The sequence below is a fragment of the Scleropages formosus genome, chromosome 20, assembly GCF_900964775.1.
Source record: "Scleropages formosus chromosome 20, fSclFor1.1, whole genome shotgun sequence".
Taxonomy (NCBI): domain Eukaryota; kingdom Metazoa; phylum Chordata; class Actinopteri; order Osteoglossiformes; family Osteoglossidae; genus Scleropages; species Scleropages formosus.
Genome location: NC_041825.1, coordinates 22341433 through 22451715, shown reverse-complemented (window position 1 = coordinate 22451715; position 110283 = coordinate 22341433). Strand labels below are relative to the sequence as shown.

General features: G+C 44.6%; 11 protein-coding genes across 16 annotated transcripts; 8 read left to right on the top strand and 3 right to left on the bottom strand.

Moving 5' to 3' along the window:
• Positions 1-2126: 2126 nt before the first annotated feature.
• Positions 2127-5963, bottom strand: LOC108939890 (G-protein coupled receptor family C group 5 member D-like). Its single transcript, XM_018761544.2, has 3 exons — positions 4682-5963; positions 4111-4166; positions 2127-2225 (listed from the first exon to the last, which is right to left on the bottom strand). The coding sequence occupies exons 1-3, from the start codon at positions 5961-5963 to the stop codon at positions 2127-2129; spliced, it is 1437 nt and encodes a 478-aa protein (XP_018617060.2).
• Positions 5964-8879: 2916 nt separating this feature from the next.
• On the bottom strand, positions 8880-9453 carry LOC108940000 (retinal cone rhodopsin-sensitive cGMP 3',5'-cyclic phosphodiesterase subunit gamma). The gene is made up of 3 exons (XM_018761733.1): positions 9308-9453; positions 9065-9105; positions 8880-8956 (listed from the first exon to the last, which is right to left on the bottom strand). The coding sequence occupies exons 1-3, from the start codon at positions 9451-9453 to the stop codon at positions 8880-8882; spliced, it is 264 nt and encodes an 87-aa protein (XP_018617249.1).
• An 11560-nt stretch (positions 9454-21013) lies between these two features.
• Positions 21014-28349, top strand: erp27 (endoplasmic reticulum protein 27). Its single transcript, XM_018761543.1, has 7 exons — positions 21014-21074; positions 22305-22390; positions 23043-23180; positions 24572-24688; positions 24988-25113; positions 25476-25673; positions 28287-28349. Exons 1-7 carry the CDS (start codon positions 21014-21016, stop codon positions 28347-28349), a joined length of 789 nt encoding a protein of 262 aa, XP_018617059.1.
• Positions 28350-36058: 7709 nt separating this feature from the next.
• On the top strand, positions 36059-41254 carry LOC108939757 (matrix Gla protein-like). The gene is made up of 5 exons (XM_018761355.1): positions 36059-36236; positions 38067-38141; positions 38937-38966; positions 39403-39493; positions 40429-41254. Exons 1-5 carry the CDS (start codon positions 36074-36076, stop codon positions 40568-40570), a joined length of 501 nt encoding a protein of 166 aa, XP_018616871.1. The 5' UTR covers positions 36059-36073; the 3' UTR covers positions 40571-41254.
• A 787-nt stretch (positions 41255-42041) lies between these two features.
• On the top strand, positions 42042-45568 carry bglapl (bone gamma-carboxyglutamate (gla) protein, like). The gene is made up of 4 exons (XM_018761356.2): positions 42042-42933; positions 43082-43339; positions 43708-43804; positions 44849-45568. Exons 1-4 carry the CDS (start codon positions 42873-42875, stop codon positions 44949-44951), a joined length of 519 nt encoding a protein of 172 aa, XP_018616872.2. The 5' UTR covers positions 42042-42872; the 3' UTR covers positions 44952-45568.
• A 9253-nt stretch (positions 45569-54821) lies between these two features.
• Positions 54822-61914, top strand: wbp11 (WW domain binding protein 11). The gene is made up of 12 exons (XM_018761420.1): positions 54822-54964; positions 55449-55533; positions 56404-56435; positions 56588-56681; positions 57019-57215; positions 57747-57880; positions 57973-58154; positions 58490-58756; positions 58955-59083; positions 59580-59882; positions 60155-60340; positions 60673-61914. The coding sequence occupies exons 2-12, from the start codon at positions 55470-55472 to the stop codon at positions 61353-61355; spliced, it is 2271 nt and encodes a 756-aa protein (XP_018616936.1). The 5' UTR covers positions 54822-54964; positions 55449-55469; the 3' UTR covers positions 61356-61914.
• An 899-nt stretch (positions 61915-62813) lies between these two features.
• Positions 62814-69492, top strand: LOC108939807 (target of Myb protein 1). Of its 2 annotated transcripts, none has more exons than XM_018761427.2 (15): positions 62814-62984; positions 64366-64450; positions 64658-64736; positions 64838-64987; positions 65562-65696; positions 65798-65914; positions 66303-66419; positions 66510-66643; positions 66765-66804; positions 66893-67031; positions 67132-67204; positions 67614-67689; positions 68425-68484; positions 68845-68884; positions 68985-69492. In XM_018761427.2, the coding sequence occupies exons 1-15, from the start codon at positions 62933-62935 to the stop codon at positions 69125-69127; spliced, it is 1440 nt and encodes a 479-aa protein (XP_018616943.1). In that variant the 5' UTR covers positions 62814-62932; the 3' UTR covers positions 69128-69492. The 2 variants fall into 2 exon arrangements, with proteins under 2 accessions (XP_018616943.1, XP_018616944.1); XM_018761428.2 differs by lacking the exon at positions 62814-62984 and adding an exon at positions 63025-63823.
• Positions 69493-71952: 2460 nt separating this feature from the next.
• LOC108939888 (noggin-2-like) lies at positions 71953-72894 on the top strand. Its single transcript, XM_018761541.1, has one exon. It carries the CDS (start codon positions 72028-72030, stop codon positions 72892-72894), a length of 867 nt encoding a protein of 288 aa, XP_018617057.1. The 5' UTR covers positions 71953-72027.
• Positions 72895-80653: 7759 nt separating this feature from the next.
• hmox1b (heme oxygenase 1b) lies at positions 80654-85897 on the bottom strand. Of its 2 annotated transcripts, none has more exons than XM_018761346.2 (12): positions 85826-85897; positions 85646-85697; positions 85203-85314; positions 84687-84902; positions 84300-84572; positions 83788-83890; positions 83291-83333; positions 82995-83106; positions 82075-82290; positions 81688-81960; positions 81491-81581; positions 80654-81271 (listed from the first exon to the last, which is right to left on the bottom strand). In XM_018761346.2, the coding sequence occupies exons 2-12, from the start codon at positions 85693-85695 to the stop codon at positions 81150-81152; spliced, it is 1611 nt and encodes a 536-aa protein (XP_018616862.1). In that variant the 5' UTR covers positions 85696-85697; positions 85826-85897; the 3' UTR covers positions 80654-81149. The 2 variants fall into 2 exon arrangements, with proteins under 2 accessions (XP_018616862.1, XP_018616861.1); XM_018761345.2 differs by having other exon boundaries at positions 85646-85712; positions 85826-85894.
• A 6657-nt stretch (positions 85898-92554) lies between these two features.
• Positions 92555-101616, top strand: hmgxb4b (HMG box domain containing 4b). Of its 4 annotated transcripts, none has more exons than XM_018761461.2 (14): positions 92555-92831; positions 93654-93756; positions 93969-94044; positions 94165-94274; positions 94526-94604; positions 94978-95670; positions 96119-96337; positions 96462-96667; positions 96797-96878; positions 97626-97690; positions 98057-98159; positions 98399-98604; positions 98911-99033; positions 101349-101616. In XM_018761461.2, the coding sequence occupies exons 3-14, from the start codon at positions 94008-94010 to the stop codon at positions 101391-101393; spliced, it is 1968 nt and encodes a 655-aa protein (XP_018616977.1). In that variant the 5' UTR covers positions 92555-92831; positions 93654-93756; positions 93969-94007; the 3' UTR covers positions 101394-101616. The 4 variants fall into 4 exon arrangements, with proteins under 4 accessions (XP_018616977.1, XP_018616975.1, XP_018616976.1 ...); XM_018761459.2 differs by having other exon boundaries at positions 94165-94304; XM_018761460.2 differs by lacking the exon at positions 92555-92831 and adding an exon at positions 93058-93256 and having other exon boundaries at positions 94165-94304.
• Positions 101617-103134: 1518 nt separating this feature from the next.
• LOC108940008 (uncharacterized) lies at positions 103135-109490 on the top strand. Its single transcript, XM_018761741.1, has 6 exons — positions 103135-103179; positions 104583-104902; positions 106874-107029; positions 107848-108105; positions 108383-108544; positions 109322-109490. Exons 2-6 carry the CDS (start codon positions 104827-104829, stop codon positions 109450-109452), a joined length of 783 nt encoding a protein of 260 aa, XP_018617257.1. The 5' UTR covers positions 103135-103179; positions 104583-104826; the 3' UTR covers positions 109453-109490.
• The last annotated feature ends 793 nt before the right edge of the window (positions 109491-110283 follow it).

The following is a 110283-nucleotide window of genomic DNA, read 5'->3' as shown; positions in this document are numbered from 1 at the left end:
GCAGCAAGCAGGTTCTGCCTGGACTAAAATCTGATTCACCTTAGTGTGAATTCTGTCAGCACTCCATCGAAGGCAGAATGCTCATGAAGGCTGCAGTATGCCAGCCATACTGAAGTTATAGTTTAATTTGAAACCTAAATAATAGGTTTGATTGGTGATTAATAATGGAGAGGCCTATGTGCGCCTCCTGGTGTGATGTACACTGGTTCATTTGGTGGTGCGTGATGAACTGATTGTACTCAGAGCTCATATGTCTGCACCCAAATCTCTCCTTCTGTTGATGTGACGCACTTTTTGTGTTGTTCTCTGAGACGTACGCCACTTTGGAGAAAAGTCTCTGCTAAATGAATGAATGTAAATGTGAAACCTTGTGATAAGTAATTGAAAAGAATATGATTTTCACACACGATTAAACCATCCAGACAGGATACGGTTGCATTTCACGAAAAAACGAAATGTGTATATCTTAACATCCGTTTCATTAGGCAGTAGATCATAAGCATTGTAAATCATATAATTTTATCTTCCTTCTTTTTATGATGCACTACAATCACCCTTCACTGCATCCTCATTAATGGAAATGATCAGTTAGGTGGTGAGCTGCACTTCTTTCCCTCTTCATAAAAATGTGTATTTCTCTTACAGCCGTTCCCAGCAGAAGAAATGTTCTTTACCATCTCGTGTACATAATGGTGTAAGGACGACAGAAAACCAGTCAACGTCATTTTAGGATTTTCAAACATGCCAGCTTTAAGGGTTTGACAGATCTATTACACATATATCTTGACCAAAGAAATGTTCTTGTGCCAAGACATTTTTCTTTTCAGTCATTTTAAATTAGTTTTAATTTTAATGTTGCTTAAAGTTTAAAATAAGTTTTAAAGCTGTATATATGTCTTATGTATTTTGTATATATTTTTTATATAGTCTTAAAGCTGTAATATTTATTATTGCTACATCTGAAGCTTCTGCAAAATTGTCCAGATAAGAAATGTCTCTATTATTGTGATTCTACAGATAGTAAAGCAAACTGAAAATGCCCAGATGCTTTGGACATGCTTATTTCATGAACTGGTCAATCAGCCTTGAATAAGAGGTTCTAGGGATTATGTTTTCTATTTTCAGTCATTTTAAAGTTGACAGTTTTAATCTGTTTCAAGGTGCCAAAAGGTCAAAAAAACAAATGAAAATTTCGTTATGCCCAGAAATCATATCCAGAGAGTTCCTTGTCTCCACGCCCTGTGTTTCCAAGATAGGCACCAAAACACAGAGACTACAATAAGGATAAGCAGTTAATAAAGAGGGAATGAATCAATATAAGTCTTACACTGTTCACTTGATTTTAGCTTCATGTTTGACTTTTAACAAATTTAGCAGATGAGTAAATCAGTAGTGGGGAGTGCGGTGGTGCGGTGGTTTGACCAGGTCCTGCTCAACGGTGGGTCTGGGGTTTGAGTCCCGCTTGGGGTGCCTTGCAATGGACTGGCGTCCTGTCCTGGGTGTGTCTCCTCCGCCTCCAGCCTTATGCCCTTTGTTGCCGGGTTAGGCTCTGGCTCCCCACGACCCCGTGTGGGACAAGCGGTTTCAGATGATCTGTGATGGTGTAAATCAGTAGTCATCCATATCATTATACTTGTGTTGATTGACATAATGGAAAGCTTTATTGACAAATGAAGTTATAAAAAGACTTCTGGTTCCCATATTTTATTCATATATTGAGGACACAGAGTATCAAAACAAGAAACATAACAAAAGAATATTAAAGTATGGTTAAATAACAGGTGAAAGGTAAGTCTTGTAAGAAAAATGCAGAAAGGAGGGAAGAGGAGATAGTATCATGAGCATTACAAATTTTGTTAGATGAATGTTATTAGAGTATCATGTATATACAACATGAGCACCGGCAACGAACAATGTGATGGACAGCAGGTAATGTCAGATGTTGTGTACACTCAGCCACAATAAATAAACTATTTCACTTCATATTCTGCAGAAATGTGCACCCAATAAATGTTTGATTGTTTAAACTAAAATGCATCTGAAGGACTGCATAAAATTAGTCGATTTATCACTTGCGATCCCTCCAGGTGAGAAACTTCTGAATGTACAACACTTCTAGGGTTCTGTCATTCTGCAATGCTGTATATAGAGTATTCATCATAGGGTTCATAACCGTGTGTGGTCTGAGGCCGGGGAATAGAGTAATCTCTGTTCGGGTCGATGTCCTGAAACACAGAAACACACATCGTCACCATAAATTAATAGAAGTTTTGTGACAGCAATACGTTTATATCAGGAGATGCTTGAGAGTTGACATTATTCGTTGTTTTTGGGGATCCCAATTCTGATTTCTGAGTTCTGTTTAGAAACCTCTAGAACAAGTAACTTTACTGTAAAATTTATGATCTCACGACCAAATGCTGGGCAAGAGAGGACTGCTGATGACACACAATAGGTATTTTAGGTCCTGCTACATATACAGCGAAAAAGCTCTGTATTCATCAGTGCCACCAGGTCCTAGCAACCAGCTCTAGGCATTTTTCTGCGCAATTTTCTGTGGGAAGTTCAGCACTGGCACTATGAAATGGTTTAGCCTGGCCATTTGGCTTCAATCATCAAAAAGGTCGATGGTCTCTTGACGGGTTTCATTTTCAAATTGGCTCTTTTACTTACAGGGGGTGGATGAAGGACTGGAGTGGATTCAAGCAGTAACCTATCTGACAGATCCTACATGTGGTCTGGCGGAGCTCACGTTCTTCTCCTCTGCCTCTCTCAACAGGTGTCCCACAGGACTCGGTACTGGGTCCTTTGCTCTTCTCGATCTACACCTCCTTCCTTGGTCCTGTCATTACCTCCCATGGATTCAAATAACACTGCTACACTGATGATTCCAAGCTCTTCTTCTCCTTTCCACCTGGAGCATCAGACATTTTCACATGCATCGCTGCCTGCCTGTCAGACTTCTCTGCCTGGATGTCTGATCATCACCTTCAATTCAACCTTTCCAAAACAGAGATTCTTCACCACCCAGCTGACATGTCCTCCTGTCACGATCTATCGATCAAACAGGACAACTCACTCATTTTGTCTATCTCCTCGGCTAAAAGTCTGGGAGTAGCAATTGACTCAAGTCCATCTTTCTCTCAGCACATCGAAGCCACAGCCCAGACCTGCAGATACATCCTGCATAATATCCGCAGGATCCGTCCTTACCTCACAACTGACTCTGCCCAACTACTTGTCCAGGACATGGTGACATCCCGTCTGGAGTACTTGTTTCTTTGCACTGGCTTCCTATAGCTGCCCGGATCAAATTTAAGACCCTGGTTATAGCCTACAAATGCATCAATAGAACTACTCCTTGCTGTTAACAAGACATGATGAACTGCTGCAACCCAACCAGACTGCTTTGCTCTTCCAAATCTGCCACCTTGGTGGTCCCACGCAGAAAAGATAAACCATGGTGGTTCTCTATTCTGGCTCTGTTGTAGTGGAACAACCTTCCCCTCTCACTCAGAACTGCTGAAACTCTGTCCGCATTTTAAAGGAGTCTGAAAGCTCACCTTTTCCAGACTCACTTTACCCATGATCTCTCAAGCTCATGTATGTTATAAATGTTCATGCACCATAACTTTATGATCATGCCCAGATAAGCCTTTATACAGCTGCTACTCCTGTATTGCATGTAAATGTATGTGTATCTTAAAAAAAAAAAATTGTTGGAAGGTGATCAGGAGTCATCTATTCTGAGTTTTATGCAGCTACTCGTGTGATGAACATTGGTGTATATAGTAGAAAGAAACAAGCTTTACTTAAGAATCACACATTGGCATAGCATGAGATGTACGTTGCTTGCAAGAAAAGCGTCTGCTAAATGAATAAATGTACATGTAAATGTAACCCTTGATGAGAATTTTGTTTGCCACTTTACAGCTGAAAATGGGCAATCTGAAAACGAACGTAGTTAATACGACCAAGCAGTAGCACACTGAGCGTTAACTCCAGGAATATGGTGGAAGTTCCACTCTTTGAAAATATGAAATGATTCTCCATAGAGTTTTCTTCATAACCCATATTGTATTTTTTCGCTGCTTTTCCACCGGTACTCACTGTGACAGTGAACGCCGACTCATACGGAGATTCCAGAACTTGATCTCTTTGTCTTCCTAAAATCCAACAAAGAACAAACGAGAAAATCCCATCTTACACAGTGTGAGCGACTCACGTCATAGGGTCTGTGCCTGCTGCGGCTGCTGAGCGTCCCTCAGAAAAATTACTGCAATTGTTCAAGGGGTGTCAGTGCGGTAACTGTGTCGTTGAGGATGCGTTCGGTATCTCCTGAAATACTTTTCTCCGTTTTCATCTTTCATCTGTAATTAACTTCCCAAATGGGATGGGCGACTACATGTGGAAGCCGTCTGAGCATTGCACTAATGCTGTCATTCCTTTCCATTTCCTTGACCCATCCACTGCTCAGTGGGCTCTGCTGCCACACACCTCTATAACTGTGGCCGTCCAATCTGACCGCGTCTTTGACTGCGTAGAGTTGGTTTCCTGTTCCTATGACACCATGAGGTTCTTCAGAGAAGCTCTTAAATCCTACCAGAATCTAAGGCCCTTGTCCATAAAGTGTGTGTGTGTGTTTCCGTGTGTTTCTATGTGTTTGCTTGCACTTTCTCACCTCTTTCTTTCTCAGTCTTGTTCTGGAGGGCCCAGGTGTTGCCCTGCAGCTTAGGGTATCCCAGCCCAGGGATGCTGCTTCGAGGACTGATCTGTCGATCAGCAGCTTCTGGGATGTCCTTCCCTCTTGTCTCAGATCGGCACAGAAACACCACCTGAGCCACACCATGTCCCAACAGGAAGACCCAGCCATTGGACACGAGAGCAACGCTCAGAACTGGGTCATCCCAGACCGGTTGCCGACCCATTTCCTGCTCTCCCCAGGTCAGCAGAGTGATCCAAATGACCCAAATGGATGCCGAAAGAACTAGAGTCACCCAGAGCAGTATGTATTGGACCTTGGCGTGCCTGTGGCTCCCACCAGTGTAACTGTAGCTGTACGTGTGGCAGGAGCGGTACAAGCAGCGTATTGAGATGATTAGCGTCACTGCAAGGAGACACAGGACGTAAATGAGGAGCATGACAAATTCTCCCTGTGTGTAAAAGCAAGGACGGTGGTCTTGAACCAGCACCGTGATGAGCCACTCCGTGGCGATGATCACCTGAATGGCAGAGAGGGCGAGCGTAAGCCCCACTTCCCCCCAGCCCCTGGACACCCGGAGCTCCTGCAGGACCAGGCAGCGGGACAGCAGAGCAGAGAAGGACAGCGAGAAGAGCACCCCGAAGAGGAACACCCGGGTGGGGCAGGTCTGCGGGGTGAGTCGGATGATGAAGGCAAAGCTCAGGCCAAAAATCCCTCCCGTTCCTAGCAGAAACAGGAGTAGAGGAGCGGCATCTCTGCAAGTGGCCGTCGCCCCACAGAGACATCCACACGTTGTCCAGCCAGCCACGCCCACCACTAACCCTGCCGTGATGAGGAACCCCAAGGTTGCCAAAGATTCCACAACGATTCCCCAAACAACTGCAGTGTCGCACAGGTAGGAGTACGTTGGATCGAACCCGGGTCGGCAGCCCGGAGCTGGATTCTGTCGAGTGGTAGCAGAGGGCGTGGTGGTGTTCGACAGCAATGAGTTCATGCTTTTTGGTTCAGCCTGACTGTAGAGTGAGCGCAGAGCAGGGATGGTCACGATGCTGGTCGCTCTTAGGGCTGAACTCTTACCAGAGGTGGCATCGCTGGTCGGTACAGCATCCAAAGTGCTCCGAGCAGGAGGAGCGGAGCTGGTGCTGGGGGCCAAAGGGCTACTGGAAACACCGGGCCAGGCAGGCAGCAGGAGGTACTCAAGAAGGAGGACGGACAAGGAGGAACGAAGAAGCACAGGAAAGGAGACCCTGGTCCAGACCATCATCCTACTCCGTCTCTTTGGAACGCTCCTGTGTGCTTGAGTGTGGAGAGATTCCCTCTTCGGATTCCCTCTAGCCTTTTTACCTGAAATGACAAGGTTGGTAAACTTTAGGGCGAAGTGCACCGAAGGTCCTGGGTTTGAATCCCAGCAGCATCTCCCTTGATCAAGCTACTTCCTCTGAAGTGACACAGTAAAAATGACTCGGTAAAAATAACGGGTCGAGAACTGCGAGCGCCTCGTAGTGCAAACCCGTCACCGCAGTTCACCTTGGTCCGAAGATGTCTGCTACAGCAGTAAATAATGAAGGTCTGTATTATTCGAGGTACATTTAGATTCATGTAAATAGCAGCCTGCCCAGTTCTCAGAAGCGCAACACCGTTCATGTTTGTTCCCTCCATTCGGAGTAGGAAGGAGAGGTGCGCAAAGGACAGGAGCTGGTCGAGCAGGACGCCCAAGGAGGAAAAAGTGCACACGCACATGTGGATAAAGGGCCGGATTTAGACGCGTTCAGAGAGATGGAAATGAAGTAGAATAAAGCCCCGCAGCGACAGCGACGGCGATAATGGGAGAGAGCGAGGAGGAGAGGAGAGATCACTGAGATTGAAAGAGGGAGCGGCGGAGCCGGGGCAATTATCAGCGCTCCGGAAACCCGATCGTCGCTTCCTGCAATTCATAAAGGTGCCCTTGTTTTTGAACGGGTTTCCATGATGACATTTATATTCTTATCTCATGATGGATGTTTTCCCTGTTGCTCTGCAGCGTGAGCGGCGGCGAATGTGTTTATTCGTTATTCTTTGAAGAGCAACACGCAGTATGTTTATTATGTTAAATCAATAACGTTGTTCGACTCTTCGTTTTACGCTCACCGAACACGTATTAAACATTGTATCAGACGCACAGGGCATTACGAAGGGATCGACTTCCACTACCAGGCAAAGGAAGCAGACAAAGGATTAATGGCATCCAGTACATTTCATTACAACAGCTGGAATATCTAAGGTAGCTCTCAAAGGCTATTAAAATAAAAATGATCGCAAAAGTGACTTTCACATTCTAAAAACCTTAGGTCAAAGTATGACAGCTGCCAGCATAGCGTTAGAGTCAGCTTTAGACCCAAAGGTTGCAGGTTTGAATCCCACCTCCACCAGTAGTACCCTCGAGCAAGGTACTTACCGTAAATTGCTCCAGTAAAATTCCCCGGCTGTATAAATGGGTAGATAATTGTAAGCTGCTTTAGGTAAAAGTGTCCATGATTCTTTGATGTTCTAATTTTGTATTAGCATGGATGAAGCAACCTTTAGCCACCTGGCCCAACCCTAAAGCACACACCTGCTTTGTGGGAAGGATGCTTAGACCATCGGGGGGACACTTACCCGTTTCCCGGTGTTTCAGACGGTTTTAATGCTGCTTTGGTCCGGCGTTGGTCTATTGCTCTGGCAGTTTCGTCGTTGCACTGATGTTGTAGTGATCATTTGCTTTCCATTGTTACTGATTTTGGTCACAGCGTTTTTAGAATCTTAAGCGTTCCCACTGGAGTCCTCGGTGTCTGCTGCGAGAGACAGGGACAGGAGGACGTCACAAATACGGTCTGGCGGCTGCTTTTACAGTTCCTCCTGGGTGGTGTGAGGAGATCTGGCGAACTGGATGTCACCTCCTCCTGGATGGGTGTGGTCCGAACACCTGAGCGGTGTGAACGCACTTCGGAAGGACCTACAAGCACACATGCAAAATGGGAGAACAGGCAATGGACAAGCAGACCTACTTCCCAATGTGCTCTGTGATGGATTGGAGTTCCGTCCATGTCATACCATATTTTGTACCTTATGCTTCTGGGAAAGACTTCAAACCACCAACTGGGCACTGGATGTGTCTTGATGGGCAGATGCATAGAGGTGCTACACTGTTTTTTACTGTGGCTTTACTTGAGGTTCTCACGGAACACCACCCGTGGACAAACGAGGGCATCTCTGTAATGTGGCGTTGATTGATTTTGAGACAGTGGAAGAAATGGGTTTTGACTTATAGACAGAATTCTAGTCCTAATTGTTCGTTGAGAAGCCAGTATGTTCACTTAAAAAAAAAAAACTCAAACAATTAAATCAAGATTTTTTTTTTGTTTTATTCAAGGTTTCAAAAAGTTGAGGAATAAATACAATATGCACGCAACTGAGATTTACAAGTAATCATATAAAATGACATTTAACAAAAATAAAATAAGTGTTTTGTAGATAAATATAGATTTGCTTTTACTGCATGTGGTGCATGTAGTGTTTCTTTGCAGAGCACGGAAATTTTCACCATAATAGTATTTTCATTGTTTTCATGAAATTCACCCACCCTCTATGACTGTGGTATGTAAAACACATTCAGCTAGGCAAAATGAGAGAGTGGAAAAGGAAGTAACAAACCATATTGTTTGCATGATAACACAATTCTTTATTGTATATATAAGCTGCTGCGCAGGTCACAAGTCAAAACTATTTTTACTGTTTAGATTAAGTGCATTAAATGGTTACAGAGAAGCAAATTTCCCTGTGCATTTCATTATCCGTGGAATGAAGCAAAGAGGAAATCCTGGATGCCATTAACAAGTTTTTATTATTGATGTTCAGATTTGTTTGCATGTTAATATTGAGGCCAGATAAGTGCGGTGATATTTTTTTCAATAATTATTTTATGTTACATCCAATTGCTTTTTTGGTTTTTAAAGATATCGTAGTTATACATGGTGATGGTATCCCAGTTTATGTGTTCAGTTACGTTCCATATTCGGTCGCTCTGCAAAGTGTTTCCACTGCAGTCCTTGAGCTGCAAGCGTGTCGAGAAGCAAACTGAGCTTATGGAAAAGTAGAAGTCCAGAGCTTGACTAGGGGAGGGGAGCAAGGGGCACAGGGATCGGGACGATAGGAAGGAGTGTTAGATAATGCCAAATTTGGCCAGATCGCTGAGCTCCATGTCACCGAAGGCCTCCCAGGGGCAGATGACGGTGATGTCTGAAAGAGCAAGATGCAGAGTTAGGGAAATTGCCACTGGCTGTGTTCCACCGCACAATGACAGCCGTCATCAATAAGTCACGGTAACTATCTCTCAGTAAAGCTTACCTGTGCCCAGCCCCTCCATTCCTGGGATGTCATCACCAAATCTGAGAGTAGAAGGAAAGGGAAAATGGCATTAAAATCCAGAATATGCTCGCTGTGATGCACAGATGCTAGTCAAGGTGTAGTCAAGTAGACTAGAGGGTGTCTAGTCTACAGACGGAGGAAAGCTTTGGAAATTTGTCAAAAAGGTTTCACTATTATGTCATTGAATGTATTTGAATTACATTTTGCTTCCTTGGTACTCACCCTTTCTGTCCAGGCTTGGGGGCCTTGCTCTTGAAGGTGCGGGTCGTCCTCTGCTTGAACTTAGGAGGTCCCTTCTTGGGGGTGGTGGGTCCCGCTTCGTTGGCTGGGGGAGCCAGGGCGCTTCCTGCGGGGGCTTCTCCGTTCATCTTGGTGCTTCACTGTTGGGCTGCAGGAAAGGGTGAGCACAATACTGCATCTCCAGCCACAAACCACTGCAGGAGGGTGCTGCTTTGGAGCGATGCAGGAAAAATTTCTGATTTTGACAAAGGACCAAATATCTGTGGGTCTTTCCACATGAACTTCCATCCCTGTCTCTCGTCCTTCTTTCCGTTTCTTCCCCAAATCTTTCCCTCTTCTTCTTACTGTACACCCCTCTTCCAAACCACATCCACCACTGAATGTCTTTACTTCTCTAACACCATCTCTCTGTCAATCTCCTCAACACCTCACCTCTTCAACACTCTGCTAATCCTCGTAGATTACTACCTGAAATTAGGAGAATGGATGGAAGTTACCTCTAATTCCGTGTAACATCCTATTACACTAAGTAACCTGTTGAAACCTCAGGAGTAACCCTTAACCTCAAGCCTATCTATAGGTTCTGTAAGAGTACAAACATGGTGACACAAATAGACCAAAGGACAGCTTGAGTAATCCGGTGTAATCCTCTGGTATAGTGGTCTGCCTTTCACCACTGGCCACCTGTTTGACCAACCCTGTGGTTTGGGAGGAAACTAAGAAACCAATCGACTGATGCATTCTCTCTTCTCTCGGTTGATCCTCTCCCAACAGAAAGAGCAGGAAGAGAGACACTGTCACTCCCCGTCTCTCTCCCCGCTCTTCCGATTGTCTCCTCTCCATCATCGTCCGTTCAGATGAATGGAAACAGTGGTGCTGGACCAAGACTGGTGACTTAAAGGACACTGATTGAAATCCCCAAATGGACTGTGCTGTTGTATCCTTGAATAAATTTAATTAATTTAGCAAAATTTTTGGCCATTTAAGCAATGCTTTAATTTAAGACATTGCCTCTGCTGTACTGTGTGAAAGGCATGCAGTGCACTTGGGCCGTTGTGATGCGCTACTTTATAAACATTTTGTTACATTATGCTAATTAAGATTTTGTCACCCTTGTTTAGTTTTCAGTTTGTATGCAGACTGTTATTCCTTGATCCCACATGGCTGTGATTTACACCTACATTGCACCACTTCTTCCAATGTCGCATCCCTGTCTGTTCACTGCACTAATAACTCTCATAGCCATAATAATAGTGGCATTGTGGTGGAAATTGCACAGGCACAAAACAGCCGTCACCCATGAAAGGAAACCTTTTTCATGCTACCACAACTAATAACATGATGAAGTTAAGATGCATTGGATAATGGGCAGGAGGTAGCAAGGTAGTTAAGGACTTTGACTTATACCCTGCAGGTTGCTGGTTCAAGGCTTACTACATGTTATTGCTCTAGTACCCTTGATCAAGTCCTTATTCTGAATTACTCCACTAAAATACCAAAGTGTACAAAGGTGTCAAATAGCTTGGAATAAACTTGGGAGAAATACATCAGTTAAGCAACAAGTTAATATTAAAGAACAAAGCCCTTAAAACAGACAAATAGTAAGTTGAGCAGTGAGGGCAGCGATGGTGGTCCTACAGTCTTACCTTGTTTCCACTGCGCTGCTGACTTCTCAGCAATGTCTCTTTTCAGAGACGAGGTAAAGCAGCAAGATGAATGTGTGACTCCTTCTCTCTGTCCCTGTTGTTCGTCTGTTGTCTTTCTGCCGTCTCTCTGTCTCGTCCCTATATACCCCTGTTCCTAATGACCCCCAACGAACTCTGCTGGGCCCCACCCTTATCCCAGAAGGTTCAGCATCACCTGTGTTTTCACCTCCCAAGCCCTCCCTCCCTGTCCCACAGCCGTCGCGATTAAGGATCAAACGCCACACAAGAAGGTGTATTTTAAGGGCAGACTTAAGGGTGAGTGAGCCTGCAAGTGTTCGGAGAAACCATGGTTAATTGGTGTGTGTGTGTGTGTGTGAGGACAGAGCTAACCTGGGAACGTTCATGAAAGCCCTGTCTATGTGAGGTCGAGTCCCAAAATTAATCTAACACATTTGGGGAATGTTTGCTTCCAGATATAAAAGGCAATTATATAATGCAAAGCATGGTTTTATTCAGTGAGGTCACTACAAAGAAATTTGCCAGACTGATTTTTCTCAAGCAATTCCAGGTTCTTCCTGAAGCACAAATAAGCTTTAAAATAGTCTATCAGAGTTTTTCACAATCTCCTCACACGTTACCCCATTGCAGGCAGCCACCTGACCGCAGGCCTGCTGTCCCTTCTATACCACCGCAAACCGTAAACCAGACCGTCCACAGAGGAGCCTGGAATGTTCCACCGATTTCCACAGCAGATAAAGGATGAGAGAAGGCACCGAGGATAAGGGAGGGCATTAAAGTAAAAATACAATGGAATTAAAATAAAAGACACTGAAAAAATAATATACAGTTAATGAAATGAGTAGGAAAGGAAAAATCAAGAGTAAATCATCATGATATAATAAAGAGTAAATAAGTGCACTCCAAAAAAATAGTTATCTTTTGTCAGTTGCTTAAAAATAGAAGTACAATATAAATATAAAAATAAATACATTTATTTTTTTTCAGTCCAATAGTTAATCTTTGTAACATGCCCCGGAATTGATTTATATTTATACACCTTTGTGTTTTTTGAGTAGTGCTTGTGTTTTCAGTAATAAGCCAAGCCATTCCATTTCTACACTATAGTACATAAAATATATTTTCATGTAAATATCTCTGTACGTGATCATATAATACAACATGCCTAATGCACAATGACTAAACAAACAAATAATAAACAAATTGCCTGGTCTGTTATTGTTTTACAATACAATAGAGTTAACTGGTAAAAAAAGGGAAAAAGAAAATGAATCTGCTGTTTGCTGTTTAATGAACTCAGTATGTGAGCAGAAGGTTGTAGATTTAACTCTCAAATAAAGTGCAGCTTTAAAACTGCATAAGCAGGCTAGTTTTTCTTTTATGAATATCCAGCTAAACAGAAACAAGCTAAAATGTTACCCCATATGTTAAGTCCCGCTACGGTAAAAAACGAATGAGGAAATGCAGAAATGTGTATTTATACTGTAATCAGAATAATAAGAATATTCAAATTCTTATAGTATATGGAGATGACAGCCATGATGGAAGCAGAGCTCTCCGTAAGCATGGTCCTGCTTGTGTGTGGAAGGGTACGAGACAGCTCTCACCACGTTCCCACGGTGTATACAGGACACTTCGATAGATTGTTGCACCGAACAACCCCGTTCAATCGGGACCCAGATGCCCAATCGGAAATGTCGGGTACTATGTGCTACAATCAATTCACCGCAGACACTGATTACCAGAGCTGCATTAACATTTATAAAACTTATGAGTGCTCCAGAAAGCTTGTGCTAAGTACCTGAAGTGACAGTAATATAATATGCAATGAGAGATTGAACACTGGAGCAACATGTAGCCTACAGTTGACAAGCAATTCACTATCCGGTCAGTGGCATAATAAAGAAGTGCTGTTAGGCACCTGTTGCCCAATAAATTTATTATTTATTGAGGTTTGCAATAGTAGGGTGTAGCGGCACAGTGGATTGGACCAGGTCTTGCTCTCCAATGGGTCTGGGGTTTGAGTCCTGCTGGGGGTGTCTTGTGATGGACTGGTGTCCTGTCCTGGGTGTGTCCCCTCCCCCTCCAGCCTTATGTCCTGGGTTAGGCTCTGGCTCCCTCCAACCTTGCATGGGACAAGCAGTTTCAGACGATGTGTGTGAGGTTTGCAATTGAATGACTCATACAAGTTACGTAAGAACTGGCTGGAAGTAAATAATTATTAGCACAGGATTGTACTCAGAGGAGTCATATACAGGTAATCAATTATTAACGTGAGGCACACCTCCTAATGCCTCTGATGTTCACCGTCTTCATCATATTTCATGAGCAGGGTCAAATATGGGCCAAGCAAACTTCAGCAAAGTTATGCCAGTTTTAATAAATGTGTTTCATTTGCAGTGTTCACATGGCGTGTATTTTTTTTCATCACGTGCAACAAATAAAAACAAGCTGCGTTCATTTACAAGTTCCAGGGGCGCACATCCACACCCGCTCACACCGTCCAGTTCGGACGCTCTAAACCGGGGCCACGCTCCAAGCGAGCAAAGCGATGAAGGCGAAGCTCGGAGGGGCCGTCTGTACGAGCGAAATCGGAACATTTCTGGGTTGGGGGATGAGAAAAGTCTACGAGGTTGCGTTTAGCGATTTACACTTCCGCTTTTCACATGCACTGCTATGTGGCGATAGGCCTGTGTTTATGAGATGGAACCTGTTTTTCTGGCAAAATTACAAGTTTACATTATTTTGTTACGTAACCCTGCTTATTCCTCTGCCCCAAACATACTCCGCTGAGGGGATTAGCCGGCCTTCTCGCCTGTGTCACCGCCCACCATACGCTCCACGCTTCTTGAATGTAGACGCTATATTCCCTACACTTGCGGCAACTCTCAGCACAATGACACCGTTCAAGTGTGAATCTTCGGCAGCAGTGGCAGCAGAGCCCCGGGCACAGAGTTCCTCGGGCTCAAAGCATCGCATGGATGGGACTGAGAGATGGGAAGGGCTGATATTTTAGATATACACAGCTCCATACTCTCTCTGTGATGCTTGTGGCCTTTAATCCAGTTGTTCCGGTTTAATTAATTACTTCACATATTTCTTATTCCCTGATTTTCTTTTCTAGGTTTATACCAATAACGTTATTAGAAGAGATCCATCGCAAACCAAGAGCCATAGCGGGAGCTGAATCACTGCGGCAAAGCGTCATGTTCATTTCATTCGCCAAGGCCGTGGATTGTCGTGCAACGTCCTACAAAGTATCGCCGAAACACATATGAACGGAACAGTTTAAAGGAAACAAGCTTATCCAATTAAGGAAAATTGCAGAGTTGCTGCTAACACATGCTGTCTGTCGAGCATTGCATAACAAGTGTTTATTGTAAGAAAATAGTGACAGCTTTAGCACCAGCACCACACCAGCCATTGTATAATCTCAAAGTCTTTATCCCAAGCTCAGATTGGCCTCTATTTTAAACCCTGACTCTATCTGTTTGTACCGACTACCTTGACACTCAGAGTTGTGACATAATCTGCTTTTTTTCACCACTGTTATCTCATTCTGAACTTGTTCCAACTTCATATCATCAATAACCAATGTTCCCTCGAACCCCGAGTTCTGCCCCTAAGATCCGAGAAATTTACCATGAAAATAGTCTGTTAACTTTTAATGGAGAATTTAGGATGTATTTTCAATGTACTCATTTGCGGTGTCACTAGATAAGCTATGTGGATGTTAATATTGATCTTCTTTTAAAATGTTTTCATGAGCAGTTTCTTACTTTGATTACCGATATGAACAGAAACAGTGTTGCGGTGTTTATGAATGAGGAAAAGGGGTTTGTAGAAACGATTTGGCTGCGTCAGATTGGCAATGGATGAAGTTAAGTGGGCTTTTTTCACCTACATGTTTCATGTTTGAAGAAGCTGTCAGTAGTGTTCCATACTGTACACCCCCCCCCCCCCCCCCCCACCCGTGATCTGACTACAAGAGACAGTAATCTCCTTCTTGATTCAATGGTTCACATTTGAAGACATATCCAACCTTCATCTACTCCCCACCAAGGCATGACAATAGACAGTTTGGTCATGAGTAGATGAAAATGTGTCTGTGGCAGTATCTGAGATAGAATCATTGCTGCTTGTCTGTCTGGCATCGGTTATAAATCGATCTGCAAACAAGGTGGAGTCCACCATTCCACAGTGTATAAATGGAGAAAGGTCAGCGTGCTGTCAGGATAACCCTGCAAAATATCACAATAAATACAGCATTGGTGGACAGAACCTTAATGAGAACCTTAATGAACCATCAGGCTTCTGGAACAATGTCCTCTGGACAGAAGTGACCAAAGTGGAGATATTCAGATTTAACACAAAATGATATGTGACAACTTGGACCGGCTTTACAGCAACAAGACCTGGAAGCCTCACAACCATTGAGCTCAAGTTCATCATGAGTTCTTCGCTAAACTGGTGTTTTCCAGAGGAAAATGTGAGACCATCTCTTCAACGGCAGAAGAACCAAAACCAACCAAAAGTGTGTTATTCAACAGGGCAATGACACAAAACACATCATCAAATTTATAGCCGAATCAGATGGAGAAAACAAAACTAGTATGCTGGAACGGCCAAATCAAAGTCCAGATCTCGACCTCAGCGAGATTTTGTGGTTGGATCTTGAGGAAGCTGTGGAGAAACAAATGCCCTCAGACATCAATGAGCTGGGAGCTGTTGTGTAAGGAGGAGTGTCCCAGAATTCCTTCCAGGGGATGTGAAAAGTAGCTGATCAACTGTTCCCAGGAACCTCTGTGCACTGGCTCACGTTTTTGCTGAACAGCCCAGTACTTTTTTTGCACCATCTGTCACAGATTTCACTTTCTTTTTTCTACGTCTCTCATCATTGTATTATTGTATCATCATTGTATCATTATTATGAGTCTATTTAACTTAAGTGAAGTGTAAAATAAAAGTTCAAATTTAAACATTTATTGTACTTTACAATTTTTTATTATCATCTCTGGGACCAAATGTTTCTTGTGGGTGTAGCTCAGCTGTCAATCTGGAAACCAAAGCATGAAGACTCAATATTTTGGGGGTATTTTGGAAGGAATATCGTTTTTAGATCTACAGCCAAAGTATTATTACTTTATTACTTGTAAAAATGAAGTATTTAATTAACATGAAAAGCGTTTGCTTGCTTAAGAAAAATGAGCACCAAAAATAAGTTGTTTTGTTTTCGTATGTCTTCTTATTGTGGTCAGTTTGGGAGAAAAAAAAAAAAAAACATTTATTTCTTTGTAATTTATAATTTGGTCTGTCTTCTCTAAATTAGATGCTGTGATTTTTCCACATTTTTGTCCAGGCTAGTAAAGTATTTTTTCCATTTTGGAAAATAAGAGGTAGAGAGAGAGCTGTTTATAACATGTGCGCTTTAGGACTTCATTTAGACCCTAAACCTGTAATTCCTTGACTTTAATGTTGAAATGCCAAGTGTGGGGCCATGAAGAAGAGAAGTAAAATGAAACCCCCACACAATGACATTGATCTAAATCATGGCACCATTTGGTGGGACCTGGGTGGGAAAAAGAGAAGGTCTAATTATGGTAAACAGGTTTTTCTTAAATATGGTTGAGAGCAGCTGAGGTTAAATGAAGAGAAGCGACAGAAACAGCAGAAGTCTAGGGGCCTTGTGGCTCTTCAGTGGCTTTAAGGAGGCTAAACGGATTAAACGAAAGAGTCAGCTGGGGTGGGGGGGTGGTGGTTGGCTTGGTACACACAGTCTGTGATTTATACCCATGTGGAAGGGGGTGTGTCAATACCAGTCTGTCTGGCTAGACTGGATACTGACTGTTAGGTTTCTGCTCAAAAGTCTGATTCATCAAAAACTTGCTACAAACAGCAGATACGGCAAAAAAAAAGGTATTGGAATATATTTTTAGAATTTCCCGAGCTACACACCTAGACACGTGGTATTATTTGGAAGCATAGAATGTCTGTTATAAGGTGCATTAGGGATCAGGATACACTTGAAAACATGTCCACTGGAGTGGACAAAAATGTATGGCTTGATCTCAGAAGGATATCGTAAATGTGTCCTCACATGCCAGTGAACTTTTACGAAATGCTCAAAATCAGCAAGGCAAAACTTGTCTTTTATAAATGAAATTCTTTCTCATTTATTGCATATTTATACTTCTTGTTTAAAATTACTCAGTGGAAAAAAATGATCATTACACTGTCTCCAAGTGATCTTGATGCAGATCACAAACACATCATTCAGATTTACATTTACATTTATTTATTTAACAGCGACTTCCAATGAACTCTATGTAGCGTTATCAGCCCACACACCTTATTCACTGCGGTGACTTACACTGCTAGATACAGTACTTACACTGGGTCACTCATCCATCCATCAGCGGAACACACCCAGTCTGTTTCTCGGCAGAGAAGTGCAGAAACTTAGAGCCAAAGAGATGAACTCTGGGGGAGAAACCCCTCGTGAGATGGTGGTGTCATCTGTTGTTCTCATTTAACCCCAAACCTCCCTCCTCCCAGCTGGAAAGTGACAGCTTGTAGTGATCCCACTGACAGCTGCGGTCTTACACTTATGACCAATCTGTGGAGCCCATCTGGGGTGTTGGCGCCCCGGCAGAAGCTCTCCATGATGGAACGGTGGGCAACAGATACGGCGGTATAGCAGCCTTCGCACTGCACCGCCACTCCTGCTTCTCTTTGCTACAGCCGTAACCTCAATGCTCAACTGGAGAAAAAAGAAATGCATTCAGATTTAATAGACCTATAACATTAGTGGTTAAAGGCTCTAAGGATTCATATCAGCAGTCCGTTTCACTTTTACTCATGGCTGGCCATTAACGTCACTGCCTTGGTGAGCAACTGGACAACTCATTCATTTTGCCTACCTTCTCGGCTAAGAGTCTGGGAGTGACATTGACTCAAGTCTATCCTTCTCTCAACATATTGAAGCCACAACCCAGTCCTGCAGATACATCCTACATAATATTCGTAGGATCCGTCCCTACCTCACTACTGACTCCTCCAAACTACTTGTCCAGGCCATGGTGACTTCCTGTCTGGACTACTGCAACACTCTTCTGTGTGGCCTTCCTGCTAATGCCATCAAACCTCTACAAAATGCTGCTGCACGAGTTGTGTTTGATTTGCCAAAGCACTCCCATGTATCTCCTCTACTCATCTCTCTGCACTGGCTTCCTATAGCTGCCCAAATCAAATTCAAGACCCTGGTTATTGTCTACAAATGCATCAATAGAACTGCTCCCAGGTATTTACAAGACTTGATCAACCACTACACCCCAACCAGACTGCTTTGCTTGTCTACTTCTGCCCGCTTGGTAGTCCCACGCATGAAAGGTAAAGCTCGGAGGTTCCCGGTTCTAGGTCCGTTGTGGTGGAATGACCTTCTCCTGTTACTCAGAACTGCGAAAACTCTGTTTATTTTCAAGAAGGGTCTGAAAACCCACCTTTTCCAGATCCACTTCGCCCAAGATCTCTCCAGCTCATTTACGGTGTAACTGTTCACCCATCGTAACTCCAGAAGCATCCCCAGATACAACCTTTATTCAGCCATTGCTCTGGTATTGTATTGCTCATTTGTGTATCTTATAATATTTTTAAAAAAGATTGGTGGGAGGGTATTGGGATTTCTCTATCCTGTGTCTTATGCACCTACTTGAACGATGAACCTCGGTGCAGCAAGTGGTAGGGAACAAATTAGGTTTGCTTGAGACTTTCATGTCTGCAGCTATGTCTCCTTCTCTTAATGTAATGCATAAATTGTACTTTTGCTGAGATGTACGTCGCTTTGGACAAAAGCGTCTGCTAAATGAATAAATGTAAATGTAAATGTAAATGTAAAGAACCACAAGTAGAAGGTGAAGAAAATCAAACAGCAAAGGAATGAAAACAAAGAAACACTTGGAGGAGGAGGAGCCACTTATTGACTTAGGGCACAAAGTGAGAGAAAAATGTGCTTCAGGTTTATTTCAAACCGTTACAACAACAAATAAAACAGCACATTCCTTCCCACAAAAGAGCCACAAAATGTTTCCGATTAAGCGAACGCAACCCCAAAGTCCATGAACTGCTGAACTTTCATAGCGAGAAAACCAGCCAGAAGACGGTAATTCCAACGGGAGGAAGAAAGCAGACGTTCGAGAGAAATCAGGCAAAGCAAAGGACTCGATCCAGTGACATGATATACGACGTTCCTTTCATCCGTTCTGCAGTAGAGCTCTGAGACCTTGGTAAACAAACAAAATGTACAGACATTTTTACCAGGGGGCGAGCGTCGTCTCGCTGCTCATCAGATTGTTCCGTTTCCCAACAGCGACAGATGAGAAACAGAAGAGGCAGAAACAGCAGAAACATAAACAAGTAAACGGAATGTCACTGGACCACACTGTAACTGAAATTTTTTCCGAAAAAGCATTCACCTGCCATTTGTACTTTCAGTACACTTTTTATTTGCTTTCCTGGCTGTTTACAACACTTTCAACAATTTGGGTTATTGCCATTGGCAATAAAACATGAGCAATTAGCAATAAACACAGCAGGGCCGTCGATTACACAATGTGTGTATCGCAGCAGTGCACAAATCTGTCCTCCGGAGCTACGGTGGAACGGAGCCTTAGCTCCTAAATGCTCTCGCGAAATATTAATATACATCAAACATTACCTCGCCTCATATTTCAGGTGTCACTCGTGCACCAATTAAAAATTCCTTCTCTGAATCTTTATTATTCATATAATTATTAGCAAATATACTGACGCGTGAAAAACTACCCATGTATAGAAACTTTGAGCCTTCTGGAGAAAGAACAAGTTTATTAGTGGTTTACTAATGACAGCAAGCCCGTCTGGGGTGCGTCCACTCCCCCTACAGCCTTGCGCCCTGTGTTGCCAGGTTAGGCTCCGGTTTGCCGAGACCCCGCTCCGGGACAAGCGGTTGTAGACATTGTGTCTGTATGTGTGTGTGTGTGTGTAGTGACAGCAACACACTTATTATATTATCGATTTAGAAATAATTCAGGACACATTTTGCAGAGTTAATTGGATTGAAATATTTATTTAAATATGACTGTAGGCAGGGGACGTGGTGGCCCAGTGGGTTTGACCGGGTCCTGCTCTCTGGTGGGTCTGGGGTTCGAGTCGCCCTTGGAGTGCCTTGTGATGGACTGGCGTCCTGTCCTGGGTGTGTCCCTCCCCCGTCCAGCCTTATGCCCTGTGTTGCTGGGTTAAGCTCCGGCTTGCCGTGACCCTGCATGGGACAAGTGGTTTCGGACAGTGTGCATGTGTGTAATTACAGGTAAATATTATATGTATGGGGGGTGCGGTGGCGCAGTGGGTTGGACCACAGTCCTGCTCTCCAGTAGGTCTGGGGTTCGAATCCCGCTTGGGGTGCCTTGCGGCGGACTGGCGTCCCGTCCTGGGTGTGTCCCCTTCCCCCTCTGGCCTTACGCCCTGTGTTACTGGGTAGGCTCCAGTTCCCCGTGACCCCCTCTGGGACAAGCGGTTCTGAAAATGTGTGTGTGTGTGTATTATATGTATGCTTTTCTCCAAGGTACCTTCCCATGTTAACCTGCTTACAATCATTTACCCATTTATACAGCTGAGTAATTTTACTGGAGCAATTTAGGGTAAGTACCTTGCTCAAGGGTACTACAGCTGGAGGTGATACTTGAACCTCTGGCCTTTGGGTCTAAAGGCAGTTGCTCTAATCACTACGCGCCATAAATATGTAACATATGAGTATAATGATAGGTGAAGAGGGAAAATGTTAAAGCTTATTTGATGACAATTCATGCCTTTTTTTGTTTTATGGTTATTGCAGGTTATTTAAGATAACATCATGAACAAATTTCGTTTCATGTTTCCAGGATGGTTTTGCGAGTGTCTGTCTTCACCGAGGAACAGTGTGAAGATTTTAGTCAGAGAAATTGTGTCCTCTTGTGGTGGGTGGAAAAGCACCAAGCTGTTCTCACAGAGAATGTCGCCATCAGGGCAAACTTTGCACCTCATCCTCGGCTCTTGGTGGCCAGCTGTGAATGGTGAGTCATATCCGTGTCAAATATAAAAACCGATGAATCTGAGGATCGTAGAGAATATTGGTGGTCTTCGTAGCTCGGCGAACAACCGAACACCTCGACCAATGAGTCTAAACTGAGCCGACATTTTCCAAGTTCTGAATCATTTACAGCATTTACACGGGCGGCTGTCTGCAGCATAAAGGATTTAATGTACATACAGTACAGGCTACTGTGTGTGTGTTCCTTAAAATGACTCATAATGTCAAGGTTTTATCAGGAATCAATCGATTAATTAGTTGATGACTTAATACCTTCTTCCAAGCAATTTATGTACTGTGTCCTTCTATTTTTAGTTTCTCCAAGATCCACAGCAAGTCTCAGTATGTATACGTCGGGCTTCACTGTAAGGAGCACTCAGTGGAAGAACTTTATTCCATTTAATTTGTTTCTGCGAGGAACAACAGCAAGGTGTATCGACATTTTGGTTTTGGATCTGCAGACATCTCACTTTTAATATAGCAAAGGAACTAGTGGGTCTGTTCATGTGCGGAAGGGACTGGTTAGATGCTTTTGTGAGGTGCAACTGTCAAAGTACATCTGGCAATGTGTTTGACGCTGAAATGCACAAGGCATGGACGTGCACCATCTAGGGACCCTCTAGTGACACGTAGTTCACCGTTTGCTGACCCCGCCTTAACAGTAACACCTGCTGCATTCACACACATCCGCCAACGAGAGCTGCAAGAAGCGGTCGTGTGGCACACGTGGACAGACCGGGGGACTGAAACACAAGTGGACAGATATTCCAGCACATGTGCTGATCTCTCAGAAGAAAGATACAGTGCTTATTTCATAACCGCTTCAGTTTTTTTCACTTGTCTGCCCTTTGTTTTTTCATTGTAAAATGACAATGTTCTTCAGTGTATTACTTCCTTTACTGTGCGCTCCTGGTTTTGCCAAAGACAAAGGTAAGGTAAACCTTTCCCTCTGCACGTTGTACATTCACTTTGTAATTTGCACTGCCTGATCATCATGTGAGAGTATCTTTCAGCCTCCACGACAAGTACGATTCACTGCTGGGTTTTCTGCTGTTCACAAAATGAGTAACACTGACCTCTTGTATTTTCATTTGTGTGGATGTCTGTGCTGGGACCACTGGATGGAAGGCAGTAAGAGATCTGTGCAGTGTTTAACTCCTGGAACCCCTAACCCCCAACCACCTAACCATCCATTTCATGCATCTCCCTACAGACAGCGCCATCACCAGGCTCAGTGATGTCAGTGCAGCTGAAGCTTTCATCGATTCATCAGAAGTTGTTATCATTGGGTTCTTCGAGGTCAGACGCAATACAGTGGAAGCAGACGGGGGTGGTATAGCATGGGGTGGAAACGCAGCGCCGAGCATAAGCCAGTGTAAAATTTATAGCTACGCAGGCATAATTGCCGAGAGACGGGCGCAGATTGAAATAACTCAGTGACAGGCGAGCTCCGGAACCAGCAAGAGGGAAACTTTCGGTAGCCCAAGTGTTTATAGTCACAGCCGTTGTAATGCTGCCTACTCTCCCTTGAAGTTCTTCACAACCGCAGATTTGGCGCAGGAAGTGTCTGTCGCCGTGGTTACGGGGGAGTGGGCATGCATCCCAGAATACTGAGCCCTTTGGCCAAACTTCCCGTGTGGGGGCTGAGGCCTGGCCGGACAGGAAATGAGGGCGCAGCTGAGGAATTGTGGGATTGGCACTGACTTCACGTCTCCCAAACCACAGTAAACATAAAGGCTGTAGAAAAGACGAATGGTACAGAAAGAGTATGGAGGACGGTTTAGAAAAGAGGTTGTAGGGTACACTGCACTGGACAATGTGTAATTTCAGGGTAAATAAATCACACGTCTGAGACTGTGTCCAAAATCGCTGGCCTCTGCATGTCTCTGTTAATGTCTTCTCTCTGTCTGTCCTTGTTGCACTTTATTTGTTTCCCGAACGTTTTTCGCAGAGCGAGGACAGTGTTGGCTATAAGGAGTTTGCTGTGGCTGTGTCAGACGTGAAAGACATCCCAGTAGCACTGTGTGGTGAGAGAGAGGTGTGGTCCATCTACAACATCTCATCTGACACCATCTCCATCTTCAGAAAGGTATTTACAGCTCCTGTTGGAAGTCACCAGTCGACCACGTATATACGTGGTCCATGTATATATCTCCAGAAAAAGAGTGTAAAATTCAAATTTACTCACTGTCTACCTGTCCAGAGACAATCTGCGGTGGCTATTCATCTTTTCATGTACTCTAACATAGGCTGTAAGGTTGTACTTTTATATTTACGTTTATCCATTGAACAAATGCTTTTCTTCAAAGTGACATACGACTAAACAAAAGAGCATTTTCACACTAGACAAATATCTTTAAATGAAGACATATGATTCACTAGAGTTACTTTGTTCCATACCACTACTTGGACTGGGTCGCGTTGAATAAGTAACTGCTTTTAGAATGGATGGGAAATGCAAAGGTGGACGTATTAGTGTCATGCAAGTTTACTGAGCCGTTAAGAGACCAATGGGTCTGAAAGACGTGGTTTTTAGGATAATTTTTGAATGTTTTAAGGGATTCGGCCGTTCTGAGGGACAGAGGGAGCTCATTCTATCACATCGAAGCCAAAGCCAAAAAAAAACAGACTTTTAAATTCAGACCACTTGTGCTTGGGACCCCTAAACAGTCAGAGGTAGAGGAATACAGAGGTTTTGCTGGGGTGTAGTGAATGATTAAGCCCTGTAGGATTTATGGTGAAGGTTATTTGACTGTCTTGTCAACTGTAACCAGAGTGCTGAACTTGGTATGGCCAGCCACAAGAAATCAACGGAGAGAGATGAGGAGGTGAGGTACATGGAAATGCTGCTTCCGTGCTTAAGGAGAAGCAGAAGCTTGAGTTGATTGTTCTTCTCAGGATCTTGACTGATGAAGCAGATGAAATGAGGAAAATGTTCAGCTGAGAGTTCAAATAGCTGGATGAGCCTATGGGGACATGAAAGACCTTGGTCTTGCAAAGATTGAGTTATAAATGGTGGTCAGACATCCAAGCAGAGATTTCCAATAGGCATGCAGCAATGTGAGAGGAAACATCTGTAGCACCTGGGAGAAAAGAGAAGAAGAGCAGGGTACTATTAACTTAGCCTTGACTGGACCCTAATCCTAACCCTAACCCTAACCCTAACCTATGAGAGGCAAAGGTAGGGCCAGCTAAAGTGGTGAAGAAAAGTAAGGGACCCAAAACCAAGCCCTGCAGAACACCAGCTGAAAGAGGCTAAGAGTAAGACAGAGAACCATGCCAAACTACCTGGTGGGATCTATCTGACAGGTTGTGTAAAGTTAGCACAGATACCTCAGTAAAGCAACACATTCGCACAATGAGCACATTAGGTGTTAGAATGTGTCCAGAAAGTGCAGTTAGCACAGATAAATAAGCATGATGGTGCACAATCAACACTGCAGCACCGTGTCTGTCTTTGTTGCTCTCCATATACTACAGGCTGACCTGCACCAAGAGAACCTGCAGCTTTCAGATGTCAAGAAGTTGGACAGTGATGGTCTAAAGCGCTTTTTCAGCATCAACGAACTGCGCTACATCACAGAGTACAATGCTGTGGTACGGTACCAGCACACCGGAGTCCTGAGCAATATACAGAACTTTTACATGCATCTCTCTCAGTCGATGACACTCTTCGCACCCACAGTCCTGCTCTGTTGTGCCTACACTATGGACAGTTAAGATTCCAGACTCCCCCTACACACTTTTAGCAGGCGATCAAAATTTTTCCCTAAAAGTCTGAAAGCTAAAGCCAACACCTTTGGATTCTTTGTTTGACATGAAGGAACAAATTGGCTTTTTCCTCTCCTCCAAAACATCACTCTGTCTCTTCTACTTTTTTCCCTCATGACCCCTAGACTGCAGTGGGCCTGTTTAACTCTGAAGTGAAAACACATCTCCTACTGCTTGCCAACAGAGGAAGCAAAAACTTCAGTGAGCTGAAAGACAAGATGAGGGCTCTCGCTCCTGAATTTACTGGCAAGGTTGGTGATGCGAGAGCACAGTGCAGCTGTCAAACTGAACCCTAATGGGACTTTTGCAAACATCCTCATGGTATTTATTGCATCTGACCACAGTTGGAAGTGATTTCAGCAAGATAAATAAGAACTCTAAAGTATGACAGTTAAAATAAGAACATAATTGATTTGGTTGACCTGAGCTAGATCTTGCATAGTTCTGAGATTATGAAAAGAATTTGGAACAAGAATGAATTATGTTCAGCTTGGGGAAAGTAATGAGCTGTAGTCCAGCTGAGGATAGAATTTATGAGTCAATATGCTGCTTGGTCCTGTGTTACTGCGAGGTGCAAACATCAAGCTCTCCTGATGCCAGCTCTCATTCACAGTTCCTTTTTGTACTGGTGGATGGGGCTGTGAAGTCCAATGAACGCGCCCTGGGCTACTTTGACCTGAAACCCAATGACCTCCCACGGGTGGGGATCTATGATGTTGGCTTGGACAGGAGTTGGCTCCTGCCGCCAGGGAAGATCACCACAGTGCGAGTGCGGGAGTTCTGCAACTCCTTCTTGCAAGGCGAGCTGCAGGTGAGGCCCTGGAGATGGGGTGCATTCATATGATGGGCTCACCAGCTCTCAAGAAAGTTCACACACGCTGCAGTGTCAACACTGGGGGTCACTCAATGACCCAGGTTCATGTCCCACTTCCTGCTTTAGTACCCTTGTATATCCCTCGATTTACAAAAATAATCTCTTCCTGAAAACGGTGTGGAAATTTTGGATATTGAAAGCTTACTTCCCATTATTTTATATGGGAAAAATAATAATGCTGCCACAGCCACAAAGCCAGGAGACAGGGGGTAAGACCCAAGTGCGGGGTCGTTCATTGTCTTTCGAAGGGCGATGGCGGGAATAGTGGCCGGTGACAGCTGTGAGTCCAATAACCGAGGAGCAAACGTGGTTTTTAGGGCAAATCCGAGGTCGTTGTCAAACGAGCAGCGCTGTGGTTGAAGCCGAAGGTGTCTGGAACTGGGGCAAGGAAACAGGGCTATGGCGAAGAGGCAGGAACGCAGGGCGAGGAGTCGGAAGGAGCGAATGTTCAGGTTGCGAACGCAAGGGGTACAATTGTCTCATTGATATTCTGCAACCTGGAAGCAGTGGTGTGATTTCCTTTATACCTGCCCCCCCGATTCCTTCCTGGTATGTTTGGCTGGGGTGTGGTCGGGGATGTGATACATACATGCCTAGCCCATCTGAAACCTCCATACAAATTTTCTCAAATAGAACTCAGCAAAACACAGATATACTGTAACTATGAACTTGTGGTTTCATATAAAACAGTTACATCTGCATTTACATTTATTTGTTTAGCATTTTTCTCCAAAGCACCAAAACATCTCAGGAAACAGCTATACTGCATTGTACTTATTCATTTTGCTGATGCGTTTCTCCAAAGCAACTTACAAAGTTGAGATACCTACAACTATCTACCCATTTATACAGCTGCGTAATTTTACGAGAGTAATTCAAAAAAATACCTTACTGAAGGGTAGTACAGAAATAGGTAAGATTTGAACCAGCAGACTTTGGAGCCAGAAGTAGCAGTTTTACCTACTACAGTACTTTACCTTTCTATCTAGGGCTGTGCTTGGAAAACTCAGGGCAGTTTTCTGTTTCTGCTGAAAATTCCAAGGTTAGAGTTACTGCTCTGGGAAAATTTACACTTCTTAATTCATCGGTTGTTTGCAGGATGACCAATAAACCGACCAGGGATCCATTGAGTATGTTGCATTTATTGTGAACAACTTTCTGAAACTGTAAAGCTGTTGCCAGAAAAGTGCATACATGACCCAAGAAGCCATCAGCTACACTTTTCCCACTAATTCTTCTGCGGTCTCCGCAATCATTCAATTAAATAGCACACCAAAAACGGCCAACAGACATTCCTATTTCATACATTTCCCATAATGCCCCAAACTGGGTATCAAGAAGGAGTTATACCTAAATTTTGCTGAAAGAGAGTTTGTAAATTGAGGAATGCCTGTATTTACCTTTACTGGAGCCTGAATTGCTTCAAGGTACAAGCTGTGTCCTTAACTGTTATGCCTCCTGCTTCCCTTTTTACTCTCTCAGCTACCTTATTTAACACCATGACCTTGTTCCCCTCTCATCTCATTTACTTACTTTTTTCAAGTCATTAGCCAGAGCCCATATCACTTCATCCACGTGTAAAATCCACTTAAGCACTTAACTGGAGGGACCTTTAGAGCTTATTGTTCTATTTAGATATGAGAAGAATTAGGATAGATGTCCCTGCTTGTTACCAAAAATATTCATAATGATACTATTTTGCCTGCTTTGTGTGTTTAAATAATTTTTTAAATAACCTACTATAAAACTACCAGGTTTCCTAGTATGTTCAGTTAGATTTAAAACTGGACAGAAACTTTGGATAGAAAATATATACGTATATATATATATATATATATATATATATATATATATATATATAATATTGACATATTAACTGCACTGAGAACTGCAGTTGAAATGTTCTTATTTTCTGCATTTTTTAACAATATTTCATTATTTATTTTTTGCACTTATGAGAACAATGTTTTACACAGAGTACTCTATATTGTTTCAAAATAACTCACTATGGATATATATCTGCATGCCTCAGGTTTTACTCTGAATGACTCAGAAAAGGCAGGGGTACTGTGAGCTAAAGGAGTGCAGACAATGCTATCGTAAGAGAGGGCACAATAATTAATTTTTCTAAGCTAGGACACTAAATTAAGAAAAACGGAGAGGCTTTATGGGAAATTGAACCAATACAATTTAATAGTAGGCTTTAAGAAATATCATGAACTAATTAATCTTTTGCATCCTTTCTATATTCTATTGTGTGCTATGGCTCACCCTGTTGTGCTGATCATTTTCTATACAGCAGCAATGCTGTGTTCTCCAATCACAGGCTGCCTTTTTACAGCTTGAACGTTTCTAGGTGCTCCTTTTCGTTGTTCTCGCCGTCTCTCTGTCCTCAGACAACTCACTCCTGACTAATCTTCTCCACTCAGTTTAGTGTACACTAACAAGCAATAACTCTTCCCATCTCGCTTGCTCTCTCTCTGGGAGCAGTTCCATATGCCACTTTAACACTTGCCCCTCCGTTCTGTCCATGACCCCTATTTTTTCCAGTCCTCATTGCCCCCACCAGCCCCCACCTCACTGCCCAGCAGCTGCGAGGTTTACACTGTTTAGCTTTGCCAACTTGGCGTAGAAGTAGAGTCAGATTTTTTTTTATTAATAACCTCTGATTGTTACTCAACTGGTAGCATAAACACATATTTTATCATGTAAACTGTTTTTATTAAAAGTTTACACTGATAATCAATCAAAATGTCTAAACAATATCTTGGCTATAATGTTTAAATTCTCGGAAGATTAATGAATTTTTATGCGTGCTTGTCAGAGTGCGTAGTGCGCAACGTATCTCAAATACTAAAACTCTTTTTTTTTTTCTTCACTTTGTAGAAACAGGCCGAAGACACAAAACCTGACTCTAAAACTGAGCTGTGAAGATGCTGAACTGTAATTAAACCTCAAGCAGATTGTGCGTGTTTTGTTAGTCTTGACATAAATGTGTATGAAAAGCAGCGCGGTGTGTGTTTGTGGGCGACTGGGAACTCCAGATTGTTTTTATGCACTTGAGTTTAAGAGTGTGTTGTGATTACACAGTGTAATCAAGACATGTTTCATGCTCTGTTGTGATACAAGTGTGTGTGTGTGTGTGTGTGTGACTGCTGAGCCGTTGGCGTGTGATGCTAATGGCCCCACTGATTTGATTGACTGACCACAGCTGACTGACGGGGACTGAGGTCTTGGGCGTCTTGAGAGCATAATGATGGAAGATTATAACTGTTGACAAGTCAAAAACGGAGAGAAAGATTATTGCAAAAAAAATAGGGCTGCTGTTCTCTAGATGCACAAAAAACAGCAATAAATAATGCGATGAAAATAAGAGAGGATGGAAAGGCCTCAAAAGAGAGATGACTTTCTAAGCCAAAGCCAAAGATGATGATTTGTAGGAGTCTTAGCCACAAGGAAACAAACTTTTGCATGGAGGGAAAACTGGCTTGCAAAAGTTTGAAAGGGTTCAGAGACTGAATATATTTATAGATGTAAAGAACGTTGTGTGTATGTGTGTGTGTGTGTCTGTGGGTGGGTGGCTGTGGGCATGTATCTCATAAAATGCGGGGATGGCATCTGAAAAAGCGGCCTCGCAAAGTGAGGTAGTGGGTTCTGCATAAGCGGTAATGTTGGGTTTCCCATTCATTGCGTATTTGTTTTATTTAAACTTAAAAGAGACCGCAGAGCTTTGAACGTAATTAACGCAACTTGTTCTCATATGGCGCCATCGCTAGAGGGGTCAATGCTGGAGATTATTCTAGAAGCCCGTACCTGTAGAGGGGGCCTATAGGTGAATTATTTAATTATATAACAGCAATTTCCTTCAAGTCCTACCTTAGTAGTATTTGTAGCTGGGTGTGAAGCAGTACTCTTTCAGGGGGCCCAGAATTCCTAGCTAAGCCCTTGCTTTCAGGGTTAGGGTTCGCGGTTAGGGTTAGGGTTAACCCTAACCCTACGGTGAAGCATTATGAAGAATTACAGCTTATGTATCCATCCCAAGCCACTTGAGCCTCTTTGGATTTGAACGTGCAGCCGTTCACACAGGACTCCAGCTCCTCGAACCCATTTTAAGCAGGTGGCGCAGGGTCATTAAGAGCCGGTTATTTATGACCGGTAAATCCTGAGCGAAGCGGTGCAGGCGAGGAGGGCGAGTAAAGCGTAGTGTCTCTGTCCCCGAATAACCCCTTCCACTTATCTGCACTCACACAGATATAGCCACACACACACACAAAATTTTGAGCAAACATTACGCATCTACAAAAGCACTGTATGCTTTAACCCCTGCTGAAAACATCCCCGTAACTTGCAGAAAGCACGACTTCAGTCAAGTGACGGTAAGCGTGTGGCGGCAGAGGGCCGGAAGCAGTCCGTTGCGATGAGGGCGGGGGAAATGCAACGGCCCCATTGTTTATAACACGTCCCGGTCGGACGAACTGCGCTTTAATTTTGTTGCGTGATTCCAGATGATTTATTACCGCCAAGACCCAAGGGAGGGAGAGTTCTCTAATGTGAGCATTTAACACGCATTCCTTGAAATCGGCAGTGTGGGCGTCGCCTCGCTCCGTGGATCCCTATCTGAGAAAATAGCATAAGGGACGGGAAGAGTGGGAAGTGAGGAAGGAGAGAGGAAAAGTGATCTGCTGAACGCATTATAGCCTGCAAACAAACATTTACTAAAATACTTAGCGCACACACACACAGACGGACATACACACACAGAGTGGAATTCAGACCCATATGGGTGAGCATAATAAGGCACATATGCTTCTTGTTTATTCCTTGTCAGTCATGAATGCAATTATAGTCCAATGGGTGTGTTCCTCTCGGGCCTGTGTAATAGAGTATTGAAAAGTAAACACACACACACACACACACACACACACACAAGGATACAGACGCAGACACACACAGTCCGGTGTTAAGTTTCCTGCCTGTGATTATCTTTACAGTCGAATATTCCCTGGAGCATTTGGAGATTACGCAATCGCCGGAAAGTTCACGAACCGCCTCGAGCATAGAATTCCATCGTCTGAGATCTAGGGTTCTATCAAACAGCTGACGGCAAAGGTGGTCTCGTCGTGCACGCGCATGTGTGCGCGTGTGCGTCCGAGTTTTTGCGCATCTCCCGTTAGTACCCTGCCGGCTGCGAGATGGGAGTGGGCTCCGAACCCACACACACACAGCACCCCAATATAAGACAGGAAGGACAAACTGGGTCTAGCAGGAACGCGATTTGAATGGCTGCTTTGCCGTTCCGAAATCCGATGTTATATCTGCAGTGGCACAGTGGGTTGGACCGGGTCCTGCTCTCCAGTGGGTCTGGGGTTCAAGTCCCACTTGGGGTGCCTTGCGATGGACTGGCATCCTGTCCTGGGTGTGTCCTCTCCAGCCTTCCCCCCTGAGTTGTTGGGTTAGGCTCCGGTTCCCCGCGACCCCGTATGGGACAAGCAGTTCTGAAAATGTGTGTGTGTGTGTTATATCTGGCCTCCTGCCACTAAGTGTCAGCATGCTCAGCTCTGTCCTAGAATTATTAAAACCGACATGATCTTTTTGAGTGACTTCAGAGCCGCCAGTTCAACACTGATACGTTTTGTTGGCTGCAGATCTAGTAGAATGACTCTTCGGTAAAGTTATGTTTGAGTAAGCTGACGGACACGTTAGATAGGGCTGGGATCCTGAAGGTTGGAGCCGCTTTGTCCAAGAAAGGAAACACAGACTGTAAGAAAATAATCACAGTGACTGCTCTGATTTTGGGTGTCTTAAAATAAGATATGATGGAAGTTTCTGGAAGACAGCAGAAGAAGGTCTGATCAGGGGTGAAAGATACAATTATGTGAGGATAGGGATAAAATGAATCATATACAAAACGTACTGCAGGACAGTCCATAATCAATCCATTATCAATAAGCTCTTGTCCAGTGCAGGGTCACAGTGGTCTGGAGTCTATCCGGGAAATGTAGGGTACACCCTGGACAGAAGGTTGGTCTATCGCAGGGAAATCACACACACTCCTTCCCTCACACACACACACACACACACACACACACACACACACACTCACGCACATTATGGACAATTTAGAATCATCATTTCCCCTGAAACACATATGTTTGGACAGTGAGAGGAAACCAGAGCACCCAGAGGAAAATCCTTATGAACAGGGTAAGAACATGAAAACTTCACACAAACTGAGCCAGTTTTGAACCCAGCTCGAAACCCGCAATCCAAGAGCTGTGAGGCGCCAGTGCTACCTGCTGCAGCAGGGTGCCGCCTTGACGAACAGTCACCAAACGAAAAAGCGCTACGTACAAAAAACGGACACACGGAAGAGCAACGTACAGTTTATTCACACTCTTGGCGGATCACACACGTGCTGTACTCATCCCTCTATCTACCGGTGGTTTTCCGCTGACCCTCCACAAAAGAGGCCTGTCGAACGCTCCGGTCGGCTGCGACTTTGCTCTTTTATTGCTCAGATCTCGTCTTCTTTGCAAATGATGCTCATTTCGACACTCCCTATACATCAGGATATGTCTGAATAGTCATAAAGCGCCCGTAAGAGGGAATATGTGTTCTATCTGTGTCCAGCATCACTTCCCACACGGCAGGTTGTTGCTGCGCTCGTGAGAAAAGCCCTTAACGGTAACTGCTGCCAGTCTAGTAGTTAGAGCTGCTGTGTTCAGACCCCAGAATTGCAGGTTCAAATCTTAATCTCAGCTGTAATACCCTTGAGCGAGGTACTTACCCTAAATTGCACCGTGAAATTGCCCAGCTGTGCAAATGGGTAAATAATTGTAGGTAACCACAAATTTGGAGAAAAGTGTCAGCTAAAGGTGAGTCCCTTCTGGAAAAGGGAACATGAATTCAAGGGGTTCATATGTACTGGAGAGGTGAACTTGGTAAACGCAACTTCTCTGATGGTTCTCAGGAGAGGTTTCTACGGCATAGCAGCAGCTATCAGGTACAGGGAAAAGGAAAGGGTTTGAGAGATTAACTTAAAAAAGCAATTGTTCGCTGTAAATGTGCTCATAAGGTTTCTAATCTTAAACGGCCGGCACAGCTTCCCCTCACTTAACTATCTGCCAATTCAAATTAAGTGCGGAACACAGTTCCTCTTGTGCGATTCGATGCAAGGTCCATTCTGCAACTTAAGATAACCAAAGCAAAGGGCTAAGTCTGAGTTCTGCAAAAAATAATATTTTTTATACTCCTCCACCATACTCTCTTTGGAGGACTTTGTTACATGATACAGGTTCCCCACTGTTGCGTCGCCCACATTTAAAGGGGTTTTTTTATACCAAAGAGCAGCCGGTTACGCATTTTTGTCATTTACGTAACTTCTTTGTACCTTGTTCGATTTTTGTTGATCACACCAGTCAACTAATAATAATAATAATAATAACCACCACCAATGTCAACGACTGCTTGTCCCAAGCAGGGTCGCTGCAAGCCAGAGCCTATCCTGGAAACACAGGGTGCAAGACTGAAGGGGGAGGGGGAAACACCCCGGACGGGACGCCAGTCCATAGCAAGACACCCCAAGCAGGACTTGAACCCTGGACCCACCACACAGCAGGCACCAGTCAAACCAGCTGCACTAACAATAATAATAATAATAATAATAATAATAATAATAATAATAATAATAATAGTGGGGTGAGAAACAACAAAGTGGTATGGTGGCATCCTCATAGTACCTGGGCAGAGGTTTAAATTCTGCTCAATCTGTGTGACGTTTGCATGTGCTGCTTGCGTTCATGTCAGTTTCCTCTGGATGCTCTGGTTTCCTCCCACATCCATGCCTGTGTTTCAGGAGAACTGTGCCATCTAAATGGCCTGTAGTGTGGTTATGCGTGTGTGAGTGGCTACTCTGCAACAGATGGGTGTCTTGTCCAGCACGTACCCTACTTAACCTTGCACGCTGTGCTTCCAGGATAGGCTCCAGGCTGCCGTGACCCTGATCTGGACCAGCGGTTCAGGGAAATGAATGACACGTATAAATGCAGTAGCTCTATATAATGAATGTTACTGTGAAGTGATACAGTATTCTTAAATGTATTCTTCTCAGATCATTTGAACAAGAACAGACAAACAAAAAGCAACGTGAGTTTTAAAACATCAGCAGAGAGATAAAAATTGGTGGAGACCATTGATAGGAAACGGAAGGAAAATATTGATGGACCAGCAAATTATTTACCCATTTTTTGTCTCTCTCTCTCTTCATGCTGTTTTTCACATTTTGGCTACATAAGTCCAACCATTCCTTGTCTTTGCTTTCTCCTGACCTGGCAGTCAGTCATGTTTTAATGAAAAGCATCTGACTTGGAAAGTTTGATTATTCTTCCGTCTTCCCGAGTGCCAGAACATTATTCCCCTCTGCGGAATATGATCCAGATGTTGTCTTTGAAGATAAACATTTACAGTAAATGACGCGGAAGAGTGTGGGCGACAGAACTAATACCTGCCCAAGGTAAATAATATTCTTTGAACAAAAAGAAGCAAAATTCCAAGAATGTTATTCTATAAAGGTAGCAGTTACAAAAAAGTTTAATCACGCATGCAAGACTGATCCATGTTTCAATGGACAATGTGGTCGCTTAATTATCTCCTTTCTTTAGCATTCATTTTATATATATATAAATGAATAGACAAATGTATATATAACCACTTTGTCCTAAGCAGGGTCGTGGTGAACTGGAGCTTATCCCGGCATCACTGGCCTCGTGGCTGAAGGGGGGGTACATCATGGATGGGATGCCAGTCCATCACAGGGTAACCACACATACTAAGGGCAATTTAGTATCTCTGCTCTACGTGTCTTCGGACTGTGGGAGGAAACCAGAGCACCTGCAGGAAACCCACGCAGACTGAACATGGATCGAACCCACATTCGCTCACACCACTAAGGCACTGTAAGGCGGCAGCACTAGTCGCTATGTCGCTCTGCCTCCCCAAGTATTAACATAGCTTGAAAAAATAATAACACTATACTATAACACTACATAGTGTTCACCGGAAGTCGCTTTGGAGAAAAGCGTCTGATAAATAAGTAAATGTAAAATATTTGCTTATTGAAATAATGGATTCATTTTCTAAAGAAATCATAATAAAGGGTAAACCTATTAAGAAAGAACATTGATGCAGTATCGTTATTTTCTAATGTTTCTGTTCACAACATCCTGTAATTGAAAAATTGGCGATTAAAACGTTTATTGGCCAATCAGTCAAAATACCGAAAGCTTCAAAAGCAACAGAAAAACACAATGATCGTGTTATTGACACGCACAACCTATGTTTCCTCCCTGCTGGTTTCCTGTGGCTGTTTGCATGAGGGAAGGGAACACGGACTGGACAGCCAACGTGGGAAACCACAGACACCAAGTGCTTGGGACCAAAGCGACGTCGTCCAGATGTACAGGGCAACAGAAACGGGCCAATAAGGACACATGAGCGGGAACTGTGGCGCTGTGTTGGATCAGCGAGAGGTGATCGATACCCCAGGTGGCGAAGGGGGGAGGGCAGAGATGGGTAACCTGATGGTTGCAGGTTAAGGCCCTGCTGCGGTACCATTAAAATACCAACAACCACAAATTTTGCTCCAAAAGAAATATGTTCAGCTGCATAAATGTCGTAAAATCCTTTGTATGGAAGTGTTGGCTGAGCAACTGAATAATGAAACTTTATGAGACTCCAAATGTTCCCATTACCAGAGAGAAAAAAAAAAAAACCCACTTGATATAAACGGAGCATTTAACATTCTTTTACAGTGTTTGATAATGAAAAGCAGTGATTTTTATCGAGAGAGCACGAGAGCAGCCCACAGCTACGTTGTCGCGGGTGACCGACGCTCCCTCAAAAGGCAGAGCCTGTACTGTGGGCTTTATCTGGAAAACGCTCCCCTTCATAAACGCCATATCCAGCACGCAGTAATCGTAGTTAAGCAGACATTCCCGTTCACGACTGCCATATTTTCAGCGTTCTGCGAAGAATTATTGCACAATTACACAAAGAATTATGCAGGCATAACAGCATGCAGTAAACAAGACGCAAAACCATTGTGAGGAGACCGCATTCCTGATGGCACGAATTCCTGCAGCTGTCCCCTTCCTAGCACATCGAAGCCATTTTCTAGTTTTTTTTTTTTTTTTTTTTTTTGGGAGGGGGGGTTACGAAAGAGGGCGGTGGAGACAGGTGGCCGGTGTTCTCCTCGGGGGAAGGGGGTGGTGGAGAGCAACCTGATTGCTTGGCGAGATTGAGGAGGTGGGATGGATGATAGGAGACAGGAGGGAGAATCGATGGGGGGAGCGATTAATGTGGAGGAGGGGGGTGAAGTAAGTCCACATACATATAAAAGCTGGGTCACAAACAATGTCAAGTCCTCTCAGCCAGAGAAAGATCCGGAGGAAATTAAAAAGACAAATCAAGCAAGAACCGCTAAACCTCCGCACTTTCCTAACGGTAAGTGGCAAAATAAACATAATAGTATAAAACTAAATAAATGGGGGACTAATATTTATAATTACATCAACAAATGACATTTTGAAAGGGACGTTTCTGGCTCTTATTATGGGATTTGTCATATTTTTTGCAAACCACCTTTTTAATTCAGAAATGCAGTGCCAAATGCTAAATGAAATTAAGCTTTCAAAGTGAACGACTAGCGAAAGCAGTTTGACACTTTGCGTTGCTTCTTAACGCAATTATAATGCGTAATACTATAGTACTCTGAGTATGGTGAGTATATTTTAAAAAAATATGTACACATTTTAATTAGACAGGTGAAAATATTAGCATCTGCGGACTCGTTCGTGACAGCGAGAAGGGAGCTGTTGTTGTGTGGTTCCGATGTCTCCAGTGACCAAAGTCAGTCCAAGTCGGTCCTCCTGTTTTGTCTCCAAACTGTGGGGACTTTTCTTTATTGGATGCAGGTGCCTATTATCCAATGTGCAGAAACCTGGGCCCCCCCCGTTTGACTCTCCCTTTTTCTCCTGCTCCCAGGCCTGCGTGCTACTTTCTTGACTCCTTTCTCTTTGGAGACACACACCAAATGCCCTTGCCTGAACTCCGCGGATTATATCCGAAATCTGGCCCTATGGAACAAGGTTCCTAAAGACAACAAGCAGTTTAGGGGTTGCAGGTGCAGTGCTCCGACAGGCGGGTTTTACGCTAATTCGAGTTCCGAACACTGCGAAAAACATCAGAAATGAATGCTGCGCATTGTGATTTTTTTTTTTTTTCCGTTCCTAAAATCCATGCTACTTTGTGCTGGGCTTTATTGCTAATACTTTTCGGCTTTATTAAATCCATCCATCGATCTGAGTCACTTCGGCTGTCAAGCTCACATTAGAACGTGATGAAATCTCCTTTTTCTACGGGTTACATGTTTCACAGTGAGCTCATCGTTTCCTGAATTTTGACATGCGGCCGCTGTCTGTCCTGCACTCCCTCATTCTGCTCCATGGGGGGGTCAGGTCCAGGGGGCAGCGGGTAACCAAGAGGTTGGTGCTCCTGCCTTTGTACCCAAGGGTTGTGGGTTTGAATCCCAGCTCACTTAAGATGGCGCCAGCCGAGCGGCAGCTTGTTGCAGCAGCTCGTTAGATTTTCGTTTGAGTCAGTGAGGAATAGGAGGTCACTGAACAAACTGCTCTCCATCATGGACACTCCTTCCCACCCACTGCACAGCACGCTGCAGAGACAGCGTAGCTCATTTTCCAAAAGACTCATTCAGCTCCGCTGCCGTAAAGAACGGTTCAGGAAATCATTTCTATTGTTCGCAATAACTTTGTACAACAGCTCACCTCTGTGTGACAGATGAACTATTCAGCACTATTGTTAGTTCATCTTGTTACTGATTGTATTACCGTTTTGTACAACTTGCACTTTACTGTTGCACTACATACCGTTTTAATTTATTTAATATACTTTTTATTCTTTTATTTTTCCTACAGTATACATAATTGCACATATATTTTTATCTTGTATTTTTAAGTTGTATTTTTCCACTTGTTTTATATGTTTTTTAAATATATATTGCAAGTATTTATCTGACTTGTGTTCTGCTGCTGTAACATAATAATTTCCCGTGTGGGATCAATAAAGTATATCTATCTATCCATCTATCTATCCCAGCCGCGGTACCCTTGAGTAAGATACTTGCCCTAAACTATAGCCTAGCTGTATGATTTTAACTTATTGAAAATAGGTAACTTAACTCTGTAAGTTGCTTTGCAGAAAAGAGCATCAGTTAAATGAATAAATGCCGCTGTGTGACACATCTCTCCTCTCCAGTTCCTACAGACAGGATGAAGGCTGCCCTACAATGTGTCACACTGAGTGTCATTCTTGCACTCTGCATCTGCTACGGTATGACATCTGTATTTTATATCAGATTTCACTAAACCACTAACACTTTCCTGCAAGATCCTTCTCCGAAGCGGCCGTGCACAACTGGTGACTGTTTTTTTTATATCTGTCGCCCCCTGGCGGCTGTTTATCAACATGCAAAGACATGTTTTGTTCAGCTCTGCTCTCCAGTGTAAAAATGTGAGAGTCAGAGCACAGAAAAGTGATACATGATTTGAAGATGAATATCTGAGGTTTACAGAGTGGTATGTAACTAATATGATTCTGCAGGCGTTCCACATTAAACAACAACAACAACAATAATAATAATAATAATAATAATAATAATAATTGGGTGACAACGTGGCACAGTGAGTAGCGCTGCTGTCTCACAGTGCCTGGGTGGTGCGAAAGGACATGGGTTTGATTCCCACTCAGTCTGTGTGGAGTTTGCATGTTCTCTCCATATCTGCATGGGTTTCCTCCGGGTGCTCTGGTTTCCTCCCACAGTCCAAAGACGTGCTTTTCCCTTGTAGTGTGTGAGTGACAGAGAGAGTGTGTTCCACTGATGTATGGATGAGTGACCCCTTCTAAGTAGTGTATCTAGCAGTGTAAGTCACCACGGTGAATAAGGTGTGTGGGCTGGTAACACTACATAGAGTTCATTGGAAGTCGCTTTGGAGAAAAGCATGTGCTAAATAAATAAATGTAGCAATAATAGAGGCTAATTTTATCGGTTGGTTACAACCATTATCTCCATTAATGGAACAATTTGTATTGATGATTCTTATATGTATTAAATGCCTTGTCTTACAGAATCCCAGGAGAGTGACGAATCTTTTGAAGGTAAAACACAAACACGTCACTTTTAAATGCGTGCTGTTCACATTCAGTGCAAAAAGCCCCTGAGTTATTTCCGTCATGAGCATTGTAGAAACATAAACATTGCTAGTGGTCGGACACTGAAACCAATATAAATATGTATTACTGGAAGCCAGATGGAGAAAAACATTTTTCAGTCTTCTGTTGGCTCATTATGTTATGGGTATTGAATAGAAACATTATGGAATTCAGCTGAGATCCCCACTATAAGGCCAGTGAGCTTTTTCTGTTTGTTACCAACACTAATGGATGATGTGCAAAGAGTTTCTGTTATTTGGAAATATAAAATGGAAAGCGGTTTACTGACACTACATAGCATACACGACAGCATACTAGAAAATTTGCATCTTCATTTGCAGCCGGATTCGGCTGATTTTTATGTCACTTGCTTCAATTTCAGATTTTTTCGTCAACCCATCCAGGGCCAACTCCTTCCTACACAATCAGGAAAGAAGCCCAAGCAGCAATTACGACAACTATCGATATGGAAGGTAACCATTACTAATTACGGTTTTGAACTTCAGTTGCTCATCAACATTTCAGACACAAACATGCTCTGTTACAGCTACATAAAGTCTAAACGTACTTAATCATTTGCAACTGCAGGTCTCGTATGACACCACATTGAATAAATGTAGAAAACATTACAACGTTATTGTAAAATCATAAGATAGTCATCATGTTACTAGAAACCAAATTCTATATATCTATATATATACCACATTCTATATATCTATATCTATATATATATATATATATATCTATATATCTAAATAATTTAGATGACACTTGTTCCTTGTGCTATGAAAATCTCAGTTTCAAATTTTTGAAGATGCAAATACTTGCCAGTTCATTTAATCACTTTTAATGGCTTTTGCGTCACCATTTTTTTCCTAAAAAATATCTATCTTTTGTAGAGCTAATGTGTCCTGCATTTCAGATTTTCTCCCTCAGAGGAAAAATAAACACACTGAGATAGTGTAGACACTCAAAAGGTGCTGCGGGAGAGGGTGGCACAATGTCACAGAGCTGTACAGGCGCACCTACGCTCAGAATATTTTTTTGAACGTTGTTATTGCTATATCCAAGACTTTTACAGGAACTACCCAGGGAATAAATAGAGGCATGTGCCCATTATTATGGCTTTTTAGCTGCAATCTGAAAATGACTAGATAGTGATCAACATGTTTTTGTAATGATTTATTGTGGCTTCCACATGTTATTGGAATATTGACGAAGGTGTTCAACATCAATAGCAAATAAACTATCTATCTATCTATCTCTGCACACTTACTCCATAGACACAGCAAGTTGTAACAAAAGAAGGTAATGACATCTGACAGCCAGTTCAGTTTTCTGTCTGTCAACTGCTATTTAAGTATCTAGAGAGCTTAAGAAGTTGTTGTCCCTTCTTCCTGTGTCCCAGGGTAGTGAAATCCCAAGCAGAGCGACAAACGGAGATCTGTGAGGACTACTCCCCCTGTCGTGTCTATGCCTACCGCAACGGTTACAAGCAGGCCTATCAGAAATATTTTTCCAACCGGAATTCCGGCAATAGCCGATACTAAATGACACGGAAAAACGGGACCTAAAGAATCAAAGAGCCATTGCTTGTATTTGTATTGCATTTTTTTCCGATCCTTTGCTGTATTCATTCCTACGCTAGTTCATTATCCCTACTGAACTCGCAACATAAGCTCTATTCGAATTTGCATTGTTGTGAACTTATATAATCTCATAGGCATCTGAACTTGATATATTCAGACAAACGTATAAGAGTAAAGACAGGTTTTCCTTTTTGGCATCTCTCAGAAAGCTATGCAATCATTTGCACAAAGAACAGGCCTATGAATGTATGCAAACGTGTGTATTTTCTTGGTTCTGATGCATGCTAAAAGACATAAAATGGAAAAATGCAATGCATTTTTTTGTTTCATACCATGCTATTTTATTCATATACATTACAAATGAACACTAAAAATGTTCCAATAAAGTGCACTTCCTAGGAAAATCTTAAAAATCTCTAAAATGCAATATGAAGTTCTTGCCTACACTGTTTCCTGCTCCAATATTGTAATTTCTCAGTTATAAGCAATACCTTATGGCATACTATAGATGCTCTATGTTTTATGCAACAGAGAATAACAGTAATGTATGTGACACCTATGGATACCCCCAGAACAAGTCCAGGTGAAGGATTGTCTGCTCTCTCAAACACAATAAAGCAAAGAAACTGCATGCAGTTCTTTGGACATATATGAATCTGTGCATTTGTCACCGAGTTCATGTCTCTGTGTATGTGTGTGTGTCTGTATCCATGAAAAACAATCTGTCTCTGGAGCAAAAATGCCCCGGTCCTGACTTTTTTTCAAGCAGATTGGAGGCCGTGTAGCCGGGAGTGCCTCCCTCGAACTCCGTCCCCTTTACCAGAGCACATACAGGACATGGACAGCGGACCAGACAGTGAAATTACACCCTGTTGTGGCCAAGACAAGCGGTACACACCAGGAATAACAGCGAGAGAGGGAGAGAAAGAGGACAAGAAATGGGGTAGAGGTCAATGTGTACAAGCCGACAGTGAATCGGTCCGGTCCTGTCCATCACTACTTGTTCTTAACTGTCCCTGTGCAACTTTGAACTATGAAGAAAACATACAGATTTATATTTAGAACTTTTCATTAGTTTTTAGGTATTTATTGATGTTTGGTTGTTTGCAAGGGGGGTGCAGTGGGTTTGACCGGGTCCTGCTCTCCAGTGGGTCTGGGGTTTGAGTCCCGCATAGGGTACCTTGTGATGGACCGCTATCCATCCTGGGTGTGTCCCCTCCCCGTCCAGCTTTATGCCCTGCGTTGCCAGGATAGGCTCCAGCTCCCCGTGACCCCGCATGGGACACACACTGTCTGAAACCGCTTGTCCCGAGCGGGGTTGCAGTAAACCTGAGCCTAACCCAGCAACCCAGGGTACAAGGCTGGAGGGGACACACCCAGGATGGGACGCCAGTCCATCACAAGGCACCCCAAGCAGGGCTTGAACCCCAGACCTGCTAGAGAGCAGGACCCAGCCAAGCTTGCTGCACCACCTCACCCCTCTGTTTTTTAAAGAACCAGATTGAAATTGGTTTTCAAAGTGCAGTACGAACATTTGGTGTCACATCCCTGTTAAGTGTGTTAAGATCCGCCCAGCGCAACTTTTCCTACTGTGTGAGTGTGTAAGCAGCAACAAGGGCAAAGTATACCCAATAGATCCAATGCATTTATTTATACATGTGTATAAATACATCAAGGAATGAAAAGTAGTCATAAACTTTTTGGCTCGGAGAAGTTTCTTAACATAGGAAGCACTGTGGCTTCGGTGGAAAAAATAAAATCCTCAGTTAAACTCTTTGAAATAATGAGATTTGTTGCTGCCTTCTGTTCTTTCAGCCATATGCTGTGTTTAGCCTATAGTTTGGGGTTTGCGGGGGAGAGGAGTGGGCGCATGGATTCCTCGCCATCTGACCCGCGCTGATAGCAAACACAAGCGCAAGTGATGATATGCTATGTGAGAGGATTCCCAAATCTGCTGACCGCTTTTCATTTTCACTTGAAATACAATGAGGGGAGGCCGTGGTATAGCCAAGAAAGGGGGCGGGGCCATGTCAGTGTTGGTGCAGCTTCTCCATAGACACTAATACATCTGTCTGTTTTTTTCTATATGTTTTGCACCGGTGTTGTGGGTGTGTGTCACACGATGCCAAACCAATCACAAAGTGACCCGCTGTGAGATGCAAAAGCTATAAACCGGACTCAGCTTGGGGAGAGTAACAGTGAGAGTAAACAGGGCTCAAACTTGCTGAATATCCAGAAAGAGAAGAGAAGATACCGAGAGAAGATGAAGACCTTTGCTATCCTGGTCATCTGCGGCGTACTGTCTGTCTGTCTGTCTACGGGAGGTAAGGGGGAGGAAAACAACAGCATGTCCTGGGGTGCACACGCTTCGATATGGAAAACGCTGCGTACTTGATCTAACAATGATTGTACTTTTTGCAATATAAATTTTTGTCCCCATGATTTTCACACTGTGTTTTCTCCTTTGAACAGATTTGGCGGAGCCCGATGCTCCATCCGCAGAGGTCACTGACCCAGACCCAGAACCTGACCCTGACACCGACGCCGACGCTGCTTCTCCCACAGCCTCCGACTCTACCTCCGACTCTACGTCCGACTCTTCGTCCTCTTCCGCCTCTGACTCTGCCTCCGATTCCGCCTCAGATTCCGCATCTTCCGAGTCTGCCTCCGACTCAGCCTCTGACTCTGCATCTTCGTCCGCCTCCGACTCAGCCTCCACCAGTGCCGAAGGTGAGCAATCTGCATTTGTAATTTTCATTCTACGCAAAGCAAGCGACGGTATTCGGTGTGTCTTTGTGCGTAAATTTTCACACGAATTGCCTTCCCATTAGAAATATTTCAAGGGACAGGGTGGGAAAAATGTACGCTCGATGGAGGGACATACCTATTTATGAACTGGTCCAGAAGCACAGATTGTTCTTATACCTTAGAATTCAGTGCTTTAGAACCTTTCCCACATTTTTGGTATGTTCCCCTGCAATTCTTTGACTTTACTGCGGCCACAGGTGGGGTGTGCATTCACATGTTCATTCGGATGGAAAGGTGACACGATTGCGGAGTGTGGTTGCTGTGTGATGCTGACAGTATGTGTATCTCAGAGGTGCTGGTGAAGAGAGATCTTGCCTCCCAGCTCATGAAGAGAAGGAGGAGAGCTGCTGTGGCACCAGCAGATCTGAGCCCAACACAGTTGGAGAGGTATGGTACACACTTATTATTCTCTTACACTCTTGAGACTCCTGGTACATTGGATACTCTGACTTTATTTTTCAATCAAAAACAAAACAAGAGTTAATTTACATGCATTTCAGCTCATTTACATGTATTAACTTGCACACACATTTCTCCAACGCATCTTACAACATTGAGATAGTTACACTTATTTATACAGCTGGGTAATTTTACTGGAGCGTTTTAAGGTAAATAGATCGCTCAAGGGTAAAAAAAAAAAAAAAAAAAAAACTAGAAGTGGGGATTTAAACCAACAACCTGCAGGTCAAAGGGCAGCAGCTCAAACCACTGCTCTACCAGCTACAACTATGCTACCTGCAGCCAATAATTATTTCCTTACATAATAATAATAATAATAATAACCAGAAATCATTTAACCTGGTGAAAGATGTATTTTTTATGTGTTACACAATGACATAAAATAAATAGTTCTATTTGATATTGTTAATCGCAGTTGATGACGTCATGCGCAATAGATTCACAAACATATAATTATTGGAATTAATAGCATTGTCACTTTCAGGGTGAATTTTTTCACAAAAATCCTAGATACATTGCAAATATCCAATAAAGTTTTTTGTAAACTGAGTGTATGTTAAATGCGTAACATTTTGTGGGTAGAAGATTATTTTAAAGGAAACAAGCATCGGTGTATAAAGAGGTAGGGTAGTGGTTAAAGCCGTCATTTTGCACCCGAAGGACTAAGGTTCAAAGCCCTGCTGCTGCTGTTGCATTCTTGATGAAAGTAATTACCCAAAGTAAAGTAATTTACTCCGGTAGAAATGACCCAGCTGCATAAATGGGTGAATAATTGAAAGTAGTTTAATGCACAAAAGTAGCATGATAAGTCACTTTGGCGAAAGGTAACAAGATCGTTATTACTTTTCATCATGACTGTACATACAGTTAAAATAATGTAATATTCTGGAGTGAAAAACAAAGTAGACTCTGCACTGTCTATGTTGTTGGGGTTTTGATGAGAACAATTTCCATCTCCCCGTTGTCTTTCAGTCTCTGGGAGGTGTGCGAGTTGAACCTCGCCTGCGACGACATGGCAGATACGGCTGGAATTGTGGCCGCCTACACCCAATATTACGGACCGGTCCCCTTCTAGACGCCAACCTGTCGGTCAAATTAACCTCAAGAATCAGGCAGTCTGTACTTGCTCTTCAGCTGTTTTATGCTTTTCATGACAGGGAGTTTACATCTGCAACTGGTTTCTCATGTTTACAATGTTTCATGAGCTTTTAAAGTCAGGTTAACTTAGGGTGTAGCAAATTTAGATTTGACTTGTCGGTATTTCTCGCTTGTTATTGGTTTATTTTTCTATGTGTGTTAATATGTATGTAAACAATAAAAGAAAAAAGAACAAAAAATGCAAACGGAACATGCAGAATCTGTAGTGCTGCTTTTTGAAAGAATCAAGACTCGTCTGAAATACATGCACATGTTCTTGAAGGAGTCTATCATATTCACGAAGCAAAGGCCACATGTTCGCAACAGCTTTCAGCTTGGATGTTCAGTTTTATAACATGGGCAGCTGAAACCTGGCATTTTCTCTTTGAAGTTTTCAGAATTATGTCACGTTATGTTATTAGGATAGATTCTCATCCATGCCAAACAGATTCATCATTTATAATTTCAAGGCTCACTGAGTACTAGAGATGTAAGAAAGGGGTAGGGGGTGGCACAAATATTAGTTTAAAGCTAAAATATACAGTTTAAAATAAAAAAGGCATGTATATTGCATCTTGAAATTCTGCTTAAATTGACATTCATTTATGTTTTTTGTATAGTGTGTTATTAATCTTGCAAACTACAAAATAAAGCTTGTAAAACATTTTACTCTTGGCTCTTGTGTTTGTTACTGTTTTCGCTGAAAGGTTCCCTGTAAAAATATTGTAATGACCCGAATGAGTACGGAAACACACTAGGAATAATTCTGAAAGCACTGGGATTTATTAAGGTTCTAATCAATAAGACAGGCTGCTGTCTTGTCCACAACCAGTGACAAACACCTTGAAGAAGAAGTTTAACAAACTGAGGAGGGTGTGGTGGCACACTGGGTTTGACCAGGTCCTATTCTACTGTGGGTCTAGGGTTTGAGTCCTGCTTGGGGTACCTTGTGATGGACTGATGTCCTGTCCTGAGTGTGTCCCCTCCCTCTCCAGCCTTGTGCCCTGTGCTGCCAGGTTAGGCTCTGGTTCACCAAGACCCTGTTTGGGACAAGCAATTTCAGACAATGCGTGTGTCTAACACACCAAACACAGACTTCTAACCAACACAGCTCCTCTTCTAGTCTCTCTCATGCACTCACACACATTCTCACAACCACACCTTAAGATAAAGAACAGTGAATGCACACCATTCATCCATCTTCTGTCCCACTTGCCCTAAAAGGGTTGCGGTAGCAGCAGAGAGGCCCAGCTGCCCCTGTCCCCTGCAACTTCCTCAACCTGGGGGATCCCCAGCTGTTCCCAGGCCACCTGTGAGATATAATCCCTCCAGTGGGTCCTGGGATGACCTTGGGGCCTTGTCCCTGTTGGCCATGCCTGGTATACCTCCAAAGGGAAGTGCACAGAAGGCATCCTTATCAGATGCCCAAACCACCTCAACTGGCTCCTCTCAATGTGAAGGAGTAGTGGCTCTATTCTGAGCTCCTCCTGGATGTCTGAACTCCTCACCCTGTGGAGAAAACTCATTTTGGCCGCTTGTATCCGCGATCTTATTCTTTCGGTCATCACCCAGAGTTGATGACCATAGGTGAGGGTAGGGACGTAGATCGACCGGTAAATGGAGAGCTTCGCTTTATGGCCCCCTTCACCACTACAACACTACCGCATTACTGCTGCTGCTGCTGCTCCCAGTCTGTGGCCGATCTCACGCTCCCTTCTTCCCTCACTCGTGAACAAGACCCCAAGATACTTGAACTCCTCCACCTAGGGCAAAAACTCTCCCCTTACCTGGAGAACACACACATTTACACTTATTCATTTAGCAGATGCTTTTCTCCAAAACGACATACATCTCAGAGAAATACAATTTGTGCATTTCATTAGGAGAAAGAAACATAGCTGCAGACATGTGATTCTAAAGTAAGCCTACTTTGTTTCATTCCACTTTATGCACCGATGTTCATCACATGAGTAGGTGCATAAAGCTCAAACAATGTCTACAACCACTTATCCTAAGATGGGTCACAGCCAACCAGAGCCTAACCCAGCAACACAGGGCACAAGGCTGGAGGGGAAGGGGACGCACCCGAGGGGGATGCCAATCCGCCACAAGGCACGCCAAGTAGGACCAGAGACCCACCAGAGAACAGGACCCAGGCCAAACCCACTGCGCCACCGCACACCCCGAACAGTGAATAACCATAGCTAAATAGGAAATAACAGAACAGAAGACATGAACGTAAAAACAAACTTATTTAGCGATTAGACACTGCCCTCCCCCTTATGAAACCCCTTGACCTCAAGGGTGCACAATAAAGTCATTTAAATGGGCAGGCCTCTGCCTTTGTCTCTTTGTCCTTACTTGGCCCTCCCCAGAGGATTCCCCATTAAATTAGTGTCCTGAGAGAAGTCAGGTATGGCTCTAGGGGAACTGGGAGGTGCTGAATCAGAAAGTGGAAGGGGACCTATTTCTTGAGAGAGCTCAAGAGATGGTAAGGGTGGGGGGGGGGGCCCTTTCAAACACAGGGATGGCATTTCCCCTGTATGGAGCCAGTCTGTCCCAGTGTAGGACAACTTTCCTACCCTTCGGAGGAACCCGTATTCTATAGACTACTTCTCCCACCAACTCTAGAATTCTACATGGGCCCCTCCAGTGGCTGTCAAGTTTGGGGTACCTGCCCTTCTTCTGTTTGCACTAATTCCCCCGTTTCAAGGTGCCTCCCTTCGTTTCTCACGTCGTAATTGCGCTTTTGCTGCAATTGCGCTTATGCATTCTCTCTCCAGCTGGTCTCTAGCAAAGCATGTGCACTCCCCAAGTGGTCCTGCACCTTGTGAGCATACTCCGGGCCTGGCTGCTTAACAGGAGAGTCTAGTGGTTTACCGAAAGCAAGTTCCGCAGGCGTCCTGATCTCCTTTGATAGCATCAGCAGAGCAGGAGTGCAGTTTGTGGAGTTCTGAACCGCAGAACGATAAGCCGTCAGAACGAGGGTGTAGAAAAGAAGCGCTGGCACAAGCAAGGAGGTTTCGTGAAGAGGGGGTTTTATTCAGGCTCGTGCGAGGGAGGAGACAGAGGGGAGAACGGGGGGACAGGGAACGGGTAGACCGTGGGGGAACTTGGTGCTTGGGGTTGCGGTCGGGGTCGTCTCTGTCATCGGCTCCTCAGTCTCTCTCTCCCTCTCACCGGCGGATCCGAGGAAAGAAATAGAGGTATTGATTAGCTCCAGCTGTTGCTGGCCCATCCACGGCTCCGCTCCCTCTTCAGCCTGCCCCGGCGTGCTACAAAGGGGGATACGCTTGTCCCAGTCACGCTGATAGTCGTCAGAGAGGATAGCAAGCTGCTGTTGCATGTTATGGTTGAACCTCTTCAGAAGGCTGTCACTCTGGGGGTGCAGTGGCGTAATGTGGGTTTTCTGCATGCCCAGCCATTCACACATGGCAGCAAAAACTTTGGACTCAACGTTCCTGCCCTGATCACTGTGGATGGTTTCAGGCATCCCGAATCGACTGAACATGCCCTCCAGCAGCACATTTATCGCTGTCTCTGCGTCCTGGTCTGGCAGAACATAGGCCTCAGGTCACTTTGTAAAGTAGTCCATCGCGCACAGCACATATTCGTTCCCTTTTTCAGTAACAGGGAAGGGGCCCGTGATGTCAACAACCACCCTCTCCATAGGCGCTCCTGCTATCTGCTGCTGTAATGGTGCATGGGACTGGTCTGGTGGGTCTTTGTTAGCTGCGTATGCATCGCACCTTCTACAAAAATCCTCCACGTCACAGTGGTGCTGTCCCTGATAAAAGCCCTTCCTTAGTCTGCGAAGGGTTTTGGAGCTCCCAAAGTGTCCTGAGCATGTTCCTCCATGGCAAGCCTCCAGCAAAACATCTCTAAGTGCTTTAGGCACCACAAGTTGCCACCTCTCCTCTCAGGGGCAAGTTCCTTCCAGGGTTGCTGCAAAACCCCCTCTTTTGGATGCAGCATATTAAACTTTTCCCATAAACCCTTGGTAGCCACGGAAAGTCCCGTCACCTCATCCCAGGGTGGTCTCTGTCCAGCCTCCACCACTGGTAGCAGGTCAGCATCCACCTCTTATCCACTCCGTAGCATCTACTGCCTGCAGTATGCGACATGTCTGCTCCTCTGTGGCTTGCGTGCGCCGTAGCTCTCTTTCTCAAGCATCTCTCTGGTCACAGTAACTACAGCCCACCACTGCACACGGATGCCGAGACAGGGAATCAGCTTTGGCATGCTGAGCCCCACACCTAGGTCCTCTGCCTCTCGGAATGACATGTGTCACTGGAGTGTTGCGTGATCGGTCCTGATGGTAAAGGCTGTGCCGCACAGGTAGTACTTAATATGCCAAGTTGCCGCCACAACAGCCAGCAGCTCGCATCTGGGCACACAGTAGCGGTGCTCACTCTTTTTGACTACCAGGCTAAAGTAGGCCACAACTTGTTCCCCCTCCGGTGCTACCTGTGACAACACTACACCCACACCAACAGCGCTGGTGTCCGTGTTCAGGACAAAAGGGAAAGAGGGGTCAGGTGGGGAAAGAACTGGCGCATCGCTGAGGGTTTGTGACAGTGTCATGAATGCAAGCGGACACTTCAGAGTCCATGTGAAAGGGTGGGCCTTTCTGCAGGAGTTTGAAGAGGGGGGCGTCTATACAGCAAAAGCCCTTCACAAACCTCTGATAATAAGGCCAGCCCCAGGAAACCCTTGAGCTGCCCCGGTTGGTGGGCACTGGCCAGTCCCGAATGGCTGTGTCTTTCTCCTCCAGTGTGCTGACGCCCTTTCCACCCAGTTTATGGCCCAGGAACTCCTCCTCATTTTACAGGGTGCAGTTTCAGAACCGCCACTGCTATTTTGCCCAGCACCAGTAATAGAGAGTCCAGATCACTCTGGAATGACCCCTATGGACTAGATCATCCAGGTAAACTAGACATTCTCCACAGGAAACACCAGACAGCACCCTGTCCAAAAGTGTCTCAAGAGTCCTGGGTCTATTACAAAGCCCAAAGATACGCACCTTAAACTGCCAGTGTCTCCTGGTGGTGCTGAATGCAGCCTTTGGCCTGGAGTCTGGTGAAAGAGGCATCTGCCAATATCCACTGCACAGGTCCAGGGAGGAAAACCAGGAGGACCCAGATACGAGGTCCAGTGTTTTAGCCACTCTTAGCAGGGGGAACAGTCCTTTCTTGTGACCATGTTCAAAAGCCTGTAGTCAACACAATCGCAATCAACGCGATCCATCTGTTCAGCTGGTTCCTGCAGGCTGGTCGGCTGAGGTATGTATAGGCAAGAAGTAGTGGGGTTTGGTGGTGTTAGAATGGCCTACGAACTTAAAGTGGGGCCACTGTTGATTGGAGGATATTAGGGGTTATTATTAATGTCTGCATGTGGTTGATCTACTGCTGGAACAGTCATTGTGCAGCTAGAGGTAGACACTGGGCAACTTGACAGGAGGGGGAGAGGTCAATTGCACACATTGGTAGGTATGTACACACCAGAGAGAACCAGCTCACCACTCTCCAAGTTCAGAACACACCCTGTGCATTTCAAAAAGTCCAAGCCCAAGACGCACAGGTCTTACATATCCGGGACCCAAATGGAATTTCCGAACTTGGTCCACCTAACACTCATTACAGGTTCCACTGGCATCACTGCAAGGCAATCCCCTCCTCTGCTGCCAGCTGAACACAACTCCCAGTTCATGGACAAAGAGGTCCTGCTGCCTATTGGCTCTGGGACAGTGCCTAAGTAAATGACCGGGCTGACCACACCCTCCAGCAAACACCCTGTCTGGGTTGGGCTGGCTGTGATGTCATTGCAAACATAATATCCTCCATCCACAATGGCCGGTGCTCTGACATTTGACACAAGTTTCAAGTTTATTGTCATAGACACAAGTACCATGTACATGTATCATGAAAATCTTCCTGAAAGCTTCTCCACAGACTATGGGCAAGGACAATAGAAATACTGCACAAACAAAACAATGTCAATGACAGTAAATAACAATAGCAGCAATGACAGCAATAACAATAAATAATGGTAACAGTAGTAACAATAATGCCAGTTGACAGTCAGAGAGCTCAGAACAAAAGAATGAGAATGCTTAAAGTGACAGTGTAGTTTACCAATGTGCTTGGGTGGAGCAGTCCAACTCTAGTTACTAAAGGCGGCACATTGGTTAGTGTTGTATAGTCTTACAGCAGTGGGGTAAAAGCTGTTCCTGTACCTAGCTGTGTGGGTTCGAAAAGACTCATACAGCTCATACAGGGAATGAACAGCCCGTAACAGCGAGCCCCGAACCCCATAATCCCGAAGTACCTCCCACAGGATGCCACGAGGGACACGGTCGAATGCCTTCTCCAGGTCCACAAATCACATATGGACTGGTTGGGCAAACTCCCACGAACCCTCCAGCACCCTAGTGAGGGTATAGAGCTGGTCCAGTGTTCCACGGCCAGGGCGAAAACCGCATTGCTCCTCCTGAATCCGAGGTTCGACTATCGGTCGGATTCTCCTTTCAAGTACCCTGGCATAGACTTTCCCAGGGAGGCTAAGGAGTGTGATCCCCCTGTAGCTGGAACACAATCTCCGGTCCCCCTTCTTAAAAAGAGGGACCACCACCCCGGTCTGCCAGTCCAGAGGCGCCGTTCCCGAACTCCACGCGATGCTGCAGAGGCATGTCAGCCAAGACAGCCCCACAACATCCAGAGACTTGAGAAACTCGGGGCGGATCTCATCCACCCCCGGAGCCTTGCCACCGAGGAGTTTTTTGACTACCTCAGCAACTTCAGCCAGGGTAATGGACGAGTCCCCCTCCAAGTCCCCAGCCTCAGCTTCCTCTACGGAAGGCGTGTCGGAGGGATTGAGGAGATCCTCAAAGTACTCCTTCCACCGCCCGAGGACATCCTCAGCTGAGGTCAGCAGCGCACCACTTCCACTGTAAACAGTGTTTGTGGAACACCGCTTCCCCCTTCTGAGTCGCCAGACAGTTTGCCAGAATCTCTTTGAGGCCGACCGAAAGTCTTCATCCATGGCCTCACCGAACTCCTCTCAAGCCCGAGTTTTTGCCGCGGCGACTGCCAGAGCCGCGCTCCGTTTGGCCCGTCGGTACCAGTTAGCTGCTTCAGGAGTCCCATGAGCCAGCCAGGCCCGATAGAACTCCTTTTTCAGCTTGACGGCATCCCTTACCTCCGGTGTCCACCACCGTGTTCAGGGATTGTCGGGGATTGCCGCCGTGACAGGCGCCGGAGACCTTATGGCCGCAGCTCCGAACCGCCGCCCCGACAATGGAGGCGCGGAACATAGTCCATTCAGACTCGATGCGGGACCTGGTTGAAGCTCTGTCGGAGGTGGGAGTTGAAGACCTCTCTGACAGGGGCCTCCGCCAAACGTTCCCAACAGACCCTCACTATGCGTTTGGGCCTGCCAGGTCTGTCCAGCTTTTTCCCCCGTCATCGAATCCAACTCACCACCAGGTGGTGATCAGTTGACAGCTCAGCCCCTCTCTTCACCGAGTGTCCAAGACATATGGCCGAAGATCAGAAGAAACGACTACCAAGTCGATTATCGACCTCCGACCTAGGGTGTCCTGGTGCCAAGTGCACTGATGGATACCCTTATGCATGAACATGTTGTTTGTTATGGATAAACCGCGACTAGCACAGAAATCCAATAACAACTCACCGCTCGGGTTCAGATCAGGGAGGCCGTTCCTCCCAATCACGCCCCTCCAGGTATCACTGTCGCTGCCCACGTGGGCGTTAAAGTCCCCCAGTAGAACGACAGAGTCCCCAGTGGGAGCGGTTTCCAGCACGCCCTCCAGGGATTCCAAAAAGGCTGGGTACTCTACACTGCCGCTAGGTGCATAAGCACAAACGACAGTGAGAGACCGTTCCCTGACCCGAAGGCGCAGGGAGATGACCCTCTCATTCACCGGGGTAGACTCCAACACATGGCGGCTAAACTGGGGGGCTATTAATAAGCCCACACCCGCCCGCCGCCTCTCACCCTGGGCAACGCCAGAATAGTGGAGAGTCTACCCTTGGTCGAGAAAAGTGGTTCCAGAACCCAAGCTGTGAGTGGAAGTGAGCCCGACTATATCTAGACGGTATCTCTCAACTTCCCGCACCAGCTCAGGCTCCTTCCCCGCCAGTGAGGTGACATCCCAAGTCCCAAAAACCAGAGTTGGCGCCCGAGGTTTGGGTCGGCCGGGCACTCGGCCCCGACCACCGCCCAAATCACAATGCACCGGCCCCTTACGGTCTCTCCGGCAGGTGGTGAGCCCACCGAAGAGCGGCTCCACGTCATGGCTTCGGGCTGAGCCCGACCAGGCCCCGTGGGCATAGACCTGGCCACCAGGCGCTCGCATGCGAGCCCCCCCCCAGGCCTGGCTCCAGGGTGGGGCCCCGGTGACCCCATACCGGGCGGGGTAAACGAAAGCCTCAATTTCATTTTCGTCATAAGGGGTTTTTGAACCGCACTTTGTCTCGTCTGTCATCCAGGACCTGTTTGCCATGGGAGACCCTACCAGGGGCATATAGCCCCAGGCAACATAGCTTCTGGACTCATTCAGGCACTCAAACCCCTCCACCACAGTAAGGTGGCGGTTCACGGAGGGGTGGCAAGGTATTACAATATCTTAAAATATACAGTTTGTATAAATATTGTGAATGTAAGGGTATAGCCTCTCCTACAAGACCAACTGAGGTTGACAGTACAGAACAAACACATATGAAAAATGCTATATATGCTAATAAGAGCTATCTTCGTAAAAAGTGCACTTGTACTGATATTTGCAACAGGCTGAACATTTCTCTAAATTCTTTTCTGAAAAGGAAACATTTATAACACTGCAGAGTAGGGTTTTACATTTATTTATTTAGCAGATGCTTTTTTCTAAAGTGTCTTCCAATTAACTCTATGTAGTGTTACCAGATGGGGGGTGCGGTGGCGCAGTGGGTTGGACCACAGTCCTGCTCTCTGGTGGGTCTGGGGTTCGAGTCCTGCTTGGGGTGCCTTGTGACGGACTGGCGTCCCGTCCTGGGTGTGTCCCCTCCCCCCTCCGGCCTTATGCCCTGTGTTACCGGGTAGGCTCCGGTTCCCCGTGACCCTGTATGGGACAAGCGGTTCTGAAAATGTGTGTGTAGTGTTACCAGCCCACACACCTTATTCACCAAGGTGGCTTACACTGCTAGATACACTACTTACAGTGCATCACACATCTATACATCAGTGGAACACACCCTCTCTGTCACTCACACACTATGGGTGAACCTGAACAGCATGTCTTGAATGTGGGAGGAAACCCACACAGACACAGGGAGAACATACAAACTCCACACAGACTGAAAAGGGATCAAACCCACATCCTCTCACACCACCCAGGCATTATGAGACAGCAGCACTACTTGCTGTGCCACCATGCCACCCTGGTTTTGTGAAGAAGTTGGATGAGTAACCTGTGCTTCAACCCCGCTCGGTACAAGCAGTTGTTGACAATCACAATGGATGGATAGATAACAGTGTGATATGTTCATATACATACACTGGACAATTGTGCTTCTTACTGTTTCTCATTTAGTCCCAATTTGCTCTGTTTTTAAGGACTGGGCTCTGCATAAGTTTAGTTTTGGCCCTAATATTTTTCCTCGCTGAATAAATACTGACAACTTTTTTCGGGTATACCAATAGTAACTGAATCATCACACTTGCATTGACACCACACCGCGTGCGCTTCTCGAGGGCGAAAGCGCCTTTTCTGCCCCGGAAGTAGATCTTTCTCTGCTTCCTGTTACGGCTCAACAAAATGTCGGACTGCGACTTTAGCTAGCACGCTAATGCGAGTCGGCGAAACGGGGAGAAATCCTGTTATATTTATTTTAGCGAACGGAGGAGAATCTGGATTAGAGGGTTTATACCCTGGGACGTTTCTTCTCGAGGAGTGTATGTAGCTAGCTTTCCTAGTGTCTTATTATTCAGCTGGTTTTGACTTGTAGAATCATAACGCGTTGAGCCTACTAGTAGCAGTAGTTCGCGCGTTGAATGAGTTGGTAACGACGGCTCACTGTTGAAAAGATAGCTATATACACAATACACACACACCCACACCCGTAGTTTGTTAGATGCATTTCAATACAAGTGAAAATTCTGTGCTTATAATAATGTTAACCAGTTTTCAGAAGGAAACATATTTATATTTAGAACTTGTTGAACAGACTGGCTTCTCAACATACACACTAACTAGTAAGAACTGATCAGGTATTCATTTGATGTGATTGTTTGCATTTTGTTTTATAGCAAAGTTATTCTTTTTCTGGTACTAGGACTAGGTTGAAATTGAGTGCCTTGTGTACTTTCGGTGTCACATCATGTGTTAAGGCCTGTGATGTATGTGTGTATTTATTACTGTCTGTGTGTGTGACTCCAGAGAGAAGGACACGCTGCAGCCATGGGGAGACGCTCCACTTCTTCCACCAAGAGTGGAAAGTTTATGAACCCCACTGACCAAGCCAGTAAGTAACTGCCTGTTATGTTTTCATTCCCACCCTGTCAGCTGGCACTGTGTGTGTGTTGTTATATATGCACACACACCCATTTCAGGAATGATAATAATTATGTACATTGTATGCTATGCAATGTTGCATACAGACTATATAAATTCAGTATGCATCATATATGTATATGATGGCCCCGAAACACAGTCTTCTGTAATTGACATTGTAAGTCAACTATGCAACTATGTCTCTTTCTGGTAATGTAATGCACAGATTGTATTTTCTCTGAGATGTATGTTGTTTTGGAGAAAAGTGTCATCTAAATGAATAAATGTAAATGTAAAAATTGTGTCAACTGGTGAGTAGTCAGTTGCCCTTGGATCAACAAGTGTGTTTCGACCCTTGTTTTGTTTATACTCCTGCCTTCTGTCTTTTTCCGGGCTTATTTTTGTCTGTCATCTTTATTATTCTTGCTATTTATTGCATTTTTGGTTAGGGCAGCAAGTAGTGTAGCGGCTACTACCTACTGCCTTTGGACCCAAAGGTCACAGGTTCAAATCTCATCTCCAGCTGTAGTACCTTTGAGCAAGGGTACTACGCTTACCGTGAATTGCTCCAGTAAAATTGCCTATCTGTATAAATGGGTAAATGCCTGTGAGTACCTTAACATTGTAAGTCCTTTTGGAGAAAAGGGAGAAAAATGTATTCTGTATTGTTGCACTATGTTGCACCAGTTGTGTTGAAGGTTGCTATACAAAATCAGTTTGAGTTTGAAGGGCAGAAACACATTACAAAGGAAACATTGAAATGTTAAAATCAACTGCTCTGTTCTTATAAAACCTGTCATTTTACTTTGTCTAATCTTTATGACTTATTTCCATTTTCTAGGGAAGGAGGCTCGGAAGAGGGAACTTAAAAAAGTAGAAATTTTTTTGGTTATTTCTTGGACTTGTTGCCTTTACTGTTTAATCCAGTATAGTTTTTTTTTTGAGTAAAATGTAATACATACAGTATTTTGTAAGTCACTCTTGTGTTAATGAAATTAATCCTGGGTTCTGTCTTGAACTCTTAGAATAAAAAGCAGAGGATGATGGTAAGAGCAGCTGTGTTGAAAATGAAAGACCCCAGACAAATCATCCGAGACATGGAGAAACTGGATGAGATGGGTAAGAATCAATGTTTTTCTGTCTTCTTAGGAGCACTTTGTCAGTGTCGGGCTTCTGAAATAATGCTGGGGATGTTGGCTTGAACAGATCATTAATTAAAATGATGGGAAAGTCTGAAGTGTCAGCTGAAATGCAGTTCTTAAGACTTTGTTTTTATGGATTAGTAGACTTTAATGTGTAATTTCATGTTGGTGCCAATGGTTGGGATTATACACCTCTTACACAAAAAGAACAGAATTATCCCAGTTTGCTAAAATGTGTAAGATTAGGTGCAGATTACTCATTTGTAGTATAAGTGTATGTGTACACAATTTTGTGTGCATGTCCTGGAATGCAGAGTTCAACCCAGTGCAGATGCCTCTGCTGAACGAGAAGGTGCTGCGGGACAAGCGCAAAAAACTGCGAGAGACATTTGAGCGGATCGTGCGCCTGTATGAGCGGGAGAACCCCGAAACCTACAAAGAGTTGCGTAAGCTGGAGATGGAATACGAGACCAAGCGAGGCCAACTCTCCCTATACTTTGACTCAGTCAAGGTGTGTGTCCAGAACCTTTGCAAGTTCTGTCTTGCTGGCAGGAGAAAGCTCTGCTTGGAGCTTGTATTTGGAGAATTGCTCCAGTGGTGTGAATTGCTACAAAGCAGTACATATAACTTAAAAACTCAGTTTCTATGACTTCAAGAATCAGCTGAGCATAGCTTTGTTTTATTCATTTATCCATTCATTTAAAAATATTTTTCTGATTTACACAACCTGACTATTTATTTTGACCACTCAGTTTAGTGCAATAGTACCTTCGTGTGGTCTTCGTTGTCAGGTGGTTATAATTCGAGTTTGTTTGCTCCAGCTTTTGCTCTTGCCTTAAGATAAATATTTTAGTATGGTAAAAATAAGGGTGAACTACAATTAAAACAGTTGCAAAAGGGATTAATATAGTTTCATTAATTCATTCTAAGCAGTTTTGTGCAAAGCTCCATTTGCATGTAGAGGAGAACGGAAATGAACTCAGCGTTTTCTTCTTTCACTATTTGTGTTACACATTTGTCGATGTTTGTTGGTCTTTGACAGAATGCAGAACTGGTGGAGGTAGACAGTATCCCTCTTCCTGAAATGCCTCATGCCCCCTCCAGCATTCATATCCAGGACATCCCTCTTCCTGGGGCGCAGCCCCCTTCCATATTGAAGAAGGGAAGCTCATTTGGGTTTGTACTCAGTTGCTCTCTTTCAGCTCCCACTCGCAGAATACTGTGTATTTATATCTTTCTAATTTTCCTAATACTTATTTTCTTCATAGTAAGGGGCAGTATATATCAGCCTCTGCCCCTACAGCAGCCTCACTGGCTGGTGTCCCTCGACTGCCCCCTGGCAAGAAGCCTCCGGGGCCCCCACCTGGACCGCCTCCCCCCCAGGTATTGCAGATGTACTCTCGCAGAGGCCAGCACTACCGAAGAGATGCAGATTACAGTGCTGACACAGGTACAGGCCACTGGTTGTTTTGAGGCTTTACACTGAAGAATGTTTACTCTGTAGTTTTTGCCTTTGATGCCACACTTACCTTGATATATTTAAAGGATTCCTCCAACAATTTGGCTGTGAAGCTTTTTATAAACAAAGCATATTTTTTAAATTTTAAACCAGTCAAAGTTTTTATGTAGTTGAAGTTTACGTTGCCTTTTCACCATATTAGAGGCATTTTAGTTTCTCAGACTGCTAACTATTGCTACATCAGAGCTGATGTTACTGTTTGGTATTGAATCTGTGTGGTTTCTATTTGAATTAATGCAGGTGCCTCTCTCTTCTCTTGTTAACAGAGCTCATTAACCACACCTCTGACAGTGAGGCACCGATGGAGATGCTGCCAATGGGTAGTGGAGGGAGAGAAAGTGGGAGTGACAGCGAAGGGGAGGGCGAGGAAGACAACGAAGAGGGTAGTGACTCTGAGGACAACAGTGAGGCGGAAAGGGAAGAAGGAGTCGGAGAAGAGAGGAGGCACATGTCCATGATGGGAGACCGGCCAGAGATGGAGCGAGACAGGGACAGGGGAGACGAGAGGGATGTCATGCCCGAGAAACATACAGGTAAGAGAAACAAGGTTTGAGATCTTCTAGTTGGACAGTGTAAGACTTCAAAATAAATGTTAAAACACTCATCTGATTGTAGTTGTAGTTTTATTGGTTTCCAGTTTGTTTTCATCAAAGGCTCTATATGCTTGAGAGGCAATGTTGAAAAGGTGTATGTGGTACTGACATACTTTGTGTATGCGATAAACCACACAGGACGCAGTGTGCGGTTTGCAGACATGCCATCCCCAACTCACAAGGAGAGGAGGAAGAAGACTGTGAAGAAGACTGTGAAGAAGAACAAAACTATCACCCCGCTGCAGGCCATGATGCTGAGGATGGCAGGTGCGTAGCTGCATCATGATGTGTCTGATGGCAGTGCTTGTCTGCATGGAACTGCAGTGCACACTTCCATGCAGTGACATACACCCTAAATGGTGTTGGCTTAATATGTTTATGGGATGACTTGGTAAAGAGTAGAGATTGAATGAGAGCTTGTGGAGAGAAGGTATTTTCAGTCATTTTAATTAGGTTTGCGATGTTGTTAAATCCAGAGTATTTTTATAATCTGAGGTTTTTTTTTTTTTTTTTTTTTTCCTGACCCTAAAAATAACTGAAGGTACATCTGTGTTAATCTTAGACAGCAACTTGGTGGTAAATGTGGCTTTTGGATTTTCAGATAAATATTACAAAGAGACTTCCAGTTCTAGTTGTGCTTGTGAGAGGAGGAGCTGTTGCTCCCTGGTGTGTAATGCTGTTATTGATCCTAGGCTGCTTCAGCAACGTAGTTGAAGCCAAATAGGTCCTAATGTTTTTTTTTTTTCTCCATTTTGACATATAGGCCAGTCTGTTCCAGAGGAGGAGGAGGAGGAGGAGGAAGAGGAAGAAGAGGAAGATGATGAGGACTACACAGACCTGTCAGATGACTCAGAATCCGATGAAAGGGCAGCACCTGACAGCCAGTCTGCCCCTGCACTGAGCACTCCTCAAGGGCCTCCACCATCAATGCCAGTGGGCACCCAGCAGCCTGTCCCCCACATGCAGGCTCCGCCTATTACTGGCCCCCCTCCTCTAGGGCCACCTCCTGTACCACCGATGAGACCGCCCGGTCCACCCACAGGCCCACCCCCAGGCCCCCCTCCTGGTGAGTGACATTGAAACACAATTTCTAGTCACAATGTCAGAAGTTTTTAAAAAAAATTGTTACAAGGTAAAGACACTTGCCTCATGGTGCCATTAATGCATCTTTTAATTCCTGTTCAACACTTGATAATTGAATCACTTGTCATGCTTTATTAATCATCAGTGCAGGTCACCAAGTGCTCTTCACACATGGTCCTCCAGGGTCCAGGTGGGTGAAGGACCACCAGAATTGTGGTTCGTTAAGATGTGTATAACTTTGTTCCCTTCTTCCAGGAGCACCGCCTTTCCTTAGGCCCCCAGGAATGCCAGCTGGCCTCAGAGCACCAATGCCTCGCTTGCTTCCACCTGGTCCTCCACCAGGTCGACCACCTGGCCCGCCACCTGGTCCTCCTCCTGGCCTACCCCCTGGCCCCCCACCAAGAGGACCCCCACCTCGTCTGCCTCCTCCAGCACCCCCAGGTCAGCTTCTTCTTTGGTTCCCTTGTTTTCTGTTATTAGTATTCAGTCAGTGTGTGGGAGTGTGTTCATATATAGATGATGTATAAAAATAACAATGAATTGATTCCCCATAGGGGCAGTAAATGGCATAATGGTTAGTGCTGCTGCCTTTCGACTCAGTTGTAGCAAGTTAAAATCCCATGGCACTTACCCTAAATTGCGGTTGTAAAAATTACTCTGTTGTATAAATGAGTAAATTGTTATAAGTAGTTTAACATTGCAAGTCATTCTGGAGGAAAACATCAGCTAAATGAATAAATGTAAGAGTAATCTGTTTTTGTCCTTCTGTTTAGGCATTCCTCCTCCACCACCACGTGCAGGTCCCCCACGACCCTTGGCTCCACCGCTCTCCCTTTTCCCTCCACCGGTTAACCCCAATGTCCTGAGCGCCCCGCCCAGCATTGTCCATCGGCAGAAACCCACTGGCAACCCTGATGGCACACAAAACAACCCCAGTGCACCCTCCCTGCCGCCACCTCCTTCTCTGCCCCTCACTCTGCGCCCAGGAGTCATGCAATTACCCCCTCCACCAGGCACCAGTGCCCCACCCTCCAGTGCTAATCCCAGCCACCACCATGCCCCAACAATCGAGAAACGGGCGAACATCACTTCCATCTCTGCTGCTGGTGCTACTGGCCTGACCGCTGGTTCTGCTACTGCTGGCGCAACCATCTCGGCCAAGCCACAGATCATTAATCCCAAGACAGAGGTCACACGCTTCGTCCCCACCGCGCTGAGAGTGCGCAGAGAGAAGAGTGGGCCATCGGGTGCGTTAGCTTCTGCAGAGAAAGCTGGGCGGAAAGGAGAGGAAGGGCTCGGTGGCCCTGGGCTCAAGCAGCAGCAGCAGGGTCTTATGGTGCCTGCTGGTGCTGCTGGCCAAGCAGGCTCTGGGGCTGGAACTGTGTCTCAGCCCAGCATGCAGACAAAGGACCAGGTCTATGAAGCCTTCATGAGGGAGATGGAGGGTCTCCTCTGAGCGACGCAGTTGCACGAAAAGGGCGTCGGGCACAAAGGGCAAGGAATGTTTGTGGGACTCACTGCTGAGTGTGAATGGAATCTGTTGAGTGGGACATGTGGTGTGAGAAGCTCTCCCTGGGCTTCAGGTGCCTCGTGATTTTATCATTGTTAGCTTCTTCTTTAGACCTTCTTCAGTTTTACTAGAGACCCTTTACCCCCAGAAATTGGCATGACCATCTTTAGCAGAAGGGTGATAACAGCTGAAATCTCTGTAGATGGAGGTGTGGCAGCATGAGGGTGGATCTTGGAATTATGACCATATTACCGTAGCAATGCAAAACAACCAAACCTTTCATCCTGGAAAGTCTTGTAAAGAATCTAAAAATCGTGTAATGAGTTGAGGAGTACGGCTGTCTTAGATGTCGGAATATTTGGTTTTATATTAATTCATTTGTAATGTCACCAGATAAATCTGGATGAGTGCCCATGAAGGCAGTGGATGTTTCATAAGCAGGTGAGCAGATGCAATGCTTGTTCAATTGTCTGCTGATAAAATAAAACAAAATTCAACATTGTCATTCATGTTGTGCTGTAAAATGTGTAAAGAGTCTGGAACAAAAGTTGCTTGTATATAAAATGGACTTTATAAGTCAAAAGTTAAATATCAGAGTTTATATTAGACACACTTGAGCACACAGAGCAGGTAGTACAGCGGTAAAGTGGATGTACAGGTACATGGGGCTGCTTTGTAACTTCAAGGTATGACATCTTTAACCTTTTGCAGTTGAACAGTGAGAAAGATTCTTCCCTCAGTACGTGAAACATTTTTGAAAACGCCAGACTAAATAACAGATACTTGGAAACACACCCATTCATCATTAGAAGACTCGTTATATGGATTATGGAAACTCATTCATTCACAGTTTGAACCACTTGGTACAGGGACTCTGCTCCATAAAGGATACCAGGAGGAGGAAGAGTTCCAGCCCGACTGACTCCTCACATGACACTTGGCTCTGCTGCACTCACCTCTTCCACTGAGTCATTTAATCACACACACACACACACACACATTTTATTGACTGAAACCGCTTGTCCCGTTTCATTTAAAATGTTTTTGCGTGCGCGCGTGTGTGTCCGTCCGTCCCCGAACGATGCGAGCCCTGATTTATGAACGGGATTTCATGGGCGATGACCTCGGTGAACGATATCACACGTCTTTTTTCTTTCTTTCTTTCTTTCTTTCTTTCATATCTGGTTTACACACGCAGTGAGGGCGATTATTAAATATGTAGTTTAGGACATCAAAGTCTCAACGCGGAGCCACATCCTGGCGCTAAAACCACAGGAAACCAGCATGTGGCTACTTTTACAAAGACACAGCGGGTAAAATATAATTTTGCTATCACCCAAAAGTATTTATTTAAGAAAATTAACGTAGCACGATTCTCTTTTTTTGGCGTCCACGTGACCGCGCGTCCACAGGTCGCTGCGCCTTGTGGCGCGTGAACGGAAACCGCCAGGGAACGGTTGGTTTGCGCTGCTCGAGACAAGAGGCTGGGAAGACGAACAAAGCGGCTCGAAATACGGAGCGCCATGGATTTTCTCGCAGGAAATCCGTTCGCCACACCAGTCGGCCAACGAATTGGTAAATATTATGACTGAAACACGACGGTGAAAAGACGGAGCGATAATAATTTATAAATACTGCGAAGTTGCAATTCAAGTTATCGATACTTCGCGAAATAAGTTAATTGTGGTGGGAATGTAATAAAATAAAAATGTGACATTGTCGACAAGACAAAAATAACCAGAATAAGGCATTGCGAGATTAGGCTTATATTTAATTGTTTAAAGTTAATATAAAGTATATAAACGTATCCTTATTTCCTGAACTACTTCAGCCAGTAGGGCAATTGGGGCGGGACTACACTGTCCCGTCTCTTAATTTGATTGGCCAGCGATATTAAGCGACTGTGATTTCATCCAATTGCTGTCCGGACAAGCAGAACCAGCGGGCGAGGTTTAGGGAAGTTCGATCAAACGTAAGTTCTCGTTTGAGTTGGTCTTTCGACTTTTAAAAAAAAAAACTGTATGAACTAGAACAGCTGGTAAAAATAATTTAAGAAATCATCCACGCACGTGTCGGAGCTGTGAGTAGAGTGTGTGTGTGTGAGGGATCGTTGAACCTGCGGGAAAGTCCTTTCCATGAGGAGGGATGATGGTGATGAAGTTGTTGGACTTTGACAGACTTGTCTGATCTCACTAGAGCTCTTTTAACCCCAGAACATTAAAAACCTGAATTAACTGATCAATAACAGCTGGATATACAGGTGGCACTCGATCAGGTGCTGATGGAGCACTTCTTCATTTCTTGAACTCTTGTATCTTCATTTCCCTGTGACCAGTGGACTTGTGTGTAATCTTGTCCCCTATCATCCCCCCCACCACCGCCTGCCCTGCAGCCTCCATCTCTGTGAAATGAATGTGAGTAATCATTCAGCCTACAGGGACCTTAGTTGGGCCCTAGCAGCTGACAGTCACATGGAGTGGGGGTAGAGATGCAAAAACTGGAAATCAGAGCCTTTAAGGTCCTGCTTTGGTTCTTTTTCCCCTTTAAACTCTTGCTATAATTTAATTCTTACATCATCTAAAATACACCTTTATTTCAGTGACTGCTTTTCCAGTTTGGGTTTCAATGATCTGTTGTCCAGGCCGCTTGTGGCACCTAAAGCAGAGCCCCTGCTGGATGGGAGACCAGCGCGTACTAATCTGGAAGAATGTACAAAACAGACTGCGGGTTCAAATCTGGTCCCAGCTAAAATGGGACTGTGCCACCCTAGAGGTCTAGATATCAGATTGGAGTAATAATTTTGAGGGCATTCTTCAAGAACTTATGCATTTATTTAAAAAAAAAAAAAAAAAACTGTTAGCAGACCCCCCTCCCCCACACCCAACATGGAAAAATTGCAAACAAGAAAAGATAAGCAGGTTTACATTTGACTCAGACCTTCTCCCTGTGTCACTAGAACAGGCCACCAGTTCCAGGCTGCAGGCTGAAGACTGGGGTCTCAACATGGAGATCTGTGATATCATCAATGAAACGGACGAGGGGTATGGAACAAAAAAAAAAAGGGGAAAAATACACATTTTTCTTTGTCCGCTTTTTGCAGTTACTGTTAAAACCTTTCATCGGGGGTTTAGAAATTAAATTTTAACCTTGTAAGCATAGTTTTTTAAATTTAGTCTTGAATTTTCCACATTTTGTCATTGTAGCTGTTGCCTTATTTTTCTGAAAATGCACTTTGTCTTAATTTTCAGGCCAAAAGATGCCGTCAGAGCGATAAAGAAGAGAATCGTGGGGAATAAAAATTTCAGAGAAGTCATGCTAGCACTTACTGTAAGCATCACACCTCTCAGTCAACTCTTCTCTCCCTTCTCGAAGAGGTTCCAAGGCAGGTGTGCAGTGTGGGCTATACACGCGATTTTTACTGCTTTTAGGTGCTGGAGACGTGTGTAAAGAACTGTGGCCACAGATTCCATGTGTTAGTGTCAACGAAAGAGTTTGTGGAGGGAGTTTTGGTGCGAACCATTCTGCCCAAGAACAACCCCCCGATGGTCCTGCACGACCGGGTGCTGAGCCTCATACAGGTGCGTGACGCTCTCTGTGTGCGTGTGTTCCATACAGGTATAGTGCAGTCCCATTTTGTGTATATATGTAAATGGGGTGCAACCATCTTTAAAACAAAATCCTGAACTGGATTTATCGGGTTGCTTAGGAGCAGAAATCGCTAGTCAATATCTCTGACCCACTATCAGCTTACAGCACATCAATAAAAGCATTTTTTAAGTACAGATCTAGATAACTTATTACATTTGTTATCTCTATGCCCTTGACCTTCTTTAAGGTATAAGTGTGTGTAGCTTTTATTGTGTGTAAAGTCCTTTACATTTGACAGTATATGGAAATGTCATAAATAAGGCAGAATACAGAAATATATCGGTACTCTGTCCTGCCGAATTCTAAGTCGTTTGCCTGATATGACTTCTCCTCTGAGCTGTGCTTACCAAGTGAGGAGTGTTACGCATTTTACCCTGTCTTTGTGAAAGTGCTGCTGACCGATGGTCCTTTTTTTTTTTTTAAAATCTGCATAGCTTTCTTCTCGAAGAGGCATTAATCAAAAATTTCTTCTTTCCAACTGCTGTAATCCTCCATCCCACTCAGGCCTGGGCAGATGCATTTCGCAGCTCCCCAACTCTGACAGGCGTAGTCTCTGTGTATGAGGACCTCAAGAAAAGAGGGCTGGAGTTTCCCATGACCGACCTGGATGCCCTCTCCCCCATCCACACTCCTTACAGGGTGCGTGCATCACATATTTAAACTTGGCATAGTTCTTTGTGTTGCTGCCCGTATTGCAGTCCCTGCTGAACTCTGACAGAGCAGTTTACTTGCTTTCGCAGAGTGTACCGGAAACTGAGCCTTCCACACCACCCACTCAGTCTTCTGCTGGCGCAAAATCAACCCAAGCCAGTTCACCCCCTTCCAACATGGAACCAAGCACCATCTCACCTGAGCAGGTTACTAAGAAAGAATGTACCACTGCTCTGATTCCTGCTGTGGGGCTACCAGTGTCTCTTACAGAGACAATGTCATGTCAAACTCATGCATCACTTAGTAACTGTCTCTCCCTATATGCATCCAGAACGGTAGGGGAAGAAGTTTAGATACAGACTGGGAATTACTGGAGCTGTTCATGGAGTTGTTAGGCGATCAAAAGAGAAGTGTGCCCAAAAGAGGTGTTTTAAGATGCTTTTTGAAAGTTGAAAGGGATGCAGCAGTTCTGAGGAAGAGACGGAGTTTATTCAACCACATTGAACCTAGAACCTAGAACCAAGAACCTGCAGGGTTTAGATTGTGGATGCCATGTGACTAAATAGCCATTGGTGGTGTTGGTATCTTGCACAGGTACAGAAGCTGAAAGCCGACATGGAAGTAGTCAGAGGAAACCAGACGGTGATGTCGGAGATGCTGAGCCAGTTGAACCCCAGTAACGCCAAACCGTCGGACATTGAGCTCCTTCAGGTTTCACCCACTTTCCTGTTCTCGGCATTTCTCTCTGGGTAAGTGGTGCTTTGAATAAACACCCTGCTTTCCTCCCTTGTGTGTCAGTAGCAGCTGTACACTGTGTGTAGAAGCATGCAGGAGAGGGTGCTGGAGCTGATCCCCAGGCTGACAAACGAGGGGCTGATCGAGGAGCTGCTGGCTGTCAACGATGACCTGAACAATGCCTTCATCAGCTACCACAGGTACTGATCTACATACACTGTGGAACGTGCTCCATGGGCCTTTTAACTCACCGGTGGAGAGGCATGGCTACGAAAGTGTTTGATCTGACCACCTATAGCAACCTCCCTTTATTCCCGCCAGGTTCGAGAGACTTCGCAACTCACCGAATGCTACGCAGGAGGTGAAGATCTTAATTTTGTTTTTAATTTCTTCTCCATGATTGCTCTCCGGAAGGGATTTAGTGACAACCTCCGTTTCTTTCTCTTAAGCCTTCTGATGCAGATTCTGCAAATCTCATTGACCTCAGTTCTGCATCAGCATCTGCCAATCAACCTGCTGCCACTCCTGCCAATCAGCACAACAGCAAATCAGCTATTAACACTCTGTCCAGTGAGCAGGCCAACCCCAGTGAGCACAGTGGTTCTGTTTGTCTCAAAAAGCTCTTTAGTGTACTTTCTCCACAGGATCTCACAAAGGCTGTGGTCCTCTCTGGCTGTTTCTCCTTCAGGTGCTGGGGTGGATGATGAGTTTGACATGTTTGCTCAGACCAGGAGCAGCTCCCTTGCTGAACAGAGGAAGAGGTAGACTCGCCACAGTTTCTCATTAGCTGATGTAGAAATGGCAAATCACCCCCTAATCAGTCTGTTCTTGGAGTGAGTGTGTACACCCGACTTCCATGTCTCACTAGCTTACTTGTACAAAGTATTATTTACTGTAGTTACTGTTATTAATTTAGCTGATGCTTTTCTCCAAAGCCACTTAGAATGTGAGATTTGTATACTAAGCTGCTTAGAATGATTTACCCTTTTGACAAACGTGTAACTTTTCTGGCGCAGTTCAGGGTTAGTTCGTTAAATAAGGTCACTACAGCACGAGCTGGGATTTCAACCCAGGTCATTCAAATGCAAAGTGACGGCTCCAGCCAGCAAGCTACTTACAATCACAATTTGTGAAAAACGTAGAAATAGCCTGTGTGTGTTTGTGTTTCAGTGTACGGTACGAAGACCCAGGCACAATGGAAGGATTGGCAGGAGCTCTTGACACTAGACTGCAAGTCACGGGAGTGGTCAGTGCTCTTTCTTTCTTAATTATGAACATTTTCCATAAATGCAAATTTGTAATTTTGCTGTAGCCTGCTATGTAAAATTCACAGAGTGCACAGCGAATGTGTTCTGTCTTTTAGGTCTGCCATATCAGTGGCGGTGTGTTTACTTTTTTTTTAAATTTTTTTTTAACTCTATTGGGTGTATGTGTGTGTCACGCAGGCTTAAGGGCTGTTCCGTTCATTTGTTGCCACGTGTATGATGAGATAAGCCAGTATGGATGAATCCTTTCCTGTTTCTGATTACATCTTCATGTTTTTGTTCATATTTCCACACATTGATGTAGGCTCATGTTATTCAGTATTGTTTGTGTCCTGTCACAGGACAGAATTCCTGGAATGATGTCACATCTACATATGGCACTTTAAGAAACTGTGCTATTCTCATGTTGTGATGGGAACAAGGTGTATGCACCACCTGTTTGGAGGTGTGTTTTTCAGGGAATGCAGGGGAGGCGTACTACTGTTGCGGCTATGGTATTATTTATTTATTTATTTATTTTTTTTTTACCCAAGTCTGGCCTGCACTGTTCTATGCATATTTTTCGGGTGGATCTAACTGAAGGAATGCAAATGTGAGAGGTTGTTGGTTTTGTTTGGGTTTGCATGCCTAACTCTGTCCTCTCTTCTGCTGCAAACTGTGGGGCAATGGGGAGACGTGACTGTGGTTGCGAAGCTGACTCTGTCTGCCCTTCACAGATCCCTGCTGCCCAGAGCGTGGCCTCGGATGACGTTGAGAAGTGGCTGTCTGCAGATGCGGTGAGGAGCCGCTACACCTCTGCACTTGCGGACAGGCCACTTTTCCCCACATTCTGCAGTGCACTCTAGGATTCACGCTTTCCTTCTTTTAATTTCTTATATATTGACATACATTTACACTGTCAGAAGAGCTTGTACAATAACTTATTTTGTTCATCACCTGGACACCTCAATAAGGGGGTTGTTGCTGCTTTGCAGTTAAGGAAAATTCCAGTCCTAAGAACTATAGTTAAAATGAGTTAAAATGTTCAAGTATGTTTGTGATCACCCAGGTGCAGACTTGGATGTGTAGTAGTTGTTTTGAAGAGTTGTTTCTGCATTTTAGTTAATGACAATGTGGTAATTGTTGGCGTTATGCAGGAAGAAGTGCCTGAAGAGGGAGAGGGTGTGACCAGTGAGGGTCAGTTTTTGCCGTCTATCATCATCATTCTGTCTGAAGGGAAGCACCAGGCTTGCCACACTGTATTATAGTCTTGACCTCCATTTTTCGCTCCTTTTAGAGTTCAACAAATTCCTGGAGGAGCGGGCGAAAGTTGCCGACCAGCTCCCTTCGCTTTCTGAAACAACATCCCCCACCGTTCGACACCAGACTCAGCCCACACGGCAACAGGAGAGCTCACATGACCAGTTCTTCATGCTTTAAGAGGCTGAAGGAAGTGGTTGTCTGGCACTGATGAACTGAGGAACAAAAACTACACATTGAGCATTAAATTCAGTGGTCTAATTGATGGTACAACACACCATCATGTCCGTACTTAGCTTAGGAGCTGTTTTTGTGCGGTTGTACTACCATAAACCACTAGAGGGCATCTTCTAGGATTGGGATGCAGCAAAAAAACACTTAAATCATAAGAAAAAGATGCTGGAATTTAGTCACACTGAATTATATAAATGCAGATTTTTTTTTAATGTTAATGTGTACTTATGAGACATTAAAACTTTTTGATATGTAATATCACTACTATTCATGTGAAATACTGATTATTGTAACTAATAAAAAGGCACTATTCCCCAATTTAGAAAGTATTAATTTATTTAGCCTGATGTCTTTTTTTTTTTTTTTTTTTTTACATGTTTTAGTAAGAGTTTTTCAGCAAGTACTGTATTTGCTCATTGATCTGACAATGTTAAGGTATCTGTGCCTATTTACCTGTTTTGCATTTAGATGATGCTTTTCTCCAAAGCAACTTACAATGTTCAGGTATTTAGAATTATTCATCTATTTATACAGCTGGGTCAGTTTTTCTGGAGCAGTTTAGGGTAACTAGCTTGCTCAAGGATACTACAATGAGAGGTGAGACTCAAACCTGCAACCTTTTGGGTCCAAAGGCAGCTGTTCCAACCACTGCACTACCAACTGTGCTTGTTTTGCAAAGATCTTTCACCTCCCAGCTGGCCTGTCTTCCTCTCACGATCTCCTGATCAAAAGGGGCAACTCGCTCATTTTATCTACCTCCTCGGCTAAAAGTCCAGGAGTGATGATTGACCCAAGTCTGTCTTTCTCTCAGCACCTCAAAGCCAGAACCCGAACCTGCAGATACATCCTGCATAACATCTGCAGGATCCGTTCTTAACTCATTACTGCCTCTGCCCAACTTCTTTTCCAGGCCATGGTGACATCCTGTCTGGACTACTCTAACTCTCTCTTGTGTGGCCTTTCCGCTACTGCCATCAAACCTCTGCAGCTGGTACAGAATGGTACTGCACGAGTTCTTTGACTTTCCAAATTGTTCCCATGTATCTCCCCTACTTATTTCTCTTCACTGGCGTCCAGGATCAAATATAAGATGCTGGTTATTGCCTACAAAAGCATAAATAGAACTGCTCCCAGCTATCTACAACACTTGATCAACCGCTACACCCCAACCAGACCGATATACTCTTCCAAATCTGCCCACTTGGTGGTCCCGCGCATGAAAGGAAAAGCACAGAGGTTCTCGGTTCTGGCTCCGTTGGGGTGGAATGACGTCGCCTTCTCACTCAGAACTGCTGAATCTCTGTCCGCATTTAGAAAGGGTGTTAAAACTCACCTCTTCCAGACACACTTTGCCTGGGCTTTAAGTTCATATAAGGTGTAAATGTTAATGCACTATGACTTTAAGATCATGCCTGGATAAGCCTTTACATAGCTAGTCCTGTAATGTAAATGTTTCTATGTATCTCAAAAAAAGAATTAGGAATGTGATCAGGAATCGTGTATAGAATCTTGTTTAGAATCACGTCTGCATCTAAATGTCTTTCTGCTAATGTAATGAACACATTGTATTTTCTATGAGATGTACGTTGCTTTGGAGAAAAGCGCCTGCTAAATTAATACATGTACATGTTTTCATGGTGTTTCGCTCAAAAGATCTGCAGCAGGAAGTAGGCTTTGAACCTGCAATCGCTAAATCTGAAGGTGGCAATAGTAACCACTGTACTACCTGCCATCCCACATGGGGTCAGCTGTGTAAAGAGGGCTAAAAGTTCTCAATTTGTGAAGATCATGTTTAAACATGATGCACAGAGTTATTCGTGGGTGGTGCTGCCCCCCCCACAGGGCCTGGGAGCTGATCAAGTGTAGGTTTAAATCCAGCTCAGAGTGTGTGGAGTTTGCATGTTCTGTCTGTGTTTGCGTGGGTTTCCTCGCACGGTCCAAACACCACAGTTCAGGCGAGTTGGCTCCACTACATTTCCCGTGATGGAGCGGCATCCTGTCCCGAGTGCACCCCTCCTTGCCCTGCGAGTGAGTAAAGTAGTTAACTATGCAGGTCTCCTAGTGCAGAGCTTTCCAGCTCCATACCTGCGACTCGTGTCAGTTTGAACCTTATACAGCTACCATGCTTAATTTGTTGAGGGGCTTCCTAGAACACAGCTGCCCCATGTCTAGTCTCATCTGCACTTGTACTACCAGTAAGAGTCCAGAAAGGAGTCAGAATCAGATGCCGAAGTGAAGCCGTTCGCATCTGTAACTCTTCAGCGAGGTCTCGCTGTCCCTCTATAGGGAGACGCTGATACCATATAAAGGAATCATGGTGATAATTTCCAGAAACGGTTGTTTACGTTCTAACGGCAGAGTATTGAACAGATGATCAGAAGGAGCTGCTTTCCTACAGTCCTCTGCTTTACTGCGAGATACCTTGTTTTTGAAGTTGCTGTTGGCTCACAGTGAGCTGCAAATCCTTGACTACCGGTGTGTGAGTGTGGACTGTATTGGCGGCTCCTGCTCTTCCGCTCGCTGATACCGTGTTTTTCAGCAGATAGGGACGTCCTCCCCGCGTTGTTGCGTTCGCGTTCAAGGATGTCTGAACTGATAGACGAGTACATAACGGCTCCAAACAACCCGGACGCGGAGGAAACGGGCTGAAAGGGAACAGCTTTACGACTCGCCGCGGACGGTGGAAGGAAGAGGCCGGTGTTTTCCGTACGCTTACCTTCTTCTTTATCTTTTTTTTATGAGTGCGATGGCTTAAAAACGAGCGCAGGAGGAGGAAAGCGTGCATACTGTGCTTTTGTGCGAGTGGTCAACTTCCGAGGGACCGGCGCTGCACATCGCGGTCAAGGATGAGCTGCCTTTCTAGCTGTTTAATCGTCACTGCTCTCATTTACTGGACTTGGCTGGAGCTTCTTCTCAACCCAACGAGCAACGCTCTCACCGCCAACCTAAGTCTCCATAAACCGGCCGTGCGGATGACAACCGGTAGATCCGACACCGAAACGGACCTGGCTTTTCTTCGGTCAAGACTTCATTATTTCTCCTCGCCCCTGCCGGCTCGCCCGTATTCCCTGTCCATCAACGCCGAGGACTACCATTACGCGCCAAAACCGAAGCACCTGCGCCCAGCCCGCCTGCTTCGCATACTGGGCCCGTCTTTCGACCCCTTCTGGATGTCCATCGAGCGTCCCGCCGAGGCGGCGGGCGTCTCGGGCTCGGAAGGAGCGGAGGAGCAGTTTGCGACCGAGGGACTGGCTGCTGGGAAAGATTTCGACTTCAGCGCCTCTCCGGAGCTGACCGAGGGAGCGGCTCGCTACCAGCGGAAGCTGGAGAAGGAAGCAGAAGACGTGGACCTGAGCGTGCTTCCTCGCGACGTTGCTGCCGCGGTGCGGGCCTGGTTGGTCCGGTCAGCTACCTGCGCGCTCCGATACAAGTGGGTGGACCTGGGTCCCGTCTTCTGGCCCCGCTGGCTGCGCCACACCGACTGCGATCAGCCCGGGCGCGTGCAGAGCTGCTCCTTTCCTGCTGGAATGGCTTGCCGGCGTGCGCAGGTCACGCAGATCAAGATTTTGGCGTGGCATTGCTGGGGCAGCGAGGACAGGGGGGTGGAGGCAGCGGGGGTGGCTGACCTGGGCTTGGCCATGTACGGGAAACGGTGCGTGTGGCGACAGGTCCCCTACCCTGTTGTCACCGCTTGCAAATGCTCTTGCAAATAAGGGTGTATGCGAGACGACGCTGTGCGAGGGAGAGACTCGCTTCTAGAATATACCTTTAAAGAAACGATTTAAAAAAAAATCCCTCTCAGGTGCTCGATATATATATATATTTTTTTTTTTTTTTTTTACACATCTCATTATTTGCGGGCGACGCAAGATGTTTTCCGTCGACTAAAACGAAATAACAGGGATTAAAAATGTCAGTGATCAATAATGTGTTGATTCATGTCAGAAAATATTCTTTTTTTTTAAACATTGTTTGAATTTGCCGTGGATCTGTATTTAGACACCACACTTTTTGTGTTATTGGGTTATTCACTCCTACAGATGGACCGTGAACTTTGTGCATTTCGTGGGCTATATTGGGTACAATTTCAGCTGTTCGTATGAGATACAACATGGAATGTGAGTGTTTACACATTTTATCTTCAATAGGAGCTTCGCTGGATTGCTGCTGGTTACTGACCAGAAATGTATGAAAATCCTGCATTTTTACATAAAAAAGATCATTTCATGTAAGCGAATCTTTTTCTTTTCCGCAATTTAATTCTTTGACTGAACAGTTTAATCTGCTCCATTTTCAGTTTTCATGCTGTCGAAGTGTCTCGTCAATAAAATTTTTTTTTTGCTTTGCTAGCTGATGTTGTGTGGACTTTGAGGAAATGGGTGATCGCAGGAAAAAAAACTGAGTTTGCTTGCTGATCTCTGTTGTCCGCTCAGTCTGAAAGTGCGCTCTGCGCTCTCGCTATTCCACAAATCATAAAACATTTCAGATGAGTGATTAGGCAGAAGAAATTATTGTAACTAACATCACTCTAATTTGTTTTACAAGAGCGCTGCTGTCGGGCAGCACGGTGGCACAGTGAGTAGCGCTGCTGTCTCATAATGCCTGGGTGGTGTGAGAAGATGTGGGTTTAATCCCTGTTCAGTCTGTGTGGAGTTTGCATGTTCTCCCTGTGTCTGCGTGGGTTTCCGCTGGGTGCTCTGGTTTCCTCCCACATTCCAAAGACATGCTGTTCAGGTTCACCCATGGTGTGTGAGTGACACCGAGAGAGTGTGTTCCACTGATCACATCCACACTGCTGACCTGCCCTGCAAATGTGCTATGAGTGACCCAGTGTAAGTAGTGTATCTAGCAGTGTAAATCACCTGGCTTTATTACTGCAGATTAACAGATGTCTATCAAACAGGTTGGTATCTGAGGACAGTGTCTTTGGGTTCTCCTGTATCAGGTTCTGTAGAACTTTCTCATTCCGTGTATTTCTTCTGTGTTTCCGGCCTACTCCCATTAACGGTCAGGAGCGCTCCTGTTTCCTACACCACCTGCTTCTGCTCTGACACCATATTCCTCCTCCTCACTTTTTTTCTTTACATCCCCTCCTTCCTTTTCAGACGTACTTTTCAGTTAGTGTTTCCGTCACTGACCTTGTGTCCCTGTTCATGGCGCTTGTCTGGCACACCACTTTGTTTTGTCTGTGCCTCCCTTGGTGCAGCTTTATGTCTCTCGCATGCTGACACTATGAATTTCTCGTCACCCAGGTTTTGTCTGCTGCAGGATTTGTTTGGTCCCGCTTTGGTTTGCTTTGTAGTCGGTGTGTCGTGCTGCCGCCGCCAGTCACTTTGCCAGCTCCTGGCAGACAGGGCAGCTTTGCCCACCTTTCTTTGCCAAGTTCTTAAGAAGTTAAGAGGTGAGAAGTGAACAGAAATGAGCAGTACTTGCTACTGCAAGGTGCTGCCTGTTTAAAGCATTTAGATGCAATCTCTGTTCTGTGGTGTGTGAGAAGTCGGCACCAATCAGAAATGAACGAATTCGCAGCTTTCCGTGCTGATCTGCGCCGGAGCCCGTAATGTAGAGCGAGCGGAGAGCCGACGCGCGTAACCCGCATAAAACTTGTGTGCAGTTGCGCGTCTCCACCGATAGAGGCCGACAAAGGCAAAAAAAGAGCCGCTGCTTCCTACCGCCAGAATTAGAACGACCCCTTCCACTCAGAACTTCTGAATCTCTCGCTACATGTAAGAAGAGTCTTAAAACTCACCTCTTTTAGACTCACTTCTCCCCTGATCTCCTAAGCACTTGATAGACATATATGTGTTTGTTATATCTGAATAATGGAATAGCCGTTATGCAGATACTCATATGATGTCCGATGGAGGAATGTGGCAAAAGAACTCTGTACTTTAGAATCACACGTCCACATCCGAGTCTCTCCTTCTGGTGATGATGATGCACTCGTTGTATTTTTCTAGATGTACGTCATTTTGGAGAAACTGTCTGTTTTAATTAATGTAAATGTAAATGTTTTTGAATGTGCTGTAGACCAATGAAACTCTCGATTGCCCCCTTATGCACCTTGCTGACAGAAAGTGTAAAAGAATGAAAAGGTCTGAACATACTATTATTACATAAAGAACTGTTAAGTGTGTAATTGTGAACGCAGGTGTTTTTTCCCTTTGCACATTACGGGCTGCGAGAGTTAAGCCAATATGAACTATGTGATGAGCAATATGTACACTACACACACAATCTGAAACCACTTATCCCAAGCGGGGGTCATGAGGAACTGGAGGATAACCCTGCAACCTAGGGCACAAGGCTGGAGGGGGAGGGGATATGCTCAGGACAGGACACCAGTCTGTCGCAAGGCACCCCAAGCAGGACTTGAACCCCCGACCCACCAGACAGGAGGACCTGGTCAAACCCACTGCACCAGCACACCCCCAGTATGTACACTCCTAAGCTAAAAACAAATTAAGTTTACAAAAAAATAATGCATGGGAATTTAGCATGTTTTTGAACATTTGCATACATCGCTGACTTCAAAAATTGATTTTACAGATCATTTTTTAATGTACATCCACAAAGCATTACTTTTTAATTTGTTATGCTACTAATTCTAGACATGCATTTTTATTATTTTTTCATACCCTGAGAGAAAAGTCTCAAGAGAACCGATATGCCTCATTCTCTGAAGGTGGACTGAGAGTGAGGAGGCTCTCAACTCCGAAGTGTTTTGTACAGTTGAGCTTTCCTCTCATTTTTCCTTCATTCAGCAGAGTGGATGCCCAGGCTGGTTAGAGCTGTTAGAGACCATGAACCATGGAGAACAGAGATGCAGCCCACAAGAAAGCCAGCAACCCCACACTGCTGACCTGCCCTGCAAATGTGCTATGTCACTGCCCCACTTGGATGCCCCCGATGTGGCACACATAGCTGGGAAAACATGGGTGGGGGTGTGTTTGTTTGCATGTATTTCTTTACTTTCTCTCTCGTGTGGTCAGTACCAGGTGGTTCCAAGTGACCTATAGACTTACACCCTATTCCGCTAACATCTGTGCTGTTTATGCAGACCTGTGTTGATTTTTAAGTTGCACCATTTACATCAAATACGGGGGCGCAGTGGCGCAGTGGGTTGGACCGGGTCCTGATCTCTGGTGGGTCTGGGGTTCGAGCCCTGCTTGGGGTGCCTTGCGACGGACTGGCGTCCCGTCTTGGGTGTGTCCCCTCCCCCGCCGGCCTTACGCCCTGAGTTGCCAGGTTAGGCTCCGGTTCCCCGCGACCCCGTATGGGACAGGCGGTTCAAAAAGTGTGTGTGTGTGTGTGTGTATATCAAATACCATGTTCACTGATAATTCTTCATGCAGGTGCAATGGATGGAGTATAAAAAGACTTTCAGACTACCCACAAAGGCTTTTTTTAGATTTATTAATTTAGTTGGTACTTTTCTCCAAAGCAACTTACAACATTAAGCTACCAACAGCTGTTCTCCCATTTATAGAAGTGCATAACTTTACTGGAGTAATTGGGCATAAGTACCTTGCTCAAGAGTACTGCAGCATATGGTGAGATTTGAACCAGCAACCACTGGATCCAAAGGCAGCAGCTCTAACCACTACCAGGAAGCACTTTTTCTTCCTATTGGGTTTGAACTCATATGTTTTCTATGCAAGGGGGTGCGGTGGGAAAAAGCAAGGCGTCCGTTTACCCCGCCCGGTATGGGGTCACCGGGGCCCCACCCTGGAGCCAGGCCTGGGGGGGGGGCTCGCATGCGAGCGCCTGGTGGCCAGGTCTATGCCCACGGGGCCTGGCCGGGCTCAGCCCGAAGCCATAACGTGGAGCCGCTCTTCGGTGGGCTCACCACCTGCCGGAGAAACCGTAAGGGGCCGGTGCATTGTGAGTTGGGCGGTGGTCGGGGCCGAGTGCCCGGCCGACCCAAACCTCGGGCGCCAACTCTGGTTTTTGGGACTTGGAATGTCACCTCACTGGCGGGGAAGGAGCCTGAGCTGGTGCGGGAAGTTGAGAGATACCGTCTAGATATAGTCGGGCTCACTTCCACTCACAGCTTGGGTTCTGGAACCACTCTACTCGATCGAGGGTGGACTCTCCACTATTCTGGCGTTGCCCAAGGTGAGAGGCGGCGGGCTGGTGTGGGCTTATTAATAGCCCCCCAGTTCAGCCGCCATGTGTTGGAGTCTACCCCGGTGAATGAGAGGGTCATCTCCCTACGCCTTCGGGTCAGGGAACGGTCTCTCACTGTCGTTTGTGCTTATGCGCCTAGCGGCAGTGTAGAGTACCCGGCCTTTTTAGAGTCCTTGGGGGGCGTGCTGGAAAGCGCTCCCACTGGGGACTCTGTCGTTCTACTGGGGGACTTTAACGCCCACGTGGGCAGCGACAGTGATACCTGGAGGGGCGTGATTGGGAGGAACGGCCTCCCTGATCTGAACCCGAGTGGTGAGTTGTTATTGGATTTCTGTGCTAGTCGCGGTTTATCCATAACGAACACCATGTTCATGCATAAGGGTGTCCACCAGTGCACTTGGCACCAGGACACCCTAGGTCGGAGGTCGATGATCGACTTTGTAGTCGTTTCTTCTGACCTTCGGCCATATATTTTGGACACTCGGGTGAAGAGAGGGGCTGAGCTGTCAACTGATCACCACCTGGTGGTGAGTTGGATTCGATGGCGGGGGAAAAAGCTGGATAGACCTGGCAGGCCCAAACGCATAGTGAGGGTCTGTTGGGAACGTTTGGCGGAGGCCCCTGTCAGAGAGGTCTTCAACTCCCACCTCCGACAGAGCTTCAACCAGGTCCCGAGGGAGGTGGGGGACATTGAGTCCTAATGGACTATGTTCCGCTCCTCCATTGTCGGTGCGGCGGTTCGGAGCTGCGGCCATAAGGTCTCCGGTGCCTGTCGCGGCGGCAATCCCCGAACACGGTGGTGGACACCGGAAGTAAGGGATGCCGTCAAGCTGAAGAAGGAGTTCTATCGGGCCTGGCTGGCTCATGGGACTCCTGAAGCAGCTGACAGGTACCGACGGGCCAAACGGAGCGCGGCTCTGGCAGTCGCCGCGGCAAAAACTCGGGCTTGGGAGGAGTTCGGTGAGGCCATGGAGGAAGACTTTCGGTCGGCCTCAAAGAGATTCTGGCAAACCGTCCGGCGACTCAGAGGGGGGAAGCGGTGTTCCACAAACACTGTTTACAGTGGAAGTGGTGCGCTGCTGACCTCAGCTGAGGATGTCCTCGGGCGGTGGAAGGAGTACTTTGAGGATCTCCTTAATCCCTCCGACACGCCTTCCGTAGTGGAAGCTGAGGCTGGGGACTTGGAGGGGGACTCGTCCATTACCCTGGCTGAAGTTGCTGAGGTAGTCAAAAAACTCCTCGGTGGCAAGGCTCCGGGGGTGGATGAGATCCGCCCCGAGTTTCTCAAGTCTCTGGATGTTGTGGGGCTGTCTTGGCTGACACGCCTCTGCAGCATCGCGTGAAGTTCGGGAACGGTGCCTCTGGACTGGCAGACCGGGGTGGTGGTTCCTCTTTTTAAGAAGGGGGACCGGAGATTGTGTTCCAACTACAGGGGGATCACACTCCTTAGCCTCCCTGGGAAAGTCTATGCCAGGGTACTGGAAAGGAGAATCCGACCGATAGTCGAACCTCGGATTCAGGAGGAGCAATGCAGTTTTCGCCCTGGCCGTGGAACGCTGGACCAGCTCTATACCCTCACTAGGGTGCTGGAGGGTTCGTGGGAGTTTGCCCAACCCGTCCATATGTGTTTTGTGGACCTGGAGAAGGCATTCGACCGTGTCCCTCATGGCATCCTGTGGGGGGTACTTCGGGATTATGGGGTTCGGGGCTCGTTGCTACGGGCTGTTCGTTCCCTGTATGACCGGAGCAGGAGCTTGGTTCGCATTGCCGGCAGTAAGTCAGACCTTTTCCCGGTGCATGTTGGACTCCGCCAGGGCTGCCCTTTGTCACCGATTCTGTTCATTATCTTTATGGACAGAATTTCTAGGCGCAGTCAGGGAACGGAGGGTGTCTGCTTTGGTGGCCGCGAGATCTCGTCTCTGCTTTTTGCGGACGATGTGGTCCTGTTGGCTTCATCAAGTCAAGACTTGCAGCGTGCACTGGGGAGGTTTGCAGCCGAGTGCGAAGCGGCGGGGATGAGAATCAGCACCTCCAAATCCGAGGCCATGGTTCTCAGTCGGAAAAAGGTGGATTGCCCCCTCCGGGTTAGGGGGGAGTTGCTCCCTCAAGTGGAGGAGTTTAAGTATCTCGGGGTCTTGTTCACGAGTGAGGGAAAAATGGAGCGGCAGGTTGACAGGCGGATCGGTGCGGCGTCCGCAGTAATGCGGTCATTGTATCGGTCTGTTGTGGTGAAGAGGGAGCTGAGTCGTAAGGCGAAGCTCTCAATTTACCGGTCGATCTACGTTCCTACCCTCACCTATGGTCATGAACTCTGGATCATGACCGAAAGAATGAGATCGCGGATACAAGCGGCAGAAATGAGTTTCCTCCGCAGAGTGGCTGGGCGCACCCTTAGGGATAGGGTGAGGAGCTCAGTCACCCGGGAGGAGCTCGGAGTAGAGCCGCTGCTCCTCCGCATCGAGAGGAGCCAGTTGAGGTGGCTCGGGCATCTGTTCCGGATGCCTCCTGGACGCCTCCCTGGAGAGGTGTTCCGGGCTTGTCCCACTGGGAGGAGGCCTCGGGGCAGACCCAGGACACGTTGGAGAGACTATGTCTCCCGGCTGGCCTGGGAACGCCTTGGGGTTCCCCCAGAGGAACTGGAGGAGGTGTGCGGGGAGAGGGAAGTCTGGAGTACTCTGCTCGGACTGCTGCCCCCGCGACCCGGCCCCGGATAAAGCGGAGGAAGATGGATGGATGGATGGATGGGGGTGCGGTGGTGCAGTGGGTTGGACGGGGTCCTGCTCTCTGGTGGGTCTGGGGTTCGAGTCCCGCTTGGGGTACCTTGCGACGGCCTGGCGTCCCGTCCTGGGTGTGTCCCCTCCCCCTCCAGCCTTATGCCCTGTGTTGCTGGGTAGGCTCTGGTTCCCCGTGACCCCGTATGGGACAAGCGGTTCTGAAAATGTGTGTGTGTGTGTTTTCTATGCAAACATAAGTATAGGATAAATACATTTGATACCTTCAACACAATGTCCTTTTAAAGTTTTCTGTCTAAGGTAAAGGTAATGTGTAAAGCCTAATTTTCTTTTAGGGGCAGGTGTGAATTGTGTGCTCGTACATTAAAGCAGACGGACGCGTTGTCTCTCGGTCACGCGCCTGTATCCCAACCAAATGACGTTCAAATTTACTCAGGTGAATGATGATGGGGTGTGAAGTGCCGTTTGACCGCATGGCTGAGAGCAGCCACGGCGACACAGAGATCAGCCCCTTCAGATGAATCTGATAAAAGAAGCTGTAGCAGCCGCGTCATCGACCAACTTCCCACACATCAGCCATAATGTACAAGAATAACATTTTATTGGAAATTGTTAAAATATAAACTGCTGGAAGTATCAAATATTAATCTCAAATGCTATCATTCCAATATGATCAAGAATTGCCAAAGTAAAATGTTCCACAAACATCAAATCTGAGTGATTTTCCCCACTTAGGAATTCAGAATACTTTTATACAGCGTTTTTCCAAATATACAAATTCCGGTAAAGGTATGAGTACAGTACAGTCACATGTTTCAACTCCAAGCTTCATTCGATTTGTTTCAAAGTGGAGCTACATGAATATTAAAGTGCTGGGTTAACAAACGTGAACACAAACATTTGAAACAGGAGTATGATGAAGTTTTACAAATTTCCCAAGTCTGAACAAAACATTCAGATTCATGAAGAAATGAAATGTATTTCTTGTGAGCAGCTTGTGTGAGTAGGATGTGGTGCCCACTTTCACATTAGTAACACTGGCAATAGAGAGGAAAAAAAAAAAAAAAAAAAATGCATAAACAGCACATAAAAACTGAAGTCATTACTCAGAATGTATATATTCCAATTCCAACCGTTAACAAGGCAACGCAGACGCCCAGAATCAACCGGAGAAAGCGGGAGGAGGCGAGTAAGGCTGGAACCGTTGACTTTGCCATTGGTCGGCCTCCTGCAAAGAAAAACAACGTAAAATGATTACTCGAAGACTTTTATCACACAGTTATCGCATTCTTGTCTTGAATCGCTTACAAATGTGCTTTATTCATGCATCTGGGTGTTTTAACCAAATCGTTTCAAGTTACGTAGCCCGATGAAGGGTACGGCAGCGGAGCTACGGCTAGATCTAATATCCATGGCACGAGGCCAAGTCTTGAAGCGTTTGTCTCACCCTGTGTTTTGAAGCTGGCCGTCATTTGTTTCTGCAACGCATTCCCCTGGTTCTCTGTGAAGCTCAGTATTTTCCGTAGCTCGTCAAAAACCTGAAGAAAAGAACTCAGGATGGTCACTTCAGTAATCCTACACAGCTCAGGACGAGTCCAAACTAAGCGAGCCACACTCCTCAGCTCCTCCTGTCATCTTCCTCACCTCGATGTTGAACTCGAAGGCTCTGACGGCCTCCTCCAGCACCCCCTGCTTCTCCTCCTTCGTCAGTTCGATGCTGTTCATCCTGCTCCTGTACAGCTGCTTGAAGCGGTTGGGGCTGCTCACGGCAGGGAACGAGAAGAACGATAAACCTTTCCCGTTCTCCAGGCCCAGGGACTTCTGGGTAATGCGGCCCAGGACCTGCCCCCCCGACAGGTCCCCGAGGTAACGGGTGTAGGCGTGCGCCACCAGGTATTCTGGTTTTTCCTTCCCAATCTGAAAGCAAGTAAAAAACAGGGTAACTATGAAAATATGGACATATTTAAGAAGCAATAAACATGCAACGAGCTTCTAAGGTAGTAATGAATCTGTTATATCAAGAAGCAGAACCTGTCTCAGCCTCTGGGTGTATCTATGTGTGGCGGCAGGTACGATGACTCTGTCCCGCCAGTGCTCTCCATAGAAGTGCTCCAGGTCCTTCTCCAGGTGCTCGAGCCGGGCCAGTTCCAGGGGGAAGTAAACGGGTGCGACAGCGGGATGGGCAGCGTTGCCGTCCAGCGCCTCCTCCAGTGCTTTGTAGATCTCGTACAGCGAGAACAGGAGGAGCTGCGAGAAGCAGGAGGCAGGAGGCAAACAGAGATATGTTGTACAACAGGTACACTGCTGAACAGCATCTATTATAATACATATACAGCAAACATAGTGCAATAGTGATACCACTACAGTGCTGTGAAAAAGTAATTGCCCCCTAAACCTAATAACTGGTTGTGCCACCCTTGGCGGCAAGAACTGCAATCAAGCGTTTGCGATAACTGGCAATGAGTCTTTCGCATCGCTGTGGAGGAATTTTGGCCCGCTCTTCTTTGCAGAATTGTTTTAATTCAGCCACACTGGAGGGTTTTCAAGCAGGGGTAATTTTTTTTTCCCCACATAGGGCCAGGTAGGTTCGGACAGCTTTTTTCCCCTTAATAAATGAAATCATCATTTAAAAACTGCATTTTGTATTTACTCGGGTTATCTTTCTGTAATATTAAAATTTGTTTGATGATCTCAATCATTTAATTGTGACAAATATTCAAAAAATTTTTTAAGAAAAAATCAGGAAGGGGGGCAAATACTTTTTCACAGCACTGTGTATAATAAGAGTAGATGACAATAATCACCGTTATTGATATGTTGCAGATCTGCTGTGTCAGAAAGCAGCAAAATTTTAAAATGTTATCCCATTGAATATAGTAGAGGGAATGAAAAGAATACTGTGTCACAGCGTGGGTGAAACGGGAAACGGGAGGAAGATGACCGAGTATTACCTTATACTGAGGCAGTGTTATCTCTCCCCTCTGGTAGCTCAACATGAGTTGGGTGTTCTCGGCCCGGACGTGGCTGTCCTTGGTGGCGGTCTTTATAAGCTCCGACAGATCGCTGGGGAGAGACAGAGATTTTCGTTCAGTATCATCGCAGCTTGGACCAGAAGCTGCAGCCGCATGGGTCGGTGCAGCGGGCTCAGCCAGAACACGGGACGAGGCTTTGTAAGCAGCATTTGATATTTTAAAGTTCAAGTCCTTATTTGGGACACAGATGTTCACAAAGAGACTGTGATCAGTACCTGCCGCTGTTCTCAACTTTTTCCGCAATTCCATTGCTGGCCTCTGCACATAGAGAAGACGCAATATGAAGACAAACGAAAGTAAAAGGAAAGCAATGGAACACACACTATATATGAATCAAAGCTGACTCAGCTATGAACAAAAATCAAGAACTGGATATTTAAGCATGAATGGCATTTCTGTAGGGTATGTTTACATTGTTTATTAGTAGTATAAAAATTTTTGGGTATTGGGGTTCGGGCAAATTAATGCCAGTAGTACCCAGTTATACATGAGTACTTGGGTCACACATTAGGTTTGCTTGAATATTGGAGTGGACACCCCCCCCCCCCCCCCCCCCCCCCCCCCCACCGTTATGCTTGTGCTGTGTGTTATGGCACTCTAAATGTCCACAAGATGTGTTACCTATGATTATGTGTTGATCATATTAGTCTGTACTCTATTGAAGCTCCAGTAACTAGCCTCACTTCTATTTTTACGTGTTGCGCATTCGTACCGCCAGCAGCACGGTTGTGGCTCTGCGCCTTCTGTCTCTGTCGTACGCCAGTCTCTGTCTCCGTCTCTGCCAGGGTCAACATTTTCAGCAGATCATCAAAAACCTGCAGCGCAAAAAAAAAAATGAAGTCACACATCATATGCAATGCAATCAGAACCACAGCAGAAGCCAGAAGAGCCAAGGCAGCTCTGCCAAATGTAGAGAAACACTCGCTGCGGAGTGACACGACGAAACATCAGGTGTGACACAGCTGTGAACAACTAACCCTCTCCAAATCTGTTGCACTTCCCATGAGAGCACGAACCAAGGGTAATTACCCAGAGAACACGTCCCCCCCGTGGTCCTTGCTCTCCTTTTTCCTCATTCCCTTACTGCTGGTACTCTTCCTCTTTCCTACATTCTGCTGACTAATGCTGGAACTCACGTATCTCCTGCCCGTTAACCCATTGCCTGATCACCATGTGCTTCCCAAAATTCTCCACAGCCGCATCTCCTCCAGCTCCTTCCCTCACCTCGATGTTGAGCTCGAAGGCTCTGACGGCCTCCTCCAGCACCCCCTGCTTCTCCTCCTTCGTCAGTTCGATGCTGTTCATCCTGCTCCTGTACAGCTGCTTGAAGCGGTTGGGGCTGCTCACGGCAGGGAACGAGAAGAACGATAAACCTTTCCCGTTCTCCAGGCCCAGGGACTTCTGGGTAATGCGGCCCAGGACCTGCCCCCCCGACAGGTCCCCGAGGTAACGGGTGTAGGCGTGCGCCACCAGGTATTCTGGTTTCTCCCTGCCAATCTGAAAGCAAGTAAAAAACAGAGTAACTATGAAAATACGGACATATTTAAGAAGCAATAAACATGCGACGAGCTTCTAAGGTAGTAATGAATCTGTTATATCAAGAAGCAGAACCTGTCTCAGCCTCTGGGTGTATCTATGTGTGGCGGCAGGTACGATGACTCTGTCCCGCCAGTGCTCTCCATAGAAGTGCTCCAGGTCCTTCTCCAGGTGCTCGAGCCGGGCCAGTTCCAGGGGGAAGTAAACGGGTGCGACAGCGGGATGGGCAGCGTTGCCGTCCAGCGCCTCCTCCAGTGCTTTGTAGATCTCGTACAGCGAGAACAGGAGGAGCTGCGAGAAGGAGGAGGCAGGAGGTTAATAAACGACAAGTCCTGTAACTGATTGTCCACAGAAGACGATATTACAGTAGTAACTGGTGCTTTTATTCAACGCAACTTACACTATTTGACCTAAGCAACCACACACACACACTGAACACAGGTGACAGGATGCCACGGCGAGTACTGCAGCAAAACGAACATTTAACAGAATCTGGACGAAAAAAAAAATCTGCTTGTTGCTGCAAAGTGTCCATATTGTTTATCATGCATAACATCTGTCCAGTTATTGACTACAGATCATATGTATTACCTTATATTGTGGAAGAGTGATCTGTCCTCTCTGGTAGCTCAACATAAGTTTGGTGTTCTCCGCCCGGACGTGGCTGTCCTTAGTGGCCTCCTTTATTTGCTCCGACAGGTCGCTGGGGAGAGACGGCGAGGCATTTCAGCAAAATTAGCAATAACTGAAATCCTCAGAAGTGCATGTAGAGCGAGTCCACTGAGTGGTGTGAGTAAGTTTTACGGGTTTTATTTGGGGGAGTAAAAAGACCTGGCGGCTCAGGACAAGGATCCCAGAGGTCATCAGCAAATGGACTAATAGCATCAACGGTGTAGCATGGCCCATTTCAAGAAGATGCTCAGTCCATCCGCCGATGAATCCCGGGACTCTCACCCTGAGCCACAGGTCTCCTGACTCACATAGAAAAACAGTGTGCGAAAGGGAGGAGGATGAGAGACATCCAGCAAAACTACCTGTCTGGGCTCTGCATCTTCTCAGTCTCCTTCTTGTTACCAGTGTCCATCTCTGTAAAAAGAACCACTAGAGTGAAAAAAGCAGGAGAATTACCATAAATATTTTTTCAAAGCACTGGGGAGCATTGCTAATGAATTTTCAGAGTAGGTCCTGTGCAAGCGACGAGACAAGTCCCTTACCGTGCGACACACGCTGTAGTTCCTCTGCTCTGCTGGTGTGTATCAGTGTGGGAATAAGGCAGCAGTGCTTTGTTCGTGCACCTCTGGTGCTTTTATACCCAACTTCTCTCCTCCTCCTCCCCCCCCCCCCCCCCCCCCCCCCAGTCTGTCAGCTGAGAAGAGGGGAAATGAGACTGTTGAGTCAACAGTGAAAGACAATACTGCACACACAGGAGGAGGGGGGGGCGGGGCCACAAAACGTGACTATGCATATTCTTCAGGATGGAGGGGGGAGAGGAGGGAGGAGGAACCATGATGAAACCATTACTCAGCATGTGGATGTTTTCACACACTCCTATGAGCTGTGCTAGAGGCTGGGGAAGGCAATAAGGGACGTTTATAGTCAGCTGATGCTTTTCTCCAAAGTGACTTATTGTGTTAAGATTACAGTTAATTACCCAGAGAGCTGAGTAATTAGCTTTGGTCAAGGATGCAGTAACTGGAACTCGAACCTGCGACCGCTGGCGCTAAGGGCAGCGGCTCTAACCACTACCTGTCCCTGACACAATGATCATATATTTATTAATAAAAAAAAATCATTTTGTAGGTAAGACGGTTCGGTGGAGAGTGAATTATATAAATCCCTGGCCAGGGGTGTTGTTTGTTTGTCGATTACAGAGACGGAGACTCTACATTTTATAAATTCTTATTGCGCAAAATGGATAAAACAACATTTTTAACAATGATATGCAATGCAATGGTGGTGACTAAATGATTCTACGAATTTCGTCGCTGCAGAAAATTATGCGATTTTTACTGACTTATTGGAAATGGACTCAATACGTTGACAGAATAGGCAAGAGTCTTTCAGCTTGTTTATTGCTTTCAAATTTGTTTTATAATTTTACTGTAATTCCAGAACTGCGGGAGTTGTAAATCACAGCAGTGTCGCGGACGGGTACTGAGCCGCTGTGATTCACAGCGATAAGCGACACTGGCGCTTTAAATCCGAACCGTGACTCAGCATAATGCAAAATGAAGGAAGTGGGAGGGGACATGAGTGGGGGGGTTAAAGCATGAATCAGCACAAGTCACGATTGAGTGTAGAGGGCTGGCAAATGGGGGCGGTGAGAGACGAGGGCAAGAACGTTCACAAGGGCTGTAAGGGGGGGGTGAAAACGTGACTCAGCAAGAGTCACAGATTGCGTACGGGGGGGGGCAGGGCGATGGACTGAAACGTTGCGATTCCGTAGAAATTCTTCCGAAGGACACAAAGAGTCTGCCGAAGCTATTTGAGTCAGTCAGAAGGAATTTTTCTGTTTTTCTCGATCTTGTTAAAAAAGTCACAATGGGCGTTTTGAGAATCATGTCAGTCTTCTCTGCCTTCGTGTGCAGCTCTTTGGGCTCCAGACCGCGACCCACGACTTCTCGAAGCGGCAGCAGGTACCTTTGTGCTCATAATGACACATTGATGATCGTAGCCTCGCTCCATGCTCACCAAACCAAGCGAGCAGGCTTCTGATTTTTATGTTTACGCCTAGTCTCTGGTTGAAATGTTCACGTGAAATAAACTAAGGTAACGTAACCCCAGCCGAAGCTGACTGTACTCAACGACCATCCAGACCATCACTTTGTTAAACAGATCTTTACCAGAGTGAACTGATGTGTCAGGCACTTGAAACCCACTGATACCTGTAATTGAAAGCGAACAGTCGTTGACTGACGGCCACCCGCACCTGTTCAAGAGCGGTCCTGTGATTTAAGAGAAGGAAAAGGTAAAAGCGAGTTTTACGTGATGTGTAACGGGCACACGGGGGTCGAAATGTGACATGTGGAGCTGTGCATGTGAACAGGAGCTAGTCTGGCGTTGCTTTTATGATCTGTAAGTGTCAGATCACTTGTGAAATTAAATTTCTTTGGAAATTCTAGTTCAGTATAAGACCATTCTGACAAGTGTAAACCCAGATTCTTGGGGTCATGGTACCAGTCAAATAGCAATGACCAAAAAGCTGAAGAATCAATGTGAGCAAAAACAACAATAAATGCTTAATTTGAAAACTGTACGCTGATGTTTTTAGTATTTGAAGCTAAGGTAATGTTTCTTGTGCTTTGCAAGTGTGTCTGTATCAAAGAATGCAGAAAAATCCTAAACATTATTCAGAGAAAGTTGATTCAAATGCATAACATAATCTTTAATAATGGCATGTTTTTTTATTACATGTATATAGAGTTGGTATGTACAGTAGGCAGTTGTTACAATTCTTTATGCTTTCACTCTTGTAGAAGTTCAGATAGGTCTTATTGTTGTTAATCTCTATCTGTCAGCGCATCAGATTTGGTTTTCCAGCTACCTTTTTATGAAAAGATAAATACAAAATACTTTTCAAAAAGTTCATACCAGGGAAAATTCGTTAGTTGAAAGTTTGTAAGTAAGAGACCAACTGCAAGATGTGAAAGAAAGAAACTTTAAAGTATAATGCAAGGAAATAATCTTATAGGGGCAGAGTGTAGCCTATAGGACTGTGTGTGGTATGACTGCAGCTTTTCTGGGGCGAAGCTCTGCTCCCTTGTAGGAGTTTATTTTATTTTTTGGGTAGCCTGCTGAGCCTAAGGTGCAGGGTTTCGGGTGGCTTGCCCGCAATCCCTGCAGGGTGACTTTGTTTGAAGTATTTTATACCTGATAGTCCAGAATAGGGTTTCCCTTGAAGACATCGGCAGCCCCTGGGGTGGACGACAGACATCGTTGGCAGTGAGGATGGCGGCTGGAAGGATGCAGGCTTTGAAGAATACCATCCACTTCTGCTGGAGGAACTGGGACGATGTTTCTGTTTGTGAAATCGTCTTCACGCTCCCGGGACTTCCGGCAGAGAACATTGTCTGCATCTAGAGGAACGGGCCGTCGTCCTTCTTCGACGTCACGCTGGCAACCGACGATCATTACCGGAAGGTGTTGGACATGTGTAGGATGAGTGCCATGCATTCGAAGTTGCTCCTTTGCTTCATCAAGCCTGTCTGGAGGACAGAAGAGTTATGATTGTCTACGTCTTCGACCCCCTCATGTTGGCGGACGTCGTGGCAGCTTTCCTGTGATATTTTACCGACATCTTCCCTGGACATGAGGAATACCGGGACCGTCTGAGAATCTGGACTGGACGGAGACGCTTTTTAGTCCTGCGTCCCGACTCTGCGGGGATGGATGGGTATAGCCACCTGCTGGCATACTTACCTTGGGCAAGGTGAGAGGCTACCTATTCTATCATGGTCAGCCTCCCTCCCGTCATTTGTATCTTAGCCAGGGACATACCGAAAGAACTTGTAAGACTATGAAGTGTCAGTGATGTTTGGAGATTGGCCACCTGGCCAAGGACTGCATAGAGCCCCGCTACTGTACCCAATGCAGGGGAGAAGATCATCTCCTTGCAGCACAAGCCGACCTATGCGGGGGTGGTGTAGGCAGAAGCGGTGCTGACGGGGGATGGTGTGGAAGTCCAGCCTTTGTCTGGTGGTGTTGTGGAGCAGTGGCACGGTCTCCTTCTTCGCTGGGCGCTTCTGGGGGGTCCTGGACCAAGGAAGAGAGAGACATGCCTGGTCACATGGACAGTTCACGGGATTTTGTGCGAGTGACCAGGAGGAAGAAGAGGCGCAGGAGGGAGGCTGGGTTCATCTGCACTGGGGGGTGCCGGTTCTGACTGGGACCCCTCAACCGAGAAGATCCACATAGTGGTACCCGATCATTCGGGTTTATTAGTTATTTATTTGTCTCGGGTGGGGTCTCCCCCTAGGTTCAGTTCGTCAGGGCCTGAGGAAGAGTCCCACCTGACAGCTGTGGTGGTGGATGGAGATTTTTGTTAGGAAAAACTGTTTTAATGACTGATTTTTAACTTGTAGATTTTGTTCCGCTTTAGATTTAATTATGTTTTAAGTTTTAGATGTGTATTGTATGAATGTTTCTGGTTTTCAATGACAGAGTAAAATCAGAGTGTAAAAGTTTGACATGAGCACTTGGGTACTTTCCTTGTAGGTGTAACACACATGTATTATTTTGTTGGTTTTCTAGAAACACTTTTAATGGTTAAGGGTTTTAAAGTCCCAGGTTTTCTTGTCATAGTGGATATTTATAATTGTTTTTAAACTGAAATTTATCACTCTTTGTATTAGTGAAATGAGATGATGTTTAAATGAGTGAATGGGCTCTGTCATGTTTATGATGAAATATTTGGATGTGATTTTGTGTTTGTGATATAGAATTTTGGAGGGTTTTAACTCTTATGGTATGAAATAAAGTGGAAAAAATATATTTGTGCATGTTTTCAGGTGATGTTGGTATTACCTTTATTGGAGACTGAGGCAGGCTGAGATTCCATCCATCTATTTTCTTTCTCACTTGTGCTAGTAGGGTCATGGTGGCAACAGGGAGAGCAGAGAGGCCCAGCCGCCCTTGTCTGCTGCAACTTTCTCCAGCTCAGCCTGGGGATTCCCTAGCCACTCTCAGGCTAGCGAAGAAATATAATCCCTCTAGCAGGTCCTAGGCCGACCTTGGGGCCTCACCCCAGTTGACCGTGCCTGGTATGCCTCCGGGGAGGGGGGGGGGGGGCATCCTTATCAGATGCCCAAACCACCTCAACTGGAGCCTCTCAATGTGGAGAAGTAGCAGCTCTACTCTAAGTTCCCCCCACTGGCGTTGGGTGTGATGTGTATCAGGTGGCAGGAGTGGGCAGGGTGGCGCATGGCATCGGGACCCTTGCGATAGGAACTGGTCTTGGCTGAGATTCATTTTTCTAAAGATACTGTAACAACCCGTGTTACTCAGTGTTTCAGTGGGAAAAGGTGTGTTTTTTTTTTTTTTTTTTTTAGTAACTAGTTGGATTCTGGGTAAATTGTTGGATTCTGGGTAAAATTTGAAATGTAAGTGTTCAACCGCTGGGTGGACTTACAGGGAAAATAAAGGGGTAACCATGCTTGTGAGGGGTGAAGAATAAATTTCTTGTGCTTATTTGTTACACAGCTGTTATTCCTGAATTCTGTGTAAATATTTATGTACCTTATAAATACAAAAAAAATTGTAAAAAGGTATCAGGATTCATCAATGCACCTACTTGAGTGATGAACAGTGGTGTATCAAGTGTAAAGTAACAAACTAGGTATGCTTAAGAATCACATGTCTCTTTCACTTAATGTAATGCATAAATTGTATTTTTGCTGAAATGTGCTTTGCTTTGGAGAAAAGTATCTGCTGAATGAATAAATGTAATGTAATAGTACCATTTAATGTTTTTCATTTTTCAGTTCAGTGATTTTGATCTAAAAACATTGGCAGTTTTAAATATCAATTAATTTAATAAGGATCATGCAGGCATATATTACTTCATACTGTAACATACAGTAATATTTAGAACAGAAGTGCTGTACAAAAGCCATCGGTGAAATGTGACACAACAGTGCAAGCTTCTACCACCTTCAGAGATCATCAAGACTGTTTTCTCTCACCCTTTATGTCAGGACACAGCAGCTAGGACATTTCTTAGAAAAGGAACATTAACAGTGTGTGGCAGAGCATGAATTCATATATTTTTACGTTACAGATGTATGTTAAAGGGCACAGGATTTGCGTAAGCATTGCAGGAATGTTTTCCCAAGAAAAACGTGCTGGAAATGTGCGAGTGTACAGTTAGGTATGTGAGGTTTCCAAAACATATAACAAATACTGTTCAGCTACGCACAAATGCAGTATATGGGGCTATTCCTGAGTGTACATGTCCCCTGTGACAAAGGCACAATGCTACATATGTCATCCTGCTGAGAAAACTGTATAAATAGTTCCAGTGAAGTTAAAAGTATTTGAAACAGCAGAAAAATAGGAGAATGGGTGCTTAAAGGTCTTGTTAGGGAACAACAGAACACTATTATGACAAGGCTTTGGAAAACTAACTGCTTGGATGCAGGATCCAAGTTGTTGCTGCGGTGCCTCTTTAGGAAATATTGAGCAAAAATACAAAAAGGAAGTTAAAAATGGGCCTTGTAATTTCATCAATTAAGATACGTAACTGCCCTAATTATTAATTTTACATCAATGCCAACTTAGTATTTTTGATTGAATACATTTTTAACAGCGCCTGTCACAAATGTATGCCTTCTGTGTGAAAATTTCCCATTATCTTGCTTATTGGTTGTTTTTCCCACAAAAGCTGTTAATTATTGTGTCTCTGTGACACGTGTAGAGGGCAATTTCTGCAGGGCCTTTTAAATTATTTTGGGAGACAAGTTGTTACTTATTAATTTATAAGGTTATAATAAATAATTACTTATTAATTTATTTTAAGTTACTTATTATTATGAGTGACTAGTAATGGGAGGAAGTGTCACGTATTCTGTAGTTATTAATAATTAGCCATTCCTAGGTGATAAACGTCCTGTTATCGTTGTGTGCGTTAATCAACAAGAAAATATTCTGTAACAAAAAACCAGCAGTATGGAAATAAAATGTGCGAAATAAAGTTGTTTCTCGAAGTGTGTCTGCCAAATAAATTGGAAATTGTGTTTTCATCGCACAGAAGTTCTGAGGACACGATGATGATGTACCCTCGTCTAAACCTCCCAGTTGTTAGAATGTAAACTGATTATTTCTGGTGTATAAAGTTTACTATTTGTGTTTATTTCACCATTTCTTTAGCTCGTGTCGTGTCGCGGGCGCCCTGCTGGCTTTTCAAAAAAGTGTGGTGGAAAAGGGTGTCATCGGAATCCTGAGGCGGGACGTTAAAAATGCAGCGATCTGACAGTGCGATGCTTACGCTTATGTGGTTTGAAAGGTGGAAACTGTGATGAAATTATTAATCGTTGTTGAGACTCGGAGAGGCACACTGACTAGCCGGGTCGGGCCTGGCTGGGCTGCCCGGGCTGCCCGCGCTGCCCGCGCTCCGCTCTCCGCGTTGCCTCCCTCCCTCCTTCCCTGCCTCCGTCCGCCCGCTCTTTGTTTACCGCGCAGCACAAAGATGGCGGCCGCCGGCGCGCGAACTACCTTTCTCTGAAGGTAATCTCATGATTTATTGTCTCTGTTCGCCTGCTCATTGCCCTACTGAACATCGGTATGTTCCGAAGGCTAGAGTGGTGCACTGAAGCGAAAGAAACATTCTCACAACACTCGAATAATGTATTTGTAGCCCCGGTAGGGCCTACACTTTTCCAGAGGCCTGGGACTCGAGTGGCGGGGTCGACCGGGAAGGCGAACACATCCGGTTGGTCGCAAGCGATCGCGGCGGCAGGAGAAGCAGCGAAAGGAAAGGGGGGTGTGTTAGGGGTTCCTTTCAAAAGTAGGCGGGAAAATGTATATTGTCCCTTTCCTGCGTCTTCCTTCATTTATATTTTAATTATGATGCTGCCATGTCCGGTCGTGTGCATTTCATTATGGAAAGGGGTTTTAGGGGCGGATTGGAGAGGGCAAGTGAAGTTAAGAAGGTGATTTGTAACGTAGAATGTCGGCGGACTGCTTAGTGTTTGGCAGTTTTTGACAGTTTTATTGTGTGAAACGTCACAGGACTCGGGAGCTAAAAATGCTAGTCGCAGCGCAGCTAACTTAAATTGTCTAAATAGCCTGTTTTTAACGTCTCACTTCCAACTTTGGGTGACAAAATAATACAATTGTTTTCTTCTGCTCTCTGTCAGTGTCCGAATATGGCTTATTGAACATAATTATATGTATTTTTGCTCCAAGTTTATCGCCTGTGTGACATATATTTGTAAATTTGGAGAGCAAAAGGTAACAGTGTGAGATGTGTGATGTTGATACCACTTCCAGTGTATTGATTTATTGTCTGCATGAGCCACTTATTGGTTTTTACAACTTTGCTTTTAGGCACCGTGTGCATTAATATGGGTCAGCAGGTGGCGTAGTGATTAGAGCCGACGAAGGACTCGGGTCTGAATCCCAGGCTCCTGCTCTAGTATCCTTGATCAAGGTACTGACCCTGAATTGGTAGGGTAAAAACTGCCCAGCTTTGTAATTGGATGCACAAATATTAAAAGCTTAGTATACAAATGAAATCTTGTAATTCACCTTGGGGGGAAAAAAGGCATGAGAAAGTGATGATATAATAATAATAATAATAATAATAATGATGATAGTATCATCTTTTGGATGTGTGATAATGTGTTTTGTGTTGTAAACCAGTCAGATACAGAGACACTGAAGGTCCAGCTGAGGGAGATCATGCCGTTTGAGGAGATTAAGAAGAAAGGGATGTTGGGTAAGGGATGTCGGAGCCTCTTTACCGTACTGCCAGGATTGTGTTGGATTTAAACGTTCCCTCTCTGTGGGAGTTATGTGGTGAAGTACTCTGTTGCACGTCTCCTTTGCTGTCCGCCAGAGGTGTCGGCGATGGAGGGGGAGGTGGGTCTGGTGGCCGGTCGCAGTCAGAGGGAGAAGAGGAGATCCTACAAAGACCTGCTCCGGGAGGAGGAGGAGATCGCGGCACAGGTGCGCAAGTCCTCCAAGAAACGACCAAAGGTAAAAAAACGTCTTTTTAAAAACTGTATTGGTAATTTTTAATAATTTCTTATTCATCTCATGAAAATAAAATGTCTCCATGTTTCTTCACTGGGTTAAGAAGATGTCTCTTGAATTCCCTGTAGTCTCCTCTTATGTAGTATAACATTCCCTCAGTGTTTTCTCGTGGCAGTTTGAATTTCCTGGTTATATGTTGATTATATATTAGTTTACTCTCTCAGGATTCGGAACTGTTCTTGCTGGGTGGAGATTCTCACAAGAAGAAGAAGAAACACTCAAGTGAAGACTATTATTACAAAGGTAAGCAATGTTCTCCAGCCTATATTTAAGAGTAGTTATACGAGTTAGGAGTAGGAAAGGTAAAACCTGTTTTTATGTGATGTGTAACAGACACACATTGGTTTTTAATAATTATTATTTAGCGGACACACTTGTCCAAGGTGATTTACACTGCTAGGGAAGCAACTTTTTGTTCAGCAGTGTGTTCTTACAGTATCAATGCAGGGTTAGTGCCTTCATCAAGGGTACTACAGCAGGAGTGGGATACGAACCGGTGACCTTCAGATAACAAGGTGACAGCCATAACCACTACAGCACCTGCTGCCCTTTATGTTGCGGTTATGTCTCAGATTTTCTCATGTCAGTCTGCATCCTGTCTTACTGCCTCTTTCAGAGTACCAAGGTTCGGGCCTGCCTCCGCACAAAAAGAAACGAAAATCTTCCGATGGCTCCCTGTCCCTGTCCTCGTCGTCCTCCCTCGCTACCCACTCCACGGACACTGCCATGGGACTGCTGCAAGCCATCACTTCCCCAATGGCAACGGGCTCAGAGCCCAACCCGCACCTGCACAAGAAGCCCTCTTACCCACCCTCCTCGTCCTCACATTCCTCCTCTAAGGAGCGCAAACGTGACGGGGGGCTTGGAAGCAGCAAAGGAAGCCACTCTTCCTCCCACTCCCACTCTCACTCCCACTCCCACTCTCACTCCCACTCCCATTCTCACTCTCAGTCCCGCTCGCTTACATCGTCTTCGTCGTCTAAGAAGCACTCCTCCAAGTCGACGCTCTATCTCAGTGGGGGCAAGAGCAACAGTGAGCCTCTGACCCTCAAGGAGGCAGAAGGGCTGAAAATGAAGCTCATCCTGTCACCCAAGGACAAGGGGGAAGGGAGCGTGTCTGAAGGCTTCCCTTTCCCCCCTCACTCCTCTTCCTCATCATCTTCTGCCCTCTCGTCAACCTCGGGAGTCAGGAAGGGGAGCTTGAAGAAGGACAAGGAGAGGGACAGGTTGCTGCTGTCAAAGGCGCCAAAGAAGAAGCAACACGGCAGGGAGCCGCTGCCCATCGTAGGAGAAGAAGTGGAGCTGGAGGGTAAGAATACTGTAGTTCAGTCGTGGGAGCATGTTTTCCACTTCACTTCGTCTTCGTGATAGGTCAAGTTTTTTTGCATATAGTTCCTCCTGTGCTTTCGATTGGGGCGGTGACTCCTTTTATGTTATGCGTGATTTTCAGTGTAGCCATTGTTCCTCTTACTGTAATGCAGACATGGGACTTTCTGTGTTGTGTTTTTTTTTTTTTTTTTTTTTTCCTTTCATCTTTATGCTCACCAGAAACTTGAGTGGTGTAAAATTAAGATGATTGAATCTCTCTAAAATTCCCTTTGATTTTACCACACATCTGTTTTCCATAGGAATTTGACATTGTATTGGTGACATTGACAGCTAATTTTCAAAATGATTAATTACCAGAAACCCTGCGTCTTTTCAGTTAAATCAGTGCCATTATTTCTCACTCTCTGTTTGCTTCATGTTCGTATCAGGACACTATGGCGGAGGACTGAGCATAATGGCTGGTGAGAGTGCCTCCTCAGGGGGTGAACTGGAGGCAGGAGAATTGGTGATTGATGACTCCTACACCCAGCTGACCAAGAAGAAGAAGAAGAGCAAGAAAAGTAAAAAGAAGAAGGATAAGGAGCGGGAGCGAGAGAAAGATAGGAGTGGCAGGGAGAAAAAGCACAGCCGAATAGCAGGGAAGAAAGGTTAGTCAAGTGAGAAAAGCCAAGTGATGCTCTGTCTAAGTGTATTTAACTTTGCTTCTGGATGTTCAGAATACCTTTCGTTTAATCTTGGTACTTTAATCCATTTTCAATATGTCCTGTACAGGCTCGTCTCTCCTGCTTTCCTCTGGGGACGTGTCTAGAAGTCACTCGCATTCTCACAGTTCAGCCAATCACAGCACTGGAGTCGGAATTTATGCCTTGTCCTCGCCAGTCTCCTCACATCACCACCAGAGCAGTGACTCTCAGAGCGATAAGAAGAGGAAGAAGGATGACAAAGAGAGGGAAAAGATGGAGCGGGACAAAGACAAGGTTAGAAAGTATCTGGAAATGTGCCTTCTTGAGGGATTTTCACTGAAAACCATGGGGCACTGCTTGACAAGCTTTTTGATAATTGCCTAATATATTTTTACTCTTTGTCATCATTTCTCTGTTTCTCAGCCCAAAAAGAAAAATATGACAGCATACCAGGTGTTCTGCAAGGAGTACAGGGTCAACATCAACGCAGAGCAGCCAGGACTAGGTGTGTAGCTCTCTTGTGATGTTATTTTTGGTTGTGTTCCACTGTGTTATCCTTTTTTAAGCAATTAATTAATGCAGTTGCATACAGGCTTTCCTCACATGACAAATGTAAATTGTTAGTGAAAATCTGATTCTAAAGTCAGTTCTTGTAAAATGCACTCTACCATTCATTTAAATGGGGGAAATGTGTTCCAAGAGTTCACTCATTTTTGACCAAATATCCCAAGATTCCAGCTTTATCTTGTGAACATGGAGACAGCCTAGTTCAAAGCAAAGTCCTGAATATTGAAACTACTCTGGACACCTATAAATCCAGTGTTTAAAAGCCACATGTTCACTATCAGTTACGTAACACATTTATGTGCTCCCTGTTTTCTGCCCCCTTTCTGATTTCATCATTTTGCTTACTGTAAATTTTTCTTTTGTTTTATTTTGTTTTTTTGGGTGGCACAGTGCTGCAGAGGGTTTCTGCAGAATGTGAGCTTCTTTTTCATGACTTGTTTGTGAGCAGGAACATGGCTAAGAGACAGCTGAGATGCCCAGAAGAAGTCATGGCCACGTGTGGAGGGGGTTACCTGCCTTGTGTGGAGCTCAGTTTTGCCAGTGCTTGTATTTTAAATAGAAATTCCTGTTCTTGTAATGGGTTCCTAGGCTGAGTTATTATGTGAGGGAAGCCTGTATTGACATTTACTGATGGATATTTTTACTTAGCTTTATTTATTAAGTTCTTAATTCACATTTTATGCAGTCTTTGGTGAACTGAGTAAGAAACTGGCAGAGGTGTGGAAACAGTTACCTGAAAAAGACAAACAGGTCAGTCAGCGTTTTCTTTTTTTTTCTTTTTGTTTTTTTTAATGTCCCCCCCCAGTTTTGCTTTTAAGCCTTATCATTTACACACTGAACAGGCCTGCATACCTCCAGGAGGCCTCTATTTTATTCCTGAAAAGAAACAAGAGTGCTGAAAGAAAAATTTAATTTAAAATGAAGAGTGGGGAAACAAAACATCATTCAACATGTTTTGTTAATTTTTATGGATCCATAAGTGTTGTTAGGTTCCATATATTTTGTGTTGTTTCTTTTTTTAATGTGCATATTCATCTCCAATGTAGTCCATTAAGCACTCCTGCTGGGTGAAGTATATTTCAATCTTAAGATGATGGCACCCTATCCAATCTATAGGTATGGAAACAGAAAGCTCACTACCTGCAGCACAAGCAAAACAAAGCAGAGGCCATGACAGTCAAACGCAAGAGCTCTGTGTCTGATGGGAATAAAGTCAAAGGTAAGTGTCAGCATTGGCTTTATGGCCACTCTGCTGCTGCTTTACACCTTACTTAGTGCTCAGTTGTGAATGTGCAGTGCTTATCGCAGTTTTATTTGGCAGTGTCTAAAGAGCACAGTACCTGTGTTCGTGGGTGCAGCGCTCTGTACAGCTCCACAGTGTCACTGGCACTGACTGCTGGCAATATATATCTTAAGCACTGGTAAACAATATTGTACATTTGCTTTGCTCTTTCCCAGTTTCAGTGAAGGTAACTGGAGGAGGTGGAGGAGCAGGAGGAGGAGGAGCAGCAGCAGTTGGCGTGACATCTCCTAGCCGAGCGTCTGCTGGCGTGTCCCTGTCTCCAGCAAGGGTGCCTGAGGTGGACCCCATTGATGCAGCTGCTCATCTGCAGCTGCTGGGAGAGTCCTTGTCGCTCATTGGACACCGGTTACAGGAGACTGAGGCTAGTACCCATCGCCACACATGGCACTGTGATACATGTCTGCTTACTGGAGGGGAAGTGGAGCAGCGTGCACTCCATACTTGGACATACCCAGTTTGTGTCACGATGTAACGTGGAATTTCTGTGTGTAAGAACTAGCAATAGCGCAATACAAAAAATTTGTTTTACACAATGATTTGGCATTGCAGGTTCCATAGAAGTGCTATGGGATGAAATTGCTTCTCTCTCCACATTATAGGTTATGGTTACAGTTTAGAGTCTGTGTCAGTGTATGGGGCTGATTACTCTCCCTTTTCTGTCCTCCAGGGTATGGTAGCTGTGTCTGGGAGTCTCTCAGTTCTTCTGGATTCCATCCTATGTGCCCTGGGGCCTCTGGTCTGTCTCACTGCCCAGGTTCCTGAGCTGAATGCCTGTCCACGACACAATCTGGTGAGACATTAGTGCCTATCTATGTGATACGTGCTCTTAGTTTCACATACAGTGTATTCTCAATTGACTGTGTAGGAATTATCTAGTTTCTGGGTTTTTGGTGCGTGATCATAAATTATGTAATGACTAGTGACGGATGTAGCAACAACATATTTGGCCATACACCAAGAGTGCATGCATAAGCCTGAATATAGCAGTTGGGATCATTTGTATGTATTTGTGCACAATCAGCAAATGCATACACAGTATGTACAATACCCAATTCCCAAAAAAAAAAGAGGCAGTATGGAAAATGCTAATAAAAACAAAAAGGAGTCATTTGTAAATGTATTTTGACTCAATATTCAAAGAATACAGTATAATTTTTTTTTTTTTTTTTTTTTTTTTTTTTTTTTTTTTTTTTTTTTAAATACCTAATCAGCTGCGTAGTTTTTGGAAGATGTACGGAATTGATGCCTGCTACACATTCCAAAAAAGTTGGGACAGGGGTAGTTTAGGAATAATAATGAGACAAGTTGAAATAACAAGGTGATGTGAAAGAGGTGAAGCAATCCTACAGGATATAATGAGCCTTGAAAAAAGGCCTAGTTCTCCAAGAGCAATAATGGGTTGGGGCTCATCAAGTTGCCAAAGGATGCATCAGCAAATAATCCAGCACTTTGAGAAGAACGTTCCCCAAAGACAAACCAGTATGATTTTGGGTATTTCACCCACTACAGTGCACAGTATAATGAAAAGGTTGAAGGAATCTGGTCAAATCTCGGTGCATAAAGAGCAAGGCTGAAAAACCCTTCTGAATGTGGGTGATCTCTGAACCCTCAGATGCCACTGTCTTAACTGTTGTACATCTGTAATGGATATCATCATGTGAGCTCGGGAGTACTTTGGTAAAACTTTGTCAGCACCATTCACCGTTGCATCTACAGATGCAAGTTAAGGCTTTACTATGCAAAGCAGAAGCCACACATCGGCACTATCCAGAAGCGCTTCTCTGGGCTCAGTCTTATGTGAGATGGACAGCAGTGCAATGGAATCGTGTCTTGGAGTTTGACAAGTCAACATTTTGAAATAGTTTTTGGAAAAAACAACCGTTGTGTTTTCAGGGTCAAAGAGGAAAAGGACCATCCACGCTGTTATCGGCATCAGGTCCAAAAGCCCGTGTCTGTCATAGTATGGGGGTGCGTCAGTAGATTTATTCAGGAGAATGAAACAGTGGGTTAAAAGAGGGTCAGTGGAAGTGTAATGAAGGAGAGAAAGTATGCATGAATGTGTGTCTATGAAGTCATGGACAGAAAGAAGCCTTTAAGTTTGACCTTAAATGCTGGTTTCCTGTCTCAAAGTCAACTTTAACAAAACTGGCCATGAGGAAGCTACTGATGTATTATAATAAACCTTTTTTGTCAACACATGCTTAATTTCTTTGCAGTCAAAAAAGTGTAATAATAGAAGCATATTTCTGTTTGGGTAGGCGCTGTAAAAGTTTGGGATGCAGCAGTAATAAAATTTTAATAAATGCTGTCCGTAATTGGACAGGTGTCCCGTCCTGGGTGTGTCCTCTCCTCCCTCCAGCCTTGCACCCTATGTTGCCGGGATAGGCTCCGGTTTGCAGTTTCAGACTGTGTGTGTGTATGTGTCTATAATCAATCCTTGAACCAGGCTGCCCCCCACCCTGCTCCTTGAGTTTCTATTTGGAGTGTTTTGCTCCCATCCAACTGCCTCAAGTGGAAATGTCAAGATTTTTTTTTGTCTGGTTGTAGAGAAGGAAATTTCTAAGGTTTTTTTTTTTTTAAAAAAAAAAAAAAAAAAAATCAAGAATTTAGACATTTATTTTTGGAAAGAGTTTTTTTATTTAAGAAAATGTTTGAGTGGCTGCAAATTGAGTTGGTCCAGGATTTAAACATGAGTCATGATATCATTTCTGCTATTACACAACATCCGAAAGATGAACGTGACAAAGAAATTATTAAATTAAGCAAAACTCTAACACTTAGAATACATTAGTCAGTGCCATTTTGAATACAAGGATAATGTTATAGTTAAGAGAACCAAAGGTCACAGGAAATGTATCTTGCATTCTCAGAAGCAAAATTTTTTTCTTTGAACAGTATGAACATACTTCTTTCTGAGGGCTTAGTTAGGTTAGTGCAGCTTGAAAGCCTGTTGGACTCTGTGTGTTAGGGCCAAAGCAGAATAGCCCTGTTGTATTGTCACACAATTTTTTTTCCCCATCCAAGCATTTCCCTTCCATTCTTGCGAAAGTTGGATCAATATTGCAAAAGTGTTTGCATTATCTGTTTTTGCTTTTTGCATTTCAGTCCAACACACTGGACAACATTGCTTACGTCATGCCTGGCCTGTGAAGACTGCTAGGACAATGGTGTGAGATCAGGGACTATACCATGAAGAGAAGATGTATACGTTTTCCTCTGAAAGAGGACGGACTGTGCTGGAGGCTTGGCATTGGAAGACCTTGCACTTTTCAGCCAGGCACTGGACAAACTTGGACATTTCTAGTTTTACCTTGCTCTTAATGCATTCTTTTTCCACATTTTTGTTTTATTACTCTTATTTTTTCAATTAAACCTATTTTAGTGAATATTTTAACTCTGTGAGTTTGTCTTTTTTTTGTCACATGTAAGGTGTAAAACATTTGCGTGTGTTTGTGCATGCATATTGGTGCAAAACAGACACTTCACAAACAATTTGCCAGTATGGGGGAAAAACTGAAAAATATTTGAGCTATACTTATGATATTATTATTATGGTCCTCATCCAAGGTAACATCATGTTTTAGTTTAATTCAAACTGACTGGCATGTGGCAACAACCTTCATTACATATATAATTAATAGAAATAACAAACTATATTGGCATCAAGGAACTTTTGGGGAGTGTAGCTAGCACTTCATAACTTTTATCCTTATTGAGATGCTTCCATATTAGTCCTTAGTTGCTTGTAGTGGGATATGGACCATTTTTCAAATAGGAATATCTGCAGTTCTTTGTGGTATATAGGAGGTGTAAATCATCTCTGGACTCTGGGCTGTAAAACTGACATAAAAGTTCAAACGTTAATATCTGGTCATTAGCAGGTGTTTAGTTTTACCCTGGTGTTCATTAATCCACTCTTCAGTTAGCTGTGTTTATGTTGGTATAGTGGTCTTGTAAACTAAACTTTGTAATGAAAAAGTATTTGCACCTTGGCATGCACATGCTTCACTGCAATAGTTTCATATACTTTGAGTTTTCAATGACACAAAGGAACTGTTAGACCCAGTAACTCCTACAAGTTGGACACCCATATCATTACAATTCAACCACTATATTTGACAGCAGACAGAAGCCAGTGTGGCTCAAGAGCTCCTTTCTCTTCCATCAAAAAGCTTTCTTAGGTGTTGGGTAACACTATCATACTCCCTCACGTCCTGCAGTGCTTTTGGGTCCACATTTGGTTTTGCCTACTCCAGATGGTATGTTTTGTTTACGGCTACCAGTGATGTGTGAGCAACAGCCTTACAATAAGTATCACCTTGATGAAGCTCAATATACTTTTTTGCTGAGTCAGACACATTGATTCAATTTAAATTTCAGAGCAGTTGTGTTGAGTTTTCTGCATTAATTCTCTCCGGCATTCATGTATCTGTTGGTGAGCTTCAGCCTGTGACCACGGTTTCCCTTTTGCTATATACTGTTATGATTTGATGCATTTGACCTCTCCACCACCAAGTTTCCTCCAATATGGGATCAGTTAATCTATGGTGCTTCTTCTACTGTACTCAACAGCATTTGCAATTACTTAATTCGATACGTTGTACTCTGCACATAGTTTTTACTTATAAATATTTAAAAGGTCTAGATTTCACACACTCAGACACTACACTGTAAACAAAAGGTGAAAGAGGAATGTAGACTGAAAAGGAAGTAACCCATCTACTTACTGTAAGGCACCACGTCAAACTTGTTAGACGGGTGTGTGACTTTCTTTTAGAAAATCACAAGACACAGCCAGCCACCAGGAAAACACTTCATTAGACACAGCACCACAATAGTTATGTTAAGAGCATCAGATAAGTTAGTTGATTTTAATTCTTGGAATATGAGTCTCACATTTCCACTATTTCACCGACTTATGGACTAAACTGTTCCCGTAAGTACACTAAATCAATAGCACTACTATGCAAGATAACAAGTTGGTTCTTCAAAGTTGTATTTTATATCTGCTATGTGTAACTGGTTAGCAAATGATCTATTGGGGAAAAGATTTGGTACTGTGTAGAGACTTCTCATAACTACTAGATTTTAGTTACATAAGTACCTGTAGGTGCAAACGTACTGATCTGTATCAAGTGACTCACCTGGGAAACTATTGTGTTTTCGTTTTCCAAATGTGGTCACTTTTTTACATTTATCTTTCCTGAAATTGCAGAGCTTCAGGTTAGTCCTTTGGTATAGGTCAGTAAGTTTACACCTATAGGCATGTTTAATAACATTAATTTGACATACTGACATTTTGTCAGTATTTTTGACTATTTCATTTTTAAAATCAATATTCATATCTGGGGGGGTGCGGTGGCACAGTGGGTTGGACCACAGTCCTGCTCTCCGGTGGGTCTGGGGTTCGAGTCCCGCTTGGGGTGCCTTGTGACGGACTGGCGTCCCGTCCTGGGTGTGTCCCCTCCCCCTCCGGCCTTACGCCCTGTGTTGCCGGGTTGGGCTCCGGTTCCCCGTGACCCCGTATGGGACAAGCGGTTCTGAAAATGTGTGTGTGTGTGTGTATTCATATCTGCATTATAAAAGGAAAATAAAAAGCAAAACACGAGTAGCCAAGAATCATATGATCAATAATTAAAGCTTGAAGGAAAAGAATGCAAAGTTAGTGTTATAATTTGCCTTAGATGGATGTGTTGAAGGGGGTGCGGTGGCGCAGTGGGTTGGACCACAGTCCTGCTGTCCGGTGGGTCTGGGGTTCGAGTCCCGCTTGGGGTGCCTTGCGACGGACTGGCGTCCCGTCCTGGGTGTGTCCCCTCCCCCTCCGGCCTTACGCCCTGTGTTGCCGGGTAGGCTCCGGTTCCCCGTGACCCCGTATGGGACAAGTGGCTCTGGAAATGTGTGTGTGTGTGTGGATGTGTTAAAGAGATTGTGAATGATGTGACTGTTATCATTGTGTGACAGGGAAACATGAAAAACAACTTTCTATGTATTTTAGCAAATCTCACACGTTTCAATGTCTAAAGGGATTGCAGAAGTATCGTTGTGATTCAGAAGGAGACATGTAAGATGCCCTGTGAGAAATCAGTCACACTCTATTGATGGTGTTTGAATTTTTGAATCAAAGCTTATTATTGCCCCTGGCTTTGTTAGTTCATAGTGGTTAAACCACAACCCAAGAATGAAAAATAAAGAATGTCAATCAAAAAATGGTGCAATATCTAATGAGTGGGAGCAGGGATTGATATTACTGTACAGACTTTTAGAGTTGGAGCTAAAACATTTATAACCGTAGATAAAGTAAACTGATAGCTTTATTTCTGCCTCCACCTTCAATGAAAGAGAAAAAAGGGGGTCAAGGAGGAGGCTGCGTCGAGAGTATATTTTCCAGGAGAGCCTTCAACATTGGGGAGGATCAGACTGATCCCACCGAGAAGCTGGACAAGGAGATACAGCACTGGACAGGGGTCCAGCCATCCAGGACACCAGCTGTGACGAAACAGAAGAAGGCAAACAGGACTGTGGGGTGGAGAGGTGGTGTTGGCTGGGAGAAACTGCGGAGAGCAATTTGAAGTCACTACTCAAGATGTTGACTAAGACAGAACAATTGAAGGTAGCAGATACTGACCACTGCAAGGAGTCACACAAAACTGTGACTGACAGTAAGTTCTCTACTCAGTTTTTGACCCGTGCTCTCTTTGCTTACTTTTCTTTTGTCTGATGGCATTATACAACTACTTAAGGGTATAAGAGTGACACTATTTATAGTAAGATGGCCCAGCATTTGAATGATAAATTATCGTCATCTTATTCTGTAACGTGTAACTCACTGATGAGTGTAATGTGAGGGTTTAAAAAGATGTCCAGTGCCAAACTGAGCGCAGTGTTGTGCTCAAGTCCTTGACTTCAGAGTTTAAGTAGGAACGCTAAGACAGGCATCTTAAATAAGGCATTATTTGATTATTATAGGTAACAGTAGCACAATATCATCCCACTGTAATGGCTTTGTCACCACCCCTCTAAACATTTCCGACAACTCTTCAGCTCCTCTGTTTATTCACACACAGACACACACACATTTTCAGAACCGCTTGTCCCATACGGGGTCACGGGGGAACCGGAGTCTACCCGGCAACGCAGGGCGTAAGGCCAGAGGGGGAGGGGACACACCCAGGACGGGACGCCAGTCCGTCGCAAGGCACCCCAAGCGGGACTCGAACCCCAGACCCACCGGAAAGCAGGACTGTGGTCCAACCCACTGTGCCACTGCGCCCCTGCTCTGTTTATTCATTACATACTTAATGATTGTTGCCACAGACCTCACAGCACTTTGCAAAACCAGTGGACAGTAAATGCAAGAGTCAAAGTTTGAGTTCAAATCACGCCACAACAAATCTCAGTCCTTGTCTGAGTCTAAAATAGCAACTTGCATCTCAACTCTTATGCAATGTCAACGGTGTTTCATTACAAAGTGAAACCATTTTAATCTCCACTATAAGAAGTTTGCCAAATATCTCTCACATCTTCAGAATCCAATAAAAGTGTAAGACTAAGAGTTTTACCTGTGTTACAGTGAATACTGAATGTCTCTACACATAAGATTATAGTTTAAGGGCTGCAAGAACAAGAAGTTGCATGTTGGATGTTGCTTACCGGTACACATTTGAGTTAGAAATAGAAAAACCTCAGTAAAGTTGATGTAAATCAGTAATTTTGACCAATTCACATATGTATCTATCCAAAATGTGAAGAGGTAACAGCTATCACTGAATATTTATTACAGCTTAGGTTAAATACCCCACACACTTGGAAGGTAATTCCCTTTGGAATGATACCAGCCACTCATTAAAATAAATTATACAGCAACACTTTGTAACTTACATTTTAAATACAATTTGCAACATATCTCAAAGTAGTTTGCAAAGCCTGGGGATAGTAAAAGATATCGACATAAACTATAAATACAGTATGGCTTTGACCTATACGCACAAGTGAATTTTCAAAGCAGTTACCCAAATAAGCAGACCTTTAAGGGCATAAAGGTGTTTTGTATTATAAGACCACAGTAATAGAATGCATAAAGAAACAAACAAATAAATATCATTCTCTGTATGAAATGTAAAAAAAAGATTCTCCCTATATACTGAATTACTTAGGGACGTGTATTCTGGGGCCGCACAGTGGCGCAGTGAGTCGCTCTACAACCTCACAGCTCCTGGGTGGTGCAAGACGGATTGGGTTTGACTACTCAGTCTCTGTGGAATTTGCACGGTCTCCCTATGTTTGGGTGGGTCTCCTCCTGCAGTCCAAAGGCGTGCTGTTCAGGCGGATCGGTAACTTTAAAATCACCCAGAGGGTGTGTTTGTGACAGAACAAAAGTGTGTTTTGCTGGTGTCTAAATGAGTGACATTTTCAAATCTCTAGCATTGCAAGTCACTTTGGGACTTACTAACGTCCTCTCATACCACTCAGGTGCTGTGAGACAGCAACGCTCTCTGCTGTGCCACCCATATCTGAGTGAAAAGCCAAAAAAGTGAACTTTAAAAAAGTTTTATTAATCATTTTTGTATAGCCATATTACTCCTATTTTCACGCTTCAAGTCATGCACTATCAATGTGGTCTCATTTTGCAGTGAGTGAAGCACCGGACAGCCGTGAGGAGAGAGACAGTTCGGCAATGGACGATGGCTGTAATGCTGAGGATTTTGGTCCGAGGACAATGGCTGATAAGGGGGGGGACAAACAGCCCCTTTCAAATAGGCATAGCAATGAATTTTCCAGACCGAAAAGTGAGTGTGACCTTAAGAAATACTCTCAGCATTCAGAACACATAAGACCTTTAGAATATTAAGACTATTCATTTTCTTAATATTGAGAATTAATGTAGAATATTCATTTAGAATATTATTATGGAGAATATTGAAATGTTGCATGTTGTGTTATTGGACTCTCTTTTGACGTACTTAGCAGCGAATATTTGAGCTAGACGTAACAATAAGATTCAAAGTATAAAATGTGTTTGTGAAGAAAAAACACAGAATAAACATAAACATCTGAAGTGGTTACGAGAAGTTAAGTTAAATAAATTATGACAAGTGGAGAAATCGGAAAGATAAGTGCTGTGGGATGGGATCAGACCATAGTACATTATTTGCCAGTAGCTGCTCAACTGATCACATTAATGAATAAATGCAACCACAGTTTATACCTTATATATTAAATAGAATTTGCAGCAAAGCAGTCTGCAAAACCTATAAATGACAAAGTGCATGGGCACTAAAACCATATGCAGTACAGCTATAATGCTGAACTTAAGTTTTCAAAGCAGTTATAGAAACAAGAAGATTTTTAATTGTGTTCTTTAGTCTAAGACTAGTAGCAGTCATCATTTTTTGTCCTGGTTAGTAAAAAAAACCGAAACATGAGATTCATATGAGTCACGTGCATTGAGTCGAAAACCAGGTGTCTCAAAATGCCAGTCTGGGTTAGACTTGAATGTGAGACAAACAAAAATGCTTAATTACAGACTGAAACTGCTTCAAATGTCCTTTTTAACGTGTTTGTCAAGTGTAAGAATTCAACAGCGTTTGTCTTGCTCGTCTTACAGTGGATGATGAATGTCCACAAAGCTCTAAGGGCAGAAGCAGCTTGATGTTGGACGAACACTTATCAAGGGACACAATGGAGCTGAGTCATAGTAAAAAGGAGTTGGAGGTGTTGGAGGCAATCACAAATTTGTTACTGAACAACAGAGAGGACAGTACTACTGTTCACTGGGTGGAGTGGTGCAAGACTGCTGTTGATGATCTTGAGGGACCTCAGCTGGACAATGGTCTACCATGTCAACCCTACACTATAGAGACAGGTACGCTCTGGCCTCTAATCTGGTTGGCTGTGTATTGCTCTGGAATCTTTTTTTCTTGACTACAACATGGGGCATCATTCAGATGAGTGAGAGAATAACCCAGTGGTTAATCCTTAGCTGCCCATCTCAGTAGAAAAAGTTGGCAAAAGTCTAAAACACTGGAAATACAGAGATGACTTAAATGATACCTTTCTTTAGAAGCTTTTCGGCAGTCCTACTGCACCCATTCTCAACCTTCCAATCACACACTGTTAATTTTCTCACTTTGGTTTTGCAGCAAATGATGTGCTGTACAGCTGTGAGGAGAGAGACAGTTTGCTGATGGATGAAGAGTGCGATGATGAGCATTTCTCCTTGAGCACAATGAGGAGTGTGAAAGGGAGGGGGTGCGTGCAGTCCGTTTTGAGCACACACAGCAACGAGATCGTAAGACCCGAGTGTAAGCGTGACTCTATGAACTGAACATGTTCCATGTTTAGTAACTGTGGTGGGAGTGTTACTGGTGGTAACATTGTGGTTAAACCTACTGCCTTTGGACCCGAAGGTTGCAGCTTTGAATCCCAGCTCTAGTTGTAATACCTTAGAGCAAGGCACTTACCTTGAATTGCTCTAGTAAAATTACCCATGGTCAAATAATTGTAGGTATATTAACTCTATAAGATGCTTTGGAGAAAAGCATCAGATAAATATATTAACATTTTGCCTGAGCGGAATCCAGTTGGTAGGCAGTACAACTTTTTCTCTGAGATGTATGTCACTTTCGAGAAAAGTGTCCACTAAATGAATGAATGCAAATAGACTATTTCCTGAGCTATGTGGAGGTACACAGTTCATTTTCTGAAATGTGCTTAGATTAATAAACTTTAATTTCAAACCGACATGTATTTTCACGTTTTTATCTATATAGCCTTAGATACAGAAAACTGTAATTGAATCAGTTTTTTTATAGAAAGTCTACATTTACATTTATTCATTCAGCAGATGCTTTTCTCTAAAGTGACGCACATCTCAGAGAACAATACAGATTTAAATTAATTTTAATTTTATACAAATTTAAGGTGTCTATGTTTGGAGAATATGTCCGTAAGGAGCCTGATTTACTGTTTTCCTATACAAGATAAACAATATAATAATACATGCTAACAATTCAATTGCTACGTAGCAGCACACACACTGTTTCAGCCATGGACTAATAGTGTGTTTCCTCTGTTTGCAGTCAGTGGACGAGCTGAAACGGAATATGAAATTTTCGCGAGAGGGAAGGAAGAACAGCGCTGTAGAACAAGTACTACAGATAGTGGAAAGGATTCTGGCAGAGGATCTATGTACAGTTTAGACAGCATTTAGGAATGTGTCAGTGACAGAGCTGCTTAATACAGCACAATCATACTATTAAAATAATTACTTATGATTTTGTTATTATTATTATTATTATTATTATTATTATTATTATTGTATTTGGGTGTATTGGGTTTGGGTGATTTTTGGGTGTACACTCTTGGAACAAATTAGACTTTCCCCCATTAAAAAAATGGTATTTGTCCTTTCGGTTTACAGATTTTTTTGCAGACGAAGGCTTTTCCAGGAGCAAATTAAGTTGATAAACCGAGCAATTGGTGTAATCACTAATATGAGCTTCCAGGAATATTAACTGAAATTTGTAATATTGTTTTGTCTGAGCAAGATTTTGGAAGTTTTGTTTGAGAGCAAGCCTGTGGTGTTAACGAAAACACGAAGAATATACCATTGGTACCATTAAGTTCCACAGAACACTGAAATAAAAAATTTTATGTATCTGAAGCTCATTTGTTTTTTGATACAAGATGAATACTTATTATGCACTTTATGAAAAAAAATGGTGCTCATGGGTCAGGCTTATCTCATGATGAGTATGATATTTTGCATTTTTCTTTATAATCTGATGGCAATTTTTTCAATCATAATGGTCAAACCTCAACCCTATGTAATAACAAATTGACAGTAACAAATAATGACAATCAACAAATAGCCTGGTATCTAATGAAGGGGAGTAAATTTAATATTATTGCACAGTTCTTTAGCATGATGCTCAAGGAACTGTCGTTACAACCTGTTCAGACAAATCTCAATGTCAATAAATCCTTTTCTTCTGCCTCCACCTCCAAAAAGAAAGTGTGTCGAGAAGGCGGTTGCATTGGA

What these genes read in the sequence shown, in the direction of transcription:
- LOC108939890 (XM_018761544.2), bottom strand. Translation starts at nt 5,963, where the DNA reads ATGGTCTGGACCAGGGTCTCCTTTCCTGTGCTTCTTCGTTCCTCCTTG. An exon ending in CAAGACTGAGAAAGAAAGAG is followed by an intron (nt 4,167 to 4,681) that starts GTGAGAAAGTGC and finishes GTTGGATTTTAG; the next exon opens with GAAGACAAAGAGATCAAGTT. An exon ending in AGTCGGCGTTCACTGTCACA is followed by an intron (nt 2,226 to 4,110) that starts GTGAGTACCGGT and finishes TCTGTGTTTCAG; the next exon opens with GACATCGACCCGAACAGAGA.
- LOC108940000 (XM_018761733.1), bottom strand. Translation starts at nt 9,453, where the DNA reads ATGAACGGAGAAGCCCCCGCAGGAAGCGCCCTGGCTCCCCCAGCCAAC. An exon ending in CCCAAGCCTGGACAGAAAGG is followed by an intron (nt 9,106 to 9,307) that starts GTGAGTACCAAG and finishes TTCTACTCTCAG; the next exon opens with ATTTGGTGATGACATCCCAG. An exon ending in AATGGAGGGGCTGGGCACAG is followed by an intron (nt 8,957 to 9,064) that starts GTAAGCTTTACT and finishes TTGCTCTTTCAG; the next exon opens with ACATCACCGTCATCTGCCCC.
- erp27 (XM_018761543.1), top strand. Translation starts at nt 21,014, where the DNA reads ATGTCGCCATCAGGGCAAACTTTGCACCTCATCCTCGGCTCTTGGTGG. An exon ending in CTCCTGAATTTACTGGCAAG is followed by an intron (nt 25,114 to 25,475) that starts GTTGGTGATGCG and finishes TCTCATTCACAG; the next exon opens with TTCCTTTTTGTACTGGTGGA. An exon ending in TCTTGCAAGGCGAGCTGCAG is followed by an intron (nt 25,674 to 28,286) that starts GTGAGGCCCTGG and finishes TATTTTTTCCAG; the next exon opens with TCCTCATTGCCCCCACCAGC.
- LOC108939757 (XM_018761355.1), top strand. Translation starts at nt 36,074, where the DNA reads ATGGGGGGAGCGATTAATGTGGAGGAGGGGGGTGAAGTAAGTCCACAT. An exon ending in ACCTCCGCACTTTCCTAACG is followed by an intron (nt 36,237 to 38,066) that starts GTAAGTGGCAAA and finishes TCTCCTCTCCAG; the next exon opens with TTCCTACAGACAGGATGAAG. An exon ending in GAGTGACGAATCTTTTGAAG is followed by an intron (nt 38,967 to 39,402) that starts GTAAAACACAAA and finishes CTTCAATTTCAG; the next exon opens with ATTTTTTCGTCAACCCATCC.
- bglapl (XM_018761356.2), top strand. Translation starts at nt 42,873, where the DNA reads ATGAAGACCTTTGCTATCCTGGTCATCTGCGGCGTACTGTCTGTCTGT. An exon ending in AGCCTCCACCAGTGCCGAAG is followed by an intron (nt 43,340 to 43,707) that starts GTGAGCAATCTG and finishes TGTGTATCTCAG; the next exon opens with AGGTGCTGGTGAAGAGAGAT. An exon ending in AGCCCAACACAGTTGGAGAG is followed by an intron (nt 43,805 to 44,848) that starts GTATGGTACACA and finishes GTTGTCTTTCAG; the next exon opens with TCTCTGGGAGGTGTGCGAGT.
- wbp11 (XM_018761420.1), top strand. Translation starts at nt 55,470, where the DNA reads ATGGGGAGACGCTCCACTTCTTCCACCAAGAGTGGAAAGTTTATGAAC. An exon ending in CATGATGCTGAGGATGGCAG is followed by an intron (nt 59,084 to 59,579) that starts GTGCGTAGCTGC and finishes TTTGACATATAG; the next exon opens with GCCAGTCTGTTCCAGAGGAG. An exon ending in GCCTCCTCCAGCACCCCCAG is followed by an intron (nt 60,341 to 60,672) that starts GTCAGCTTCTTC and finishes CCTTCTGTTTAG; the next exon opens with GCATTCCTCCTCCACCACCA.
- LOC108939807 (XM_018761427.2), top strand. Translation starts at nt 62,933, where the DNA reads ATGGATTTTCTCGCAGGAAATCCGTTCGCCACACCAGTCGGCCAACGA. An exon ending in AAGTCATGCTAGCACTTACT is followed by an intron (nt 64,737 to 64,837) that starts GTAAGCATCACA and finishes TACTGCTTTTAG; the next exon opens with GTGCTGGAGACGTGTGTAAA. An exon ending in GGGTGCTGAGCCTCATACAG is followed by an intron (nt 64,988 to 65,561) that starts GTGCGTGACGCT and finishes CATCCCACTCAG; the next exon opens with GCCTGGGCAGATGCATTTCG.
- LOC108939888 (XM_018761541.1), top strand. Translation starts at nt 72,028, where the DNA reads ATGAGCTGCCTTTCTAGCTGTTTAATCGTCACTGCTCTCATTTACTGG.
- hmox1b (XM_018761346.2), bottom strand. Translation starts at nt 85,695, where the DNA reads ATGGACACTGGTAACAAGAAGGAGACTGAGAAGATGCAGAGCCCAGAC. An exon ending in TCACTCTTCCACAATATAAG is followed by an intron (nt 84,903 to 85,202) that starts GTAATACATATG and finishes TCCTTCTCGCAG; the next exon opens with CTCCTCCTGTTCTCGCTGTA. An exon ending in CCACAACCGTGCTGCTGGCG is followed by an intron (nt 83,334 to 83,787) that starts GTACGAATGCGC and finishes CTCTATGTGCAG; the next exon opens with AGGCCAGCAATGGAATTGCG.
- hmgxb4b (XM_018761459.2), top strand. Translation starts at nt 94,008, where the DNA reads ATGCCGTTTGAGGAGATTAAGAAGAAAGGGATGTTGG. An exon ending in TGAAGACTATTATTACAAAG is followed by an intron (nt 94,605 to 94,977) that starts GTAAGCAATGTT and finishes TGCCTCTTTCAG; the next exon opens with AGTACCAAGGTTCGGGCCTG. An exon ending in TGGAGCGGGACAAAGACAAG is followed by an intron (nt 96,668 to 96,796) that starts GTTAGAAAGTAT and finishes TCTGTTTCTCAG; the next exon opens with CCCAAAAAGAAAAATATGAC.
- LOC108940008 (XM_018761741.1), top strand. Translation starts at nt 104,827, where the DNA reads ATGTTGACTAAGACAGAACAATTGAAGGTAGCAGATACTGACCACTGC. An exon ending in TGAATTTTCCAGACCGAAAA is followed by an intron (nt 107,030 to 107,847) that starts GTGAGTGTGACC and finishes CTCGTCTTACAG; the next exon opens with TGGATGATGAATGTCCACAA. An exon ending in ACCCTACACTATAGAGACAG is followed by an intron (nt 108,106 to 108,382) that starts GTACGCTCTGGC and finishes TTGGTTTTGCAG; the next exon opens with CAAATGATGTGCTGTACAGC.